The sequence below is a fragment of the Cygnus olor genome, chromosome 2 (genome assembly GCF_009769625.2).
Source record: "Cygnus olor isolate bCygOlo1 chromosome 2, bCygOlo1.pri.v2, whole genome shotgun sequence".
Lineage (NCBI taxonomy): Eukaryota > Metazoa > Chordata > Aves > Anseriformes > Anatidae > Cygnus > Cygnus olor.
This window is the reverse complement of record NC_049170.1, coordinates 25,817,938-25,962,116: the sequence shown is the minus strand read 5'-3', so window position 1 is coordinate 25,962,116 and position 144,179 is coordinate 25,817,938. Positions and strand designations below refer to the sequence as shown.

Here is a 144,179-nt window from a genome sequence, read left to right as displayed (position 1 = left end):
AGCTTCTACGGAAAAACTGAGGTGAGTGTGGAAACATTAATACTCCAGTATCAACTCTACCTAAAAGATCTCACATACATGCTTTCTGACAATGTCTTCCTAGAGATTATGCCGAACCACAGGAAGCATTGCGATAACATAGTGATACGTGACCAGAAGACACACTTGATTCAGAGTTTTCTCACGAAGTTTACAAGACTAGCGGCCTGCATTTTATCTTCTGCAAGAGATACGCTGTGTGGACTACTAGTTTTCAGAGAAATTGAATTAATTTGTATTATAATGCTAGAACTCTTCAAGCAAAATATATGTTGAAGTTTTCATTACCCAGAAACAACAGGCTCCAGTAGGCTGGTGAAGGGTATTTAATAAAGTATGCCTGGGAGGGTAATGCAGTTCTGAGTGCAGACAAGAGGTCCTTACAGACAGACCAGACTCCTCAGTGCTTTGTAGAACCTGTTCCTGTGATTCTTCCTTCTCCATTTTTGTCAATGCCTAATAAAACCAGAAATTAACCTCTTTTAAAAACTACTACAGAAAGTATTAAAAATGGAAACTTCATTATCTGATTCATAAAATGCTATTGAAAAATCTAGTCTTTAAAGAATAGGCAAATTCAATCAAATGGGCTAAAGCTGCAGAGGGGCATGCAGCACCCAAAGAAATAAGCTGAATTAACTTTCTCCCATGAGCTGAGAGAAGATGGAGAAAAAGGCCCTAGGCAGAGATTATACAAATGTCTTACTACACAAGAAGCACTTAGGTGTACAAGATGCATGATTTGCTAAATAAGAACAAGACATTACCCTCTATACTTAACTTCCACTCTACTCTGGTATGGCCTCACCTTGATCACTGTGTGGAATTTTTGACACCACAGTATAAGAAGGACATAAAACTATTAGAGAGTGTCCAAAGGAGGGCTACAAGGGTGGTGAAGGGTCTGAAGGGCAAGACATATGAGGAGTGGCTGAGGTCCCTGGGTTTGTTCAGCCCAGAGCAGAGCAGGCTGAGGGGAGGCCTCATGGCGGCCTGCAACTCCCTCACGAGGGGAGCGGAGGGGCAGGCGCTGAGCTCTGCTCTCTGGGGACAGCAACAGGACCCGAGGGAACGGCATGGAGCTGGGACAGGGGAGGGTCAGGCTGGGTGTTAGGGAAAGGTTCTGCACCCAGAGGGTGGTCGGGCACTGGGACAGGCTCCTCAGGGATGTGGTCATGGCACTGAGCCTGCCAGAGTTCAAGAAGTGTTTGGACAACGCTCTCAGACATACGTGTTTTTTTTTTTTTGGGTGGTCCTGTGTGGAGAAAGGAGTTGGACTCGATGATCCTTGTGGGTCCCTTTCAACTCAGGATATTCTGTGATTCTTTGATTATATAATTATCATCTGCATGAATAAGTGCCTATTTGTTTAGGCCGTCATTACATGTGTGGATATCATGTGTTTACATGCAATTGAATGGAGCCTCTACTCTTATTTGTGGAGCATTTCAGTTACTTATTTGCTTAAATTTCTTTGAGGAGTTTTACCATAAACATTCACTATTTTGTTAGAAGTGGAAGAGTAGAACACTGATTTTCTTTTAAATGAATGATTTCTTTTAACACACTGAGTAGTTTCTGGCTTACTATTTATAAGGTGCCTCATCTGGTACACATCACAAGCCATCAAAAAACATCACAGTGATCCACTACTCTGACACCTGAACCACATAAATGAAGAATTGAATGAGGAAGACCTTGCTTATCAGTCAAGAAACGATTTCTCCAGCTGTCTAATGCGCTATGCTGAGTTTACAAATATGATAGTGCTCCAGTATAAACAAGCTACTTTGGTTAGTCTTTAATGTTGAAATTACACCTATTTTATCGTTTAACAGTACAGTTAAATAGAAAGCAGCTGTTCAAATTCAAGGAAAAGTTGATCCACTCATGGAAGTTGGAAATTAGATCCTTCCAGTTCCTGATGAAGACAAAGCTCACTATATATGTATAAGGTCACTACATATGTATAAGGTCCATAGCTGATGCTGCTCATGGTTGCATGATAGGAATCCATATGTATTATGTCAAACATAAATTTAAACATTTGAAAAGATTGCTATTTTAAATGGCCTCTACTAGCCTAGCTTACCTTCCTAACATCCATATTTGTAGATAACTAACATCCAGTTTGTAGATTTAGAAAGAAATGTTGTAATGTATAATTACAGAACCATTATAGTAAGACTTTCTTGGGTAGTGAATATGTACAGTTAAATATTTCAGTGAGGAAACTGAGGACTTTTTATACTCAGAGATCTGCAGCATAAGTCCTCTTCTTTCTGTGTGACTGCATTGATCTTCCCAATTGCCCAACCACTTTTCATCCCTAGTTTGACTTACTAAGCTTGGAGTTTTTCAAACCTTTTTGAAGATTCAAGTTTTGTGACTACCGAGACGTTCTCCTCATGTCCCACACTTTGCAACCGCAGTATAACACATTCATATCTATTTAATGGTTACTGAAAAAGTCATTTGACTATGGAGTGGTGTTTGGTGACTCAAAATTAACGTTAATGTCTATACAGTTTTGATGGCCTTGACTTGCTAAGATTCTGAGCATCCTTTTTTTTTTTTTTAAGTTATATTTGCAGTGTTTTGAATTTGGGGGGGGGGTGAGGAGGGAGTTGAAATCAGCCCAGGTGTTAACTCTAAACAGACACTAACAACTTTGTCAGACAGCAAAGAATCTCAAGGGTACTTTAACATGACGTTACTGGATTTTCTTCAATTAGCAGTAAAGTTGAAGACTTTCAGGGGTCTGAAATAGAGACATGGAGACTTGTTTCAAAAGCTCATTAAAACAGACAACCACAAAGGACTGTTTCCCAGAGACTTTCAAATTGCTTATCTGCAAGGTATGGAGGAAACTATTAACCTCAGTAGCTTTTTTACACTGCTGGCCATAGTGTGATTTTGAACTCTGGAAATAATCAGGTTTAATTGCATTTCAGAAATATGTTTTGACATTTGAGCTGCTTCATTGCTTCAAATTTTCTTTATTTCACAGCTGCTAGAATCAACTTGAGAGTAATCTCTGGGAAAGTACAGTTCATATGAGATAGCTGTTGAAAACACAGTCAACCCAACACTTCTGATCAAGGACTACATGTATTAAAAAGTAGTAAGCAGAAATGGAAAAAAAATTCCTTCATCTAAATTTTGAGCAATGCACCTTTAGAAAGCTAGAAGATCAGATGACTTGCAACTATCCATGCTTCAGAACTGAAGGGGAAGCATAGGAAAAAAACATGTTACATGACAACCCATGATGACAAGCAAAGAAGTCATTTTCCCAAGTAGGGAGTTATGTCCCCTGGAGGTAATAAGGAGTAGACAAGAACAGATGAAGCTCTAGCTCTAACATGGACCTATTGGAAGACGTGAATTAGGATTTATTGTTTGTTTCTTGATCTGTCCAATTTATATTCAGAAAGACACTATCTTTTGTGCCTGAAAAGCATGCCTTCAGACAAAGTAGTGCTGTTATTTCCCCACTGCTTTGAGCTGGTAGGGCATCTGAAAGAAGTTCTTCTGCCTGTTACTGAGCAGTCATTTCTGGCCCAGCACAAGTTTTCAGTAAGACGTACTGTTATGCAAGCTGGTTAAAAGATAATAGCTAGTATGAAAAAAGACAGCTTTAACTTAGATCCATTTGTCTGCTCGGTTCATTGCACAGTCAACATGAAGGTACATATTAGCACTAAAAAGAGCAACGAGCTGAGAGCAGTCATGACTGCTTTGAAACAACAAGAGGGCAGAAACAGTAATGATAGCTTAAGTCATAAAGCTATGCTGAGAAGGCCATTTCATTTAAATAAAGGTAGACTGGCCAAATTTAGAGAAGTACATGGATCTTTAACAGAGATGCAGATGAAGTATAGAGACTGGACACCAAATTTAAACAAGATTAGACTGGAAATAATGCATGACGAACAGTATCAAAAACACATGAAAATAACTTACAGACAAGAGGATTCTCCATTACTTACAGATATTAAATGCAAATGGGTTCACTTTCTCAGAGATGGGATCAAGTTCAAAAAAAGTCATAGACTTAACACATATATTGCTGAAGCATGTTCCAGAAACAACACCAGCCCAGGTCACCAGACCAGTCCCTGGCAGGGGAGCTAAGGGAGAGCTTTGCTTGTGAGGAGACATCAGTGCTCACCCTGAAAGGGTTGCGCATCCTGCAATTACATATAGCTTCCAGAACCTCACAGTGAAAAATCCTCCTTTCCCTCAAAGATAAAGACGTTCCTCTTCAGATTGGTTCTAGTGCAAGGAAAACATTCCTTTATACTGAGCAGGCTGTATATGCATCAGTATGCCACTGAAATTGATAACTAAAGATACTACTTATGTGATTCTGGCTGGACCGAATTGTAAATTACAAAGATAACCATCTTAATAGTAAAAGTCTTCATGGTGAGACTTTTCCATTTCCACAGAACCCAAAATATTATGAAAATTAACACCTTGCAGTAGGAAGTCTTACATTATTTTCACTTCACTACTTGTGAGAAGAAATTACAACAGAAGAAACAAAGTCTTTTGCATTTACAATTAAGAAAAATACTAGTAAAGACTGGCTGTGGAGACTCAAAAAATTGCCTTAATATGAGCACAGTAGGTTCATATATACCTTTATTCTGTAAAATAAATCATTCCAGTTATCAACTCTGCATGACGATACTGTCCAACACTGATGCACACATCAGCTTTGTAACTACAAAAATACGTTGAGGATGCTAAAACACAGTTAGTTCTCAGCAAAATAGACAAGTCAGCTGATCTAAATGCATTCTGACTTCAAGTAGTATGATTTGAGCATTAGCATATGTATATCATATCTTGATTTAAAAATAACATCTTTGTTGTTACTTCTGTAGTAAAAAGACATGGTCCTTCATACATGGAACATACTCTAACATGCTTAGAGATCTTTAAAAAATACCAATTTATTTCTAATTTTAAGTATTATTTTTCTAATGGAAAATGTATCCATCAAAGCTGATATATTTTGCAGAAAATCTTTGATTCCAGTAACATAAATTGAATAAAAGTTTTTGAGATCAGATACATGAATTTTGACATTTCCAAAACCAAAAATTGAGCTCTTTTCCAAACAGTTATTTGATTATAAGTAATACTATAATTACAGCTAATGTCTATGTCAAAACAAGCTAGAAAGGTCAAGTGTTACAACATGTACATAACAGTTGTTTGAGCCCAACGCATTCTTTTCCTGTCTCTCTATTCTGCAAAGCCCTAAGCAACTCTGCTCCCCAAATGAAAAAGGCAATCATAAAGTTGTCCCTCTTCGTGATCAAGTCTTTTCTGCTTTCTTGAACATCGCTATGGGAATATTTACCCTATGCAGATCTGTATTCAAGGGCTTCTTATGAACAGGTCAGTGGTTCTTCTCCCCTAGAACATCCCTTCCTCAAACCTGGCTTCCAGTGAACATAAGATTTGCCACACATGTTGGGCTTCTGCTAGCCTTGTTACCTTTGACTTGGTTTCGTTTGCATAACCAAATTAACCTGCTCATTATAATTGCTCCCTGCTTGAACAAGAGAGTGGAAGCTCTTGGTACTGAGTCAGAATCTATGCATTTGCTATCTCACAGCTGACTGTCAGGGTAAGCACAGAGGAGAAGTTGAAGATGAGGAGAAAGGTCAAAGAAAAATTGCAGTCTACCAGGAACAGCAAACCACAGTGTTGTAAGACCATGCTTATTGCTGTATCTCAGCTAGTGACAGAGGAAATCACTTTCCTCTTGAGTACTCCAGAATAATTCATCAGCTTCTTGCTTTGCTAATGGGTTTATCGATATTACACAAAGCTGAGTCAGCCTTGGTCCCACTGCTGATCTTGAGGATGAGTCATGCTTTTGTTTCTTTTTTATTTTGTAAGTCAGCAACAGAATTTTCTCTTACTAACTTTTCCTCAACACATGAAGACATTAACAAACCCCCTACTGGGCCCCAAACCACAGGGGATTCACAAGTAGTGTTGATCAGAGCAAAGGAAATTTGTTCTCTTCAACTTGTTTGCTGAAGAGTTTGACCACAGGACACCTCTGCATACTTGAAATTTAATGCTGTGCATGTTTCTAGGATATCTTATTTTTTATTAATATTTACTCAAGAAAATTAAAGGAAGGCTCTGAGCTAAGTAGTTAAAAAAAAAACACAAACATTTAGCAAGACTTTAGAAAAAGACAGGTAACAGAATACTCCAAGTTAAGCCATATTAGCAAACTCTCAATTGAACTACTTCACCTTTACTGTTTTTGCTGAGATCTCTTGTTTAAATCAAATAATGCTCAAGAAATTTGGAAAAAACATTTGTTTTGAGAGTTCCCCAACTTTCTGTCCTTAATATGGACAATTCATTTTATTTGATAAATAACTGGACTTAGTATTTCTGGGTTCAATTCTATTTTTCCCTATGACATTTTAAATGGGTCTGAACAAGTAATTCAAGCATTACGTACCTTCACTTACCGTATCCACAGAACACGTACTAGATAATGCCAGTACTATTCCACTAACACACTACTCAGGCATGCAATAAACGTTCATCATGTTATAAAGTCATAAACCAACCCTGCACGTCAGGGAACAATATAACTTTGTGAGTACTAAAAATGTGGGTACAGATTTTGTATCTTTGGTTACAGCAGTCTCTAAAGCCAAAACTGAGAGGAAATTGTAGTCAGCTGAATATAGTCCAGAATATATTATGAAATTTGGCAACAACTCATTGGACCCGTATTGTTTTCTACTAGTATTGATGGAAGCCGTACATCCAGGAAGAAAAAAAAACAAAAAGTCTGTATTCGGCTTCCCCCTCAGCCCTGAAAATCCCCACCTAAAAACAGCTGTATCAGTGCTAGACACTAAGAAAAACTCTGCAGACTAACCACTTAACTTTGCATACATCCCTGTTGCAAAAGAAACACAATCACAGTATAGTCATCAGATAATCACAGCATAGCTACCTATGATACATCACTATTCAGAGCCGTTGAGGAAACCCAACCAGAAGTTTGGCAATATAGCAAACTCCATACTTCCAGCATTACACAAAAAGACTTATTACCAGTGCTTCTTCAAGCCTTGCACTTTTCCCCTGCAGAGATCCTATTCCAAGCAAACAAGGAACCATGTGGCTCTTTACATCTATTTAATTTATTTGCTGCTAGCTCATAATGACTTGCTAATAGCCTCCATCTTGGAAGTGATTAGCACAATGATTAGAAAGTAAATAAACTCAGTAATAATAAACATGGGCTATAATAAAGGAAAAACACTGGCTACTTTATGGGTTCATAAAACACATACTCACCCACCCCACTCCAAGCTCCCAACAGCTAGAATATAGAATCATAGAATCATAGAATATCCCGAGTTGGAAGGGACCCATAAGGATCATCGAGTCCAACTCCTGGCACCACACAGGTCTACCCAAAATTTTAGACCATGTGACTAAGTGCATAGTCCAAACACTTCTTAAATTCAGACAGGCTCAGTACAGTGACTACTTCCCTGGGGAGCCTGTTCCAGTGTGCGACCACCCTCTCAGTGAAGAATCTCTTCCTGATGTCTAGCCTAAACCTCCACTGCCTCAGCTTGACACCATTCCCGCAGGTCCTATCACTGGTGACTAAAGAGAATAGATCGGTGCCTGCCCCTCCACTCCCCCTTGTGAGGAAGCTGTAGACCGCCATGAGGTCTCCCCTCAACCTCCTCTTTTCCAGGCTCAACAGGCCAAGTGACCTCAGCCGCTCCTCATATGTCTTCCCCTCTAGGCCATTCACCATCTTTGTAGCCCAGTATCTTACTGACTTGAAGAAAGAGGCTTTAATCTATCCTGGTTTGTTTACTAATGAAGGAGTGTGAAAGAGACACATGTCCTTGTTTCTGAAGAGGAGGTGAAAGAACAGCTAGTGCAAGGAACACAAAAATCAGTTGCACCAGACTAATATGTGGTTGTATCTGAGCTTGGAGACTGCAACCCTCTTCAGACTTCCAGATCTAGAGGAACACTTTGGCTGCAGCCTAAAAGCCATGTGTACATAAGCTCCCCCAAGCCAGCCAATCTTCTTCCCATGACCTGCCAGGAAACAGCAATGTAGGCATGTAACCAAATTAAAGCCCAAACCTTCAGCCCAGTCCTTGACCTGAATAGTGAGTGAAGATCCGGATCCTGGCATTTATACGTGATGGTTTACACGCAGCCGAAGTAAATAATGTAGTCAGAGGTCACGGGGCTAGGTTTTGAAAAGTCCTACATAAAGAAGAGATCTCAGAAAAGCAAATTTAAATAACGTTCATGTCAAGAAAAATAATTCTGATTGCTTTATTTATTCTTTATCTGTCGTGACTGGACAGATGAAAATCTATGATAGCAATTTTGCCTTTAAGGTCATTTTCTTTTTTCTTTTATTTATTTATTTATTTATGTATTTATTCATTTATCTTAACAGGCTCTGTACTAATTTTCCTCACAGAATGACTAACAGAAATATGACCCTTGTGCACCTTTTGTAGTTAACTCATTAGGTCAACTCAAAACACTAACCCCTTGTCAGCTTATTTCTATTAGTGATAAGGAGCAATTGACCTGGTCCCCAGATCTGGTCCCCAAATCTGGTCCCCAGGAAAATGTCTGGATGAAGGCAGTGTGACTTAGCACACAACACAGGGAATATTTTGGAGCAACTTTAAAAGTCAGGTCACCAGAGACCACGTAATTCCTAAACAAAGCGTCTTATGGGGACCGAGTTCTATGGTGCACAGCATCTCCTAAGCCACAGTTGGGATCTCAAGCTGTCATCTCAGCTTGACTGGCTCCTAAAGCTCGAAGTATGCAGAAAAAATTCCACAATGCTCTCTATCCTTTTTTGCCCTAATGTCCAATCTGTGGTGGTTTGCAAAGGAATTTTTGCCCTGGCAGGAATACATTAAAGTAGTTTTGTGGCAATGCTATGTATTTTGGGAAGTTGTCTTGCCCTTTTATACATCTGCAACCTCCTCCCTTCATTGAGAGGAGACTTTATGAAGTTTGAAGCTACAAATCTCTTATGCAGAATATGAGCCCCACAAAGTAAAGGTAGCTGTTCATCTTGGAGGGGGTACGTTTGAATCCAAAACTCATCTTTAGGACCGACGCAAGACATTAAGCTCTTTATGCTAATAGGAACATGAGTTTTTCCGCCTGGAACACGATTCAACAGAACAGTCAACCATTTCTTTAGCTTTGAAGATGCTGAAATGGACCCTGGCTTAAAAAGAACCAGTTCCCAGCCTGTCTCTAAAAACAGTTGCTTAGGGCTAAAATCTGAGTTTCCTTTCTGTTACATGAAGGTCCAAAGAGACTCAGCCTTCCTTCTCAGTTGAGTTCAGTGCTGCCTAGTCTTAAGATTTTCAATACTCAGTAGTGGAACTCAGACCCTCATATTTTGAGAGGGATTGCACTCCCCTTAAGTAATACGGGAATCCCGATTTTCTGTCTCAAGGGTGAATGTTTTAATGGCTTCTCATTTGAATTACATGCAAGTATGTTTTTGTCCTTTAAAGATAAAAATCAGTTCCTATTTCCTCCTCGTGTTTCTGCAACAGTTGGATCTACAGGAGGATGTTTCTATAATAGCATCATCCATTTAGATACTGTCATTTGACAGAAAACAAAAGCACTGCCTAAATGGTCTTCCAATACCTTTTATTCTCTTTGTCTGAAACTTCAAGACATTTGATCTGAAAGTGAACATATACCATATATCCCTATGGTAGCCTAGTCAGCAGATATTTTTAACGTATAGCTACTGCTAATAGCCATGAAGAATGATTTTTGGTAGCTATTTTCCTTACTTGTTCTTCATAAATATTATACCTTCAGAGCTTCTCTTAACCAGAAATATAACCATTTATCATAGAAAAAAATGTCTGAGTCAGACTTGACTTAAAATTCATCAACTGCCAACAAATTTTTGGAAGGCTTTCAAAATCATAATATATAAGCTGTCAAATTTGAAACAAATGATTTGTTTAGAAGGATGTGGGAAGAACTGCAAAATGGGTAGATTTGAACAAATTTGTGAAATATTAGTCTCCTCCAGTGTATGACAGAAATATGTATTAATTTTGCTGAGTATAATATTTCTGACTTTGTGAGAAGATATATTTTCCTTGATCCTTACTGGGAAAGTTTTTTCATTAAAACTTTGAGATTTGATAGTATACCTAGTAATTCTATATAGCTTTCTTGGTACCATTATATATACAATGCAGAGCATGTATTTCAACAAAACCTGAGTTCTCAAGCCTTTAGACATCCAAGACAGAAAACCCGATCTTTGGTCATACTCGTCTGTCTAGCTGTCAGGACAGAAAGTTATTGGTACATACCCCAAATTGTAATGAGGTCTATACATGAGAGTTTTATATCTTATTTTATTTTTCATACCCAATTGGAAACCTCATGACAAGATGGATATTTGCAAGTAACTGGGACACTGTAGTTTACTGATTGTCAGCTGAGCCATGGCAACCCTTTAGCAGTACAACTAAAGGAATGATGCTGGAGAAGGTAACCCTGCCCTTATTCCCCTAACTTTGTCCCAACTCTGTTATTTTGGTAAGCTATTGGCTATACCAACAGACTTCCCTTTCTCTGGTTTGGGTGTATGAGACAGCAGCTAAGGAGACATTCTTAGGGTTGCAGTTTGGGATTTGAAGACTTAATGCTGCCTAAAGTCCTCTTTCTGAGATACACTTTTTTTTTTTCCTGAAATTCTGCTAATCAGCCATTAAGTTTTTTATTTTCCACCTGCAAAGTAGAGATATCAACGTCGTTTGTTTTACTCTCTCACTGTGTATGAGAACGCGAAGGACTGCAAGATGATTCAGACAGACTGCAACAGGGCTTATGCAAGCACTTAGAGGAACTGATTCACCCCATAGCAGCTCCAACCTTACAAGTGTCTGAACACTTGGACACTCTTTATGTTTGATATATAAGCAATCCTGTGTGTCTCCAGACAAATTAATTGCCCTTGTGTGTGGAAGACTGACACTAAGAAGCATAATGCAGCGGTTCTGGTAACTACAGGAGAGAGACTTGCAGCTTGGACCTTACGCAGAAACAAGCAACAAACCACCTGCGTGTTTTGAATCTATTGGACAGACTCTGAATGGACATTTAAAAGCCAGACAAAGGAAATGAACACAGAAAACCGATAGAGCTGACTTTAATAATGCATCTGTTCATATCTCTGATATGTACAATATATTAAATGTTCACAGACAAAATCTTGGCTTTTTGAGCAAGTAGCAGTAAAAAAAAATCCGTATTCAGCAAAGACAGAAAGATTAGCTTTTACTTTTGTCTGTCTAAGCTACTTCTTCCATCTAGGTTTCTACTTGCTTTCTCTGTCTGTAGGTTTGCAGCACTTTGTAGTTCTACACCTTCTTAACTGTCTACTTTGGATTTGTCTCCATAGGCAAATGTACCTTCTTTGAGGTGCTCATCTTCATAAACATAATTATTATTGCCTTGCTCTTATGCAATACTGCTCTCAAAAAGATTGTTTTATAGTTTTTGTTAATTCTCTCTTAATTATTTATAAAACCACAGCAGAATATGAACAACAGAACCTAATCACTTATGCAACTGCAAGTTTGATTTTTCTCCTCTCTTTAAATGAATTGGAGAACTAAATTACATCCCTTGGTTTGTTGTGAGTGACCCAACAATATCAGAAATACTTTCAAATTGCTGCACATACAGCCACGTGTATGCCAGCTTACATACTGCTGAATGTGTAGGGCACAGGTACATGTATATAACCAGTCTTATTAAGAAATGTGCACAGGAAATACTCCCAGAGCCTTGTTGTTGCACTCCCATTGCTGATGATGGGTCTAGCACTGCTATATTGAACTTCCTATATGTCAGACTGTAGTGCTTAGCTAACAATTTCTAATTGTGTGTGATGGTACAGGGGAACACAGCGTTACAGTTGTGCGAATTCAAAGACCTGCATGCACATAGCTCACTGTGAATGTATTCCTTACTGAGTGTGATTAAATGCTCAGTGCCAACACAGCTGCAGGATACTTTAGTTCATCCCTTGATCCTTGGTGTGGCATCAGAGCTGCCAGTTTCTTTAATAGGAGACACATGAAAAAAAATGATTGTTAGTTTTCAGAATGTTTTTCACTAACACCTCCACTGACTACATGGATCTCTGCAGTTAGCAAATGGGAATTGAACAATTGTTTATGTGAGGTATAAAAAGACACATCCCTACAATGATACTATATCTGTTGTATAAAAGGTCTAAATTTGTCAATTGAAAGAAAAGGTGCTCCAATTTTGTGCTATATGACAAATGAACAGCGTAACAGTCTGATTTGCTCTAATAATGTGCCTTTATTCAGTGATAAACACAGCAGATATAGTTTAATAAAAGCATACATTAGAATTGCCTATATTTGTTAGCACTGTTAGCACTGTATGTTAAGGATTATTCATTTACTCACTGCAAAGAAATCTGCTGTCTTAAAATCAGTGTTGTTTCATGACGTTATAAGAATTTGCTGCTGAATAAGTTTTTAATTTACAGATTTGTCTGGTGTAATAGATGGGTGCAAGCTTGTTATTCGTCACCATATTGACTTATTAATATATACTCAGTACTAAGAAAGCTGCTTGGTATCTCAGATTAAACTTTTTGTAAAAGACAGGGAAAGTATCCAGCAGAAACCAGGCGATAAGTGGAGCATTTGAACTGAAGCAGTGAATGCTGTCAGCAAACTGTTGTGTGTTTGATAAAGAGGCTAGACGGGAAATATAATTTGAAAACTCATAAAAAAGCTATAACTGCTTATGAAACTGTCCCCAACAGATTTCTCCCAGTGACACAAATGAAACGCAATAAGAGGCAAATATTAAACTTAAGACATAACTGGACCATTCCAGTATGTTCAGGAAAATACTAACCTCAACCCAGACTTGCAGGTAAACCCTCTGGATGTATAGCTGTGTAATCATTATTGTGTATTTCACAGCTCTGAAGTAGTCAAAATTGTCTTGTGGGCCTCTCAAAAATGCCCAACCTGCTTTAGGATCTTTTCAAGAAACAATAAGAGTCATGAGGTAATCGATACACAGTGTTCATCCTTGGGGACATTCAAAAGCCATCTGGATGTAGTCCTGGGCAGCCTGCTCCAGGTGGCCCTGCCTGAGTAGAGTTGGATCAAATGACTTCCAGAGGTCTTGTCCAACCTCAACAGTTCTATGTTTCTCACAATTCTGTGAATAATTTTTACAAGGAATTTAAATGTTCAGGCTGAACTGATTCACTTTTATCATCTCTACAAAAAAATCTATTTTTTTCAGATTCATAGAAACAAATGCAAAGTGAATTAAATGGTCGGTGCATTGAATTTATAAGGTAGCACATATAGCAGTAGGATTTCATTAGGCCTCTAACTTCTATTTACATTGTCAAATAAAGCCATCTTATTCTGCTTTTCAAGTCTCAATTAACTTACCCCATGTTGCTGAATAGCTTTCAGCACTGATTGTCCTTTCTGCCAATAGTTGTACCTCATCTAGTTTGCATGGCTATAGTTTCAGTTTCCAATCTGCTATTTGCCACATCTGCTTAAGGCCTACCAGTGTCTAGAACTTTCTCCCAGAAACTGAATGTAGACCATGACCTAAAACATAGTTGGCATGTCCCTTACTGCACAATGATTTCACTGTATTTCTCCCTCAGTAAATTAATTCTTTCTGGTCAGTCATTGCTATGAAGCATGAAGCACAGATTGAAATGTTACATTTTATGTTGTCTCAGTTCTGGTCATGATTGTGGTTTGTGTACCACCTGAACTTTTTAAAACTTATGTCATAAACTTTGAGTCTTAGACCACTCAAAAAGGCTCTCTGATTTTGTATATCAGTAGAATATTAAATATAATGCTCTCATCTTCAGAAATTTAACAGATGGTTTTGTATGTTAAAGCATAAATCAGAAATATTTCAGTATAATGTGGAGACTGAAGTTATTCCAGACTCTTAGAAATAAAAGTCAATAGTCCAGAGATGGCCTGATTTGCAAGGGGGAAAAAGTTATTTTGGAAAGGAAAGAGTGGGTTATAACAGAAACTGAGGTTATACAATCACAGAATCACAGAATGGTTTGGGTTGGAAGGTACCTTAAGGATCACCCAGTTCCAACCCCCTGCCATGGGCAGGGACACCTCCCACCAGACCAGGTTGCCCAAAGCCCCGTCCAGCCTGGCCTTGAACACCTCCAGGGATGGGGCATCCACAGCTTCTCTGGGCAGCCTGTGCCAGCGCCTCACCACCCTCTGAGTGAGGAATTTCTTCCTTATACCTAATCTAAAGCTTCCCTTTTTTAGTTTAAAGCCATTACTCCTTGCCCTATCACTCTACCCCCTGACAGAGTCCTTCCCCAGCTTTCCTGTAAGCCCCCTTTAGGTACTGGAAGGCTGCTGTAAGGCCTCCCCAGAGCCTTCTGTTCTCCAGGCTGAACAACCCCAGCTCCCTGAGCTACTCATAGGAGAGGTGCTCTGATCATCCTTATGGCCCTCCTCTGGACTCGCTCCAACAGCTCCGTGTCATTCTCGTGTTGGGGGCCCCAGAGTTGAATGCAGTACTTCAGGTGGGGTCTTACGAGAGTGGAGTGAAGAGGGAGAATCACCTTCCACAACCTGCTGGTCACACTTCTTTTGATGCAGCCCAGGATATGGTTGACTTTCTGGGCTTCAAGTGCATACTGCTGGCTCATGGTGAGCTTCTCATCAACCAACACAGCCAACAAGTCACAAGGAAAAAAAAAGCCAACTTTCCTCATACCTATACACCATGCAGTGTGTTAGCACTTTGCCTCCACCAGACTCCTGTACAGGCTACCTGTGTATGGCACATGGAGACTGTAAGGACACGGATCTTTGTAGGGACCATCTGAAACAGTACCTTCAGTTAGGACTAGCCCTAGATATGGAAAACAGCTGTCTCAGTAGCTTCTATTGATTGTTATCATTGTGGTATGCTTTGGCAGATCTTCAAGTATAAATATTCACCAATCTTCTAGCTTAGCTGATTTGTTGGTTCCTCACCCCATTTTCTTCTTCCTTTTTTTTTTTTTTTTTTAACTGAGAGATGAGGCAACAGATGAAGATTAAAGAAAGCAAAATCTCCATGCTTATCACAGTACATGTATTCCTGTTACAGACCATAAATAGCTATTCAGCTTCACACAGCTGTTAGAAGTCAAAATTCAAATTGCAGAGTAGGGCATATCACACCACATCACCCACACAAGCCTTAATCTACAAGCTAACTATGAAGTTGATTTCTTCCGTGACGCTGTCAGTCTTTCATTTTACTTCATCTGAAAGTGGTCTGTATTTTAGTTGCACAGATTAGCTTTTAAGCCTTTCACGTGGAAGATTTTAAATTAATCGTTAATAAAGAATTTTGATAATTACAGAAAATTTAAAACTAAAAGTAAATTTGGGCACTTGGTGTAGTATCTCAGTTTATCTGAGAACTTTCAAGGCTGAAGATAAAGGATGCATCAACATGACCTACCTTTTTAACACTGCACTAGCAATTTCATGAAAATGCAAAGAATGAAGTCAGAAAATAAACATATTAGGACAAATAATAAGAATAGCTTATTAACTGGCATTGGCCTTACATTTTTGGGGAAGCTACTGTAATTGTCAACTTCTAAAATCACCATGGTTTGCTATTTTCATTTATCTTGACATAAAACATAACTAAAAAACAAACAAACAAACAAACCCTCCCCCCAATATACTTGAATCAATTGATTTAAAAGAATCAGTAGTACCCTCAAGAAAGCAGTTAGGACAGGGTATTTGTTATTTAAGGAAGAAAATGATAGCTATTAGAATTGAGGAAGGTGTATATTTTAGTTATATAGGTGTATATTTCAGTTAGGCATTGGGACGGGTTGCCCAGGGAGGTTGGAGAGTCACCGTCCCCGGGGGTGTTTAAGGAAAGGCTGGACATGGTGCTTAGGGACGTGGTTTAGTGGGTGACATTGGTGGTAGGGGATGGTTGGACCAGATGATCTTGGAGGCCTTTTCCAACTTTAATGATTCTATGATTTTAACCTATACTAATATATATGCACAAGCCAAAACTTAACACCTGAATCTGTTTTACATTAGATAGCTTTCTGGGCCTGCTGATCCTCTCTCAGCTTTTCATTCAGATTTCAGGATCAAAATTCTGCCTTGTTTAAGGTAAATATTGGCGCTTCTGTTAATATCTCTTGGGTCAATTCCACCCGAGTTGTATAAACACAGACAAAATAAAGACTAAGGATCAGCACTTGCAGATTCTACCGAATTAAGTCTACTAAAGACATTGATTAATAATCTCTCACATGACAATACGTGAGACATCATTAATCAATGACTAAAGCAAAGTCAGAGCAGGAGCTCATGATGAGTCTTCAATATAATGGGCAAAATACCAAATAAATTAGCAAATACTAGGGACTTGTGAAAGCATGAGATTTCTATTTTTTTTGTCAGGCTGCCAGCATTAAAATAATTCACAGTGAATGGTTTCAATGATAACTATATTTTTTTCCAAGCCTTTTTAAGAGCCAGATACCATTAAAGGGTATAAAATACCAATCTTTCTATTTTAAACCTATTTCCATTTTTAGCAGAGGTGGTCAGCATATATTTAAATCACGGTTCTTTTTACATGAAAGGAAACAATCTAAGAAGGAAAAGTGACTTTTACAAATGAGAGGGGCTAGCTGGATAGATGACCTCCACCTATTGTACTTCTGAAAATGTTAGCTATGGCTCCTTTCCTCCCTCTGGTGGAACTTACATCTGATTCTCCAAGTGATGCTCTTCCCTCCAGGTGGAACCCAACGATGCTTCCCAACACCACTGAGTTTATTCCATCATTTCTTATACTTCTCATCTTGCAAACTGCGGCTCAGGTTAATTTGCATAAACCAATTCCATTTTCAGGACACATTTATAAAGTCATTTACATAGCTGACAACTGCATTTCAGTGGAAGATTCATAGCGTGGCTTCTGGTCCCTTGCTAATTGAGGTTAGAAAGGCATTACTGATGTAAAAATAATAATGATATCCCGCAACTCAGTACAAACCTACTCATAATTCATCTCTGGGAAGAAAACGATCTTTTCATATTCCCTTCTTAAATGTCATTTACAATCCTCATTTGTATTCCATGAAATAAAACTGTATCCACCGGTGTGCTACGGTCTCCCAGTAAGTTTCAATTGTTTTGCCGACTTCACAGTACATGTAAACATTTTTTTTTTTATCTCTAAGTTTGTGTTCTCCAGATTTCTATGAAAACTAAGTTCTTAAAAGACAGAAGATGAACAGTTATGCCATATTTAGAAACTTGGCTAGAACTTACTGTTATCAAAGTTTGCATGATACTCCTGAAAACCTGTGCAGTTTTATATAAAACAGTTCATTGAAGAATCTTGAAGTTAAGCTGTACCAAACCATATAATGAACATCTCAGTTTATAGGTGGCAGAAGTGCACAACAAAGGTTTATACTCTCATTTGAAGTTGGCTGATATTCACATCCCTTATACCCTGTGAATGTCCAGCAAGGATTCAATGCTTTCTGTCAGGTTCTTTTTGAGAATTCTGGCAGAGAGAGAAAGTTGAGTATCTCAGCTCCCTTTGCACATCTCCACACAGCATAACCTCCTTTCTTTTGTAATTGTATGGATCATATACGAGGCTTTAAGCTACTTCCGCCTCTCCACATATTTTCTTCCAGCCTAAACAGGTCTCTCTCTCTTTTCTATCTCAGTTCCCCATTGGAGGAGCTGTGCCCAGCTGTACTGGGAGAACATCTGTCTCCTAGCCAGGCTGCTCCCAAAGACAGCTGTCTTTGTCTATTTATATATATATAAATATACACACATACTTATATATACATAAGTTCTTATTATGAATCTGTTAAAGGGTGGTATTTATTGAATATTTCTTCATAATATTTGATATGGAATTTTGTTCCATAAGATTATGTGATTCCTAGAATACACTCTCATTACCAGCAGTGCAAGTGTATATAGAAAGCTAGTATTTAATCCATTATAGATCATGACATTCAACAGCCTCACATGAAAGCTCTTTACATATAGCTGTTTGCTGATATGAGTGAACAGGATTTTGCAAACCTGTCTGCACATTCTGTATTTTTTTTCATAAAACCAGAAAATCCAAGGCAGCACGATCATAACATATAGCTTATTTGACCAAGATGTAAAATATTTCTAATCAAAGTTTTCTCACTTTATTCAAAAAATTGAATGTTTTATATATTAATATATTAATGTATTTTTATTAAGTATCTTTTTTTTTTTTTCCTTCAAATGGCATGTTCACTGGTAAAATGTGCCAGAAACATAATGCTCAAAATGACTAATAATATACTACAGTATTCATAAGGGTTTTAAGGTATCATTGCCTTTGTTTATAACTTACAAGATGGACCATCTCATATGACTCTATTGTAATGCAAAAAAAAAGATCATTCTTCTCCCACAGATTTTGGAGGAGGTATCAAGTCTCTGCATATAATTTACATGATGGATTAGGCCGTTTGATTCTGCTGTAATATAAATAGTGGACATTCTTCTTCCACTGACTTTGAATTATACTTTCTTTCCTAAAGTATGCTGCATTTCAAGATCTTAGAGCATATTAATAAAAATTATTGAATAGGCCTCTTAATATCCATGGCAAGAAATCCACGTTTTAGTGACAGGGAAACAGAGAAGCAGAGATGTTAAAGATTTGGCTCCATCCCCTTCATTTACTTTGCAAGTTTATAATTCAATATTGTCGTTCTCCATCCTGCATACCACTTCCCAGCCACTGTTTCTGAACCAGCATCTACAGGAGACAATGGGAAAAGACTGCCCTTTCTCCAGGTGGTAGTGTGTGAGCCTATGCTCTCTGTGACAATGTTAGGAGGTGCAAAGGTAAAATTAGATCTAGACCTGTTCTCCTAGCAAGTCACTGAGATTCTTCTCTGGAACTTGGCTGAGGATCTCCTTCCTGTCTTTCAGGTTTCCTTTGTCTCATAAAGATAATGACTCAGATCTGACAGTGGTAGATCCAGTCTGTCAAGTGCACAGGTATGTTGAACCTGAACACACACAGCACATGCCAGACACCTTAGACTTCTATCAGATCACCTGCACACCTGCAGTATGTCCAGTGCCTCTCCAGTTGGAGCTTTGGCACAGGAAGAGCCGATCTGCAGCTGCCAAGCACATCCCAGGCACTAGCGCCAGGTGCTTCGGACCTGCCTTGCTTGCTGTCTGTTTTTGCTGTCCTTGCCAGACTTTTTTTCTATCATTAACTTCTTATGAACTAGAATGTCTAGAAAAATACTGAAGGAATATGCAGTCATTCACATTGTAACTGGTCACGAGTTGTACAGATACAGAAAATTTCGTTTCCTAAAACAGAATCATATGTCCAGGATCATCCTTGCCCTTACCGTTGTCAGTGATGACCCACTAAGGAGGAATATGGTCTGAAGTTTATACCACTGACTGGTCTACACTACAGGCAGTGGTCTACACTTTTCAGCAGGGAGCTATCAGAGGAACTCTTGAAACTAGATCCATAACTGTGTATCCTGTTAAGAAATGGCCATGCTCTCTGAAGCATTAGGAGAATAAATCATTTATATGGAGGGGGGAAACCTGGAGTATGCCTGGCCATGGGCATACTGACCTGTATTCTACAGTGTCCTTTCCTGGAACACCACTGCTCAATAGCATGAGCACCCCACCAAGCCTGTAATATTTCCCCTTAATACTGGCCTTGTGCCACAACCTGCATGCCTCGTCAAAAGAAACACCTTAGGGAAAAAAGTACTCCCTGTCTTCTTACCTGCGGCTCTGCTCATGCCACCCATGCAGAGCCAGAAAGCCTGCCAGCAAGCCTGCTACTTCAAGTCATTCTGTAAAGCTAGTAGACATACGGGTGTATATACTCACCCAAGCACCTGAATCTGCTTCATCACTACGGATCTGGACAGAGATGCCTGCAAGACCCAGCACATGTAGAGGACCCCTCTGCCCCCACTTTCCTGGCTTACAGAAAAGGCCTGCTCCCTGTCAGTGCTTAGAAATGACTGTGAATATGCATGTAACCACAGAAGTTGAGAAGTCTAATGCAAATGATGCTCTTACGAAGGCAGCGAGTTGAGTTATGGAGTTGGCATGATGCAGTCGAAGAGATAGGCAGAGGTTGTTGGATATATCCTGGGTTTGACCATTTAAAGAACCTGCAGTGTAAATGCATACATACAAAGTACTCCAGGCTGTAGTGTCCTAATTGAGAAAGCCTCTGAAGAACCCCAAAACGAAAGTGTACATACAGCTTCTGAGATTACAGACGATTGTTTTATGCAGACATTTCTTGAGTTTCCATAACCAAATGCAGGATATCCTGATCTTCTTAGAGTATCTTCCTCCAGGGAATGCCACCCATCCCCAAACGTATTTTGCCATGAGAGGACACTAAAGTAGTCAAACTAAGCAGTAAAAAACAGTAACAACATTTGTCTATACTGGAATATACTATTTAAATTTTGGTGTGAAATTTTCTGTTTGACAGATACTAAAACAGAATGCTCTAGGGAAATATAATAAATGTCACCAGAGGATCATGAAGACAGATAACATGATTACTAAAGCATAGCCCTTAAATATATACATAATGCATCACTTCAATGACAACCTTATTGAATAACAGCTTTTATTTTTAATAAATGAGATTAGCTTAATAATCTTATTTAAAGAAACTGTTCCTTGTAAATGAAGATTCATGAACATGAAATTCAGATGTGCAAAATGCCTACATTTTCTTTTATACCAGTGGGGTATATGGACACTTAGTGTTCCTGTAATAAACTAACTTTAACTCTGAGTTAAAGCATCTTAACTTTGAGTTTCCAAGTAAAGTATAATTAATTTGACTTATCACGTAGCATATGAAGTCATCTCAAGAGCATCACTCTGGGAAGAGTTAGCTTGTGTATAATGTTCCATCTTTCCCAAACCATTCTGGGGAAAGTTACTCTGTAGAAACCATCAACCTGAGCCCTTCTCCTCATTTGGGATCTCAGAAAAGAGTTGGAATTGGGTAAGAGATTCAATTGAAACGTTAGATTTCCTTGGCAAAAGGACTCAAAAATACCAACCCATCTTTACTGGTTGTGCAGAACTAAAGATGGCAATTATTTAAGGGGATGGTGGCTATCTGAGCATCAGGATAAGCTGAAAAAAAAGCCTCTTCGGCAATGCACAAAAGGGAAAGGAAATGTGTTAAATAAGATTACTGCTTAATTTGTCACAAGTCAAACAGTAGGGTAGAGTGTTCCAGCAGGTCAAGGCCAGCACTCGAAGAGAAAAGATGTAAAGGCAGCCTGGCAGACTTTGAGCAATAAGCCGGGATGCACTCTACAAGAGCACTGCTGGTGGGCCTTGAACCAAGGAGCAGCTCATCATTGGGTCTGACCTGTTGGACCTCAAGACATCCACAACAGGATGCAGGCTTGGTGAACTTGAACTGTGGGTAAATGGGGTAGAAACCTTTTTTATCCTGCAGCCAGTTCTCCAGACTTTTTGCCTAACATGACCCCCAAAGGGACAAAAGATTTTGGCTATTGTTCAGTTATGGGGTTTAGGGTTATGGCTTGTGTCTATACAGTGAACAACATTTGTAGACTGTCATTTAATTCTAGCTCATATATCACTTTTTTTTTTCTTATACAAGTGAACTACTGATTTTTCTTGTCATTTTCAAGCAAATAATATTTCTTCTATTGGTGAATGTGCTGTGAGAGCTGAAATCTTTCTTCATGGTGTACCATAAAACATAGTCTAAGTTTGCTTTCAACTATATTTACAAGAAGCCATGAAAAGAACTTACAGCTTTTAATTCTGAAATATAATGATCCTTTCTACCCTGTAATTAATGCTCCTTCCTGCACTGTAGTTACTTCGGTTTTTGATCCTATGCCATAAAAATTGAAGAATTTTTTTTTTTGCTGACTTCATTAAGAGCTAGATCAGGCCCTCAAGTTTTCTATAAATTAAAAGAGCTTTTTCTTAGAAATGCATAATGCTTCTTTATAGATTACTGTTAGACCTTCTTCCCAGTTGCTACACTGTATCTGAGAAATAACAGAAACACGGAAATTTTTCAGTATATGTTCTTGTGGCATAACATAATGCTATACAGAAATACATAAGGAAACTCTGAAAGAGCCACTGCAGTACAGGAAGCCACAAAGTCCTGTTAGCACCATGCTCCAGTACATGTAAGCAGCCCTGCTGTTGTGATCCATGAAACAACCTAAGAAAATGACCATTAAAAAGGGGATTTGAATAGCTAATTTCTTTGTAACGGTCTTTCTGGAAAACAAGGGACTTACAAGAGCTTTTGCAGATTTATGTCCAGGCATTAATTCCTCTAATTAGTCATCAAACAAATCGTTTTGTGCATGATTTTTTGACCTATGAGGAAACTAAAGAGAATTAAGGGAGTACACGGTGTTTTTATTTTTTCAAGTATCTCTCTGGTGGCCAAGCACAAAGCTAGCACAAAGCTAGCTCAGAATCCATGAATCTTGATTCACATTCTCATTTTTGCCTTTCTGGACAAGGAAAAAACTATGATGCCTACCTCATTTATCTTCAGAAGTGTGCTGTAGGAAAATGCTCTGCCTAGATACAGGTCTGCAAAATAGCTCTCCCCTCCCAGAAATTTGTTGTGTTTAAACTCTCTGTTTTTATTGAATTCTCTATTTTGACTGGTAAAAGCCTTTCCTACATGTCTGAAAGGTCAAAACAAACAGAACTCTAATCATCAAATTATTGTTTAATTGCATCTTATGAAGCATTGGAACTGTATGCTCCAGTCATCCCATACATTTGTTTTACTGAAATGAAAAATTACTTTGACTTCCACTTTTTATTTTAAATGTATTAGTCCTCCTCTTTAAACATTACAGTTATTAATGTTCAGACTACTGCAATGGCTCTGAATTCTTATCACTCATTCAGCTGATATTATTACCCAGTCAAAGCTGACATCAGAAATGGTACCTTAATATGAGAGAAAGAAATCATGACTAGAATTATTCATAGATTACACAGCATACGCTACTTGGAAGACAAAGAATCAGTGGAGTTGTTATTTTAATAAAAATTTATAGCCCGATCCAAAGTCAATACAAAAATTCTCTATGACCTCAGTAAATTTTGATTCTTGCCCTCACTAATGAAATTCAGGAGGGAGACCAGCAGTTGGGTCCATAGCCTTCCTTCTCTGTTCTGATGCAATTGAACAGCACTGACAAGAAATCTATAAAAATGCAGCAGAGATATGTGGGTGTGTTCCCTGCTGAATCAAAGAAGAGATCGAGAGCTTATGCTACTAAGAAGTAACTAAAGGAAAGAATAAACAGAATCACAGTATTTAGCAACAATTAAGCAAATAATAATCATATTTAAATATTATTATCCATGAGCAAAGATAAAGCTCAATACTTCCCAAACATAGCTTATATCAAAATGAGGAGAAAGAAGCCCTCACTGTTAGTCAAAAAAAAATTGGGTCGTAAAGAAGAAAAAGACTACATTTTCTTCCTTTAAGTATTTTCTTCAATCACAGATATTTTCTGCTGATGCTACCCAGGAAGATGGATATTGCTTCTCCTTCCCTCAGCTGGTGCTTTGCTGCTGAGCCGTGCCTGGCCAGCCATCTCCCTGAGGCTTCCCTGAGGATAACATTTCACTGTGAGTGGAAAAAATGAGACAATACCGAAATCATGAACAAAAAAAATAATGTGATACACATTACAGCCACGAATATACATAAATGCACATTGTAAATTTTGTTCTAAGCATATTTAGTGAGTTGTAAAATCTTATCATGAGTTTAGGTGGCTTGTCAACATGTAATGATATACGTGTACAAAGCTATGAGACCGAAGTTCTTTATGGGTACAAAGTCTTAATGGTCTTTTGAACCTTTGTATGGAAAGGCCCAGGCATGGGTGAGTACAGTTCTGTATGTTCAAGAAGCTCCCCTGATTCCCAGCAATGCAGTTTTATCAACGATAACAGGAGTTCCCAAAGGCTAAATCTTGTCCTTTTAATATCTTGTAAAAGCAATAAAAGGCTATTTTGGCAGACACTTGGTAAAGGTTGTCATGTAAAGACCCTAAAACACAGTTTGAAAACACAACGAGAAAAGGTGACTCCAGAGCTTAACCCAGAAAGAAGTTGCTGCCTTTGATGGAAGTGCATTAAGACCAGAAACAGACATAGTTTTATTTGACAGCATTTAATAAAGTTTTGAATCATTGTGATGGATGAAACTGAGAGGTTTGTCTGTATTTGCAGTGATTAACTTATGTTCTCATCATTAAAGAGCTTCAATAACAATTGCACATACTATTCTACTTGTGATTTACATGATTAATTCTTTGCTTGACATTCTACGCAGCAACAGCAACAGTTCTGATCAGCCTCCTGCAAACCTTTAAGGTCTTAAGAAAGGTGTGGTTTCACCTGGCATCTTCTTTATTCATGATGGCAGTATTTGAAGAATACAACCAGGAAGAATACAGCTGATGATATCCCAAGTTCAATGTTGGTTTTACGGGAGGAGACACCTGACTGATTGAACCAAGTTTGTTTTAACAGAAGCCTTTTGAGGGCTCTCAGTTCCTAAATACCATTAGAATAAATCAGGATATTATGTGAAAAAGGATACTGATGAAAAATGCTCTTTACTCCTTTCTGAAGACACTGAATCCTAATTATTTTGTGATCTAGTTTTGTTACTACATGGCTAATACAATAGTTTTATTCATAAATGTCTCATCACCTATTACTTAATTGCACAATGGATCAAGCTCTAACTAGCAGATTTTAAAAAAATAATTGCAGCTTACAACTTAAGAAAACAGTCATTGAAATATTTGATACTAACATAATATAGTGCAATATCAGCTTTTCAACTCTCTAATGATGACTAACTTGTTAGGTTGTTTTCACAGCCTGTAACTGTTGAAAGTAGAGTGTTAATTGTGATGACTGTGCAAACCTGTTTATCAAACATGTAAGAACACTGGCATTTTGGTTACTTATTTAATATTTCAATGATAATATTGTCATTATTATTATCATGTTAATAAGATTCCCAGGCTTTCACCTGTGTATTGGAAGTTTGACTATACAAGATCTTTTCAGACAGCTTCCTTCTTTTTTTTTTTTTCTTTATTTTTTCTTTTTATTGCTTTTGTGACAGAGTCATGGAGTAATCTACTAATAAAATATATGGGCTATTTGCTATGTAAATGTGTGCATCTGGTTTAATCAGAGAGAGTAAAGAGAACCAACAAATGGGAGCACTAAGAAAAGGTTCCTGTTGGTAGGACATGTGGGACACCCCATGCAGTTTGGGGTAACCCTCTGGTTCTGAATGATTACTGCAAACACTGTCACCATAACGATAAATCAATAATTGTGTTTGAAGAGGATATTGTTTCTAAGAGAGCCCTGGTTCAAATTTGTAGCATTCATGAAGAAACTCTTATCAGAATTTGCTCAGTTTCCATAAATTTTACAACATCTCAATTTTGCTGTTTTAAACATTTAATTCTTCAAGCGATCTCTTTGTCCTGGCAAAGTTAGGAAATGAGCCCATTTGTGAACTTCAGGTGGTTTTATCATGAACAGAATCTTTAATCTAGTGACAGTACTTTTCCCTTTCTTCAGACAACTGATGTATTTCCATGAGCTGATGTAAACCGAGTCTCAATTCATCAGTGACAGCAGTTTGCAAACTCCAGTAAGAACTGCTGAGCTCCAGACAAAAATCGATAGATATTTCCTTCATGCTGCGGAACATGAAGGACAGGTTTGCAGTTTGTTACTTCTCCTTTGCCTTTTCTTCAACTTCGTACATGCAACTAATGCCTTAGTTGAAGTTTTGATAAACTATTTAGATTAACAAGTATTAACATTTTACTCTTTACAGTGCTGTTTGAGATGTGGGCATCCAAATGTGGCTAAAGAGCACATAAATGAACAACAGCTTCTCAACAATTATTTTAAAGTTGAACTGATACTGATTAACGTCTTAATTCACATTGACAAGCGGAGAGAAAAGAAACGGTGTAATTAGCTCTGTTTCTGTCCTCTGCAAAAAGATGCATGGGCTGTCTTACGGCAATTACAAAGGCATCAGCAGAAGGGCATAAGGCTTCATATTGACAAGTGTAATTTTATTCTTCCTTCTGCAGCTCTACTTGCCTACAGACCCCTGTTACATTGCAATCTCATTGAAGCAGGAGCTTTGGGATGAGTTTATACAACTTGTACAATACAAGCAGGTCTTGGTCCAATACCAGGCTTCCCAAGTCCTATCAGAACACAAACAGCCTAAATCAATGCGTAAGCTGATGGTGTGGTAGCTTGTTGTAATTGGCAATGTAATTCAGTAATAACAGGATCTGCAGCTTTCCAGTTTGAGCTGCTGTATGGCTGTACACTGCAGTAGCATGCCTGTGTGGTAAACAAAATAAGTAAACAGAACTCCATTCAGCATTGAAATTTATTTTTGTGACTGTTTCACAAGGCCATCAGTACGTTATCGTTTTATTGAAGATAGTGATAATGTTGTAGCAGGCAAAGGCCCACGTTTGTTTGTTTTTCTCTTCAAGTCCAACGCCTGCTTTAATAGGTGAATGTATTTACAGCAGGCTACATGTTTGTTTTTCCCTTCAACACCAAAGCATGCTTTAATAGGTGACGCACTGAATACATTCACGGCAGGCTGTATTTAACACACTTTATTCTTTTGAAACTGTGAGTGTTGCCAGGCTCTGAGAGGAGCCGGTTGTGCTGGGGCCGGGCCTCCCCTCAGCGGCACGACGAGGACTCCATTTCCCAGCGGGCTGCGCGGCGCCCAGTGGGCCGCGCGGCGCCGGGCGCTGTCGTGGCGCTGCCCGGGTGAATGAGGCGGGCGGCGGCCACCGCGCCGAGACCCGGCTGCTCCCCGTCCTCCTCCTCCTCCTCCTCCTCCTCCTCCTCCTCCTCCTCCTCCTCCTCCTCCTCCTCCCTCGGCAGCTCCGGGCGCAGCCATGAGGCGCGCGGGGCTGGGTAAGAGCGGCCGGCCCGGGCGGCGGCGGGGGGACCGAGGCCCCTGCGGGCCGCGACAACCTTCGACATGTCGCGACATAGCGCGATATGCCGCGGCCCGGTGGCGGTATCTGGGTATTTGTTGGGCCGGGTCTCCGTGGGCGGGCGGGTTTGTCGCTCCTCACGCAAGCCCTTTCCGAATTCTTGGTGGTTTGATTTAGTTTTGGTCCTTCTCTATATTTTCCCGATACGTTTGGGTCAAAAAACCCCAACCAACCGAAAAAATTGGTGTCAATTTACCCCAAAATACAGCCAGGTGGGAAGGTGGGGGGGTCTCTGCAGAGCTCCTGCCGGGTGTTGGTGGAAGCTGAGGCCTCGTTCACCAGCCGGCAGCCACGTTGGTGGCTGGAGAGAAGGGTTGGACTCCTGCGGGACGACTGAAGGGCTTGCAGGTGCTGGGCCCACACGGTGAAGCTTAGGTCGTGTCGTGTGTTCGTGCCTGGGAAGCTTCTGGCTGAGGTCTGGCCCTAGAAGGAGGTGTGTTCAGTGAATATTTAGGGGCTGACAAATGGCATATACCTAAAGCAGGTGTGTCTGTAGTGCTACTCTAGATTTACTTTCCATTTCCTATTTGTGTTGTCTCATAGTATTTTTACAAAGTAAAGCAAATCTTGGGTACGCTTCTTAGTAGATCAAGAGAGTGTTGGGGTGTTTATCATAGGAAGGTGGGTGTTTGCTAACACTTGGGCCTTCAGGTCTTGCATCGCTCTTGTTAAACTAACAGCTTGTTCTTGAGTGTGAACTGGGGCTGAAGGCCGTCCAGCTTGTGAGGGTGAAGCAATGGAAGGTTTTGGAAAGAGCTTGGGGGAAAGAATGCGCCTTCTTCTAGCAGGCCTCTGGCAATCAGTGCCTTAAGGGGCATCCCAAAGGTACTTCTTCAAAAATCTGTTGGAAGGTCAAGCAGAAGACTTAAATGTCCATGCAGTAAGATTCGCTGCTTTGCCCTGACACTTCAACTGTCAGTCTGCAGTTACCTTTTATTTTAGTTAATGAGCTGGAAGTAGAATTTGGGCACGAGTACTTCTGCCTTTGACTCCAGCTACCTGGTACTTCTATTTTTTTTTTGGCCTGAGATTATATTACAGTACATGAACTATCAATGTGTGGTATTGCAAGGCAGTCCGCAGAGCTGCCATGTTGGAGTTTCTGTCCTTCCTTTAAGCAGTAGTAGCCAGCCTTCTACACAGTCCTTTTATTCCATATACAGAAGTAGCTGTGCCTGTTCGAAAGCTTTGGGACAAGTTGTTCACATCTGCTATGTTGCCATCTATGTCAGAACCATACAATTACAGTATTGTGGCCTGAAGCTACGTGGTATATTAACTTAAAAATGTATTCAGAATTGCTTATCACTTGGTAGGAAGTACTGTATTAGGTGCATTTGTGAAACAAAACAGTGGGAACAACCCTGGCCATATTAAATGATGTAATTTCAGCCAACTTTCTGTAATTGGCATCAGTACTTATGACTTAGGGGGCAAAAGCCCTCAGCTCTCACTGTGATTGATGACGTACAAACATACATTTTGCCCAGCCTTACTGTACGTTTGTCATTAGCTTAACTGACAGAATAAAATTTAAAAAACTCTTTACAAGTGCAAGCTAAAAAAATGTAATTGTGAGCGGCTTTATGGCTTGATATAAAATGATATCTGTTATCAATAATGCTTGCTTTTACAAATTTTAATACCATGTATGCAAAGCACACAGTGAAACCAATTGAGACATAGCTTTATCTGTGAATGTCATTGGTGTGTCTCTTTTCTCTCGTTTTTTCTCTAAAAGAAAATCAGCATCCAAACACAAAAATCCTTAAAGTGCATCGAAGAGGAATTAACCACGGGTTTTCAGACACATACTGTGGCATTCTGACTTTGTGCGTAAATACCAATTAGTTATAACCGGACTGCTGGTGGAATTAATATAGTAGGATCTTTATGATAAAGCTTTTACTAGTTCTTTTCTGTTTGCTTGTCTGTTCTGTGGTTTCAGATCTTATATTTGGGCTGATCTTTGTCTGGCCTGAACACAGCCTTTTAGCTGCTGTGCCAGTGCTGCTGTCCAGCTGCTGCCTGTCAGAGACCTTCAGGAGAGGCTGGAGGAAGGGAGTGCGTGGAGCTGAGGAGACTGATCTCAGTTGCCTTCTGCTCCACTTTCTCTGCAGAGTCTGTTGTCTGGATAACCGTCCTCAAGCTCCAGAAAGCAAAGGCAGGAGTGAGAGAATTGCAGATTGCTGACAGAAGTGGCAGTGTGCTCCTCTGCTTAGAGGCTTGGCCTCTGGTCTAAGGTCTTGTTTGTAGAGAAACACGTGTAAGGTTCAGAGAATGCTCTGTCCTTCAGCGGCAGGTGTGATCGAATGTTGTCTTTGTTATTCTTTGTTAGAGAACGATCTCAACTTTCTTATTTTGAATTAGGCTTACTGCTCTATGTAGTGACCTCAGTGCTGCTTTTCGCATCTCCATGTAATACCTAGATTGATTTCCATAAAAGCCATCTGAAAACATTTTCTCAGGAAAAAAATTATGGTACTAAAGTGCAGCCGTTCCTCAGTCTTCCCTAGTTTGATTTGCATATTGGAAAGATGACTTCTGTGCTTGAAAAAGGTTGAATCTATTTCTCGGGAGCATGCAGCGCCTCTTCCTGATTGCTTCATTTTGATTAAGGAAATGCATTGTTAAATGCCAAGAGTGCTTTTTCACATGTGAAGGGCACTTGCTGCAGTGGTGTTTTCTGCCCGTAACTACTGGCTGTTGTATTTATAGGTGATGGAGCACCGTCGGGTAATTACGGTTATACCAACAGTGGATACAGCGTCTACGAGGAAGAAAATGAAAGGTTAACGGAAAGTCTGCGTACTAAAGTCAGTGCCATTAAATCAGTAAGTATTTAATTACAGTGATATTGTCACGCTGAATTGAATTAGGTGGACTGGTGACTTGATTGTAGGTGGCAGTGAAAAGTGGCAGTAAGAAATCATGGGATTGAGGTTGTGCCACAAAAACGCGGGTTTTGGCTAATCCAAGGCACTGGGGCCTGAGGAGGGCTACCCCTGCTTCACTGGGGAGCTGCTGCGAGCTGAGGTTCTGCTGTCTGGCCCCCGTCTTTGCTACAGCAACGGCTGTGCTGCAGCTCTGTCTGTGCCTGGTCTCGTACCTCCCTGATTCTGACCCTGACCTGCAGACTTGACTTTTTGGCTTGACCTTGGACCTGTGTCATTGTTGTCAACTTGCCGGGTGATCGCCAGACCTTGCTGACCATGGCTGCAGTCTGTGGACAGACTGACTTGCTGCCTTCTTGTGCTGCTGTGCCATCGTTGCTTCAGGGCACAAACGGAGAAGGAATAGACATTTTCACGGAAGAAAATTGCAATTACAGTATAGCAGCTTATCAAAAGAGATGCATCAGCAGGTTACAGGTGTCAATTCCAGCAACGCTGTGGAAGAGAGTGCTCTTGGTCCTCTGTGCCAAGAGTTGTAACAGTTGTTCCAGGATGTGGATAATTGCTACTCACTTGACTGGATCTCAAGTTTTTGCAAGTCGATACAGTAATTCTGATAAGGAATTCCCTGTTAAAGGAGAAAAGGGGAGGAGATGTGTTGAGTACTTTCTGTGACCCTCTAAACTCACTTAGTCAAATGATAAATATTTACTTTCCTGAGGATTATTGATGGATTGCTGTACTTGTTATTTTTATAACTTGTGTTTGTTTTTCAAAAACACCGGGTATTTCTTTCACATTTTACCTGGGAAAACATTAGTGATATCACCTATTTTAGAGTGGCTTCTCTAATTTATGTATAACTGTTTACTCATATTTAACATCCCCCCCCCCCCTTTTTTTTTAATAGCTTTCTATTGAAATTGGAACAGAAGTTAAAAACCAAAACAAAATGTTATCAGAAATGGTAAGTGTTTAGTCACTAACTTTCTTTAAAAATGGGGCGGGATTGAGAAGTTAGTAGCATATAAATGTTTATACTACATAAAAGAACATTCTATGAAAATGTTGACAGCTTATTGCTGGCTGTAAAACGTGACCAATTCAGCAGCGATATTGCTGTTCATATAGTTGCGTGAGTGCAGTATTTCCAAAGAACATCCAAGGTTTTCATACTTCAGATACAACTATTTGTTTTGAATGTACAGTATTACTGTACATTAGCAAATGTACAGTATTATCAAAAAGGCAGTCCTATGTTTAATTGTGTTTTAGAAGAAGGAAGCGAGAAATAAGTCAGAAATGCTTTGTTTTTTCCACATGTAAAAGCAATCTTTAAGCAAAAAAAAAAAAAATCTCTGGATAAATTAATCAGCAAAAGTTTTTTCCTGGTTAATTTTCAGAAACTACCTATGAAATAATTTCAGTTTTGGAAGATTTGAGAGAAGAAAAAGATATACTTAAGCTTTGTGGTCAATCTGTTTTCTCAGAGTAACATTTTTTCTTTTTTTTTCTCTCTTTTTTTGTTGTTGTTTAAACATAGGATAATGATTTTGACTCTACAGGTGGGCTGCTAGGTGCAACTATGGGCAGACTGAGAACACTCTCCAGAGGGAGCCAGACAAAACTCTTATGCTACATGATGCTCTTTTCATTGTTTGTTTTTTTTGTAATATACTGGATTATTAAACTGAGGTGATGCATGTTATCTTCAGTTTAAATTGTGTAATTTCAACCATAGAAGTCTTAATTAATGAAGACATTGATCTGAACTGGCACATTCTGTTGATAAAACACAATGAAATTGTTGTAAACTGCATTAATACTTAATGCAATGTTATATATAGTTTTCTTAATGTATCAGAATTTCTCCCACTATCCCCTGTTTTTGGGGAATTATTTGTAAACACGCAGAAACTGCTAGCATTCTGCGTTGCTTTTTTAGGAAAAAAATTTTTAGAATTGATTTAAAAACAAAAAAATGAAAGAATCCCCCCAAACAAGGACTATTCAGATGTGAACTATTTGCAGAATTACTAGGCTTTCTCTTACGTTTTGTTTTGCATTCTGGACCATGCTCTAAATTAGAGCTCCAGTTTCAGGCATGTAGTAATTTTTAGGTTGCAAAAGCGTGAACAATACGTGGATCTTTCTGAATTGGTTTTATCTGTGTTTTTTTTTTTTTAAAAGGTTGGCCTGAGGTAACAAAAATAATAGTGATACCCTCCTCAAATTATTTTTGCGATGCCCAGATGGATAGGTTTATTAGTCTACATGTTTAGATAGCTTAAGCTTTTCATTTTGCAGAGAACTTACTTAAAACTGGATTTTTCATTTAAATGTGACCAATAATGCTTGCACATCTGTTCTTTTAAGCAGATATGGGCACAGTACAAGTGCTTCCTTTTATATTTAAAATATCCAAAATGTAACGATTCCATTGAATCACTAGAACTTTTACCATTAGTTTCTTTACTTTTCAGTCAGTGATGAGTCCCAAATCTACACTGCATGTCTGAAATATGAGGTTGAGTATTTTTAATTTTGTATTGAAGTATATTATGATGCACCTGTTGGAGGTGCTGTCATATTAAGTTCTTTTTTTTTTTTACTTTTAACACTTAGCTTTAGCTCACCACATGGTTTCTAATAGTTGAAGCTATTACATTGCTGAGTTCAAAGTTCAAAAAAATTGTTTTCTAGATATGAAAACTGTATCTAATTTTGAATGACTTTTCTAGAAATACTGTATAACGTTGCCATTAATAACTTAATTATGTTCTAACAAATAAAATGTCCTGGAGTATTCTTGTTGTTGTTTGTATACATACTTCTCTGCTGTAGAATACCAGTGTTCTTTGGAGATGGTACTGCATTTAAGGGGCTAGACTTGTGTGTTGTGTGCTATTAAAATAAATGGAGGTGTATGCTACGTTTTTTTTTGTTAGTTTTCATATTGAACAGAAGTATTACATCTAAATCACACAATCTGAATATTTATATAAAAGTAACTAAAATGTAACTGTTCCTAGCCTATTTAATCTTTGACTGTTGAAAGGTCTACAAAACCTCTACAAGTAAGACAGCATTGAAATATTAACGCCAGTACAATGCATCTTCTTTATATGAGAATTGCTAGGCTTGCTAAACAAATATAGTATTCCCCAAGACAGTCAACAGGATATAGTATGCCATCAAAGCTTGAAGCACATGTATAATTTTAATGAAAGAGTGGAGTGTAAGGTGTCTAATGAGTAATAATTATTGACATAACCGTTTGACAACCGCATTCCTGTGATAGTTGGTCATCTTTTGGAAATATATTTAAGCTTTATCTCATATCAGCTTTTTTCTTCTTTTCTGGCTCTTTCTAGACTTTTTTTCCCCTTACTAATTGATCTGTCTTACCAATAAATTGAAATAGTTTTTATCTACCTAATACAAAATAGAAAATAGGTGGATGCAAGTAGTTACGCAGCTGATAGATGTCCTGTTTGTTCTGAAGAATATGCTATGGTTTCCCTTGACAGAGCACACTGGTAAAACAAACAAACAAACAAAAAAATACCTCTTACCTGTCTTTCAGTTCATGTATAAAACCAACAGGATTTTTGTTTTAAAAGTCAAACCAGGTGAAAAGGAAACTTATATAAAATAGGGTCTCTCTTCCTCCTTTCCGTCCTCCCTTGCTTCTTTCTTCAGTGGTGGGGTGGGGCTGAGGGAGGAGGAATAGGGAAAAATTGTAAACCTATGCCTTCCTTCGTTTCTTCATTTAAAGACTGTGACATCTATATTGTTACATTATTTTACTTTTGGAGCAAATACAGGTTGTAGTGGTTTTCCCTTCTCTTCCTAAAAGGTCAATTTTCAGTTTAAAATCTGAACTGAAATCCTGCTATGAGAGTATTTCATGAAGAGAAGAGGCATGGCAGTTGGTGGGAACCATGCACTGCAGCCTTAGAATTTTCCTCTGGAGTTGTCTTTTCTGGTACAAGAGTATTACGCGGAAAGTCTTTGGAATTCACAAATAGTTGGCAAAACTTCAGGATGCTATGGCATGGTCATATAGAGTAAAATATAGAGTGTATACTAGAAAAGTTCTAGTAGCACTGACTGTACTTGTTGCAGTTACTAGGGGTTGAATGCGAATACTGCACTTATTTATTGGTTTTGAGATCCTTTGTATGAAATTTTTACACAATATATATTGTTTCTCAATTTAATGTAACTTAGATTCTACCTAGCAACTATATGAATTATTTCCAGGCGGAAGGAAATACAACACAATCTTCTGACTATCGATCTATTAATCTTACAGTGTCTTGGAGATTCCGTAGAAAATGCTTGCTTACACCCACTTGGTTACAAGGACAATTCCACTGAAGCTTTTTTTTTCTTAGTAAGACATAATGTCTCTTCTAACTCAAAGGGCTGTTTTAGGAGAGTTACTGATGTTTTTGAAGGTATGGCTGATAAGCAAGTAAATGTAAAGAATGAGGTTTAAAGATCATATGAAGAATTGATGCTCATCATAGTAGATGTGTATTTCAGTGAGATTTTTTGTGTAACAAATCACACAAATTTTGAAAATACTTAGTTTTAGTTATTTTAATAGTGTAATATTCATTACACTTCAGAGTGTGGCATATCCATTTTACAATCTTATTTAAATAAGTACACAATTTTCACATTAGTGTGTTTATTTTTAATATTTTTTCATTCATAATTGCACACAAAACACTAGGTCTCAAAATTTCTGATACAATTAAACAGTTGTTTGTAGAATTCTGAAACTAAAAATCAACCCTTACTCCCACAACTGAACATGTATGCCAGAAAGTAGTACAAGTCAGTGTGAAGGTAATGAAGATGACAATTTTGTGCCACCGTTGGATCAGGCGGCTTGTGATTTTTGACTTGCTTTTGCTGAAGGAACTCATTTTGATATTTATGTGCTGAAACTTAAATATATGGAAGGCAGTGGTAATTGAGAGCAAAATCATTGTTCCAGTACTTGAATATGACTGGGAATAATTTTTGACTTAATTAATTGATCTTGAAAGCAAAGTTACAGTGCAATTAGATTACGCTACTACTGAAATTATAGCTGTACCCATATGGAAGTTACGTTTTTTAATTGGTGGCTTAGATGCTCTTAAATGTAGTTATACCTTGATTGAAGATGATAAGATTCTATGATTCTGTAAAGATTTCTGGGTGCTTAGTGTGGATCACGAGAGGCTTCAAAGCTGCGATTCACTAAAAACAGAAAAAAATCTTGCAGTAGGCCACACGCTTTCAGACTGTTTCCCATCAGTGTGAATTTTATATTGGAGAACATGTATCATGATATTGATACATGTATTTTGCTGGAAAAAAGTACTGTTCCTTTTTTTTATTTATTTCACCCTTGAAAAGCGTTGCCTTCAGTATGCAGTAAAATCCATGCTCTTTCTTTGATTTTTGAGGTAGAGTGAAGACGTGTTACTTGCTTGGAAGAGTTTCCATGAATTTGCATATAATAGAAAGCATGGTTTCATCAGTACCACCTCCTATTGACATTAATCTCAAGTCCCTGTAGAAATATAAAGAAAAAGATTTAAACATTTGCATCCTATACTGATGGAACAGGTGCAGAATTGTACATGCCCATGTATTCCTCTGCATTTATTACAAAGCTGCTTCTACCACATTGAATCCCCTTGTTTGTAGAAGTACATACACGGCGTGGACAAATGTGTGTCAGCACCATGAATACCCTCTGTGCACAGGGCTGTTGCCAGTTCAAAATCAGGAGGCTGTAGGTATCATTTAGCACGTCCACCTTTCAGATTCTTTCAAAAATATTAACTTGGCATAACACTGTATTTTCCTCTTCAAATGAGTGAAAGCTTCTCCTAGCATACAACTGCCGCTGCTTAAGCCCAGCCAGAGCTCATGCAGCTTCCATGCAGAAGGTGCCATCACTTTGGAATCGCAAGTAAACCATCACAAGCTCTTCCCAGTTGCGTATGTACTACGTATTTCTGCCAGTTGTTTGCGGAACGCCTCATCCACTACCTCCTCCTGGTGAGCCGGTCTGTGATACTTCCTGCAACACCCCTGCTGGTCCTTTGCCAAAACTTTAACTGAATTTTAGGGATTTTTTTTGCAGGGGTACCAGCAAAACATGTTGCAGAACTTTGCTTTGCTTGACTCTGTGGTAAAAGAAGTATTGATCAATCCATAAGGTAGTGTAGAATTGTATGAAGACGGCACTGTTTTATACAGAAGGTTCTGCACCAAAAAAAAAAAAAAAAACAACACTCTGGTCTCCCTAATGGCTATGTGAGAGCCAGCACGCCTTTAGTTTAAATCTTTGTTAGTATGATGCTTCTCTGTTTAAAAAATGAATAACTGCTCTAAGCTTATTTACTTTTGATTTGATATTTCTAACTGGACTCATTTAAAAACCACCATTTATATTGCCAAGTCATCCCTGACAGTGTTGCTTAAGTTCCCTTGGCTAGCCAGAATGCAAACTACTGCACTTCAAGCAATTGTCTTCACAAATTTCTTTTCCTCTTTAGGGAGAAAAAAACAACGCATAACAAACAAACAAAATTTTGTTAAACTACCTCTACTTTTTAGTTCAATATCCTGAAAATTCCCCACCTTCCTATGGGTTTTGGTAAAGACAACAGAGCTGGAACAACAGCAGGTTAGTTGTTCTTTGTGCTGTGGTGCTATCTGTTTTTTCAGGCTGTAGAAAGCCTCTGCCAGTGCTTTGCATCTTCACAGCATCATTGCAACAGTAAGCAAGTAATCCTCAAAATTCTTCCGTGATGCAGATAAAAATCCTCCATTTGCAGCAGGAGTCCTGGACATGTGGTTTGCTTATATGAAGTTATAAATAGGCAGTGGTAAGATCTGGCTTTGGTGTTGTGCGACAGATATTTCTTATTATTAGATAGCTATTATATAAATGTATTTTAAAAAAGGAACCTTTCACATGATTGCGTGTGTGTGTGTTTATGTCTGTCTTTACAGAATTGCTGGTAATTACATTTTTGTCTCTGTGGGTGAGATGAGGAATATTTCCTCCTGAGCTTCTCCCCCATGGAGACAGGACAGAAGGTTTTACCTAGTTTAAGAGGACTGAGATGACAAAAGATTCAAATTATGTTAATCTAGCAGCCCTCTTCTGGGAAAAAAGACATGCTCTCAACGTAAGAAAACAAAACCACAGGACTAACTATTCTGCCAGGAACCCGATGAGGAAGCTGGGAAAGATGACATGGTAATGTAAGCTTGTATGTAAGCTATTTATTGTAAGTAAATGTTTTGATTGTTAATATTGTATCAGTAATTCACTATTAATGCAGCATATAAATATTTTAATATATATATAAATATTATAATTGTATTGTGTCAGGCAGGCTTCCCCTGTAATGCTTTTGTTCTGAAACTGTGATGCTTTGCTTTCTGAGTCCTCTGCTGCCTCGTCATTGCCCCCATGGCAGAACTGCATGCCCTGAACTACCTCCAACTCTGCAGAGGTGAGCACTGACCTGCAATGGCTTCACCCTTATCAAGGACGGTAAGGAACTAGCTCAAAACATACTCAGCAGTTACAAAAGGTGTAATTTTGAGGGATGCTGTTGAATGCTGTTCTCCTTGGAGAGCAGGAGTGGAGGATCAGAAAGCCCAAGCAGTTTGCCCTAGGAAAAGACAGCCATTGCATTCTGTGCCCCTCAATGCATCCCCTCAAAACAAACAAACAAACAAAAAAAAACAGTCCCAGCAAGGAGTTTCCTCTCAGTCAAGAAATCCCCCACACCTGACACATCAGCCAGAGATGGGTGAAAAAAAAAATGATTACCTCAGTGCTATCTAAAAAAAAAGGTACTTCAGAGGGAAGGTGAGGAGCCCTTCCCACCCGCCAACCTCAGTTCATGTTACCAGTAATCTCTAGCTAGGTAGCAAAGGGGACAAAAAGGGCCGTCCACATTGTCAAATGAAGTTTCCTGTCTCCACAGTTATCTAACACAGAACCTCCTTTGGGAATGCATCCGTAGGGGGACCCTCTGTCTTACAGCCTGAATGCGCTGCTGAGTTGTGTGTCTCAGTCCAATCTCAGAAGCATAAGTCTTACAATAGTTGAGTTTTAACTTCCCTCTTTTGGCTGTTGTTTATTCTTCTGCATCCACAGATTCAGCTGTGGTTTTGCACTACCCAAGCTGTGCCCATCACCTTGTTTATAAACTTTTTGGTGCCAGTAATCCTGGAAATCAGGGCTGGTTTTCAGGATAAGAAAATGAAGTAGGGACAGGTGCCGATCTCACAGTGACCACAAATACAGCTTCTAAGCTAGTAATATGCTACACAGGTGCTATGACCACAGCTAACACCACACACTAAATCTGTCTCTAGCCCCAAGCCAGTAAAACTGTAGCGTTGTATAGTTGTGCATCCTACCACCATTTGCTGCCTACAAGCAAGAAGCTCTGCCTGCTCAGGAAGCCACTCCTGAAGAGTTACGTTCTCCTCTCAAAAGCCATACAGCGGTAGGATCTAAAAAGCCCTTTCTGTTTGCAAACACCCTGAGAGGAAGCTGTTGCACTATCTTCAGTGCAGATGTCTCCACATAATTTTAAAGCTCTGCAAAAATGAATGAAGTCTTTTTTTCTTCCCCTTTTCTGGTGGGCCTCTTGGAGTTGCTGGTGCCGTTTTGACATGGGGAAGAAAGTGAGCACCTGTGAGAGTGGGGGTTTTGGTTACTCCAGTTCTGTTTTTCACTATTAGCCTGACTTCATGGCAGCAGTTCCTCAGGGATGCTGCTCCCTGATTTCTTGGCAAGGAGACCATTGGTACTGCACTTTGCTAAATCCTTCTCAAGATCTATGTGCTTCAAACCATCACTGCTTCCAAGAAGGCTATTTGAATGCTGCCTCCTTTCAGCACAAATTCCACTTGATTACAGAAGGTTAACACTTCCTCCTCCCCCCCCCCCAATACTGTGTTACAATTGTATTACTGGCAAGACTTTTTTCCACAAAATGTACTGATGTATCCTCATATGTAATATTGTGTGATCTCTTCCATCTCCAGACTCAGCTAGATCTCTTACAAAACCTCTGCAGAAAAAGCCTGAAACTATGTATTTGTTTTCACAGATCACTGAGAAACAGTTATTAAGTCTTGTCCCAACAGTTAGCTACTGACTTCAAAGCAGATTTTTGTCAGTAGACCTTGATGGGTTTTGTTTTTGTCTGGTACAACCATAAATTGTGATAACGACAGACTGATTTAAAAACCCAATAGTCTAGACTCATTCTAGTTTAGACATGCTTTATAAAGAATGAAAGACTATACAAAATGAAACCGATTAAGATATTTCAATTGACTTTTTAAACATTTAAGGAATATAAAAATGATTTATAAGGAAATGCATTCCTTATTCAAAACATACTCCACTTAAAAACTATATAGAAGTTTGATTTTCAACTATTCTTAATTACAAATAAAACTTCATATTGCAATACTTAGGTGGCAGTTGGGGAAAAAAAGAATCCTTTTTCTTCTGCAGCTATGTGCACTTCATCTATTTCACATGAACAGTCCACCAAGATTTTTTATTATTGCTTTCTTTAGTCTTTCACAATGCACCAAGGAAAGAAATCTTAGTATTTTCCCCATCACACCCCCACAAGAGTAAAACCTGTAAGCACTGGCAGCAGATAGACACAGTGTTTAGTACTTTAAAAAGATCTTAAATTAAACAAACAAACAACTCCCCAACACTTTTTTAAGATCTCCAGTCAACACATTCTTCATATCTCAATAGAAGTATACACAATTACTATTCAAATATATAGATCACTAGCTGAAATTTTTAAAAAAAGTCATGTTATGAAGCCTGAAAAAAATGCAATACAGTTGCTTCTGAAAGTTTCTCTCCCTCTGGTCTCTCACAACCTGGGGCTTTCATATAGATGGTAGGTTTATTCAATAACTGATTTTTCCCAAGTCATGATGTCTTTAAGGCATTTGATGTAGGGGAGAGAAAAACAAATGCAACTCCAGTCTGGCTCTCTCCGGCAGAACCAGGCTAGTAGGCTGAAGTCTGGAAAGTCCACTCTTACTGGTGTATATGTTTCTGTTAAACTCTTTGATATTTGAGCTCAAAACTTTTTTCAAACCCATTCTCTTCAGAATCCCTACAACTGAAAATGAAACATTTAAGTATATAAAATCAGCCCATTATAGGTACCTACATGGTGAAACAGTTATCTTCAACTACACATTCTAGAGAGTGTAATGCTTTAAAAAAGACAGTTGTTCTACAAAGTTTAAAAGGCTAATGATTAAAATGGACAGATGTGAATAAAGTCTTTTGGCGAAGTGTTGTGCTGGGTCTGTTTAGTGTCTCCCCACTAACACCAGTAACTGAAGTTCAAAGACTTAATGCACTAACCATGCATTATGCCGTGTACTCTTTGAATAGAAACAGCCTGACGTGTCAGAGACTAACATTTCCTTGGAATCTTCGTAAGTATTATGCTGCAAAGATCTTTGTACATTGTGACTGGATATCACACTGTGCAGTTATTATAATTCCCGCATGCTACTTTACAAACACCACAGTGACGTGAATGGTTACTCAGACTGCCGTACAAAAAAAAAAAGAACAGCTTTAGGAAAGTCGCTGCTTTGCTTATCGTTACAGATTAACAGGATTCTAAATTGAACCTGTAATTGTTTATTTAGGTAATACTTTACTTCTCCCTTCCTGGTGCTTATGGTTACTCAATGAGGGAATTTTACTGATTCACAGAAAAATTTAGACTATATATATCACACCACTTTTAGCCCTATTTAAAACTGTTTGTTTTAGAGGCAGAAAGACAGGTTTCTTTAGCCAGCAGACACAGTTGATACCAATAGGAAATACTCTGGTGTTCTCAGGGAAAATGTGACTGTACTGATGTGCTTAGAAACCATTCTGGAATTCACGCAGAAAAACCCTGTCCACAATTAGCAATAATATACATGTACATGGCTTAATGTCTACACATTTCTACATTGATAGCAAATGCTTCAAGACAAGTATTCACTTTATCCAAAGTGCCTACCACAATAGCTTTCAGCACCTCCATCACTGAGGACCATTAGCTGCTAATGAACAGGTGGTGAAAAAGGTAACTAAGAAAAAACATCCTATTGACAGCTGGCTTAAAACCACCACCACACAGCAGTCCTTACCTTTCAGGTATCCTTAAGTCAAAAAAGGTTAACAATCTCTCTGATTTACCACAATGGCATTCTTGTTCCTAAAATGCTATTAAAAGTGGAAAGACTAACTCCTACTTCTGATGTACCCTGTCCTGCAACTCTGCCATCCAGGGCAGGGTGAACAATGCAGAGAGACGTACTGGAGAACAGAGAGCTAAGTTGCTCCATTTGCTGGAAGGGAAAGTGTCTGTGTTACCTATAGTGTTATACCCTATAAACAATACTATATGGGTTGGGCATCAAGGCCTGACTTGGGTGTTTGGTGCACATGTCCCCCACCCCTATCCCATCAACCAGTAAAGGACAGGAGTCAAACATCATTCCTCTGCTGTACTGGATAGAGAAGTACAGAAGAGACCTGCCGTGAAATCACTGATATGTTTACATGCCACTCTTCAACACTATGTTTCTACTTTTTTGGGGAGAAGCTCTCATTACTCCAAACAAATCAATCCATTATAAAGAAATACGCTTTTTTCACTATTTTTTCAACATGTTCCGTTCTCACTTTACACAGATGCATTTGCTAAAGCTCTGAACTAACTGAACCGCTAATTTTTCCAACCATTAATTAGGTATTGTATTATGAGGGCTGAACTGAGATCTGCTCTTAGAACAAAATCTAAGTTCCATTTTGGTCCTCCAACACAATATAGGACATGAGGCCAGCACGGCTGCCAGGAAAACTATTTGCTTAGAGGGAATTTTGCTGTAGAAGTAGATACACTGCAAAATTTCAAGGCCCTGGCATGGGGCTTATTTAATTTGCAAAAAAGGCTGTTTTAATGATCTAAAAACTGTGGGAAGCAGCTACTTCTCTCAGATGTCTCACAAGGTACCTAGTATGACTAATCACATGGAGATTGCTCTCAGAGACTGCTGCAGGTCCGTGGGCAGGACCAGTCCCTCTGTCTGCAGTGAAGCAGGAGCTCACCACAGGAGCCCAGTGCTGAACTCCAGTTTCAGACACACGTTTAGGGTGGAAATATGGAAAAAAACATGATGCTGATTTTCACTGGTCCCTCAGATTTAGGAGAAAAGCTACTGCTTTGTTTTAGTTCTGTTCCTGTAATCAAGCTTATAAGCACAGAGCAAAGGAAAAAAAATCACTTGTTGGTAGGCCTTGCCTCTTTTCATTGTCATACTGCCTAGCACATGCCCGAGGACCATCAGAGAAAACACAGAGTTTACTTTCTTTACCTGAAATTCAAGCTAACCTGTGGGTAGTTCAAACCCCATAGTTGTAGTTTGGCCAACTGTTGGCAAAGGAAGAGCCAGCCTACTTCCCAACACCAGTCACCCCCTCGTCAATGGGACAGGGGATGCCATTTTGTGGCATGGTCAAGGACTGCAGTCAGAGCTCTAACATAAATCAGTGACAGGCTGTTCAGCGGGACAGTCATCAGCCAGGAGCTGGTGGCCTTTCCAGTGTGTGATCTTTTAGCAGGGCTTAAATGCCCTGGGAAAAATTGCAGTGAAGAAACCTCCTACATTCACCACTCACTCGCTTACCTGTAAAATCTGCTCACCAGCACCTCGCTGGTGAATCCCATTCCACCCCAAAACTGCAGACAGCTGTCAGTCACTTCACGGGCCAGACGACCGGCCTTTAGCTTAGCCATGGAAGCAAACTTGGTCACATCATTGCCTTCCACATAGAGAGCTAAAAAATGATGAAAAAAGCACAGTTACACAAGGGCACTTATTGACCACTGCCTGGCAACCATCTCCGCATATTCCTTCAGCCTGCCAATGCTCTTTGCATTAGAAAAAACACGTCTGGGAGGGCAGATGTGGGTGCTCACCAACAGTGCGGTACAGCAGTGAACGCAGCAGCTCCAGTTCGGTGGCCAGCTCTGCCAGGCGGAAATGCACGACTTGGTTGTGCAGCACAGACCGGTCAAACACCTTTCGCTGGCGAGTGTACTCAATGGTTTCTTGTATTATTGTTTCCAGCGGTGTCAGGACTTCACGAAGCAAAGCACAGAACAAGACATAGCTTTACCCAGATCTGTTTTTTTCCTTCCTGTTGAAAACGATTTTTTTTCCCCAATACAAACAATACATTTTTACAAACAATACCTTAGGTTTCCTGAAGTAAATTATTCCATATGCTCGGTTTGGGGTGCAGAATTTCAACTCCTAAAAAAGTCTGGCATTCCCTTGTACCTTTGAAAACAGATTCCTTATCCTTATTCCACCTGAGTCCCGAACTGCCAAACTCAGAGGAGAATGAAGGGGAGTGGGAGGAATGCAGCAAAGTCACAGAGAGCAGTACATAATAACAAGCATGTAACCCTTACCCTTAATATGCCATCTGGGGCTCTACCACAAGCTTGTAGAACAGCAGAAATAATCCCAAAATAAAATCTGAAGGCAGGCAGTGTGCACATTGAGCAATGCTCTAGAAATGTAAATTCAAGGAAGCTTTCAGGGAAGAAGGCAGAAATCTATTTAGAGATCAAGGAAAGTGAACAGACTCTGATTACATTCCATGATCCAATCCCAATAAAGAAAGGAAGGAGAAAATATGAAGCTTCACAGCCCCTTTTAGTGAATCCTAAACCGTGCTTCTAATGGAAGCAGAATCAAAATAGGACACAGCTGGAAAACAGGTGAGAGAGATAGGAGAGACTGCTTTGAAGTGAACTAGTTTGCTGCATTTTTTCTTTTCTGACCAACCTTAGAGCGACCCTGTTTCAAACAAGAAAAAGGAAGAGTGTTTTCTTTCCAAGACAAACCAGCCTTGAAGTGATGGGATGGGCTTTCAGTCTGTCGCAGCTTTGCTAGGACAACAGCAGGTGCCGAATTTGTGGGGAATTTTGTTTGGCAAACGTGGGCCCACGTCATTGTGGCAAGCAGTAGGGAGAGTAGAGAGAGAGCTTACAAATCCATCTGTTTGATAAGTACCACATTTTCTCTTTTGAAAATATGCGTATCCACATCCACACACCTTTAGAAACTGAAAAACAAAAATCTGTATCTGAAATGCAAAATTCAGCCAGGCCTTGGACTACTACAAAATCCCTTTTCCCACCTGCCATGGCTCCTGCAGGTACCCACATGCAAATTCCTCACAGGAGCCCGGTGTGCTTCCATTCTTCTTTTTTGCATCAATATTGAGACCACCTCTACTTAAATTTCATCCCTATACTGCTCTCATATATCCTCATATACATCCCTATACTGTTCTCATATGCAGACTTTGCTTCCCACCATTGTCATTTACTAGCTCTTCCACAGAGCACTGCTTTTTGCACCCTGTCCCCACCACATCTCATGAGGTGAATGGCTTTTCTCATTCCCTTAATATTCTCCCCCCTTTCTTAAACAACTATCCACATTGCTTATTTTGAAAAACAAACAAAGAAACAAAAAAAACATATATAGTAAAGTCTTGTTTTCTTCTGTGTAAATTCTGTGCTGCCACTCTAATGTTGGTTTTCTGGACAGGAAAATAAATCGCTCTCTCCAGCTACATTTCTTTTACAAAAGGAACATCCCCGTTTTCCCAAAAGACCACGTAACACAATGCTGTAAGATATATGATGCTAACAGCTTTTTTGCTTGTACACCTACTTGGAGAGTAGGATGCTACTTGGAGAGACGCTACAGAAAAAGCAAGAAGCGTCCAGGCACCTCTTGCTCCATACCCCAAACCAGGAAGCATGGAGCTGAGGCTGTGCTGCTGGGAGGGAAACCAAACAGTACGTGCCAGTGCTAGGACAGCAGAAGAGAGGTGGGAGGGATAAGGGCATGGGATTAGGCTTGAATAGGTCTGTCAGGGCAAGGTGCTCCAGCATGGCTCATTTGGTTGCCAGCATCCAGATGGGAAATGGCAAAGCAGCTGCAGGACTGCGTGGGAAGGAGCAGAACAGCACCTGCGTCAGTCCTGGCTGCAAAAGGGCTGAAGATCACGATGGGGTTTTGGTCCACCTCTGCTCAGGCTGTCACCACACATCAGGGCTGGGAGCAGGAAGCATGGGAGGGTTGTTCTCACTGTGCTTACTTCTCTGCTTCACTGCCTCCTTCCTGCCCCATGTTTCAGCTAACCCATCCTCCCTTGTTTTCTTGGCTGTCATCACTGCCCTTCTGCTTGTTCCAGGAACTGGCATTTGCACACAAAAATAAAGAGAGGAGATTTTCTCAGGACAGGTATTTAGAGCTATAAGCGTAGCTCTGAAATGGCAAAGCTTGACTGTGAAGCAAACAGCAATGAAACACAGCGTGTCATGAATACCACGACTGCCAGCAGCCCATTACAACATAATAGCACAAAACACTTTGCCAGTTGCATGATAAATATAGAGAAATGACATTATCACCAGTGAAATTCATTTTCTCTCTAAACTTTCATCGTTTTACTGTACTGGCGTGTTTGTTTCCTCTTTTGTCATACAATGTTCTTCCCATCCTCAGGCAAACTTGGCCTCAGGCTGTCTGACTGACAGCACACGCAGGATATGTCACTCAGGGGCAGGATAGGGACCATGCTGTCTACCAGATAGCAGAGCACTGTGAAAGCTCTCGCAGTTGCCAGATGCAGAACAATCTTTTCTTCATACTTCCATCCAACTTACATTTTCCCACTTGAAACTTCTGCTCACTGTAAACACACTTTGCCTTGCTATTTCTCCACCCAACACAAAAGGAAACTAAAACATTTTTCTTACGCGGTCACTGATCCCTCTCTACTGAGACATACAGCAAGCTCTGAGCTAAACAATCTGTCTCTTACGGACGTGGGTTGCCCATGCAAAAGGATCTGTCATCCTGCTGTGACTCAATGGTGCTCATAAAACTGAGGCTACAGGAGTAGATAGAAGTCATTAGAGAAGTGCCATTCTGCTCTCTCACACACATGCTGAACTCCCTCTTGGCCTCCAAGTGAAGCAATTCACAGGAAAACTGTTTGCTTTTTGCCATAGTAACATTCCCTTCCTGTGGTCAGGGTAACAGGTCCTCGAAGTGATGGTGTTTGCTGAGTGTCACAACATGGGAGAGGTTTGTGGCAGCTCTTCCTCTTTAATGAAGCAGGAAAGGCAATGACTTTTACCAACGGCCTTGGTAACATGCCACTTGGAAGAAAAGAGCACACCTGTGACCAAATTTTGCAAAGTAAAATTCTTGAAAAACGTAGGCTTGATAAAAATAAAAAGCCTTCCAGGTAATTCATTTTCCATCTGTTTTAAATTTCTTTCACTGAAAAAATATTTTAAAAGGAAATAAAAAAAAGAGAACGAGAGAAGGAAAGAGAGAAAGAGAGAAAGAAGAATGAGAAGGAAGAAAACTCCCCACACACATTCTAATACTTGGCCACAATGAAGACAACCAGTAAACAAAGAGAAGGCTGAACCACATTATATTTCATACTAAAAAAACTTTATAAAAAGAAAAACGAAAAAACAACATCCCCCAAAACCCACCACCAACAACACAAGAAAAAAGGAAGGAAAGAAAGAAAAGAATTGCAGTGGCATTGAACTGCCTCTGTCAAGTTTTAGGAAGCAGTTGAAGCAAGCAAGCTAAGAGCAGTCCTTGAAGTGTTCAGAAAAAAACAAACATAATTTTCAGTGTCACATGAATGGTCGTGAATTGGGAAGGCACAGGAATGTCCTTCTGAGGGCCAGAAATGAGGACTTGGATGAACATGTGCAGACCTAATCATGAAATTACTGAAGGCGTGCACATAGTCTTGAATACTTGAGCCTTCAGCAAAACACTTGTGGTTGCACCAATGCAAAACTCTTTGTACGACTGGAAGCTAGCAGTGCCTGTAACACTGTGGTGTAACAAACCACATCCATCAGGCAAAGGGCTCTCTTCTGAACATCAGTTACTCTGACAAACTCTTTCGTTTACTACAACTGGTTTCTTCTGAATTTTGTAATGTGACAAGAGACCTAAGCCTTGTTCCTGCTTCCAGTGCTCTTCAAGCATTTTACGTCAAATCGTCAGTGGATAAAAGCAAAAACGACTCAGAGGGCACAGCATGGCCTGGTTCCTTCCCAGCAAAGACACTGTAGGATGGAGCTGCATCTCCCTTGGTGGCAGCAGGGACCGAAGATGCCCTTCCCGGATTGCTCATCGTCATTCTGGCAACAAGGCAAATTGGAACCTGGTGTCCCACTTCCTGAACGAGTGCATGGGCTGCCAGGGTGTTGTGCAAAGCTGGAGAGCACCAAGCTGCCGGTGGTTTTGAACACAAGTGATCTCACCTGCTGGGCTTTGTGTTTTGATGCTGTCACCACGCATCACTCTCGCCCGGGGCATGACTAACACGACTCTGCTGCCCGGGGAATGTCACTGCAACCTGGCGTTTATGATCGTTTTGTTTAACACAGACTCCAAACTGAGCATAAGAATGCTTAATCGAGCCCTTACGGTCTGTGTAAACTTTGGTTATGGTTCAGAAGTGGCTTTTTGCTTTGAGGAGGAGGGGACTCTCACTCGTTTGCTGCAGCAGGGCTTGTGGTGACCAGCCACGTGTATGAGGAGAGGTGAAATACAGCTCTGCCCCGAAAGGTAATTAGCACAAGGCACAGTAGATCTACATAAATTAAAACAAATCCCGCAAAGATTTCAGTGGGGCAAATTCTTCTGTTCTGTTCATAAGCTCTCCTAACGTGACATGGTAACTGCTGTTTGATAGCACTGTCATTGATTAGTGAAAGACTTCTTTTTATGTTGATGAAGCTCACAGAAAAATTAGATGGTAAAATATGTCTGCAGAAAAACAGCCTCCTGCCAAACTGCCTGATTTTCTGACTCCTTTAGATTAATCCCAAGCTTTGGAAAATATATGTTTGTGATAAGCAAAGAAATCTGAGGTCAGATACTTGAGGGACTTCTGATGGTGGGCACCAGAAATACAGGTCGGTCACCTTGGAGGCATAAACACTCCTACACCAAGGCTACTGCTGTACTATCTACCCTCAAGGACTGAAAACTGCTTTAAACTACTCTATTCACTGTATCTGTCACATTTCTGCCTAGGCAGGAATACTCTTTTCCTCAGGATTTCCAAAACTTGCCTGTTCGAGGCCGTGAACAAAGTGATCAAGCTTTGAAATCAGCCTTGCTTTCACCAGGAGGCATGACAAGGGGACCACCAGAGGCCCCTTCAGACTGGAATCATGTGGCTCTCCATGACTGCCACCTGAACATGCACTGTGCCTGCAGTGTACGCCAGCATCCAAGGCTTGAATGGTGATGGCTTTGTGCAAGCAGCTCTTCAGCACAGGCTCCAGGCCTCCGGCACAGTGCTGCCGGCAGACCCAAGGCCACCCGGCCTGCGGAGACCATGGCGAACAGGCACCAGAGAGCTGCTCTGTGCACCTGCAGCGGCAGCTCGCAGGCAATTACACCCTGACTGCCTGGTGCTTGGGGCCCTTTTGTAAATGAGGAGGACAGGCACAGGCTCATGGGACTATTCACCTTTTAAAAACAAGGAGAGGAGAGAGGCTGACTGCTCTCAAAACCTGGAGCCCCTGGTTACAGCACTGTCCTTGGTAAGGCAATTCCCAATTCATCCTTTTAGTATTAGGCCTAGAGACTTCATGTGGAATGATCTGAACTCATTTCACCTCCATCCCATGAATGTTGTGAACACTGCAAAAGCAGAAGCAGTACAGGGCATCTCATCCTTGCCAGAGTCTGCAGCATCATCCTGTGCAAGCCTGGCCTCCTACTCTTTGCTACAACAGCCCTCACATGTACCATTTATCTCAGACCGAACTAAAAACATTGGCTCAAACCAAAGGTGTTTTAAGCATTTGAACTCCAAAATATTTGGTCTGGGATCAACCCATAACAGGGAGTGATTTTTTTTTTTTTTTTAATTTGGTCACTGAATCAGAAAATCACTTTGTACAGTTCCCCGTTCTCCAGCCACACAGAAACAATAAGAGGCAGTGTATGCACAGAAGTACAGGCCTGAGGAGATTATTTACACAAACCTGAAATTTAAAGAGGACCAATCTTCAATCTTCTTATAGTGAACCACATTACATTTAAGTTAAAGAATCAAATGCTATGGGGTAAGGGGAAGGTTGGAAGGCTGAAGATGGACAATCCAGACTTGGATCTGGTTATCTGAAATATCCAGAATCTGTCTATCTCAAACATGTGGACTTGGGTATGGCCTGAGTTGAGAGTAACAGAAACTCTGTGGCAGCAGATCTTCAGGGAAGGGAATTTGGTGTTGTATCATGTACGTCCAATGTGTATTGAGATAAAACAGATCTGTAAAAACAAAGCTATTAAGTCCTGTATTTACACAGCCACTGAATTAATTTTCTAAAATCTAGGATAAAGATAAACATCATAGCTTACTGCACTACAGGAAAAGTAACCATTCTTCTATTTCATGCCAGTATTTTTATACCCTTTTACTACATCTGTAGCCAGCATAACATGATACTGTTTTTTCCTATCAGCAGAACAGACTGAGAGAAAGAAGAAAATCAAAAACGGCCTCTGTGATACCTCACAAAATATTTTCTTTCTGTTTCAAGCTTTCCTACTAAAAGGGAAGGTTGTCTGTATTCAGGCTACAACAGATTTCAAAAACAGATTGTAAGAGGTCATAGTTTACAATAAAAGGAAAGTGCTATTAGTCATGCAGTAAGGGTGACCCCTGTGCTCCTGCCAGGCCCCAGCAACACGAACGATGACTTACCAGTGGCTACTCCCCACAGCCGCTCTTCTTGGAATTGCAACATCTGATATGTAAAACCCATTCCCTCCTCACCGATGAGGTTTTTGCAGGGGACTCTTACGTCTTCAAAAAAGATCTGAGCTGTGTCCGATGACCTCATGCCCAGTTTGTCTATCTTTTTAGCAATGTGAATGCCTGAAGAAAAACATGATATTAATCTGGAATTTAATAATAAAGTTGGCTCATCCCATTTTTAAGAATTTTCTCCACTTTATTTGACTAGAAAATCAGACATTGCAATTTTAAAGGTCTTAATTTTCCTTATGTTCCCAAATATTAATTGTTTACTAGTAGTAATAATCTTACTTCATGTACGTCTGGAAAAAACACAATATTTATTTGCTTATGTTTGATTTTTAGTGCACTATAATAAAGTGTTGGAATTCAATTTAGCAGTATTTGCTGAGTGCCTGCACTACAGTGAAACAGTAAATAAATGTTTAATAATGGCAGAAAACAGAATTATATGTTAAGCTGCAACTAGAGAATTTCTACTCATGGAAATTCTCTTCCTTCTCTTTCTTCCACATTTATCCTTCCCTTTCTAACCCATTCTGATCTCTTCTGGTACCTGTAGAAGAAAGGGTTTATAATCAAATCTTATCACTCTCTCCTAGTAATAAAAAGGTTAGACTCAAATTTATAAATACAAGCATCCAACAATTCTGTATCAACTCAAAATTTTGTTAAAACTACGTATTTTATGATGGCATACAAAGACTATTTAGTGCATTTAAACAGTCACAGAAGGGTTTATAAGGATCGTGATTCATTCCTTGAAGTTTTTATGTTGACATCCTTGTGAAGAGGGTATGCTTTCCCACTGACTTCCCTATACAGCATAGACTCTGACCCAATGTGCAGCTGTCTGTTGGAGATGAATCTGATTCCTGTAGGGAAATCCTGTTGCAATCTCTATCCAGATCTCAAAACTGCTTCAGGTTTGGCCACTTCAGCTATGTAATCACACCAGGAAGGAATCCTTCCTGTTTTATTTCCCAGAGAGATTTTTTTCCCCACAAGTTCTTCCTTGTTATTATTTAGATGCAAGCACGGATTACCGCTGTGCCATAAGAATTAGACAGACATCAGTGATTTTTGTGTTATTTCCCTTTAAGTCTTCAGCCTTTATCTCCTTGTTTTTCTGGGTTTAACACATGAAAATTCTGCATGGAAATCAAGAATGCTTCAGAGGTAAACTGAGGCCAACAGGTAGGTATGAGGACTTGTGCAAAACATGCCAATTACATCTGCCAAGTCAACACGGGTAGAAGAAACATCCTCCACATTTTCTAAGTTTTTTTTTTTTTTTTCTAATTTTCTAAATTTTTCTAAGAAACTTTTTTCAAAGTTTCTATGGGTTTGACAGAAAAGCAAACATTCTGCTATACACAGACGTGGTATTCTAACCAATTTTGTGACAGAGTGGGATTCTGGTATTTTTTTTCCTCTTCATTCTATTTTTTACTATCCTATACTACTCTCTAACACAGCTTAATAAGAGTTGGTCACTGCACAAAATGTTGTGGTCCCTCTCTGTACTTCCTTGGCTTCCACACCTCTTTCTGAATTAAAACAGGCCTCTCAAGCTCCTGGTGACAGGAGGCCTTCAGCCATGTGAAAATTACTTTGGTTTTGGAGGCAGAAGGAGTTTGCAGTCATTTCCTTCAAATTCATCCTCTCTGGCAGCACTGAATAAGATTATGGAAAGTTTCATCTCTCAGCAAAGCAGAGATGAAATACTGACACTATTCCCAAATGCCAAGTCTGCTCTCAGAAGAATATCCACATCGACTTCCAGACCTTCCACTCAAGACTACTCCATCGGCCAATCTATAAACAGATAATGTGTTACGAATATTTCCTTTGATAGTTGTTCAATGGAGGAAGAAAACTGGAACATCTGTATAAAAATCCTTGACTTTTGGATTGAAAACTATCCAGCAATTTGCACTCAGTCATGCCAGAAAAGCATTTGTGGTTTGTTTCTGTATTAAAATCAGAGTTAAACAAACACACACTGAAACTATCTACAGGCCCAAATGATTTCTGGAACATCTCTTCCTGTTGGAATATCACTGCTTGGTTTCTTTGAGAGTTTCAGAGATCATGTCTTTGGTCTGCTTCCAGCTGTCTTTTATGTAATCATTGCTCCTTGCCCATGTGAAGATGCACTTTCTGCTTTTGCTACTGGGATGTTAACTAAGGACTCTGCTAGATGAAGTGCAACTACTGCAGTTCTTTGTATTGCTAAATGAGTCCTACTGAGTGCTTCCCCAGGCTCACGTAAGGTAACAACTGCTGAAGAAGCTCTTACAGGTCTGGTTAGAGTTGCTAAACATGTTAAAGACTTCCATCCATACTTCTTACAGATTGGGTGGTGTGTTCAAGTTTCCTGAATCTAGCAGTATTCCTCCTTTGTTGAGCCTTACCAGTTTCACTTGCTCTGAGATTCTTTTTTCTCATTCAGAAAGAGGCCGATCTCCATCAGTCTCACGTAGTGTCTGTTACTAGCATATGCTATGCTTTGCATTCTCTCTTTTTTTGAAGACACTGATACATAATCATCTCTCTAAGATACGGACATCAAAATCTTCCTTTACTTCATTTAATTATTTTAATTCTCTTCAGAAGGGGTACTATATACTTAAAATTATCAGTAGCAGTAGAAATCATTTGCCCAAATAATTCCCAGACTTTGTCTGCATTAAATAAATGACAAGCTATCTAATAACACACATATCTCAATCTAGCAAGGCCAAGTGCCCGTCTTACTAAAATCACTCTAGCAGAGCCATTTGTACTACTTCTGCCAATATCACTGAGACAGATTACTCTATCTCTTCATGGGCAGTTCTTCCCAGGTGTCCTTGATTTTTCACTTTCTCCCACTCCTCCAGAACTTCTGACAATCTCTTTTTAGTTCCTTTATTCTATCTTGGGGGAAAGGGAGTCACTCTCTCCTGCCACCATTTAGTGCCATTACGTGTGGAAAGAGACACATTTTAAATTGCAACTTGAGAAACATGTTCTTTCTCCTTCCCTGGATTATCTTCTCTTTATTATCTCCTCTTTGCAATTTATCCAAGTACTATCTCACGACTCACAGGACAAACCAGTGCACAACTATGTCCCAGATTGGCGCTGCAAGCCATTTGTCTATATATCTTACGCACAGACACTTTATACTGTGCTAGATTCTCTTTCATCACATGAGAAATTGACTTTTTTTTTTTTAAGACATCATTAGTACGAGGAGTCTACACCTACCTAACCACAGTTATCAAAATTCCCTTTATAAGAGAGGTATTCAGAAGTGTTTGTCAAATCAAGGCCATGATTTTCTTCAACCCAGAGTAGACCCTGCACAAACCTAAAATTAGAAGAAGCAAATCCCACTTTATATCTCTAATAATTACTGGTTGTTGAAGCTAATAATTCATTTCATACTTGTCATTTTTTTCCTTACCTCACTTTCTGCAAGTATGAAACAATTAGGTTTTTGTGAAAAACACTGGACCCCCATCACCTCCCAGCTGCTAGCAAGGAATGAGTTACCACTGCACCACGGATCTCTTCCACGCCCTGCCACACAGCCTGGAGACTGCAGCAGTTAGTCAGACATAACACATGCCTTCTCCACTGCACTTGTTCTTGAGTTTTGACATCCCTACACCTATAGATGCTTGATAGTGCATCCTTCTGCGATGTCCTCTAGACACTTCCTGTACAGTCTTGGTCTGCTGCCCTGTAAAGAGTGTGGTCTTTGGCAGATACACATCCTTAGGATGTAACATAGCAGCTTGAGCTTCCTGCTCACATCTGTGTCAAATGGCAGCCTTTTTCATATTTTTCCTCCTTGTTTCCCTGAAAAATTTCATTTCTGATGTGAAATCCCACCCACCGAGCGCAATCAGCCATCTCAATACTTCAAAAGGCCACCAGTCAGGGTACAATGACCCTTCCAGAGGTCCATATCTATATCTATCACACAGAAGAATGAAAGCATGTACACTTGGAGGACTGCAATTTATATTTCTAGGAAGACTTCTACATGTCTGTACATCAATTTCAGGTGACTCAGGGAATTTTTCTCCTCAAAATATATCTACCACAGGTAAAGCAGGCTTGTGTATAGGTTGTGTGGCCTAACAATAACCCCCCATAAAGCTACAATGATTCACGTCTTTGTTGAATTAGCAAAGTATCTGAAAACCTCTGAGTTAATTTGTGAATATTTGATCCACCTGTAATAGTGGGTTGGCTGCTTTGGTACTTCTGGAAAACCGACTTCAGAGAAGCAGTATTGCATTTGCACTCTGACTTTTTTCATGAAAAAAAAAACACAAGGAAAACTTTATGCAGATGACTGATAAGTAAGGTCATCAGGAAATTCTGGGAGATTTTGGCTCTGAATTACCACATTCATTCATCACTTATTGGCCAAAGTCAACAGGTGAATCAGTTGAGTCTTCTGTGAACTTCCATTCAAAGCCGGTTTTGCATGAGCAGTTGTTTAGAACCTCACAACCCACTAGCTTAATTCCCAAAGCACCTTGCTTCCTTCCTTGACTTACTCCATATTCAAATTCACTTGTAATAAGTTCTAAGGTGCTCTAATCACTCTTTTGCAACACTGGAGACCTGAGATTTTGTTCTCAGTCTGAACACTGAAGTAAACACATAGACATTCACTTCACTGCCATGGTGACTTCCCTACATGTTAAATGCTGATAGTGACATGTATTTCATGCAAAATATACTCCAAATTGAATGAACAAAAATGCCACACGTTTTAATATTTTCTTGTCACCCATCATCATATTTATCATGCCAGTTTAAAGATTAGAACTTCCTAAGAATCACTAGATCTTTTTAAAAGAGAAAGACTATTTTCTAGAAATTAGAAAACTCAATTAATGCAGTTAGGGATACCCTCATTTATTTTGTGTTTTTCAAGAATGTTGGAAGCCAAAAAGGTTTAAAACCTTTCAAAGGTGTTAAAGCTATTCAAAATTAAATTTCAATAGCCAGAAAATTCACTGTAAAAATGTTTCTGTCAACATAACCTTAACTTTATCCTCTTTTAATGATGTCCTTTATGCATACAATAAAATACTGCCACAGCATCTGCAGACTACTCAGGAACAGACCCCATGTGGACACTGAAACTTGTACCTCTTAGGTCAGGATGTATTTCTTCACTGTCTTCACCCAAACTACAGTTTAAAACTATTTGGGAAATATAATTTGAGAACACTTTACATATCGTTCATATGTAGCAAAGATCTATGGAAATTTAATAATATGTTATTTGTTTTGAGGACTATTTGGAACTTCAAGCCTTTTCTGGACAGAAAACCAAAATAAAAGTTTTGTGGAACTTCTTCAAAACTAAAAGACACTGGATGTTGTAATTAAAAAAAAATGGCTCTATTTTTAATTATTTATTTAAGGCATTAATTTTGTCCTTGGCAGTGATTTAACTTGTTGATTCATTCTCACAGAAGGTTATGAAATACTCCCATGCGAATGTCTCTGAAAAGGTTTTCTAAATTTATTTTGGGGAAAAATAACTCTCCACATAAAATGTCTTGGGAATCCCAAACTGAAGTCTGTGAAATGTTCAATTTCCTTCTCATTTGCTTTTTTCCCCTACTTTTTTTTCGTGGAAGTGTGGGTACAAATGCATTTCAGAATCAACTTAGTATGACAATGAAACATTTAATTCAGAAGAGCATTTATGGGTGTAGTCTTCTATCTTAAACACCTTACCTTCTTGTATCACGCACACACAAAAACACCAACAAAACCAAATTAGAAGAAAAAAAGTTCTTTGTTATTACCATGTAGATTCATTGGCAGACATATGAGAGATTTATTTCGATGAGGAGGTCCTTCACTCGTATTTGCCAGCAGGCACATCCAGTCCGCTTGGCACCCAGATGTCGTCCACATCTTACCACCATTTATGACATACTCATCGCCTTTCTTCACAGCTGTTGTCTTGATATCTATTTCAAAACATAGGAAATGGTTATTCTTGTGAAGGAAGGATAAGCTGGTCCCTACATGACTGGATGAGTCACTCCCTTGCTCGCAGACTGTCAACACTCACCCCCTTCACTTTGTGCCCTCCACCAAGCCCTCTAAGCCTTCCAGGCTGGAAAAGACAGACCCACCTGGACAACACTCTTTGAAGACAAGCCAGGGGAAACAGACCACTTCTCTCACCCTCCTTTAGGTGGAGTCTTCATCCCAGTGGATGAAAGCAGAAAGCTCTCTGTAAGTAAATTTGGTCGCCAAAAACTCAGGCCAGAAATACTTCAGTCTGAGGTGATCTATTACGCATTTCTGTCACTGTGTACGTTAGTCACCGAGGAGGCCATTAATTTCAGAGACCCAACTTAAACAAACACAAGCCTCAATATCTGTGTATGCATAAGGATATATATACGTGCACTTCCTGCATGCTGTAGGTCAGAATGGCGTAATAAATTCAAAGATAGTAAGCTTTTAGAAGGCAAAGTTTAAAATTAAGGAGTTCTAAACACCTGCTACTTCTACCCCATGGCATAAAAAACCCAATGCTATTTTCATCCATGAGTGTTCACATCACTGCAAGCAGCCCTGGATGCAACAGACAGCAGGAATGAATCATTAGTTACTACTTACACTCCAGCAGAATTTCCAAAGAGCTGGCTTCTCCCCCCTGAAACTGAATTTCTTCCACTGAAACCCCAGCTAAGAAGGCTCTCTAACAGAAATCTAGCTTTAAGCTGGTGATGGTATGAAAGAACCCAAGCACACCCCCAATAGCACTTGTAAATCTAATGACTATAAAGTGCATTACAGACCACCTACTGAGGGAGGCAGCAGACTTGAAGGGTAGAAGTCAGACACAAAGTGGAGTGGGCAACCACAATTAAGTCAGCTGGTTATACCTTCATACACACCCACCTCAATCTGCACATGAACCTTCTTTCCAGAGGCTGTAAACTCAAAACAAATCAAAACCACAAGCCTGATCTTCATTTGCAGGATAAACCTAGTGGCTACCTGTGGATGAGGTCAGCATGGATGAAAGATTTGTTAGTGAAGAAATGGGAAAAAATGGTGGGAGAAAATTGTGTGATAGTGTAAGAGAAGGAATTCGCAGATATAGCTATAGATAAATGAACTTACAAGAGTGTAATGATGAACAGCGAGAGAGAGTACCAATGTGAATAAAACCAGCAGCAATCTCGCTATTCATTTAATGAAAGGGCTATGCCAAATCTGTCCAAAGGACTTGACGTGGAATCTGAATAATAATGAAGGCCAACAAAGTGAAGGAATCCGAAGTACTGATGCTGTTAATACATGACATAGACTCTGGACAGTCATATACATGGAGACTAAACAATACGCGAAGGACACAAAAGAGCAGGAATAAGAAACATGGCACGACTAGCGTAAAAGGGTGGTAGCACACATAGTGATTTACATCACACATCCTTTTGTTATGGTACAGCTACTAAAAAGATTAAATTGAGGTTGCCTGGAAGGCCTGCAGACGAACGTTGAGTACTACAATGCAATCACAAATATAAACAGTATTTGCAAGCATGGCGTCACAAGAGACTAACTTTCCAAATACAGATTAAAGAACAAATGCCTTACTAATGGGAATGTTCAAGTATTCTCAAGTGTGATGGTTGACAGTTGGCTTCAAGTACTTGAAAAATGACTATTTAAAATCAACTTATGAAGAATTTAGTATCTTCAACCTTAATTAAGGAAAGACGACCAAGTCAATAAGTAAGTTTTAAATATAAAATATGACAGGCTTTGAAAACTTACTTAAAAATTTACTAAAGTCAAGTGGACTCAGTCTCAGTGATATGGCTATTAAGATCCTTTGTCATATTTGACTATAATTATTCTCCCTGATGGAGCATGGCCCCAGAAAAAGTCTACATTTCCCAGAGGGGGTGCTCCATAACTCATTTTTGGCAGGCCCACATCACTGGTCTTGTGGTGTCTATATCTCAAGAGCTTACAAAGTATGCTGTGTGGGTCCCTTCTAGGAAAGACAACAAGGTATTTGACATCATTGAAAGGCATATGAAGCAGCTAGTGCCAAATAAGCAACCAGAGCTAGTTATTTCACCATTCAAATCACACGATATTTGAGAATCAAGTTTTCTTCTCCAGTGTGCTGTTGACTCTAGCCATACATCTAAATAGATTTGACAAAAGGCAAGGTTGGCTTCAACTCTGAAGGTCAAACTTGTTATCACAGATAGGCAACACATACTCTTTATGTCAAAAATGAAAATATATATCTGGAATTTACATCATCAGCACAGAAAAAAAAAGGGGGAAAAAAACTTGAACATAATAGCTTCAAGTCTAACTGAATGAATAATTGCTTCAAAAAACAGGAAAGTAAGGAGATTAATCATCAAAGTAAGCCACAGTTTGGAGGTCAGAAGGTAAGAACTGCCATAGGTCAAACTGAGATAAATCTTGCAGATGAAAAACAACAAAATCCAAAAAGATTAAGGCAGTAAACAAAAAGATTTCAGCTACAAAAGAAAAAGAGAATGAGAAATAGCATGAGGCATGCTGAGGATGCCTCAAAACTAAAGAAATATTTTGCATGCAATTACAAAGAGATTCCCAATGTAGCTGACAAAGGAAGACATCTACAGAAAGGACTGTACAAAATTAAAATAAGTGAAAACAGATGTCGTTGGTCATAGTAATCTTCACAGCCTCAGAATACACTTGGAAACAAAAGAGAATTCAATTTACAGGTGACACCTTATTTCAAACCTACCTGATACAATTATTATGAAAGTGGATTTTCTAGAGAAAATTGGAAAAGAAAACAGGTCCTGTTGGACCCAAGCAAACTAAAATATTATGTTATTAGGCAACTATGAGTTAGATTTTATGTAAAGCTGAAAATTAGGACAAAAGTGGAAATGTGGGTAAGGAAATAGGCAAAGGGGAAATTACATCAGGTTGCATTAAAGGAGGAAGTGCTGACGTGCAGGGAGGGCACTACTGGAGCTTGGATATCAGCCTTTGGATGAAACCTCTTGCATGTTTCCTTTAATGATCTTTAGAAGAAGAGCAGTAATACACCAACAAAATTTGTTGGTATCACAAACCTGGGAGACTTCACCAACACAGACAACTGAGGTATCGGGCAGAAAGAAAGGAACGATCGTGAGTTTTCAAAGTCAACACGGCAAGTACAAGCACTTAGGCACAAGTAATAAGAATTACTGCTGCATCTTAAAATATCTCAGTAGAAAACCAGTAATGAATATGATCTGCATAGTTAATCACAGTTCACAAGCCAGAAAATTGCTGTGTAACAGAATATATCAGAGGGTAGTATTTCTATTAGAGCTGGAAAAGCATTTGTGGCATTACAGACACCATGTACAATTCTGGCTTTTCATGCTCAAGAAAGATGACCTAAACTCAGAAAAGCTGGAACACTGAATTCCACTGAGAGGAAACGGGGCAAGATATCTATGTTGAAGAGGCAGACATGAAAGAGATTACTTGGTGCAGGTGTCTGCAAGACTTAACTCAAACACAGACAAAGTCTCTTCCATGATGTGCTCTAACATATCCTGCAAAGATTATCAGCAAAACATCATATAAATTAAGGAATAACGGTGAGATAAAAAGAGACAAAGAACTGATGCATGTTTATGCTTTGTGGTACCATGAACCCTGAAATCAGAGTAAAGACTTCCTACCCTGACTGTTCTGTACTGTTCTGCTTTTCAAGCTTTGTGCTAGTTTTGTTGTATGTTGTCAATACTATGTACACAATACAATGACTACATTTGAAAGCAGGCAGTTGGTCCTTTAAATTGACTTGAAATTTATGTAAGAGTATAATACACAGTCCTTTTTATTCTGTTGAATTTTGAAAAAATTAACTGCAGGTACCTTTTGATTCTCATGTAGAGAAAAATCTTTTTCTTCTGTGTTTTCACTAGTTTCAGTAATTTTGGACCTGGAAGAAGAAACTGCGACAGATGCCTACTCTATGCCATTCTTCAGTTTAAAGTACACCAGCTCCCAGCACAGGAGCATGTCACCAAGCTTCATGTGTGAACAGTCGCTTTACTTTAGTGCTACTTTCTTTTTTCTTATCTAAGGGAGACAAACATCCCAATAACAACATGAGAAACCAAAGAGAATAACAAGTACAGTTTTACATGGTTTAAAGCATAGTTTTACATAGTTTAAAACTAGGCTGCCTGGAGATGATGATCCTTGAGACATGCAAAGCAGTGCTAGTGAGAAGATAAGCTAGTGCTCCTCAGGCCTAAGTGGCCCATTTAGTTACCCTTTAGAAGCACTGCATGCTGGTTTCTGGATTTATACCAAGGATCAGATGTTCCATGACAGCTAAAAAGCATCATCTTTTCATCCTGCAGTCTGTCTCACTGTGGCACTGACAATCTGAGTTCATCAGATAAATCCTAGTCCATTCCAAATTTTTCTTTAACTGTATTAATCCAAGTGTGTCATGCCAATTAAGCTAGATGATAAGCAACATGCAACTGAAAGAATATTTATGTTACTTATTATCTGAAACACTACATCCAAAAATTACAATCATATTTGGAAAGTTTTGATAATCAGGTAATTAAACTAGAGAGACATTAGCTCAAATAAATGATGTTGTGTTTCCTACATCAGAAAACCTCAAACTTCAGATTACTTTAATGGAAAACAAACCTATAAAAATGATGGAATTTTCTTATGAACAAAATCAGTTAACTAGAAAGGAAAATGATACTGGATCGTGCAAGAAGATTTAGTCCCTTTATTTCATTATCGCCACTAACTCCCTTGAAAAGTGCTTGCTGCACCTCTGGTCTAATACTGAATAATTATCTATTTGTCTTGAGAAAGAAACATGAGTTTGATCGAGGAAATGGACATAGGAATCAGTTTTGTTGATCACTCAGTGATTTTGTCTGCAGGAAGAAGACGTGTCTATAATTTGTAAGCACATGGTGTGTTCAGCTTAGCCATCCTGCTTCCAAACAACAAAACCTCTGAAGTGGTTTCTTGTCATTTTCTTTTACCTCGATGCCCACAATCCACAGTTAGATGAGACATCTTTTACTACAAAATCTGTTGTAAATTCAGCTGTTCAAATTAACTACTGCCTCAGGCACTTCAGAATGGTAGTTTCATTTGTCCATGTTTTTAAACATTCTTGTACTGAAACAAGAAAAATAATTTCATGCAAATTATCTAAATAACTAAACTCATACATTCGACATGGCAAATTCTTCGTTAGCTCTACATAAAATAATTGCCAATTCAGAGACATTTTCGCTGCGCAGAAATGACTGAAGGGGCTGAGGTGAGGTAAGAATGAGCAGGAGGAACTTATTGCAAAAGTGTGATGCCCTCATTTTCAGAAGGGACTTGCTCTGCAATTTGTCCACATTCAGTGAGGACATCTGTTTTAAGGAAGTGCAAGTTTTGTACATTTGAACAGGCCACACACCATATCACATACGTCTACAGGTTTGCACAACTGATGGTGGCTGTGCAACTACAGGAGGTGCAGGAGTGCGCCCTGCCAAGTGGTGAGCTCAGTCAGAACAGGGGAGGTAACAGAAGCAGAAGGATGAAAACATTAGGAGAAATCTAGGGTCAGCTTGACAGCTGCACATTAATCTGCTGTGCTCAGCCCATATCTATTTACTCACTGACATTATGTCTACGTATTCACTGAAAAACACATTCAGTTTGATTGCTTTTGGAGGCATCAGATGTATGTGTTATTGCTCCTGAAATATTACTTCTTTGCCTTCACGATGCCAGGCTGCCCTTTGTATTTCTTATGTGCGCTAGTGGCAAGGGGAAGGGTCAGTGAAACCAGATTCTTTCCATTAAAATGCCAGACTGTCTAAAATTGGCAATTTGCTAGGTTAACTTACTTGCAACATCTGACCCAGCTCCAGCTTCACTGATTCCCAAGCAAGCCACAAAATCCCCAGCTATAGTTGGTGTGAGGAACTGTTTTCTCAACTCATCAGAACCAAACCTGCAGCAATATAATGAAAAGATAGAATATTAAAAGCTTTTGAAGATAAAGTTCTTTTACAAGATACGTATGAGTTTTGTTCTACCCAGACAGTGATCAATTTGTCCATGACTAGGTGAAATCTATCCTGAAGCCAAAGACAGAAAAGACTTTGTCTAAAGCCGTGAATCAAAGTCGTCACTGGAAGTGCAGCCACAGTCATTTTAATCAAGGCTTTTCCAAGTATTCCAGCATCTTACTCCCAGAGAAATGTGTGGTTCAGATGTCCTCAATCAAATTTTTACGACTGCTACTTTATGAGCTATCAGATCTAAACAAACGTACGCCCTACAGGAATCACAATGCTCCCGTGCTGGCCTGCAGCCAGCCAGGATGGAGGATCTCCTCTCTGCTATCTTCTAACTTTTGCACCATCTCTTTGCTTGGTTTTAGTGGTGGCTGAAAAGTTATGACGTGTGATAGCCACCCTCTGCAAATATCTGTTCATTATATTTATATCCCACATCTGCATTTAAGTAATACAGTCAAATGTATTGTTGCTTCCTCACAGCCATTCTTGTAGTCCCCACCAAAATAAAAAAGGAAACAGCAATCTGTTGATGACATTTTACAACAAAAAAAAGACACTTGGACTTATTATTAATTAATATGTGCTATGCACATTTTATTTAGACTATGATTCCAGTCAGTTTCAAAAGGAGTGAGAAATTGAAAACTACAGCGTTTCTTGTCAAAACAGTGGCCTTTCCTAGCCAAATCTGCCAGCAGATGGAAAAGGAATGCTAGGTGTATTTGATAAAACCTTTACCCAGAGGAACCTAATTTAATCATCACTAATGAACGCCCACTTTTAAAACACCTAAAGCCAATGCTCAGGGCCACCAGCTGCTTGCCTAGCACACGCAGGCCACAGCACTCCCCAGACAAAGAGGACCAGACTTCTCTTCGACATGCCACAGGCCTCAGAAAAGCAGCAGTTGCTTTGAGGACTGCTATTTCTTTGATGAGATGCCAGGGGTACCAAAAGCTCCCCTGGGGACCGGAGGGCACCCTTTGACGGGGAGGAAGAGCAAGGGTAAACTGTCTGCAAAAAGACAGTTCTATCACACCGTTAGAGAAGCAACGCCTGTCTTCCCTTTGTCCTTTCCCCTCCAAGAGGCAGAAAAGGCTGCTGAGGGTCAGCCTGCTCTCCCCCAGGGATGTCCCTCCTCCCCAGAGGGATGCCAGCAAAGGAGCTTGAGGGCTACTGTGTAACAGGGTTTTATTTATTAATAAGGCTCCCAGCAACAGTGATTCCTTCCCCAAACAAGATTTTTTTCCTAAAGTTTAGCTGCCTGTGCCCATTTAAAGTGTGCTCCATCTCGTTTCATGGTTGATTTTTTCTTAATCTACTTCTACTGGTTTGGTCTTGCAGCTTGAATGGTGAGTTCATGGTCTTGTTCTTGAACCTCTCCTGTCCCAGCAAGAAGAAGTCCTTGTGTTGCGAGACCTATATTCTATGAGCAGAAATCCATTAAAGTAAAGTTTCTCCTCAGTCCCCTCTAAGAGGTTTCTCAGCTCAGCATTTCCACTAATCTCCTTAGGCTCACCAGCTGCCTGAGCAGGCTGCAGTTAGCTGGGCTCTCTTGTTAAAATACTGTCACCCTACTTCCAAAGGAGCAATGCCACTTTACCTAAGGCTGACCCTTTCTCTCTGCTTTCACTCTGCCACAAAACAGCCAAAGAACATGAGAAGGCCAGAGACTGGCGTGGGAGCTGTCAGACACATTCACTTTGTGCACACAGGGAACTCAGCTCCTCGCCCTGTCCCTGCTGATAACAATCAGAGCTGCAATCCCAAATAAATATAAGAAGCAAGATTGGAGTGTTTACTCCTCCTTCTCCAAGCATACTGGGAAAAAGTCCCCTGGTCTGCTATGCAGTGTATTTTTTTTTCCTTAGGACATGATCAAGTACAGCCAGCTGAACGCTCCTTAGACCACACACATTAAAAAAAAAAAAAAAGAGGCACAACAAGAAAAAAACAGATTCTGAGAGGAGCCAGCAGCATTGCCTATTAGGGATTTCTGGCAACGCTTACAGATGCCTAAACCTTTGCCAGACTTTAGTTATTTCAACAGAGGAGTTTCATGACAGGAACTTTCCTCAGAATAATGTTTTGCGTTTGATATCTTTGTTTGCTTGTTTTAAGTTCCAGAAAACAGTTCAGCTCTTCCCAAAAATGAGGCTGGAGAACTTATTTTGCAATTAAAAAAATAATAATCTGGCAATGCTATCTTCAGAAGCTCACGCTTTGCATGAAGGATGTGCAGCCCAGCAAATGGCTAGCTTCTGCATTAGAAATATGTTGTTTCTGCACAATTCTACCCTTTTTAAACACATCCCAGAAAGATATCACGTTTGCATAAACGCAATACCCACTTCTTTCCAGTGTAATAGCTCCAGCATTAGATGACACTGTTTGCAATGAGACCTTGCTCTGGCTCAAGATAGACCAGATTATGTCTGCTTTATGTTCTGGGCCATATCCCAAAGCATAGGTTCCCACGTCATTAACTCTGCAGCCTTAGCATCCCTCTAAAATACATTTTCATGAATGTGCATGCCTATAGATAAGCACACACAGAATCTATAGTCAGAGTCTACAGTCAATAAACTAGAGCTCCTTGCCGATGTTGGGTAAAAGAGAAGTCCCATGGGTGAAACTAAGAGCTGCATGGGAGTGGTCCATCCTTTCTTGCTCCTGCTCTTGCTTGGTAAGCTACATTGGTGGAATGTGATGAATACAGACACAAAAATGACGGTGATATACAACCTTGTATATTGCAGGTAAAAGGTTAAAAAATTATGGTGAAATACAGATGTAAGAACATTTCCTTGATCCACATAGTTTTGTTTAAGTGCTCTGCCAATTAGAAAACAGCAGTCAGTTCTATTAATCTCAAATACATATAAAAATATGGTTTCTGACAGGTTATATTGCTACATTGAATGAAAATATGAATATGAATGAAAGTATGTCTACTGCACATCACTTTTCTGACATAATTGGGCTGATAATCATCTTGTTAAAACTACAGATCTTACTCACTTTTGTTTCCTATGCTTCTGAGAGAAAAATGCTGAGCTGAAGTGAATTAATTAAATTAGTAAGGGAGGTTCTGAGCGGAACTGACATTATATGATACACTATTAAGTGATAATTGAAATTTCGAATATGAGCAACTGCAGGCAGTTCTAATACTGCTCTCAGCATTCGATCAACTCAGGCTTTCTTGCACTGGAGCTAACATATTCAAGAAATATAGCCTACTCCTAAATCTCATCTGGGCCTCTGGACCACTTAAAAGGGAATATAATACTATCCCTAAAGACTAGAGGTTTTCTAAATGCTCATTTCAAGAACAGCTGTGAGAGAAAACACTGATCCTGATGCACATCAGTGCAAAAGGGCTGAAGCCAGACCTTGACAGTGCAGCAACTTTAAAAAAACTACTTACCAAAGAAAGTTTTCAGATGACGTATGCAATGTTCTACAGTATATCAAAGACAACACATCAATTTGCTCATGGACTTCCCAGGAATATAAAGATGATTTCCTTTACCCAAAGAAGGGATTCACTCTTGCCTACCATCTCTTTCCTTCTTACATACTAGCAAGAGGTGAATTTGTCCCAATTCCCCTTCTGTTGTGCCCCCAGATTCAAACTATTAATAATGCAGTAGACATCAGCCATGTGGAATGCTTTTGCTTCAGGGTAATCCTGCACAGGCATCCTACCATTTGAGGTCTAGTCCCAGCTTAGCAGCACTCTGGGTCCTCAGTGTACACGGAAAAAAAAAAAAAAAAAGAGAGAAAACAAAAGGGAAGAAATTCTTCTTAAAGGCATGGCAAAAAAACGCTTCACGAACAGCAGCAAGCACCCTTGGGTAGCATGGAAGCTTCCTTACGATCAGTAATTTGCATAACCTCGCTTTAAAAGAATCCACACTGCAATCAGCTTTCTCTCTGTGAGTCCCTATTTCCGTCAAGGTAAAAAGACACGCAAGTTTTAAAATACCACATTTAGAAAAACTTATTTACTTTTTGTGAAAGACATCAGAAGAAAAAAAAGCAGGAAGCAAAGTGTTCCGGCTCCCCGTTTTTATCAAGCCTTTAAACTTCAGTTATTTGAAGATTTTATGAAATAAATCGCTCAGTTTGTGGCACAGCAAAGAATACAGATGAGAAGTCCCTCTTGACTACCTGAAGGGTTCTGGTTAAGAACAATTACGTCAATCTTCTATTTATTTAAGAACACGTTTTGCACTGAAGTGCAGGTATTGTAAAACGGGAGCCAAATTTAAGATCATCCTTTTCAGACAATGCTGTTTTTAAGGGCTACCATGTGGTGCCCCCACACCAGCTCTGGAGACCTCAAGGTTGCCCACCAGACAGCACGGCCAGGCCATCACAAGGAGCTGGAGAACCCTCAAAGGTACAGTACCAGCGTGAAGCTGTTTTGAGAACAATTAGCTCAGAAGCAGCTGCTTGATACTGCCCCACTGTGCCTGAATTGATCTGGCCAGGCTAGGCCCAGAAGCTCTTTCACCACGTTTGAGCCCAAGTGTGGACAACTTCTGATTTTCCACCAGGCCTATCAGTGCAGGCACAGCTATGGGCACGCAGCTTCTGGCCCACGCCAGCTCCAGAGACGGAAGGAATTTGCTTACAGTGCTGCACCCAGAAGGGCACTGGAAAAAAGACATGGAAAAACAGAGAACAAGTGTGGGTGGTACAAATAATTCAGATCTCCTCTTTCAGGCTCCTCAGCTAACCGAACCTTTATTTGTTTCTACTCAATTCACCTGAAACAGTCTTCATTACAGCTCAGGACAAGAAGTGGCATGCTGACAGATTAAGTACCAAATGAGAGACAGGTGACACTATTTCTGAAGGAGCACAAAACTGTTCCCTTTACACTATGCCCATGGCTCTCAAATCACCTCTTCTGATTTTCACTGTTTTCCCAGCTGATTAAGTGGATGATCCTGCTTTTCAAAGCTGCTGTTCTGATCATCAGCTGCAACTTGTCTCCCTTACAGCAAACAGGAAAAGAGACAGTAAAATCTTATTTATATATATATATAAATATATATATATAAATTCTCAGATATGACACTGTTCAGCATGGAGAAAGAATCTGCAATGAATAAGCTGACGAAATAGAAAAGCACTTCATCAAACTATCATCGCTATTCTTAGTGTCTTCCAATAAATAAAAAGAAAGAAAAATCAAGCAAAGTTTAATGCCTACTGGTGAGATGAAAGGTCTTTATGCTGATCTGGTATCACTAGGGATCACTACGGGTCTGTTTAAAAGCACAGGAAAATGTATTTCATTCACTGCCTGAGCTGAGAGCTGCTTTCTCCACTGTACTTGTAAGCATGAAAGCAAGCACGGTATTATATCTGGAATGCATTTGAAAGATCTGACAGAGAGTTATGTTCAGAACCAGACACATCATAGGTCAGCTCACTGTTGACAGAATATTTTGCATTTTGTTCTCAAATTTACAAGTGCTACTGCTTCACTTAGAGGAATCTGGAAAAAAAAATGGAGCAGTCTGGGCATCTTTCAGCAAAGCACAACTATTTTCCCCTGTATTTGTCTGCACAATAGAAGTGCATATAAATCAAAATCTTCAGGGTTGCTTCCAAGTATGACCATGCATTTAACTTTCTGAAGGTTGTCAGAAAAAAAACACATGAGAAATGAAGTGAAAGGGGGTATGACCGTGAACAGGCAAACAGACATGAGCAACATTTTCTAAATCACTACGCTCTTTGTAGTTTATATCATTAAAACTGTTACTACAATGTACTTCTCATTTAACTGAATATCTCAAAGATCTTTGCAAACTAAGCTTTGCAACAGCCTCTCACTGGAGCAAGAAACCCATGGAAGTAGAAGGAATAGCATCAGGAAGCATCCTAACTTTTGATATTTTAAGACTTTATTTTTCTAAAGTTTGAAAATGTAAAGAGTTGTATGTGTGTGTGCATATGCATACGTGCATCCATCCATTCAAACTACTGCACTGTCTATATACCTAATTGAGGAAACATCTGTAATTTATGTCAGCAGTGTATCTTCCTGACACATCACATTCACTGAGTCAGCTCCCAGGTGCACTCGTACGTACTTGATGAAAGCTGAATAAAACCCAAATTTAGGAAAGCCACCAAAGGGCTTCAGACTTCATTTTAAAGCTTTATAGGGGATGATATTTGATTCCTGTATTACTATTTACTTGATGCATCATTAATGCATCATGTATCACGATGCTTAGTTAAGATGCAAAATTTGGATTAACTCTTCAAACTTGTTTGGGACCACCAAAGTACAGAGATAGCTTTAAAGAAACCATCCAGGTGGTGAACGCAATTTAAATGATTCACCCAGGGAAAGCAGTTAGCCCTCTCCCTATACTGCATGAAGTGAAGCTGCACCAGTGCAAAACTTCCTGTAGCAGCCAGCATTCTCTTTTTAATACCAACTTTCACTTTTACGTCTTACAGTAGGACTACACTGACTTAATGGTGGAGGAAATGGTGAGTTTGCTAACACAGATGGCAATTCAGTTACAAATTTCATCATGTTAATAACATTTTCACATTCACTTTCTGAGAGCATCCTCTTTAGTATTTTACTAACACAACTGTACATAGTTTCATTGCTTTACTGAAGCAGAACCGAGCAGCATAAGACCAAAAATTCCTGCAATGGAATAAAATTTTGTCTTTGTTTACCCACAGATTTTTTTAAAACCCTGGGAATAAAAGGCTATCATGGAGGCAAGATAGTATTCTTGGAGATCTTTTAAAATACTAGTTTTATTCTCTCTTGGACTATAAATAAGCTACTGTTGCAACAGACAAAATGATCTCCATGCTTTCAGTACGATTTTAGTGCATTACACAAAGGAGAAGAAAACCATTAGGAAGATTTCCCATGGCTGAGACCTCCAAAGTCACACATAGCCAGAACAAGAATGGATGGACGGGTGGATGTAATGGGGATGGAGTCCGAATTCCAGGCTCTACAGTTGGATTTACAGACATTTTCATTCAGAATGATAACAAACAAACAAACACAACAAACACTAAAATGCTCTTCTGTGCAAATACTCCCCTCTTGTATACCTGTTTTGTGCAGAAAAATTTCTGACTTCATCTCCTTTATCTGAATGTAATCCCCACCACCACCTTCCAGAGTTTTTAGGTGTACCCATGTCCCAGGGACAAACTGCTGGACCAGTGTGTCACCTCCCTCTAGTTTTGCAAGCTGCTGTTCTGGTGCAGAATGTCTGTGAAGCTACTAGATGAAGACGGAGAAGCTGTTAACTGCCACTTTTGTTAAGGGAAAGAAGAAAAAAATGAAAAAAAGAAAAAGAAAAATCATCTTCAAAAGGTGTAGGAGCCTGAGTGATAGCAAGTCATAAAAGGTGAACACTGACGCAAGCAAATGAGAAAAAGAAAGATGAGTAATTGCCTGGAATGGGAGTACTTAAGCAGCATGATACATGTGATAAAATTTTAGCAGGTCTTACACCAATCCTGATCATTATTTCTGAAAAGTCAAAGTTGGCAAGGAGCACCTTAAGAAGCTGCAAAAAAAAGCCAGTAAATTATAAAACAGAATTAGACTCATCCTAATTAGTACAACTAAATGCAGCCTTAGAGGATGACTGCACTGGAATACCTGGCTAAGAAAAAAAAAGCCACAAACATGAACAGTGGGATTCTGGAATTAAGATTGTTTTAATTGGTTGTGGCACCGCAGTTCTATGTTTGGAAACACATCATTTAATATTAAACGCGGTTTGCTTTTTATTACATAATATTCTAATATTAAAAAATGTGCGTTCTCTCCCTTAAATCAACCTGTTTGAAACCGATAGAGAGTACGTCTCTTTCTCAAGCACTACTGATTAGCAACTAGAATGTAAATCTGTGTAGTAATGTTTTTCCTACTCTAAAACACGTCAGGACAGGTTTTAGGCTTAAACACACAAAGTGTGGTGTTTAGGTTAAACTAAACATTCTGGAAATTACCTTGTTAGAGCAGGAGTAGCCATGCCAGCTTGCACCCCGATAGCCATAGGAATACCTCCACAGCGGATACTTCCCAGCTCTTCCGCCACTGCAATGTTATACGAGAAGTCCAAGCCCATGCCGCCATATTCTGGGGAAAAAACACATCTATCACTTGCATATTATATATTCGGTGGAAAAAACCAAATGAACACACTGATGTTATAAGCTGGCATAAGTGAGAAGAAAAAAAAGTATTGCTACTGCAAGGATTTGCCAACTGCAATTTTACTGCTAACTTTTAAATATTTGATTTTATCAGCTTTCATTTCAGAAAAGTGACATCACGCTACCCTTTACAAAACCTGAATTTAAAATTACATCTGCTCTAATTACCCATATGCACATCAGGTCACCCCGGACATGTTAAGCAGCATCATTACTTTTACCAGAAACAGCAACAAAAGCAAAGTGCTGCTCAGAATGGCATCAGTAGGAAAAGTCACTCTTTCTAACGGCAAGGACACATGAACAAATCATCGCAAAGTAAGACGTGCTTCTGTTTCTCCATGATAACCCCTCTCTGTGTGCTCTCATCCCTCACAGCACTCAAGTGGAACTCATCTTTCTCACACTGAGCGGTCAAGTCAGCACCAAACAAGACCGCATGCACATGGTGTCCACACGTGAAGTTGCCCCTGTAGCTCAAAAATCAACGTTAGACAGAAGCACAACACCAACTATGCATACTTCATATCCTGGCACCTGGTCGTCGCAGTCATTAAAGCTTTTTTCATTAACGCAAGGTTGATGGCCCAGGGCCCAGGGCGTTCTTCCTCCCTACATTCCATTCCACAAATTCAATTAAAGAGGATATTATTCTTCACCTCCTTCCTAAGCCCAGCACTGATAAACCCCCACACAGCGAAACACAGAAAAGTGTTGTGTTTCTATGATGGATGAGGTAATTTCTAACAGTATTAAATAGTTTTTATTCCAGAGGAAATATGGTGAGAAATAGCCTCCTGCTTGACATCGTTAGTTGACTGAGTAGTTGTGATTAGATAACGTTAGATAAGGAAGCATTTTCATCTTTTTACTCATTTGAAGACCAGCTAAGAAAATGTCAAATAAATAGATATAATCTCCTTACCCCCACACCCAATACGGGGCAGATGACCATCTTCCGTCCTCGCTTGCTCACATCAAGCACTATCTGAGCTCACCCCTCTACTGACCTTTGACATTTTCCAAAAACACCATTAATTATAAATCAAAACACCACACTGCATAAAAACAGAGGGTTTTGTATTCTATCATCTTTTTCCTAAACTCACAGAGACTGTCTGTGCTTTTTTTTTTTTTTCTACAGAGAGAAGGGAAAGCACAAATGGAATGGACTAAGTGCTAAGTCTAGTTTTCAAGTAACATTTCTCCTTAGGTCTGTCCAAATGGTCTGGATTGTCAGAATTACAAAATGGCTACTTTTCAACAATTTTATCTGAAAATAAAACATGTTTCTTAAAGACATAGACAACATTTAAATTCCTACTGGAAGCTGAAGCAGTACAGTCAAACGACAGTAATAGGGGAACATCTTTAGCATAATATATAATCCCAATGTAGTTTCCTCCTGAAACTACATGAAAACTTGTAACTGTGCACTACCCTCAGCACTGGAAAATGAGGGGTGGACTGGAAAACTTGGGTGTTATAAATTACATTTTAAATATGAAAACATTCAGCAAACAGGAAAAGCATCAGAGTAATAACAGATAACCTCAGTTTTGGTACTGCACAAATGCTTTCCACTTGATTTTTTTTTTTAATAGTCTGTCTCTTTATTGCCAAACTGCAGCTGTTATTAATTTTGTCTTTTGTTTTGCCTACCAAACATTTGCACTCCTGTCTGTTAATTACATTCACAAATCAAAACTTTAGTTTCATGATTTACCCAGAACAATTTCACCAGAGGAATGTTACGCACACAACCGACCCTAAGGGGGACCACTTTGTGCAAGTGTGCACCGTACATACATCCCTTGTTTATACCATAATTCATTATAAATAATGATATAATAGACTTAAGTTACTCTCATTTGAGAGCAGTTACTAAGTGGTACATTTTAAAAACAAAATGCTGTAAAAGAGCAGTTCTCAAAGTCATGATATTCAAGGATTTTCCTACCAGAGAGAAGAAAGAGAACAAAGCCTCAGATGCTGAGAAGCTGGAAGGGGAAGCCCTAGCAAAGAGATGGTGCACGCTCCAAATCCTTTTTAATCTGGGGATAGATAACACAAGAAACAGCCACAGCTGCAGACAGGCAGGAAGTCAGAAGCAAACTGTAGGAACCCTGTGGAGGAGGCAACACCGAACTTTGCGTTAGTTCTGCTCCAGAAGCCAAGCAGAAAAGGGTTTCATGGAGAAATGCAAGTGGTTTGATGGATGATTGTGGGGAACACCACTTTTGAAGCTGCTGTGGAAGGAAGGCAGGCACAATCCCTGCCACCCCGAATGTCGGCATATATCCATGCCACGATCACCAACACGGAGATGCCCAGCAGCACCCAGTTTCCTCCAGCACAAATTCACCTCAGACCAAGACAAAACCAACAGACCGTTCTCATTTCCACCTCCTGAAGTGATGCCAGTGAACATTTCACAGAAAGAGTGTTTAATTCTGTAAACATGATTTGTACTGTTGGTGTGCAGAAAGGTTGTGTTTGCCACTTCCATCAACAAAACGCCTCCTGCAAGTATCTGCCCAATGGTGTAATGCTACTAGGTTGATCTAATTTTCATTTGGAAAAGCAAACAGCATGCCCAACATAATTTTTGGTGGAAAAACAGTTAAAGGAACCAAGCCAATTTCAGATTTGATTGTTTTTGTTATATGCAAATATTCACATGTAAAACATTTCTAGGGTAAATATTTCATTTAACTTTAAATTGAGATGAGTGACATTGAGAGAATTGTTTGGATACATTTCCATTTTTATTTTGTGAGAAATATTGAAAGAACAAAGCAAAGCAAAGCCAAGCACAAAGTCTAATTCAAAACAGGTAGAAAAAGGCAGCTCCGCTATGTTCAAATTGTTGCTGTTCTGCTGACAATAGCACAACTTCCAGCTGTTAATCAGATTCATCTGCTATCTTGTCCATTGTTTGATTTCAGGTTCTTACACAAAGAAATTGAATTATAAAGCCCAAAGCAAGCACACGTGAACACACAAATAAAAATTCTGCACTGCAGCCTATGGGAGGGAGCTGCACTGGAGCAGGGGAGATGTATAGGGAGGAAGGAGCAGCAGACTGGGACTGGGGAGGACATAGAGGAGCTGGGATGAAGGACTGGAGCTGAGCTAGGGAAAAAGGGAGTGATGGGGGGTAAAGGTGTTATTTCAGTTTGTCTTCTTTTTCCTCACGACACAAATCCTTTTTAGCTGGCAATTAGTTGGACTAATTTTCCCCAAGCCAGGTCTGCTTCACCCATGGTGGTAACTGGCGAGCGATCTCCCTGTCCTCCTGTCAACACATGAGCCTTTCCTTCGGGTTTCCTCCTCTGTCCTGTTGAGGAGGGAGAAGGAGACAGTGGCTGGGTGGCCAAAGTGGACCCACCACACCATGGTCTGTATATTACCTTGTGCTCTTCTGCTAACCATCACCACACGTTATTTTAACCTGAGGAAAAAAAGCTCCTTATTTTATATCAAGCAGTTTATTTCTACACTGTGAAGATCGTAACACTTCCAGTGGAGTGGGAGCCCAAAAAATAGTGAGTTTAAATAAATGTGTTTTTTAAATGATACAGATATACATTCTTCCAGTAAATCTGATAATTTAGGGTATCAGGACCTATACATATGAATGTAGGCAGACAACAAAGATAATGTCCAAAAACACAAGTAAAAAAGCAGGAGTACCTGATCTTCAGCTGCACCACATGAAAAGAGAAACACTGCTGAGAAGATCAGCGGAGAAAGCAGTAAAAGGTGAAGAATGTCTAAGAAAAAGGACATACAAAAGCAAAGGAGAAGCTGAGGACTTCCACATGATCATTTTATTTTTGTGGAGACCAAAAGGTTTCTTGTCCCTTGTTCAGCTACAAGCTCCCTGTTCAAATATGACTCTGTTCAATGATGAAACAGGCTTGAAGGCTCTAGTCCAAATTTTGTAAGAGCTTACTAGTGTTTCTGTTTGGAAATTGCTTCTGAACCCCACCTAGTAGCTGCCAGTTAGACTGTACCTGAGGTGAAAAGGATCTATAAGTGAGTTGAATCAAGGAGAAATGGCGGGGGGGGGGGGGGGGGGGGGGGGGAATCTTCAGAGTGTTTTAAGAATGTGAGCAAGCCTGAAAAAGCAAGGATGAAAACACAGTACAGTCATATGGGTAGCTGGATCTTCACTGCCAATATAATTTGTTTGCTTACACAGGTTCCAAAGTTCACACAAGGTGTATCTATACCAAAGTGGATCATGCAGTATTATTTCTACTGTTGCCACCTACCTCAGTGCAAACAACCACCACCACCAGAAAAACACAACACATGCTCTTATTTCTAGCGACTAGAAAGACAAATAAAACATGAATAACCTCCCATCCTGAAGACAGGTCTGAGAGAATCCTACATCTGACACCAAGATGACAGAGTTAATTGCCAGTTTTCATCACAGCCTATGATTTTGAATCAACAAAAGAAAAACGTAAGTGTTCAAACCTTACTCACCTGTCACAAATATCGTTCAAAAATTTCAACTCCAGAATACTACGAAGAGCCCTGAGGTTACACAACTGCAAATGTAATCAGACACGACAGTATATAAATCCTACCGTAATTCCCTTCCTCTTCTTTACATAAAAGTAATTTAAAGAATTGCCAAAGGTGTGCACTGCATGGTGTTCAATTTCCCATGAACCCATCCTGAAAACTCTAGGCTGACCAAGACTGGAAGATACTTTTTGAGCCTTATTTGCTTCTGCTGGGTGTAGTGAATAAAACCTCTTATTTCATGTAACAGAAACACTGTGAATGCATTTCAGCTTTGTTGAGATTAACACACACATTTTTTGACTATTTCATCTGGATCAATCCATGGGGGAAAAAAAAAAAAAACATATAAAGAAACAAATAAAAAGCCTTGTATCAGATGCAAAGTTCCCCTTGGCAGATTAGCTTAGTCAGATGGGTCAAACTCCCTCAGTTTGATCAAAAAATTGTCCTAAAGGAGGACGGATTATGGTGCTTTCCAATTTTGTTTGGTGATCTACCACAAAGAGTACTTGATCTCTCACAGATGCTCACTAGTTTATCCAAAAAATCCAAGGCAGATAAGGACTTGGGAGCTAAAGTTTTAGTTGGTAATGTTAGTCTTGTGATCCAATATTGCTTGGAAAAGGAAAAAAAAAAAAAAAGATATGGACTGGCTGCTCATTCCTTTTCAAACACACATGGTTAGCAGCATCAGGACAGCCCCTGAGCCACTGACACTGCAAATTGTGTATTCCCACAACACTCATTAATGTGCAAGTCGTCCTTGCTGCCAATTCAGAAACCATATTCACTGAGATGGATAAGGTGATCAGATCTGTCTATTGCTGTTTTAGATAAGACAAAGCTACACTGGAAAATACAGTAGAAAATTTTCTCAGAGTGTAAATATAAGAAACCCCTTATATTAACAAGCAAACAGAACAAGCCACTGAGCAGGCTTGGGCCTAGCTGGCCTGGCCTGGGCCTAGGTAGGGGGTGTGAGCACATTTAAAGAGGGTACAAAGCCGTCTAGGACACTGCTTTGGAAAGCCAGAGCAATAGATTTTAAATCACTGCTTGACAGCTGCTGCACAAGCTAATGAGGATCTCCCTCACAAATTTATAAGCTTGCTTTATTTTCTAAATGGACATGCAGCAAGACTAACTGCTCTGTAAGCCAGCAATCATTTCTGCCTGTATCTTCAAACTCAGAAGGATACCAGAGCTCTCCAGAAATCACAAAAATCCACCCCAAATTGTATATAAACAACATTACAAGGAAGGAAAGGCTAAGCTGCAAAATACTGATGATATGAAACATGGCAACGCAAGGAACACCAACAGAGAGAGACAAAAAAGAAAATCCAAGATTGCATACTGTCCTAAACAACAGCTGTTGCATCACCTCTAACTCAGAGAAAAACTTGATGCAATCACTGCTCGGAGATTCCCCAGTCTTCTTCTGCCGACTTATAAGCTGATTATTTTTCCCTCTCAGCTCCAACCCGACACCAATTCCACAAAAGCCTACTTAAACCATCCTACTTTTTTTTAAGGTTAAAAAGTACAGATCTCAACTATTATATGTTTGAAAATGTCAGTACAACTAAACACCACAGCACGAAGAACATAGGAAATAAACACATGGACAAAAGAAATCAGGAGGTGAATCGGTTGAATACCACACTTCCTAAGCTTTGATGGCAAAGTCAAGCTACTTCTCATGGGGTTTCTATTTGGGCAAGCTCATAAACAAACCATAACCTTGGTTTCAAGAAAATATCACCTCTCTGCTGCTTGGGTCAGACAATCAGCAACTGCTGTCAAGCTCCTTGCACACGCCGAGCACATACACTGCTCCAACATGCTGTGTGTTTACCTAGTTTAAGCTGTGCTTGTGGATGCGAAGTTTAATTCTCTGAGTCAGGCTCATCCAGCAAGGAATATTGCTCCTCTCCAACTTGGAGGTTGACACCCTTCTGACAAACAGGCAAACGTTGCATCAACATCCTTTGACACTGTGCGTGTCCACTCCAGTCCGACTGACGCCACCGTGAATCAGCCCTCAGAGTCACTGAGATGTGCCTTCAGACTCGGTAACATACAGTAACGTACAGAAATTCAACATCCTGTAGGTGAATGGGTCAAAGAAATGGGAACAGATTTAACAACAGACAGCACACAGACCCAAAGAACTCCAGTTCAAACCCAAAGGAGAGACAACGGGAGTGACAGGACTGAATACAAGTACATATGGTTGTAAGAAGTTTTTAGGTGCTTGATGAAAAGCTGTCAAGATCTGAAATCAAAAGAAACAGTACTCAGTTTTGTAGCAAACCCTCTGACCACAAAAGCAGACTAATTTACTTTCACTTCTTCAAGGCAGCAGGACACACGGCCAATTTTCTAAAGATCCAGAGCTCATTCTATATTCTACATAAATAATTAAACTGAAAAGCAATAATATATGAGCCAGGGATTAAACGGATTTACTAAATTTACTACTTATTAAAATTTCTATGCCAAGACTTAATACCAAGGTTGACTATTTAGCAGCTGAAAACTGTTTAACGTTCTTTCCTGCAAAAGCTTTTATTCAAATTCAAGCTGATAAATAGCTTGTTGGAAAGCTGTATTGGAAGACTTTAGCCAGTTAGCTCACAATGTCACATCCAAAGATTTTACTAGATCACAAGTTCCAAAACTTGCAGTCTCCACAGGGGGTTATAAACTGAGAATTAGAAGGAGGGCGGAGAAAAATTTGAGAAATGCTGTGGGTTTTTTTTCAAAAAAAAAAAAAAAAAACCTCTAGCAAAACAAGGCTTTAGAAATGTGTGTACTAATACAATAAAGTTCAGACATCCTCTGGAGCCAGCCTAGTAAGCAAAAGTTCAGCAGCTCAGGCCTCAAAACAGAAGTACACCGCGGAGACTTCCACAGGACTTCTACCAGCACAGGAGTACAGGACCAAGTGGTTTTCCAGTGACTGTCCCCCAAAGTCCTCAAGAAGCTGGATCAGTTATTGGAAAAAAAATAATCCCCTGCCATCCCAAATCATGTCACATTGTAGATCAACATACTTCTAGCACTGTAACTGCGAACAAATTATTAAAGAGCCATCTACAAACTATTGTGACAGGTATAAGCGTGCTTCACTGTCATTAAGTAATTTCCTCGTTTGCGAGTATTAACAGCCAAAATTCTCTTCAGCTGGCAACATCTTCATGCACAGGGGTGACACAAATGCAGCAGAGAGCAATGGAGAACCTGTTCCCTGCTTTGTTGAGTTTGTGAAATCTGATTGGATTTAAAATTGCTTTGAGCTAGCAAAAACAAAACAATACAAGAGCATCCTATTTCTGGGCAATAGGCTGTGGTTTGCTCTCTAAGACAAAAAGCCTGTCTTCATTTTATGAGGAAACATCACAAGTTTGACCTCAGACTGGAAAAAAAAATAAAAAAGTCAAAGAAAAATGACGAAGTTCGGATTTTTTTTTTTATAATGTGACGTATTCTTATTCCTCCTCACCCCCCCCAGTTTAGTTCTTATTTCTGCCTCTGACTTTGTGTACATCTTTTCTCTTATGACGTCAGACATGTTATATCATAAACTGGATCATCCCTCTCTGTTTGTAAAAATGCTAACACAACAGGATTCTAACCTGAACTTCAGTCTCCAACGTGAAAAATGCTACATCACTATTTCCTATTATTTACCTTGAAATTGGAGGGTGTATCTTATATGGAATACCGGCCACAAGTGCAAGGACTGCTGGTATAGTGCAGAGCATGCCAGAAATCAAGTTCTCCGTCCAAGACTGTTTTCTTCAGAACTTTCTACTCAAAATATTTTACTATTTCTATGAGCATTCCATAATCCTCTGTGCTATGCTCCAAAAAATTAACATTTATTCAGATTATTGATCTCTTTTTTAAATTTTTTACAACGGAAATAGAAAAGAGGTTTAGCCCAAGGCAATTAAAGACTATAGGAAAGTGCATTTGTGCTGCTGACTGTATAAGCTCTTGCAGCGAAAGTCAAACCTCTCCTAATCGTCAATACTATCTTTAAAACTTACAAATCATTCAGGAACTAGAACAGGGATGTTCATGCATTCAGCTGCCACTCAGGAGCTCCCAGAATGCCAGAGGATGGCTATTCACCTCTATCATTTTGCTTTTTTAAAAGTAACTACACAACAAATCATATCTTAAATCCGCATTCTTAAAATATCACTGTAGAGTAACAAAGCAATAAATGTATTCTTCAGGAAAACAATACCTTAAATATGTGGTCACATGGTAAACTTGCAAAGAAATTTGCAATTTTATTTTATTGCATATGCTGAATAATTCTGCTGAAATATATTAAAATCAAAACATATATTGCATTGTGTATACTCACAGGATGGCTCTAAAACTGAGATTTAAAGTATTCACATTCTAAAATAAAAGCAGCAAAGAGTTTACAAGCATGGAAAAAAAAAAAGTCCTTTTTCCCAGAAATTAGGAAATTATTGCAAGAGATATTTGAAAAACAGTCTCAGAAGTGATGCCAAATAACTGAGTTATCTTCATGGCTCAATGATCTTGCCAACAACACACCTTCCCTTCACATCAGAAGACAATTACCACTGAGGCTGCAGCCTTCTCCTCCTCCTGAGAAGACAAATGCTCTGGAGCCATCCCTCAGCTCTCCCACACATCCACAAGCAGATGGAAACCGGCATGGATGGAGAAGGGAAAGGTAGCTTTTCATGAAGGAAAATGCACTTGTCAAGACTACATATTATTATTATTTTTTAAAGTTTGTGTTGTACCATGCACTTTCCATTAGATTCATCTAATTGCAAACAATTTTAAAAACATGATAGGTTTGGCAACCATCCATCAGATACCAAGAACTGATTACAATGTTGTGTGTACTGTTTCTAAATAAGTCAGTGAAACATCTGAAATAAAAAACTTCAGTGAATTTATCGGTACATAGGTGTAAGCATCTCCAGAAACAGAACACGCAATTATAAAATTATGTTAATACATTAAGGCTTCTTGGCATGAGAGGTACATCTCTTTCCATCTTGGAAGATCTCCATGCCAAAATTTTTGGAGGCGCTCTTTTAGAAACATATCCAATGGCCTCACAAATATTTGCCTGATTTTTCAAATGTCTCCAGCCAGCCAGCTTTAACACAACAGGCTTCTGTAGCCTGGAGACCCCGCTGAGCAGAACAGGGCTGTAACAGAGTGAGCCGAGCGGGATTTTGTTACCGCATTTTTATTGCCGCATTTTAGCACGGTTGCACAGCTCACTGCGTAGCCACTGAGGTTGCTGATGCAGTCTTTGCTTTCCATGCCCATGGCCTCCTAGCCACTATTTCTGTCAAAAAAAAAAAAGAAAAAAGTATTTTCCTTGTAAACCAAATCTCCAAAAAGCTGGTGATAAGCTTTCAGGTATTTCAGAGACACCGTAGTTACGTGCTGGGCTGAACTGATGTGCAGGGAGGCCACTGCTGCTGGACCTTCCAACGTGGCATCAAGCTGAGGTGCTAGGATGGCCGCATCGCTCGCTCTACCCTGTCACTTGGTTGAAGCCACAGATGCCCAGACGGCTGTGCTGGATTGTCTCCAGCTCACAGGCACGTTTCCACAGAACTCTTATCTCACACCCACGGGGAAACCTTCAAAATCTCCGTACACCTTTAGCCTGGTGGAGTCTAGACTGTCTTCATAAACTGCCCAAGAGCCGTATCAAGTTGCTTGAATCTGTGAAGCAGCTTTTTCAGCAGCATTAGCATAATAAAATCCAGAGCTAGGTGCAAAAGCAGCAACATGATACATAAGCAGCCACAGGTTTTAATCGGTAATCCACTCTGAAGCTTCTGCCATGTCCTAGATGGAATTATAACAAATGCATTAAAACTCGTAAGCCTCACAATATTGAGCACACTGCACCAGTATCACGTTTTCTCTCCTTTTACAGACTACAACTATTTGCTAATTCATTATGCTTAACAAAAAGCCAGTTTACAGCTTTTCTCAGCATTAGGTACTCTCAAATTGAGCAACGCTAAGTTAAACAGTGAGCAAAGAAGCAGTGGTTGTGCCTCCTTCCTCTCAACTACATCGTTATACTGAACCACGAAGAATGAGAAAGCCCACACCAAAACCATCAATTTACACTCAGCTCTCACTCCACATTTAAAATAGTTGAGGAAAGAACAAAAACACTGTTCTTTGAATACTGAATGGCCTCAAAATTAGCGGTAAGGTTTGAGACCATGCTATACTTCACTGAAACAATAAAAAATTACATGAACTATTCCTCAAATGTAAAGCTGAAGCTCTCTTCCCATTCAAAATAAATAAATAAATAAATACGGCTTTTTTTCTTTCCTTTCTCAAAAAGATCAAAGTAACACCTAGGCTACAGCCTCAGCACTTCAAGTCAGGGGACATAAAACAAGTCAAACAAGAATTATCTCATCTTCTTACTTCAGAAAATCAAGATACAAAAACCAACCAACCAAGCAAACAAACAACAACAACAAAAAAACAGTGGCTCATTTCTTCTGTTCACATTTTTGCAAACATGGTAACTGTAATGACTAAGCTACAGATTTGCTCTGCTTTTCTTACAACATCAAGTATCAGCAAAGAGTCTTTTACTTCTTGTTTGAAATCCCTCTCACATTGTGTCTGTGCTTGATTTTAGAGTAGCTCTAAATTTCAGCATAACGTTGATAAAGGATGGACTAAACCGAGAAGTAATTAAAGCAAGACATGAAAAATGCACCAAATACAAACCTACCTAAAGAGCAGGCTAAAACACAGACCTTAGCAATTACACTCTCAAACCAAACAAAGCCACTATCCTCTGAGTTTTAGGGAGGTTTACACAAAAGAATTAGATCCGTTTCCTTATTGTGCAGATTATTCTTATGTGTTAGGAATATTGCCATAAAGAGAAAAAAAACCTAGCAAAACAAAACAAAACCAATAAAATAAATCCTAAACTGTTACCATTTTAGGGAAATTCCTGTGTTTTGGAGCTCTGCTGCTGCAGACTGAGGGTACCTTGTCTAATGTTTTACCACTAGAAAATGTCTCTCGCTTGCAATTTAATTGCAATTCACTCTGCAAGGTTTGGCTTGCTCTGATTTTGTGTTGGAGTGGTTGATACAGTTGGAGTCCTGCTTAATCCAGCCCTGCAACTTGAAAGGCTGTGTGCAGCCTGTCAGCTTCCAGAAAAATTAGCCTTAAGGCTTAATAACTTAGAGCAAATAATAACTAAAAACTGTATTATATAGGAATGAAGAACTTTAAGAAACTGGTTAATCTTATTAGAGATCAAGTATGGAAAAATCAAACATGACATCTTGACATAATTTTTATTTTTCTTCCAGTTGTTTTCCATCTCTCAGTGTGTCCTTCTATGCTGACTTCCCAGAGCTAGGATCAATTTTCAGACAAATCCTACCCTCTGGTTTGTGTTCCCCATGCTGACCTGGAATGAAACCTCTCCTAATTTTTCCCTTGTCAACAGCTTCCCCTCAGTGTAAACTCAGCTCGGGGCACTGTGCACCACCAACCCTGTTCCTTACGCAAGTGAACATTTCTCTTTATTTTTTTTTTAATCACACTTGGGATGCTTTTTGAATGCCCTACCAAGATGAATGGACATTGCTAATCTCATTGTTTTGATTATGAACACAGAAAAGATGGGGGAAAAAAACCACACCAAACAAATTCATCCAGATTTTACAGCTGGATCAGGAGCCCCCTCTCTTCATCCCGCCAGCAACGAAGAATGTGCAACAACAAGGTTATATAAAAACTAATCATACTGGAATTTTGTTATCCATAATGTTTCCCTGTTGACTCCCTTTTTTTTTTTTCTTTTTAATCTCATCTCTAGCTGAGGCCAACAAGAGCCCAGCGCTGTGCTCTGCTGAGCGAGAAGCCTTTGGCTCCCCACGCTGCCTTGCTGTTGACGGTCAGGCTCCACCTTGGAAATGCAGGGTGCTACCGGTTATCAGGTCACTCCTGCTGAGAAACCCTGTTTGAACGAAAGGGACCAAACACCCATACCTCTTTTCCCTCATTTACACAACCACCTACCTTCATTTTTTCATCTCCTTGCATAAGAAGAGCAGCATTTTGCGTGCCTTTTAAATAAATGGCCCGTGAGGCAATAAATCCTTTGGAAGGTAATATACCATTGACCATCTTTTAAAACATCTTACTACTTAGAAAAAAAAAAAAAGGAAAAAAAAACACACAAAAAGACCTTAGTGATGATAGCATGATCCACAGAACTGATAAAAGGCATGGAAGTGGATGGCAAGGAAGGAGAAAGTAACTTAAGAAAAGGTACTTTTGCCTGCCATTTAAATTTTTGTGCAGGTTATGGTCTCTATGGCAAAGTAGATGCTGCAAATCCAACAGGAGTATAACGGGTAAGTCTCTTGATACAAGAATTACAGGATTTTGCCACAATATTGAAAAAGTCACATGCTCAAAAAAAAAACAACCGACCGAAAAAAACCCACCAACCTGAGCCTGGGAAGAATGTCATTAATTAAGGAAAACAATGGAGGATTCATTTCAGGGAAGTGCATGGGGAAGGAAGGCAGACAGATGGGTGGAGTGATGCTCTCCATTACAAAAAACAACAGAGAAGGAAGCGTCCTGCTTGTTGTATTTTATTTTTAAACCTAATTCAAAGAAGCAAGGGGTGGAAGGAAATATGAATCCTCATGGCTGACTTGGTATATGCTCTAACTGGAGATCCCTCTTGGTAAATAAAACCTTAAGCATGTATGAACCACTGCCCCTTCTGCAAGCAGAAGACAGCAGGCAGACAGGTTCAGACTCCTGGAGCAATGGTGACTGTCACACCGTTCTGCTTTCAGCAGTGCTGCCACTATTTCAGCCTAAGCATAATTTAACTCCCATTATTTCCCCATCCCTCACAGAATCACAACTGCCCGAATGCAACTGGACAAGTTAAGAAATAACTGTTACTAAAAAGTGGCAAATGACCCTACTTGGGTCTTTTAGATGACAGAATAGCAAAAGGCATGAGCAAAATCATACCAGTTTTTAGAACTTTTGGTGGTTGTTCCGTAAAGAGTACTTTAAAAGTCTTCCCATCCCGTATACTGTCTAACTTAATTGTGTCTGAACAAGCTGTCATAGAGGAGTTATGAGAAGACTGATGTTTCCTTCTTTATCTTTTTTTGCTTACAGTTGAGATTACTTTCTCATTAATGTTGTGATAAATGACTTCACATTTTCCACTATTTTCAACGATACCCTGAGATGGGTTTCTCTTACACAGAAACAGAACAAATTTTTAAAAAAACTGAAAGAGAAAAAAAAGAAAAGGAAAAAGTGAAAGAAAAAAAAGAGGACAAAGAGAAAAGAGAAAAAAATAATTTAAAGAAATTCACAAGAGATTTAACTGAGTATTTACACCTGAAGTTATATAAAGTTATATGAAGTTATATATGTAATTGAAATGTTTATCGCAAATAATTCAGTCATAAATTGACTTTCTGCCTGCCTGCTAATTGAGAACAGACTTCTAAATATGTATTTGAAATTGTTTAATAAACACCTTCTCTGAACAAATTTATGGAGAGTCTGAAGATAAACTGTCTGTTATTAGTAACAACCTAACATTCACTTTTCATTACTTACACTGTGACACTGTTCGCTGAAAAAAGACTTATTTGTATCTGTACGTACCAATAAAAAGATGCTTTTGCTGATGATTAAACAAAAACAGAGTTGAGGATGTGCAAATAAAGCCAAGGAACTCTACAGATATATTAAATGCAAAAGTAGTTTGTATATATTTAAGAATATTCATTTATTGAATTTTTACTTACATACTTCATATGTAAGCATTAACTATAGAATTGCCTGCTTTTACCGTTACTCACTGCCTTTCCTACACTAAGTTATGAAAACTGTATTTGAAATGACTCATTGCATTGTCATTATATTGTTATAACAAAGGCAGAACCTTTACAGTAATTTCTGAGTTTCATGGAAAAAATATGTAGAGAATTAATTTAAATGTCATCTAAAAAAAAAAAGGAAAGAAAAAAATCATAAAAAATTATAGAGCATCATAACCTAGAAAGCATCGCAGATAGTTGCACTACTGAGGACAAGCAGTCCTAGCAGAAGCCAAGACTCCAGAGTCACAAATTCAGCCCAGATCAGGCATGAGCACACATTGGGAAGTTAGTGCTCCACACCAGCTCCAAAAATGAATGGTGCTACCTACCTGATCTGGCCTGATACTTGCTGGTGGCGTCACTCCCTCGAATACTTGCCAACAAATGTATATCGGTATGTTACTTTCTGGTATCAGTGTGGTAGTTCTTGGTCATTCCTACCTAACCCCATGACCAATATAATGATTCGGAAGAAGGCAGATAATACATGATCCCGAAAATAGAAAAACTACGCCCTGAAATAAGACACGGATTTTCATCAGTAATTAACCATTTCATCAGTAATTAACCATTACAACAATCTTGCCACATAGCATGCCAACCATTCTTCTGTATAAACTCCAGTCTGGTGTCTTTTAAAGCATATACAGATACATACAATATCTCAACTGTCTTCCATTGCTTTTTACCCCTTTCTTCAGGGATATAACGTTTTCCAATGACTATCCAAGCATACAGAGAAATCTGCTGTCCTCACCAACTTTCTGCATTCATCTTGGAAGTGACCTACAGAGATCCAAAGGTCACAGGCCCAAATCTACTTCTCTAATTTACTCACAAGTATGGGATTTGATTATTGGATTACTGCACGGAACTTAATTACCCATATTAACATGAAGTTGGATGACATACTCAAGCAGTTCCCTAGTTGCCACTAAATTTGAATTAAAGAATCGAAGAAATTAAAGAATCCCATAAGCTCAAGAAGAGTGAGTCCCAACTGCCTATTTAATCTCCTGCCATTTAATACAGCTGGTATGTCACCAGCAGTTACAATTTTTGGCGAGTAAGTGACAGTCTCACAGTTTACACTGCTGGCAGTTTTTCTTCCTCTTTCCTAAAAGCCTCCCCCTTCCCCTGTTTATGCCTGACACACACACAGTAATCACAAGCCTCTTATCACTCCCTACCTCAGCTATTGAGCTCTGTAATTGCTCCTACAAATCAGCCCTTTGATTTTTCTTCCTTTCTTCCCTGAACTCATTTTAGTTTGCCATAAGCTTTCAGGCCAAGACATGCCCAAACAAGAGCTGCTATCCCAAATCCCTCTCAGTGTTGGTGAAATAGGATCCAGTTAATACAGTTGATTTTGGATTTGGGTCTGGAGCTGCAGATGAAAATTCTCTGAAACTCACGAAAGGTCAATTTCCTCTTTTTTGAGTTTTCACTACTAATTATGGTGATGACTCGCAGTACGCGTAGTAAAAAGCTGCAGACAGCAGCCTTGTAGCATAGAGAAAAATGAAAATAAAGAGGGGATGAAATACTGCTCTCACTTGCATAAAAGTTGGTGCTACTTACTGAACTTAGAGGTCTTTTGCTGGCAGAAGCAGTCCAGCACCACAGCAAAGTTATTCCAACAGTCAAAGAAGAACAGCTTTTGAAAATGTGTCTTTTGCTCATGGAAAGTGGTTTATAAAAAAAAAAGTTTGAAATCAAGATCACAAAGTACATAAGAGTATTAAAAAATGAACTTGGCTCTGGCAACATGTAAAAAAAAATCAGTTTTTTTTTTATTTGTGAAAAACTAAAGCATAAGAAATTAAGCTGACTAAGTTAAAAGACTGAAATCAGACCTAGGTTCTTTTTATTGCCACTAGAATGTAGCACGTGCCAGGAAAAGCACTCCTTTGTTTCTGTGCTCTTAATCACATGAAACACAGCCTTCCTAGTCAGTAATTTATACTATATTAACTACAGATAATAAACTACAAGACACCTCACTTAGGAGTATCCTCAATTGCTACTTAGCAATTGGAGCAGCTGATGCATGGAGATCCAATAACTGATTTTACTGCAAATAAACACTCATGCTGTTTCTTCTTCTGAATCCGAAACAGAAACTGCAGTCACCCTTTCTACTGTGGACTTGAGTCCTTCAGCCACCAGCTCCTGCAAGAAACATGAAAATAGCCACCCTTATTTCTGGAGACAGTTCTGCTTCCTCCGTTCTCTCCTGAGGTGGGGAAAACGTTTTGCTCTCTGGCAATGCCCCAGGGAAGAGGGGGAACGGTGAGCCAGGTGGGATTTGCACACCGTGCTGCAGCAGCACCTCCCATGCCCACAAATCCCACCTCTGAATGCTCGCTAAAGAGTAAGACTTCAGACTAACACCACATGAGAGAACCAACTATGCAGAAAAAAAAAAAAGAAAAAAACATAATTTTGGAAAACATATTTTTAAAAAATCATAATTTTACTTTTTATTCTTCTAAAAGTGAGAGATCTGAGCCTCCTCTTCACATCTTTTCCTGAGCCCACAAAGAGACTCAGGTGTATGCTCTTAATATAATGCTCTTTGAGATAGCATAGGAAATGCTCGCACAAAACTGCATGAATGATAGAGTATGAGTAAACTTCCTCACTGTAACCAAGCTGGCAAGTTCTCAATTTTCAATGACACATTTATTGCAAATTTACAGTAATGTCCAGCTGCCCAGCAGAGAGAATGCAAAATTCAAGAGCCTGTAATGCTTCACTGAAATTTCATGAGCTGATTAACTTCTTGAAGACAAACTTCTCCAACCAGTAGTATCTTCACTAGCCGAAGAAAAAGCACCCTGCTCCTGCAAGAAATAAGGCCTCCCCCCCAGATCATCCACACATGTAAAACCTATCAGAAAAGGGCATCAGGTAAAAAAAGATGATGTTTCACAAGCAATGTGATTGTCTTCCCCTTTCAAATTTACATTAAAATTAAAAATGTCCAATAATGCTTATTTAAAGCTTGGAAAACGTGTACAAGTGTCTTAACATAACATTGGGATACATATATACACGCACACATATATATATAAACCTGTCTCGCCACTGTGGCTCACGTTACAGAGAACATGACTGAGCACCACCACTGAGGCCTACCTCAGTTCTCCTTGTAGGACAAGCGCCAAGCCTGGCACCAAGGCTGTCATGGCACCCATATCTTCCCCTGTTGCAGATGCCAGCAAAGGGGTTCAGAGGAAGGTGGAGAGATTTGCCTGATTTTACTCAGACATACTTCAGCTTCGGCCTTGACCTGCAATGTCTCCACAAAGACTGACTTCCCACCGTTCCTCCATCTGCAGGCCTGCGTAATTACCAGTCGGTGCATTAGTCCAATTAGTTTCAAATTAAGCCTTTCAAAAACTCACGGAGAATTACAGCAACTAAGCCGTGATAATTAAATATTGAAGCAATAAGTGGAAATAAGTATCAGGAGAGGTTTTCTGTGCCCCGTTCCCACTGCATAGAGGGTTTAAGGGCATTTACTGGAACACATTAATTGGATCTGTGGGCTCCTGCTTGACCCTTAATTTTATTTTAACATATTTGGGCTTTGTAAAATATGTATAAATGTATTAATAATATGTAAAGCACAACTACTGAAAGTATCTTTATAAAAATTTCCTTAGGGGAAAAAAAAACAAAACCCACTAACCAGTGAAACCTTTTCTAAAATGTCAAAAAAGCATTGCTGCTGTGGAACCAACACAGAAGAAGCACATTTGACAATAATAACATACTGTCCCAAAGCAATATAGAAACACTGTATTAACAATGTGCACAATATACAGTAAAAAGCACTCCTCCAAAAATAACACACCAATTCTCCCAATAACCTGAATATATGCAATATTAGAGTAGCCCAAAAGCGCAGAGCGGTGAGTATATATGACGAAAAATGAATCAAACGGGTGATTTGACAGTGAGCAGTGAAACAATGAGGATAAAAACCGTCACTGAAAGTGGAAAGCGGGGATAAAATTTTTTTCCATAAATATTTATGGCATCGGTGATGATCATTACTATGCCTGGCAACACAGCAAAAGAATTAGATTGTACTATCCCCTGCCATCGTGAGATCCAGGTGCTGTGTTCCCACCAACCTGTGGGTATCCATCCACATACGCTCAGATACACACCAATACGCTCAAGAAAGCAGCTAAGACAGGTATCTGGCCAAGGGAGCAGGCAACTTCAGCTCACAACATCATGTCTCTCTCACTGGGGCATTTGTTCTCGCCTTGCTCCTCTCACCCATTAATGACTTCTTCGGACATTCAGGATCTGGTTATCCCTGGGACCTTGAATTAATCTGTTTAAGCTCGGTAACATCCAAAAGTATTAAAGGAAACTGAGCACTTAATAACATAAGAGCGTTTCTTAGGAAACCAAGGTGAAACACATCACAGCTTCCCGACAGCATTTTTTGGTGACCCACTCCCTTCCAAAGACCTTCTCCAGAGCTGGCACATGCAGACAGCTCCCTCAGCTACACAAGATATGCTTCCTGCTTTTTAACCCAGGACTCACTGAAGCAAACAAGGATGCTGCCTTTAAAACCACTGTGAGCAGGATTTGCCACCTGTCTCATCCTTCCCTTACTCTGCACTGTGGCCAGTGTGACCATTCAGGGAGAAAGACCCCCAGCAGCTAAGCACTTAGGGCAGTCCAACTAATTTAGTTACTTGCTTTAAGGCCGTTTGAAGTAGCTGAAGGCTTTGATAGCAGCCAGCAAGGAAAGATGTGCTAAGGAAGTCACCACAGAGGAAGCACAATGTTTATCACATCGCTTCCTTCTTGCGATCATGAAGTCAATTTTCAAGAAATTAAAATTGAAAATACATGCCCAGCTCTCACTGATGTTCAACAGGAAAATGACAATTTTCCTGCACTCGGGCCTCTGAGAGTTTATCTTGCCCAGAGATTATTTAAACAAAGGTGATATTAACCCCTAAGCAGATAAAAAGGTATGGGCAAACAATAGGGAAACTATCTTCCATTATCAGAGAGCTTCAGCCAGCAGCCTGAGTACTTAAAGCACTGCTGTAAGAACAAGATATGATGCTGACATACGGTCTTCCCAGAGCACCGTCTTGAAAACAAGCTTAGCAACAACCCCTCAAGTCTATGCCCTTTGCAGAGCAGGTTGCGACACACATCTCACCCAGAAAAACTCAATGCTTTGATTCTGCTTTCCTATGTCGAACATGGATATTTTCATCTAGCCCTGCACTTCAGAATGACTTCATATTGTTGTTTTCTACACCCCAAATGAAGCTCCGATCAGTTACAATTCATTACTTATAAATAAAATTGCAGCTAATCATTAAAAATGCATTTGTGGTCTCCTTCAGATTCCCCAGGGTCAGATGAAATAAAAACACCACTGCCAAGTGATCTCACAGCCTGATGCCTCAGCAGTAAGAACATTTTTTAGTGTTTTGAGAACATGCCCCGTCTCACTGAAATTAACCCCTCTCCCAACAACAAAATGTGACTGAAAAACACCAGAGACAAAAATGGGGAGGGAGAGGGGAAGCTGAGGGGGCACACAGTGGGATACTGGAGGTAAGCACTTCTCTGCATGGTTCATCTGCTGGCATCTTTCACATCTTGGAGTACAGGAATCCCCCCAAGTTGTTCTGATCACAAACCATCCCGATCAGGAATTTTCTCTCTCCCCCACATTCATCACAGCTATGCAGACTCCTAATACCAGGGTCCAGCTGCCTTTGCCACCTCTGCATTTCAGCTCCCCGTCACCCTGCCTCCTCCCACGGCTGGCTTGGGCCAACAACCAGCTGCAGGGGGGAATCTCCAGCCTGCCAGCACCACGAGCCCTGCTCTTAGTGGCAGCCTGTAGACATAAGCAAAAATAATCATAACCATATGAAAGTTTCCATCACACTTTAATAACTCTCTAAGTGTAGCTCTTGGATTGTTTTTATTTTTTTTTCCCCTTTTAAAATAAGCCAGTATTTCCCTGGCATTGATTTGTGATAAAAAGGAATCCTGTAAGGGCTTGTACGTCTCAAAAGTCAGTGATAATTGCAAAACACAAGCCTTACCTCACCAGTGCTTGATTTACTGCACGCGTTTTGCAACCATGGCCTCTGAGAAATTGGTGTCTGCTATCTACATTAAGTTTCGATTTATTTTCTATATTAATTTTTCTTCTTTCTTTTTAAACACTGTACCAACTAAATGTCAACCCAGTTTTTTCAAACCTTTATGTTTGCATTCTCATGTCAAATATATTAACTACTTCACAGCTAGTAGATATTTGGGACTGAGAAGGACCCAGGTGTTGTTCCATTTCATCTTTTCTTACTGAGCTATGTTATGACTAAAAATTACTGATTTCAATTAAGCCCTTCTTTATTACTATTCACTAGACCTTAGACTTTAAATCCTTTCCCCAAAAAAACATTAGTATGCTTTAATAACTAACTTTAAGGATATTCCCTTGTCAGAAATTAAACTGCAGAGATTTGTGGTTATTTTTGAGTGTTGTCAGATTAAACTTAATATTAAATTAAAAACTGTTTCACAATGTCAAAAAGAATGTTCTGTATAATAATCTGCCTTCTGATGGTAATTTTGTATAATTAATGCCACCTTTCCTTGTAATCTTTTGTGTTCTGAAGTTTATTCTGTACTCCCACATGGAAAATGAGATCATTCAGCATGTGGAGGCATTTACAGAACATAGCTCACTACAACCCATTGAACCCATAAAATACTGAAAGGAAGGGGCAATTTTATTTAAATATGAACTAATATTCCCCTTTAAGCACTATTAGCATTTTCATTCAAAAGACAGCAAAGGGGATGATGTTAGAGAGTGTCAGAGACCACCACCCTTCACATGTGCTGCTCCACCTACAAACCAGGACACCCCAAGTTTCCACCTTTGGTTTCCTCCATCTGGCCTTATGGATGCTTGAAGGAGCAGCAGGCAAAGAGGCAGTGGTTGCTTTCCAAAACTAGCAGCCATGTCAATATGCCCACTCTCTGTCTAGCTTCTCCTCAATAAATCCACATGTGGAAGAAGATCCATGCTACAACAAGCAACAAAAACCTACCCCAAATCCAGGCAAGACATTTTAAAGCCATGCAAGGCAGCTGCATTCACAGTGCTCATCCTGAGTCCCAGATAGCATCAGATCTTTTGTCCTACTTCCAAGCTGTCTCCTGGTGCCACATCATGCAGTAACCACATACAAAGAACTAGGCAATAGTCACTGCAAAAGTAAAATCTCCAAGTTTAATCATATCATGGGTTTAGTTTTGGAATCTTAGATCGTTTTCAAGTCACTTGAAACATGGGAACTTAGTCACTTAAACATGGGAACAATTAAAACCGGTTAAAGCTTTAGCAAGATCAGATGGAAAATTTTGAAATTCTATACATTTATATATATTATATGGCAGACACCTGCTTGAAAATTATCCTTGGAGAAAGTCTGATTCACACCATTCCATTCTGTGCCATCCCCTCCTCTAACTGAAAGATTTCCCCTCCTTTCCCTAATTGAGAGGGCAGCACCATACAAACCACACAAAGGCCCAAATTCTGGTTTATCACAGACAGATGCCGCTCTGAAATACCTGGAGTTGCTTGGAGGTTACACAGTGCAGCGAGTCTATGGGTCGAGTCAGTTCTCCTGCACATCAGTTTGCATGGACATGTTCAGTGGGCATCTTCTAACGCTGAGGGTTTTTTCAGTTTTAAAAGAAGTAGCCTGCAGATCTCAAAACACCTTTGCAGGCATTTTGTAATTGCAGATGAAGTTTTCAAAGACCAAAACATATACCTCTCAGACAATATTCAAGGAAAGAAGAAACTGGATTCTCAGTAGCACAGAATAAAGTCAGAAATAAAGATATAAGCATCATGATCATAGTTCCAAAGTAAGCTTGCTGGATGGAACAGGACACTTCCTGCTGAAATAACTTCTACTTTAAGTGTTTTCCTCCTGGTATTTGTTTCATCCTGCATTCTTCTTGTTTCACATCCTCCTCTGGGATTATGCAACCTGATGATATCCAACTAAAACTTGGACAGAGACAGGGGACAGGATTCCCAAAACTGTGTTTGGAAGAAGATAAGGAGAGGGCATAGACAACTGCTTTTTCTTTTGAGAGTTTATCTGGTTTATCCTGATATCTCATCAGTGTGGTGACTGGAAGCCCAGGAAAGACCTGCCGAAATGTAGCATCCTGGTTTCTTTTACAGGTCCAAGTGTCCACAAGCACGAGGTTTTACAAGGACAAGACAGGATGTCCCGTTTGTACAACTACAAAATGCAATCCACAAAGTGCTCAGAGGATGTATGAGGGTCAGCTCCAATCCAACACAGAACGCAAAGATACCAACATTTACTCCCCCCCCCACCCCCCTTGAATGCTGCACTGCTACAAGCTTCAGCTGCCTTAACTATCTTTTTAGCAATGCAGGACACATACAGAAAAGCAGATAAAAAAAAAATGAAAGGCTTTCAACAGCTAGACATGATCACATTTTACGCAGCTCCTTTCCGTTCTTCAAAACAACCCCATGCACAGCAACACTGGCCAACCAGCAAGGCCTCCCTAGTGCCAGAGGACTGGGCTAAACACAAAATAAAAAGCAGTCCGAGTGTGACTTTATTTATTTTTAACCACGTGCCAAGTATGACACCAGCACTGTGTGCAGGAAGCATCTGCACACACTGGAAAGAGTTTCCTGACTTGCTGCAGGCGACAGCTCAGCTAATGGCTTCTTGCTGTCCACCACAGAAGAGCAAACTGCTCCCATGCTGCTGCCCGTTCATCTGCCTTCCTTTAAAATAAAATGGGGAAAAAAGTCAGCATTCTACCTAAAACAAACAAACAAGAATCAAATAAAATGGTATCAGAGGCTTTTTGTTTTCTTTTGTAAACATGGACTTCCATGATAGCAGGATTAAGCCCGAACTGCTCGGCTATGAGAAGAGAGACCTGGAAAGCAAATCCCTATTAGAATGCTGAATGAGTAAGATATTCTATTTATCTTCCAAAATAAAACATCTGAAAAGGTTACTGAGCAAGAACAAACAAAGGAACAGGTAAAAAAAAAACACAGCGTGTTACTAGCTTGAGGAGAAAATATACACTTTAATCTTTAATAAGCTTTCCTGATGAAGCAAAGTCCATCTTTCTAAATTTCTCTGAAATGGCACTGGCTTTCCAGAGTAAATCCATACCAAGTAGGTGACAAAAAAAAAGACTCAATTTCCTCAGCCTTCAGGACCTTAACATTTTTAGCAATGCCAAGAATATCTGATCATAAAAAAAAACAAAAAAAAAAAACTTTTTTCCTCCACTTATGCCCAGAAATTCATCGGTTTATCATGAACAAAAAAGAAAATTACCCTTACTCCTCCCAAAGGAAGTTAAAAAAGAAGAAATGGCAAATTGCATTTGTTAGAGAAGTAACACATGGACCCACCTGAGTCCTCTTAAGAGGGGAAAACACAGCAAGAAAGAGAGAAGAGGCTCAATGGAAAAACAAATAGACCAAGATGGCTGAAAACTGCTGGTAGGATTTAGAAAACATGTGAATGGTAATGACCTGTAAAAAATATGATCATAGTAATCCCAATATAATAAAAAGGAGGGAAGCACAAAAATTAATCTTGGGCTGGGGGATGATTCTGAGAAGCTGGAATATCCACTGATTATTATCAGTACTTTAAGTACTTGCACTTTTCATTCCTGGCAAAACTGAGACTGGAGTGGATCTCATCCTTCTAGCAGTTCCCCAGAAGCTGTTTCTCTTTCCACAAATCCCTGGCCATGCCACAATCTGGTGGATGACCTGACTCCCCAGAGGCTCTGGACCAGCTTGGTGCCAACACGCCCTTCACCGTCCCCCATGCATCTTCCTCCCCGGCCACACAGCGATACCCATGCTGTCCAAGCAAAGCGCTAGGGATGCACCTTGCATCTCAGCCAAGTAACATCGTGAGATAAGTCCAGATCTCTAGAATAAGACTACAACATTGCTGCTGGGACCAAAGCTCTGGTCCGCCCAGTAGACAGGGAGTGTAGGAAGCTGTGAAACAGTGCTGGCACCTGCTGAGTGAGTAGCTGATGATCAGAAATACAGTTGCTCTCCCTAAAGCATCTGTGGATGGCCCCACCATCTATAAAGTGCGTAATAGCTTCTGGATTCCTATTAAACTTTGCTCTCTACAATTCTGTGGGATGAGTTTCACTGGTTATTCATAATATAAAAAGGAAAAAAAAAAAAAACACCACCAATTCCTTTCAGTAGTCTTATTACTCACGGAGCTTCTGCTCCACCAAAGGACCCCAGCTCTTGAATGATAAAGGGAGGGTGAGAGTAACAGTCTCATTCATTTCCTCTGACTAGGGAGCAGAAGAAATTCTGACTAAAGTCACCTTCAGAGATTTTTAAACCATTTAATGACGCTATAAAAAACTCAATTATCTGCCCCTGTTATACTCACTCAAGGAAATTTTCCATTAATTCTGCCCTTTGTTTCCCTGTTCAGATGAAGCAAGCAAAGTGAATTTGTAAATGCTGGAGGTTTGGGGGGAGTGCACATTTTATGCTAGCTTCACAGGCCAAAGGAAACTGCAGAGACAGGTCATAGTGTTTCAAAGGTCCCATGCCGAAAAAGTCCTACCAAAAACATGTCTCCCATCACCGGAAAGATTTCTGGCACTGAAATCAATATTGATGTACAGTCAGCTGACAACAGAGTTCAGGTATTCCACCATGAAGGAACTTGAAAGACATCTGCAATAGGTTGTGAACCAATTTTCCTGTATGCTGCTCAAGGTGTTTTCCTACAGTTCTGGGTTTGTTTCCATCAGACAACGTTTAACACTGGCTCTGACACAAACAGAAACAGTGGTTAGGAACGCTAAGGAGAAAAAGCCCTTAAACAGTCACTGAAACCAGAAAGTCCACGTACCTTGTTGCTTCAGTTCCCTGCTGTCCCACCACCCTACCAGCTGTCACCCTACCAGGAAGGTTTTCCACTTGCCCTCCACCTAGCAGAGCCATGCAAAAGATGTGCTGGCCAGTGCGTGGCTGTGCTCACGGCAGCGTCCCAGGGAAAACCCCTGTCCTCCTCCAGAGCTCCTCTGTCATCGCGGCTGCTGCTTCCCAGCTCTGGAGACATTTCCCAGCTCAGACAAGACCACAGAGCAGCTTTGTGGTCTTACGGGAAACAATAGCTGTTGCATTAGAGACTCCTTCGGAAGCAGCTTTTCTAGGCTATCACAGGAAAGGCAGAAAGGTACCAGACAAGCACAGCCTCCAGCCAATACTTCTGTCCTGCAAGAACTACTGTCTTTCCTAACTAGTCTCCCACATATCTGCTGGAGGGACAACAGAGAAGGGACATTAACAACAAAAGCAGAAAACATTGCAACATAATAACCTCTGCAAAACGGCTAACCCCAGGGAAGGGCAGAGCTAACCAAGCAGTTTGGCCGGAGTTAGGAACCCCTGACTTCATTAATTTATCTGGATGCATTAGTAGGCGAGATGAAATGGACTATTTTTTGAGAAAAAGAAGTAATTCCAAACTGACATTGAAGTCCAATTTCAAAACTAATTCTGTAAAACAGGAAAGTGGTTTTCAATTTGAGCATAGAAACAATTCTGGTGTTTAGAAGAACGCTTCCCCAATCCCTGTGTCCTTCCCAGTTGGCCTACAACTCCAACACTTAAGCAGACACTTTTTAGCAATTCTACGCATTCTAAAACTGTTCTTTTATATTACTGAAAAAAAAAAAAAAAGATGATGAAGATATCTCAAGGGTTTCTTGAGTGGACAGCTGGAAAATTTAAAATAAAAGTTTTAATTCAGCCTTCTTTTTCATTTTTTAAATCAATAAATACTTTTTCTTTTCTGTTTTTCAAACAGGGTGAAGCTGCATTGCCTCCAGATGACTGTGGCTTTGAAACAGCAACACAAAACCAAATGCGCCTAGAATTAAAAAAAAAAAAAAAGTTAAATCTTCGCACCCTCTTGTGGCCTCTTCCCTTTGTTTTGTCCTAACACCCATTTATCCCTGCCCACTCCTCAACCTCTGCCCCAATAAACTTCTGACGAGTCTCCTCCCAAGGTCTCCTCCAACAAAGTCAGCTGCAAAATAACTGAAATAGCTACTCAGATTTCACAGGCACCACAAGGCAGGGGCAAGGCTGTAATAAACTCTGTCCTGCCCTGCACACATAACCCAGAAGTCCTGCTCAGTGTTCCTTTCACCCCTTAAACATTTATATTGTTCCACAGAGTCCTGGGATTAGGATATTTTCCCATCTCTAGTTTTTATTGTGCACCAGTCCCCTGGGGGAGTTGCAATGACACTTGATCCAGCTTGCCCTGAAAGTTTGCTGTGTGCATTTCCATTTTGAGATCACTCTTGTAAAATAAGTAGGAGACCAGATAAACACAACCCACTAATACTATTACATTAAGCTTCTGGCTTAATGTATAGACAGCATCTGTCCTAAGCAGGCCTTAAAAAAACCAAATAAATCAATCAAACAAACAAACAAACAAAAGAAATAAAAGTTTCAAAAAGCACATTTGCTTATATTTGTTTTTTGTCCTGTGACGTGCACCAAAAATAAAATGTGACAAACTCAACAACAAATCAAATCATTTCCTCTTGCTGTTATTCAGGCTTCTGAGAAGAATAGCTATCAACTTATCATATCTTATCACTGTCCTCTTTATGTTGGATTACAGTTTGCAGGAAACATTTGTTATTGTTTTCCTTGGACATTATAGATTATAGTAGGAAAAACAGCTAAAGTGTGAATACCTTACACCAAGTGGCAACTAGTTCACAAGCATGTCCCTTAGGAACCCAAGCAGTAAGACCAGACAATGCACTTAAGCACGTACTTAAACAAGATAGCTAAAGGATATCTTGTGCTACACGATCAAAGCTTTGAGGAGTAGCTGGCAGGCCAAGGACATGGTCAGCCCTGAGGCACTGCATCTACATCTCGTTCTTCATTCAGCAGCGGTATAATGTGGCACAATTCCTCTGGAGAGGATAAAAAATGATGAAGAAAATTAATCTAGGACAGAAAAGTCAATCAGAACTGGTGAGAACTCACTACTAAGCCCATACATTCCTGAGCACTTAAAACACCACATTGATCACTTTGTTTATACCCCTGAATGAAACAGCAACAGTCCCAGGTAAAACCAAACTGCCTGAACTGACTAAATTAATATTTCTTTGTAGTTTTGTAGAGGGTTTAAAACAACAGAAAATGTAAAAAAAATCCTTCTCTCTAAATAAAAATCAATGTATAAAATGCAACAAACTTTACTGCAACAAATAATATAAATGTATAACATATATACAATCATGCTTATCGCTACCAAGTACAATTCAGGATGGAGTATTACTTTTCTGTATCAGGTACAGATTATAGCTGGACAGAGCATTCACTCACACATGCCTGAGCCTCCTGCTGTTTCCCCACCCTACTTACAACTCAAACAATCCTCAAATTGAGAAGCACACAGGAGATACTGAGACACAAGTTCTGATAGCATGAAATCCCTGCTTGCCTCTCCACAAACACACCAAGCAGTTGTCTTGCACTGGTCAGACTGCCCAGTCAAAAGAACTGGTTTTGAAGTTTTAAAGCTTCACTCATTCCTGTCGTCAACGTATCTCCACTTCAAAAACAATTTGTATATTTTTAAAACGTAACTAATCAATTGAGAATATGAAGTTAAATGGATTGATTCTTTGGACCAACCACAAAGCTACAAATTGGTGTATTATTAAGGCTAAGCTTATAAAAGAGCTTCAACATGGTTGTGCCAATACACCAGGGCATAGGTTACAAGTATTTTTCAGGCCAATGTAATAGATTTTAGAAGTACTTCAGAAAAACAAGCAAACATTTTTTTCATTTCCTACTTCACTTGCTAGAGGGTATCATACAGCCTCTGATGTGCCTGTCAGTATTACGTGAGGGCAAACAATGAAATCAAAACAGTATTACATGAGGGTAAACAGTGAAATCAAAACAGACCTCACAGCAGAACAAACATGAGCCCCATGTCACATAACTAGGTACGTTTAACTTCCAGGTTCACTGCGAGATGGTGATACCTATTCCACACATTATCGCATGATTACAAACTACTGCAACCTCAGTTCTCTGCATCTTTACCTCAAAATTCGCTTGTTCCACTCCTTCAAATTAGGAAGCTGCAAACAGGCAGCTCTAACCTTATCTATGTACTCAGCACAAAGGAGCTAAATTATTTGTATCAGTATCCTTTTCTGACATCTTTTGATTACCGTGTAGCATACGGCATTACGAACTGCTGTGTGCATTACCTCTCCTGTATCCAAGTTGCTAGTCACATGCAGACTGTGCCTGCATCTTGATTATCTTGATGCATCCCTTGCTGGGATGAATGTCAAAAAGGATTAGCACTGTCCCCAGGAGTCCAGTTTACAGCAGGGGAAGTCCAACAGTTGTCTTGCAAGGGTAAGGACAAGATTCACAAAGGTGGATGCAATGTTAGCCACCTGTCAGAAAGGGAGAAAGATAGTGCCAAGTCCTGTTTTTCACTTATAGGAAAAGAAAGTTTACTGGCATGTGGACCTTTGAACTTCCTTACCACTGCCAGGAATGACTAAGAGCTTACACAATATCTCCATGGATTAGATTATTAATGATGCCTCTGTAATAATGTAATGATGATTTTGCATCACCTGGGTCACTATGGATTAGAAAAACTAGATCAGAATAGGAAAACTAGAACTAAAGAGATATCTGAGCTTTTTGTTGGTGGTATGTGCTTTTTTTTTTCTTCTTATTTCTTCTGTTCAGCTACATGTGTTCTGGTTTGTCCAGGCTAGACACCAGCTTATCTTGCTCAAATACTGAGCATAAAAACACCCACCTCGGAACAATGCAATCTTTCTGCAGTCTTGTTAATGTTCTCAAGCCAGCTGTCATTCAAAGTTTGTGATCTGTTTATTGACCTATGGGATCTGCAAGCGTTGACAAGTCAACAGTTCTTCAGAGATTTTCCATGTCAACCTCAGAATGACTGTTTCACAATATTTTTCCCACTTTCAGTCCCAGGAAAGAAACCAACCTTCGCTCCCAGCACTTAATAACGCAAAAGCAAGTGGGTAAAAGTGAATCAAGCCTAGGTTTCACAATGATAAGTTCCCCCCACTCAATGTACTGACACGTCTCAATGCATTAAGGGTGTATCTAAACCTTTCAGAAAGCATTCTGGTTATTCCATCTCGGTACATGACAGATGCCAAGAATCTAGCGTCAAACTTCTGAGACTGGGAAAAGACAGTGACGTGTAAATTAAAGAAACTTCTAAGATGAAGGTTATTTTAATGTAAGCACGTTCATTGGCCCAAGCTTTGTCAAGTGACAGTCTTGCCATTTGATCCACTGAAATACAGGGATAAACTCAATTCTTTTAATGGAAACTCCCAAACGGTATCTCTTACTTGATACTGTCTCAATCCTTATATTCTTTTCAGGTATTGTAATATTTCATATTTCTTTAATCTATTCAGCTTCTCTCCTTGATGTACACTCTTTTGCTATTCACAATCACAAAATTAAGAACAACAGATTTTTAGCAGATTTGCCTGTTTGCTCAAAAACACCTGTGCCCAGCAATTCTCTACGGAAATCTACAAATTCAAAGCAAAGTTGTATATAGAGACCTTTAGAAGCACAGCAACAGGGGGAAATAGCTCACAAAGATAAAAAAAATGTTACAAAATTTAACTGAAGCATTCAACCCAACCTAGAGTATGTTTGGTCCACAGCTTCTGAAACAGGTACATCCCCAAATAAACGATCACAAGTTACTACCAGGAATCTTGATTGCTTCTTCCACTGTTTTGTCACGATGCTAGGCTGAGAAATGCCGTCTGGCTTTTGGTCCCATTCAGTACCAATTAGTCCAATTAGTCCTGCCCCACAGGTTAGACTGGGCTCCTGATTCAGCACCTAGACCTCTGAGCCATACACAGGTCCTCTTCTTACTTCTTCATTGAAATAAGAAAACTGTTATTACTACAACTTCTGCATCAGGGAGTAGAGAATTAGCTAGAGAAGAATCCTCTCTGCTGAAGCTTGAAGCATCAGCATGTAAAAAAAGCCAAAACCAGCTAGGTAGTAAATAAGACCATAGCTTCTGGAAAAAGATTCTTCGTAGATTCTGGAAATCAAGGTTCCCACTCTAAGGTTCCTTTTCACTGTGACCTTCACACAATGTCACAGCTTTAGCTTTTAAGTCTGTGTTTCTGGACTGCACTCCCCCAAATACACCTACTTGGTATTTTGGTGTTTATAGTTTCGTGCAACCCTGAAACCTCATTAACAAGCCTCATTTTCATACAAGGCACTCAAGCTGGTGCACATTTAATGTAAAGTTAATTAGAAGGGAGAAGGACGGATTCTGCTGCAGGTACAGCCTGGCACGCCCTGGAGCCCAGCCCGGCACCCTATGCAGAGCGGGGGCAGTGTGCTGATGGCCCCTTCTCGGCTGGGAGGTGGAGAACCATACCCACAGGGAGGGCTGCTTCTGACTGCTTCTCATACAAACGGAGACTAAGTGCTGTGAGTCAGCTCCCAGACACCACGGCGATCTGTCAGCTTGTGTGAAGCCTGTGAGACCTAAGAAGCAGATCTGGCTTGCCATGGGGGAACGGAGCATTGGGAGTTCAAGCACTTAATTGCAGGGGCATAGCTGAGCATTTGATCACAGTTAGACACTTCTAGCTTCTTCCAGGAAAGAGACATTTTTTGTGTCCCCCCCGATACCATTTTGACATAGCCTGTAACCACCTGGGTACACGTACCAGATTTCAAAAAATCCTAATCTGCCCCTAAAGCACTGGCACGTTCATACCTGAATTGGACGAAGTAATGCTTTGTCCTGCATTCAAGCCACAAGTGTGAGGATTTGCTTTATCTCAAGCACAAAAGTAGAACCCCAGGAACTAATCTGATCTCTCTATCAACAACACACTTAAAGGAAGATTATCTCTTCCAGAAAGACTTGCTGTCCTTCAGTAAATCTGTTCTCTGCTGGGTGTTTCTGCAAAACCGCTCTTAATAGCTGAACAAGCTATTCCCAGAGGTTCTGGTGTACTCCCTAACCAGCCACAAAGAATGAGGCACTCAGGCTTCCAAATCCTGTGGAGAGTCAGCACCCCCAACAACCACCAAAACAACAGATACATTAAAAAAAAAAAAAGGGGGAATTCAGGTACCCATTCCCTCATCTGACCAGGAACAGAGCTCAGGTAGATGCTGGTCCGTGAAGTGCAGCAAACAGTCTCCCTGCTACCATTTTCAACTGCATTTCATCCTACACTTTTCTATTTCACAAGAGAGGGAAAATAAATAAAAGGATCACCCATGTAAAATTTATATGTACACATATAACAATGTTTTCCTTAAAATTAAGAAGGCCAGATAAGCACCTGAAATTTCTTACACTTCTCTGACTAAGGTCTCCACACCACTTCCATCCATCACTAATTTTGTCAGCAATTCAAGTAAAGCGGTGACTCATTTTAGTCTATTGTTTTTCAAAGGCTATTTCGAGGCTCTTTTCTGATTGCGAAACAGGTGTACCTTGTAACTGATAAATATTTCAGAGCTCTCATTTACTGGTTCACGGGCATCTTAACACGTAGCACAACGCCCTCACACTCCCAAACCTCCACAGCATGACTATTATTAACATCCAGTTGCATTCGTTTGTAGGCAAGAAAAAGATCAAATGGCCAGTTCAGCTGGCTATGCTTAAACCCACAAGCACTGTAGCTGTTCCACTCCTGAGTTTGTGGGGGGGGCGGGCAAGGACTTCTCTTCTGGCAGCTCTATCCCCTTTTAGCTTCTATCCATAGATACACCTCAGAAGTTTCTTACATTTACTCTCTGTGAAATCATAAAACCCCATTTAATCAGAACTACTAAATCCCTTTCCAGTGACAGAATTCACTGTTCCTCCAAGGTCCTTCTTTTGCTAATTCCAAATAATAATAAGGCTTAGTGTTACAGGCAGGAGAAAAAGAGAGAGTGAACTCCCCCACACACTTTGAAGGTGACTTTCCACTACCAAACTCTCGTAAGGTCTCCTCTTACAAGAGAAATGTATACTTGTGAAGAAAATAGCAGAATTAACTTCAGAGGATAGCACAGATCTATATTCCCCCATTTGACACACAAACGTGCAATAAACAGGTTTTTGTACAGCAAGACATTGCATCATTTTCCAGCTGCAAAGCAATCAATCATTCAAAATGTGTTTTGTTCCATCAGACACTTATCTGTCTCAGGTGACAAGAACATACTGCTTATTACTTTATCCAGTCCCAGATCTGGCATACATCCCAGCAGTATGGAGAGGAGATAGTGTAAAACTATACTTTCTCCTCTGTGGGAAGTCTTACACCGTTCGATCCTGACTGATATGTTTAAGAATATATTTCTGCAAGTGCACTGCTAATTGTTTGACAGGGATAAATGAAAACTACTATTTGGACATACTGTCATAATCGTTTTTGCATACAAACACATTCTACTCAATATTCCTAGAGGACTGCCAGTGAAACTGCTAGTGAAATACCCAGAGCAGGCATCATTATCGCTCACATGTCAATGTGATGCTATATGTAGAAGCAGGACAGAAGGACACAGCCCTCTCGCAAACCTCTTTCTCCTTCCCCTTTGCTTTCCCTGAGCCTTTACAGGAGGATTCCTGCACTTTTGCATCAGCTGATAAAAAAAACTTTCAGTCATCCACATGGACATGTAGAGTTATGCAAGCATGTAACAGCAAATTTTGAGCCTGTCTTTGGCAACGCATCCTAAAATTTAGTAACAGCCAAGGCGTTGATTCATAAACCATAAGATTACAAAGGACCGTGTGGATGTTTTCAGCTTTTACTCCAACATTTCATCTGATCTGCACACAAAATACTACAAAAAATATGTCTTGCCCGCTTCCCTTAGCAAAGTTACCAATGGCCAATTACCAAGCCTGTTTAAAATATTTTTGCTCCTTACCCTAATATTTTCTGTCTTGAGTTTTGGGACTGTCAGTACCTCAACAGCCCAGACACTTTATAACTTGAGGAGAAACACACAGTAAGCATAAATGAACAGTAAAAAGTATAAGGAGATGTTGTTTTTTTTTTTTCCCCTCAAACTAAATATTTCAGGCTGAACTGAGCAATTCTGTAAAACGCTTTTTGCACAGACCAAAAAGACACTTCTTATTAATAAATAACATTCACTTTTTTGCCATTTATTTCACAAGTAGGAAGAATTTCCTAATGTAGCAGAATAACACACATTTTCCCAGGGGAAAAAAAAAAAAGGTGTATGCCCTATTTTTGAGTCATGTAAATAATACTGGAGCAGAGAAATGATTCAAAGAAAATAATCTTCCTCTGGCAGAGGACTGACCAGACAGTAAGTTAAATGCACTGTTCATCCTCAGGGCTCTCCAATTATATATGTACGGCTTGGCCTTGCCTAGTGTTTATATAACCCCTGCAACTAACATCTTGAACTATTGTACTACAGCAAATATTACTCTAAGCATTAACAACTGTGAAAAGGCATACAGGAAAAACACTGACAAGTTTGTAGTCCACAACTGCATCTGGTGGGAACTGATGGAGCCCTTGCAATGCAAACCATGCCCCAAATCAGTTCTCCACATAGAGAAAGTTTCCAACGACAAGGGACACATGCAAGGCACGTTCTTTTAGAAACCTGCCTCCCGTTTAGCAGCTCATTGTTCACAAATGGAATGGTGTTTACGCAGGAACCAGTCCAGTTTCAGCAATCCGGAAGTCCAGCAGATGTTTCCTTCTATCTAAGCAAAACAAGTTTGTGAACTGTTCCTGCCCAATCAGAAAGCTTCACAATTAGTTATACAGCAAAATAAATAAATAAATAAATAAATTACTTGACAGAAGGACCTTGGAAAATAAATTCAGAAAATGTTTTATTTCAGAAGTGCAGCTGCTACTAAATTTATTCATTTGAAAAAGTTAGACTTCTTCACCAGTGCATTATGATCTGGGTTTGGAGGGATGCAGCAGGAAAACGGTAATTTTGGTTTGTGCTGGAAAGGGAAAGTAGGGCAGGTTGTTACTCACATGGCTCAAATGCTCTCCTCCAACCAATTAATCTCCCTCCTCCAGACCTCACCTGACATCCCACCCAAACTCTCGGCTACTCTTTGCTTCCTCAAATCACTTAAGATCTCTTAAATGGCAGAAGTAGCTGGGCAGGGTATAAAAGATCTTTTTCTTACTTTTTTCTTTCTTTTTTTTTTCCTTTTTAAATTACTGCTACTAGTACACACCGGTCATACAGCAAGCATAAGCACTTCAAAAAAATGATGAACTTCATGCTTTGCCAAAGTAAGTTACATTGAGACTGTGTTGTTACCCATCTGACTGTTTCACTTATCTTCCCAAGAGTTTCAGGACTTTCAGGATGTGCCCGATGTTATTGTACTATTACAGAGCAAAGCTGGATCTGAGGTCATCCTGTTGCACCGCTGAACACTGCAAAGGCAGCATCTCGCAGGAGCTGGTACATTTTTTGTACATAACAGTATCTTGCTCCACAAGATGAACTGAGATGGACCAAATGTCGCTGAGAAATTTATCCAGTTTTTCAAAAGTTTTGTTAAAATGCAGCTGCAGAGACCCAACAAATTTGATTAACACCTAGTGTCAAAACCAAGGATAAAATATTCTTATCCACAAATATAACAAGTGTAGTCAGTGCAGTCAGCCTTCTGTGCCCATCTTTGCGTTTGCATGCCCCTTCTTCACTAAATTTTATTCAATTTATTTCTTGTTCTAGCTATTTTGTGAGTATTATACAAAGTTCGTACCTCTACGATGTTTTATGCACAGCATGCTTGGCAGTTGAGGTTCCTTACCCTAGAGGAGGCCTCTGCATGTCCTGAGATGCATATAACAACAAAGACAGAGCTGTAATCTGTCAGCAATGCAAGGCGGCGTTATTACAATCAACATGGATATTAGCAGTCTGAAGCAGACCCCACTGAGACATATTTCAGACCTGCCTATCAAACAATTATAGCAGAAGGTGGAGGTGTTATTCTTCTCCTTCCTCCAATAATCCTATTTGTCCTTTAAATAAATCTTAAATGTAATCTCAAACTGTCAGCATTTTTGTAAAGAAGTACCAGCTCAGACCTAATTGGATTTGTCAGACAATCACAGCTAACCAGTTCTGCAAGCTCCAGCGGCTGAACAGCTAGAGAAAAATCTTCCAAGTTGGAACGTATAAAAATATGAAAGTTCATTTCAAGAAGAAAAATTTCCTCTGAAAGTAACTGGTAAAAAGGCATAATTTTTTCCACAGTTCAAACCCTGTCCCTTAGCAACATAATGATGTGGTGTGGCATAGCTAAGGTTGTGTGAGCTGCTCTGATCAAGGCCAGGTTGGATGGGGCCTTGGCCAACCTGATCTAGTGGTTGACATCCCTGCCTATGGCAGGGGGGTTGGAACCGAATGGTTTTTAAGGTCCCTTCCAACCCAAGCCATTCTATGATTATTTGCAGTTAACTCTTCAAACATTGCCACTTCAGGATGCAAACTTGTTTTTGTTTTAGACTTTCAAACCACGAATAAAAAAAGGGGGAAAAAACAGAGAATTCTGACAGGCACATTTATCAGTAGTACTTGAAAAAAATATATATTGCATTGGTTGCAAGTGAAAAAACTTGCAACATGTATTTTAGCTGAAGAGTTGAAATACCAACTATGCCTCTGGACTTCTTGACTTTTTCCTCACAATTATAGGAACAGCAATGTGAACCTTGTTCTTTGACAGGTTATCATCAGCTTCTTGTTCTGTACATGCTGCTGTCTGGAATAGTGCACTTCAAGGACAGTTTAGGATATAATAGTCTAAAACCCAAACAAACCTCATCTTCATGGTGAGACATAACACATTACAATGATATAGATGTTACAAGTTAAATTTAAGTAATAGGCCAAATCTTACAGCACTTTCAATGCACTCAGACTGTGATTTCTTTCATGAAGACTGAGATTATTCCATGCGTCCTGATCCAGAAGAAAGTAAAGTCACTAGACAGCTTGTATGTTGAGAACTGAAGTGACATTTATTTCACTGGCTTTAAAATAACAATTACTAATATTTTTAAACATTTATATTTAGGAGAATATAAACTTGAACACTTAGCAACATCATTTTCTGTATCTGCATAGTTGGTAAGCAGCATGCTTGTGACTTGGGAATAAAAGTAAATTTTGCATTCTGGGGCAAAAGCCATCTGAGATGGTACAATGCGTCTATCACTGTCAGCATGAATACTCAGGAGCTGTACACTCTCCTACCTGTTGGCTTATCCACACCAAGGAATCCAGCCTGTCCCAGGGTTTTAAATACTTTATGTGCTGGGAACTGTCCTTCTTCTTCCCATTTGTCCACAAAGGGATTAATCTCCCTGTCGATGATCTAGATTTGAAAAATAAATTAAAAGTTAGACATTCCTGCTGAAACACCTATGACTACTTTTGTCTAAATAATTTAAAAAGCAAAAAAAAATGTGCAGAGAACATTTTGAAAGCACATCAATCTGTTTACTTTCTGTTGGATGCCCTTATTCTCCACCCACTCACAACAGTTACCACAGATGCAATGGGGTAAATATAAGTAGTTCTTTTAGCAATTGGACCTATTACAACAGGAAGCCATCGGGGCTGGTTTAAGCCTATCCAAGCCCTACGAAAATGACAATTGTCTCTCAACATTTGTTACCTTTTTCGGTACTGCTTCTAGAATGTGACAGGAATAGAAACCTGTATTGTCCTCAGAGGGACCCTGACAAAGAGGGTTGATGGCCTTTTTCACGACAACCACACAGGGCACACAAGACAACCAATTACAACGGGCTTCAGCTCCCTTCCCTTTGCCTGAAATGCCCTCAGGGGCATTGGAGTTCTTCAAAGCACTTATGTCCAGTCTGCAACAGTGTCTGACAACACATACACTGGAAAAATCTGGCCTTCTTTCAGATTTTATGGCATTCTCAAGACTGGAAATTGGACAACTCTCAACACCAAGACTGGCAACTCTCAGCTGGGCTACTGCTGCATACCTTCCATATGTCAATGCCCTAAGCTGCTGGGCCACTGCACTTGCTCTATTCAGGCTGCTGTCTTTCCTTCCAGCTGTTGCGAACAAAACACATCTGGAGCATGGCCAGTATGTTCAGGAACACTTGGGGGTTTCAGAGCACAAGGGTTGGATGTCTTATCCCATGAAGACCCAGATTTTCATGGCCATGAAAAGGGAGCCAAATGTGCAACCTGCAGTCTTGCAGGCGAGCTCTAAGGCCTAGAAGAACTGTTCCATGGCGCTCTGTGCCTCACAGTCCCCTACGGCATGGCATGACTCCCCTTGCCCACCAACTGGTCACGAGGCAGATGTGTTTCTAGTAGTTCTCAAAAGGTGTTAGTGGCACGGGGCCCACCTCTGCCTACCTCCACAAGCCAAGCTGGGGGTTGGCACGCGCTTCTGCTGGGCCTGAGTGCTCCACACACCTGGGTCAGCACGCACAAGGGCGTCCAAAAGCAGAACAAAACAGTCACCCATGTTCCCCAAACCAAACCATACACCAATCCCCAATATGATGTCTCTAGTCCACGAACACAATTTTACTGCTATGCTGTTTTACAAAGAGAGAATTTATTATTTTAAGAACTTTTCGTCTTTTCCCCACACTAAATAAACAAGTCCTGTGGTGCTAACTATTCCTTAAGCTGGAAATAGATCCCTCTCCCTCTTGAAGTGCTGTGCTTATGAGACCCTGTGGAGTGCTCTTCTCAGCTGCCTATTTATTGCACATTCTTCGGAGAATTTCAGCCCTTATATGGCTGCTTTCTGCTTCCCAGTTGGCCGCAGAAATAAGGATATTTCACTGTTGGTAACATGAAATTACTTTTTCACTTCTCTTACCAAATTCTGAGAAGCATATACACTGAGTGTTCAACTTGTTCGGTAATTACAACCTCTCTCTCCCTCTTTTATACTGAATAACATAGGCCTCATGACCAACACTAACAAAATACTCAGCAGGACACTACCTAGGACAGCCCACGTTCAGCCGTCTGTATTGCCATATCCTAAATGCTCAGATTTTAGTGTGCAGACCCTTCACATGGAGACACAGGATGTGAAGCAGCTTTTGGTTGTACTCTTTGTTTGTAATATCATCCAGCAATGCTGATTTGATAACATCCAGGGAAGTCCCTGAAAGTGGTTATGAAGCCTGTACAGAAAGTTACCCCTGTGTTTTGATGGAACTTGGCAAAAGTCTGCAATGAATATACTAACATCATTTTGTATTTGTTATGGCTGGTACTGGGCCAAGCGTTTCACAGTCTACACACAAAGCTACCTTTGAAGTTCAATGGAGTCAGAAGAATGACTAAGGCATTAGAGAAGTTCTTTTACATCATTCCTGCAGATTATAAACTGCTCGCTTCTGTGCCTTTGAGCAGAACTCAAGTTGTCTGACAGAGCCAGAGTTTAATTATTACCAGGTAAAGTTTGTCACGTCTAGTAAAACAAGATCTACCTCGCATGACACAACAAAAAGATGAAGACAGCCTCGCTGCACAAATTGTAAATGGTTTGGGTCCCCTAGTTCAAGAAAAAATGAACATCACAGTCCAGATACCAACATTCACAGTCATTTCTTAGCCACTTGACTATCCACTCGTAACCGCATTTTTGAAAAGCAGTGAATCAGGTTCTGTCAAAAGCTTTTACACTCTAGACACAAATTGCTCACAAAAATCACACATGCTATTTACAATCATAAATAAGACTTTAAACAAACTAACCTACTTTCAGGTGAGAAAACTCATCCCTTTAAAAGTATTATTCATTAAAATAAGGCTCCAGAAAACACGCATCCTCAGGTAATTTACACTGAATTTGAGGGAAGGAGGAAGCTATGGGGCAATCAGAGGGCAGACTGTGGATGGGATTTGGGGAACCTCTCCCGTTGTGCTACCACATATAACGTTAACCACACTGCTGGAGAACTGCAGTGCTGGTCAGCCAGCTAATGCTTTAGTACTGATTATTGGATATTATCACCTCTTCATATACTGAAACAGAGAGAGGTTTTATAGGGTCAAATCAGGAATGACCAGAGGAACTTGTGCACTCACAGAACATGTGCTAAAAACATTGTTAAAATGGTTGTACTTGGATGTAGGTCAAATGCTCTGCATACCTAGCCATTTAACTTGCCCCTTCCTTTGGATTTTGCCAAAATGTCATAGCTACGCCCTCGGAGAAATATTTCAAACTTTAATCAATTTAAATGTTAAGCAATTAATTTTGAATTAACTTACATTTTTTTCAGTGCAGACAGCTTTCAGAAGCAAGCACTAACTGCTGCAGGCGCCTTAAACTAAATCATAAGTTATACATGCCATGTTTGACAAATACACAGAAACAAACTTTCAGCAAAAGCCAAGCAGCAGTTCTGTTTAATTTTATATGCTTTATCAGGAGAAATGTGGAAACCATAGGTGGTAACATTCAGACATGCATCATTTGGATACTGACTACAGTAAGATCTAAAACTCCTCTCTGTAGAAATATCTTAACACTGCATGCCATAAATGTTGTCCACCAGATATTACCAACCACAAAGGAAATCTTTTTACTTAATCTAGCTGGCCAAATTTTAGTGGCATTTGGGATTTAACATCTATTTAGGAGCCATGTATCTTTTCAGCCTGCTGATAAAGTAAACCACAACATAAATTCTGTTATTTTCCTGACATTGAGGACATGGCAAGTCTCATGTACAGGACTGGTGTTTTTTCAGGCTGCTTCATTCAACCCATAAAGACGTAAAACTAAAGAATTCAGCCTTGGTTTAGTCTGCCTCACTACTATGATCACTACTGTGGGTGGAATCAACCATGATTTATTTTAAAAAACACTGGCTATTTGCTCAGTCAGAAACTGATCAAGACAACAGGTTCATTTCATGTCGAATGACAGTAAGAAAAATAAAAGTTTTTTTTTAATGCAGTCTTTACAAAGCTTTGTGAAAACAACACCTGTAGCTTCCTGCTCAGGAAAGGGGAAATGGAGCTGGGAGGGCTGAGGGGGAAGACAGAAATTTGGATGTTCTGGTCTTGATTATTCTGGTCTCTGTTTAAAACAGAGTAATGAAAATATCTTCCCAGAATACTGCCAGATAGTTGTGTGCTTTCATTATTTACCCCTGGAAGTTACTGTACTATTTAAATGAGAAAAGAAACAAAACCACACATCTGGGGATTTTCCTTCACATAGTGCTCAGTATTTTGTGCCGATACTGTACCAGCAGAAACATTAGCGATTGTCACTTATTCTCCATGTGTTCTAAAACATTCTATTTCTACAAAGGTGCAAACTGTAGTTTAATTAATTTGGATACTAAGAGTGTATACAGATGTCCTTTACAGCAATTGAAGATTTTTCTCCATTATTCACCAATGAGTTTACCTTCTATCAAGCAATTCAAATTAGAAATTAAAGAGCATAACATTTCAACACACCGTTTCTCATATCTGTCCCTTACAATACTGTACAGTGCTAGTACAATATTTCAGCACACAGTAAACAGGATGATGTATGGCCTTAATCTTGAAAAAAAAAAAAAACACCAACAACCATTAATCTGAATTCTTACAAAGGGATAGAAATTTTTACTAAAGCTTCATGTGATTTATACCTAAGCTGAAATTAGACTGTCTTAGAAATTAGACTCCTGTTTGTCTTCTTCCTGAACATGGCAGGAGCTATGAGCTGCCAGGGGGCCTGGATCACCCAACCTGGACATGATGAGCCTGGGTCTGTGGTGGTTGGTGCCCAGAAGGAAGAGGCCATCACTCGGTCTCTGATGAGATCAGATGCAGAAGCAGAGGCTGGATGGGACGTAGCAGACCACAGGAGGTTACAAATAACCCCATCACACAACAGACGACTGAACCGCACAGCAGGCAGAAATCATCCCCTGCAGTGTGAACCTTGCTGGCTCACACCAACTTATCTAGTGCATTTTCTTCTGGCAAACAAAATCCAATATTACAAGTCTGTCTGAGATCTGAAGTAATCTCAACAGCAAGGCTGCAACCTACCGCTTCCTCTTTCAGGATACACAACCAGTACAGGCTGATTCACTGAAGATTTCCAGGAAGTTTTGCAGGACCTTTATCTGGGGATTTTTTATTATTTTTTTTTAAATCAGTAATTGAAATAATGGGGCTAGCCACCCAAAACTATGGGATTTCTCTCTCAGCCTCTGGCCCACACTCCCTGTCTTATAAAAATGTATATGTTTTTCTTGGTGTATCTCAGTACTCACCTAGGAGACCTACGTAAAAAGTAACCCACCACAATACAAGTGGTCCTGTCAAGGTAGTACTAGTCCTAGAGGCTGCCAAAATACCTCCCCCTCCTTGCATGTGGAAGAAGGCCAGACTCCCTCGTGCTCACATCATGGGAGACCTGGCATTCAAATACAATCTGCAGGTCTTACTCTGTATTCACACTGGGCTATTCAGCTAAATGTACAATTTAACATCCAAGCAAATGACTGCCTATAGAGTTGTCACTGAAGAATTTGCCCTATTTGAGTATGGGATTTGGGACCAGGCCTCGACAGCAACATGGAAATTTCTGTACGCGGAGCTATCATCAGACTCTTGCTGGGAACAAACCAAGAAAATGTTTTCCACAATAATACAGGGTTGAACTGGAAAAGTTCAATTTAAATGCAGCCATCCATTTCATGGCCCTGTGAAAAACACTTGGATTAAAAAAAAAAAAAGTCCTAGAAGCAGAATATCTAGATAATTAAAATAAAGAACAAAAATGAAGCAATTCTGACCTCAGCTTTTTTAAGCAGCATGACTCATTTTACAAACCCAAAACCAACAAGTTCTAAAATTATAATTTAGAAGGCAGTTACTTTTAAAGTCTTTCAGAATACTTTCAAGCCATCATCAAGATATTAAATCATGACATAAGTGTAGCAGAGTATGGGGGAAAGAGGAGGAAAAAAACACAGTAATTAAGTATCCATCTAACTCAAAACTTTACAGGCACTAGCAATGAATCTAGAGGGAGTGGTTTAAACATTCACATAAATGTTTAAAAAAGAATGCTTTGATTTATTTCTGTATTTTTCTCTGTAATTCCTAAAAATATTTTCTCAGGACATTTAATTATTGTACTTAGAATTTTCAATCTTGTTTTCCCCTTGTCAAAAACAAAAATAAACGAGGAATTACCATACATATCCACATCCTTTTAAAAAGCCTTTACTGAACTTAAAGGAAAGAAATTAAGAAATTCCCCCAAGTTTTATCATTGTTTTATTTTCCTTCTCTTTTTGTTACATCCCCCATTATAGTCGAGGACTTACACGCCTAATAAGAAATGTGACTGATTTAGCCCTTGTAAACAAGCTCACTGATAAAACAACAAGCACATTCAATAAAGGAGAGATGCACAGACTGAAATTCATGGACTAAAAAGTAATCAAACAGAAACCCTGCAAAAATAAGCTGTATTAAACAGCAGGATGGGCTGTTCTTATCAGCAGCTTTTTGAACACTAAATGAACAATTGTGAGCAAGAAATGAGTGGCTGGAGGACAACTTTGAAAGGGAATGCAGGAAAGTTGCTCTCAAAACTTTGTACTTTATCCACCAACTTTGAAGAACGTGCCAGACATTCATACACCAGGCAGGACGTCCGCCAACAGCCACCCCCTGAAAACATCCAGACCTGGGAGGGTCTAAAGGACCATAACATGATGTCTTGGCCTTTCGGTTCAGTTTGGTCTCCGCAGCTTTCTGCACATTTCATGTCCAGAACCGACCATTCTGAATGACATCTGCAGGACAAGATGTGATCAGCCAGGCGAGAAAAACGCTGGATGAAAACGACCCTTGAAACGAGCCAGAAGACACCACTGAGAAGGAAAAAGAAAGCCAAGCCATATAGACTGTGTGCATATATATATTTAATTCCATATTTAAAAAGCCTTCCACAGATGTTTAAACACTTCACTGCTTCGACCCCTGCTAGTGAAACCACCCAACTTGGTGTCAGTGCACAGAGCCAAGGTTAGGCCCACACCGCAGCCCCTGCGCTGGGCCTGCGCTTCTGCTCACCGTGCTGTCTGCAGCCCGCGTTGCTTAGCTTTTATTCTGCCTGTAGATGTACCAAGTGCTTGACAGAATAAAACAGCACATCAGTCATGCTCATCAGACACACTATATATACCCCCTCCTGTGCATGTGGGTACATTTAATCATAAGTACACACATTTCAGATCATTCAGCTTTCCCCTTTTCCCTTTCCCAATGGGCAGCATTTGAGCTCGAGACATTAAAAGTTAAGGAGAAAAAGTCACTCCAGCTCACTGCTGTGAAGGTGGTTGAAAAGGGCAGATAACACGTCATTGCTAGCACCTAAGGTATGTTAGGATACTTTTACTTTTGGTCCGTTATGGCACAGTGAGGGTGAACAGGCCTGGCTCACGTTCGCCTTTCTCCTCTGCCTTTAGAAATAGCTGTGGCCAGAGCTCAGCTTCCAGAGGACATCCAGCGGGTTCAAAACCAATACTCAGTAGACTCAGAGAAAAGGAAAGCAGAAAAATTTCCTGAGTGCTTGAAAATGTAAGACAGAAATGGGGAGACGTGTTTAAACTTGATTAATTATAGCACTGTAATTCCTTTTCGTACCTTCAATTAAGCCATGCCACAGGCAACAAGGCATCATGCAATCTGCTACAGCACTGGGTACTAAAGACTGCAGAGATCAGCCAATACAGGAACAAATTGCTACTAAATTAAATTTTCCCCTTCCCAAAGGGAAAAAAATCAGCAGAGGGAAAAGCCCTATAACGTAAGACTTGGCAGCATCTCATTATATAATAAAACATACCTGTCCCCATCTATTTTATTTCCAGCAAAAAAAGCATGCACATTATGAGTATAATGCAATTTCTTCTGCTCTATTCATTTGGCTGTAATTGGACACACTTCTGTTTAAATCATTGCATTTCTTCGCTTTCACTGTGATACAATTCCCTGCCGCATACATAATACATAAAGCAAAGCTGATTATTGTTTCAGAAATTTGAATACTGCAGATCTTTTGGTTCCACACATCTGGCTACAGTTTTTAGTTCAGGAGGCAAATAAATAAATAAATCAATCAACAACAAAAATCAACCCTGAAACAACCATAAAGCTTTTGCCACTGCTTACCTAAAACTTAAAAGCCTACGAGTCCTCCAGGGAGTGCAGGGCTGAGCAGTGCTATCCCCCTACCCCATATGGAGAAGGTAGCTTTTGTAACCCTAGCACACGCTGTCACCCTGTGAAGAAATTGAAAGGTCCAGTCTAAAACCTGGGAGCCCAGCCCAGCTTAACCTCTCCTGAAGAATAAGATGCTGAAAGACCAGCTCTAGCTGGGGAGGAACCCACACGATCCTAGCTGACCCTCCTCCTTCCTTGTGTCCTTCTCCCAACCCAAAAGGACGCACACAATGACAAACCCCTCCTGCACACACCTGAGAGTTTTTGCAGTCCCTGCATACTCCCAACCACAACACCTCCAACAACCTTATTCAGGAATATGGTAGAAAATGGGAGGATCTCAAAATTGCGTCCCTTTCTGGACTCCAAGAACTGCAACTACCATGCTGAATCCTGTTCTCCAGCAAAAGCAGGAAAAGGAATACATCTGCAAAGCCTCCTGAGATCAGGAAATTGCTTATGTGTATATGTTCCAGCAAATTTCTCAACTTCTTTCCTTTGAACCCATTCAGGTTTTATTTATTTATTTATTTTATTTATTCCTCTGTCTCATTTGTAGCATCTGCTGCATCCTCCATTCAACCACACCATAATGGGCAATGCAATATGCCATCAAAAGGAGCATTTCTTACCCCTGATACTCAGCATCATCGGGTTTAAGCTACGATGGACTCTGTGTTCTTCTCGGAGAATAAATTCTGTTTCTTTTTACCATGACCTTTTTGCAAAAGCTGTAAACTCTCCCAGGGATCTAGACAATATATTCACACTTCTAGTTCCGTGATATTCATGGACATATATACCCTGTATACAAAAACATAATCATGTATAGCATCCAAGGAGAGGCATATAAAAATATAATTTCTACCTGGGCAGAGAATAATGCTTTTTCCTCATTACTGCCACAGTATTTCCCTCATGTCTGTCCACAGCCAGAGACAAGTCAGGCTTCTCTGAATCTCTAAGTTTTGAAAATGGAACTCTACTTAGCAGAAACAGAGTTTCTTGGTTATGAAACACGAGAAGATTTGAGAAGAATACTTAAAATATCAGAACTTTTATCCATACAGCTACTTGTTCCAAACCCACTGCTGTGCTATCCCTGCGACTTACATAGCTATTAATGTGAATGCATAAAGCTCATTTTCGTTCCCTCTCTTTCAGTCAGAGGGACTTTTTGTGCACATGTGGTATCATTATGGTGAAAAACTAGATCAAAGAAACTCCCTTTTCCCCCTCTAAACAGCCAGCACTTGACTAGATTCAGACTCAGCCACAGTGACCACAAATGCTGTTCCTAAGAACTGTGATTATTCATATTTGGCCCTGGATTACACCCCTGCATGAACAAAACACATTATCAGGCCACCTCTCCGCTGAAAAGCATTAGGACATCATGAAAATACACAATGGGTTCCAACCTGAAAGAGGTGTACCCCTGGATTTTATCCATCTTTGCCACCCACACTGCTCCCCATGACAGGGCCCAGAACTTAACACTGTACCTAGGTAGAAGTGCAATGTGAAAACTGGGTAGCCCTTGGAGAGACTGGTTGTTTTGAGCAACACTGTATGAAGTGCTAGCTGGGCTATACAGTTTGTCCAGACTGATGGACTTCCTTCTTCAGGAGACCTCCATTAGCAGAGCTTCCAGGTGTTCACGGTGCTTCTTCATCAGTTAAGACCAGAAGTGGCAAGCAGCATCTCCTGTAGTACTTCCAGGACTTAGTGCATCACTGGGCCACGTTCAGGCAGGAGTATCTGTGCTGTTACACCTGCACCCAGAGAAACAGTCCTGGGCATAACACAAGGTTTACTGACTGCACCCAGGTGACCCACATCATGAATCCTTAGATAAAAGAGAATATATTCAGAACTGATACTAACTCCCCTTTTGCCTTTACCTTCTCTTAATCTTGCATCAAAGAAGAAAAGTGTTCTGTGGAGCTATTCAAAGCATGGCTCCGCACATGCCAAATCGCAGATGGAAATAATGGAAACCCACCAGAGACTCACAACTTATGCCATTTTATAAATGTGCTGGCACTTAAACTATGCTCATCACCGTATCAGCTGAGCTGGGGTATCCTCACAGATTAAAACAGCTGACCTCACTTGAAGGACTGCTAGTTCTTAATACTGATTCATCAACAAGAGATTTGGACTGTCATCTCAACCACAAGAAGCTTACACAGAATCTACTTACCACATCGCTCCAGCACCATGGGAAACATTGTTACTCAGAGTGGGCCTGTTCCATCTACTTTCCATTTATCATTTGCTTTGTGGCTGGGATAAAGCTAAGTTGAAATAAAACATTCCACATTTCTCTCCAGATGGGGTGATCTACAGCTTACCCTTGGGAAGGTTGGTTTCTTCTCAAGAATAAGGGAGGTGTTCCTGATTTCCACTTCTGTCCTTGAAAATGCAATCATGACATACATCCTAGTGCCCATCCCACTGCAAACTTCTACCAGCAACACTTGTGACCCCACCAAATCTGCCTGAGAAGCTCCCCTCTCAAACACTGTAGCACTGCTCCAATCCAGCCTCCTGCCCACAGCCAGTTTTGGGGGTGCTGGCAGAGGAGGAAGAGGACTCCTGACAAAATCCTGTTGGTTCTGCAGTGTGCCGGAGACCAAAGACCAGCAGCTGTGGTCAAGGGCGCATCAGAGCACCTCTCCTACCACACTCCAGCCTTTCAGTCCTTTAGCTTTCATCAAGCTTACTCTCCCCAGGTTCCCAGGAGCAGACCATCCACCAAGAGCAGCTTCAGGTTGGACAGTTTGGCTTCCCCATTGCTTCCTTCTCCTCAAAGCCCAGCATAACTGTCTGTACCTTGTCATTTCAGATGTTTCTGGCACTTTGAGGAATACAGCATGCCACCCGTACTAGTTTGCCAAACCTCAAGTTTACATGGCATATTTTGAAGCCTGCAGTACATAAAATGGCAGATTGCAGCTAAAATGATATTTCTGGAAATACTTAAAATCATTAAGCTTGCCCTGACTTACTCTTCCAGACTAACTAAGGCTCTAATTTTTTATGAGAAGTTAAAAATTCATCATTGAAACCCATCTGAGGGAACACAAACCTCAGGCGGTGTCATCACAGCAAGTGACCTGAGATCGTTTGTTCTTAAAGTAGGTTGGTAATACAACAATTGTTGACTAGATGCACAAGCCTGGCTGTAGGACAGAAAATAATTTTAAGCAGCACACCAAGTATCTTGGAAGTGTCCTTGCATAATCCATCAGTGCTCACCTATCAAAATTGATCTTCAGGGACTGGAGCCAGAGGCAGGTTTTCACACTCCCTTTGAGCCTTAACAGGAAAAAAAAATCTGCCAGAAAGTCAAAGTCCAGAACAACACAAGCTGGAAGAACAGCTTTCAGAGCACTATGATACCTGGCTGGGAGCTGCTATGTACATCAGTGTGCCCACAGGGCAAGGGGAAGAGATTTAATCACACATTTCCATGCAAATGGGACCTAAAAAGATTTAAACAAGGTTATACTTTCTGAATGGTCATGGCACAACCTATGTAAAACACAGACATTTGCTCAGTCATAAACTGCTTATTAAGACAGGATTTCAGTTGTCTGAAGTGCATACCTGCATTGCCTACTCCAATCTGGTGTGACAATAATACAGGAAAATAATAGCTGGAGTTGAACCACAAAAATATCCCTCAGGCCTAGTTCTCCTGCTAGAAGATGCTCATTGAGGACTAAGTATACGCAGCGGAAATTTGTTCTCACATGAATTATGTTGAGGGGGACAAAGCAACTGCAATCTCACATGCACGCACTGCTCTGGCACTGTGCAACAAGTAAACATGTTGCTTATTAAACTGCCTTTACTGCATTTTTGCTACACAATGAAGTATTTGTATATTAAATGACATTCTTCTGGTGATTGGAAAAAGCTTTCTTCAGGATCTGCTCGACTGTGCTGAAGCTCGTGTTTTCCTTCTCTTATTCTCCCAAACTCTGATTTAAAAGCAACTCTTTGGTATGGCACTCCTGAATGTGTCGGTGGTACCTCTTATCGCACTGGCATATCCCAGCTGCCCCTTCCGATAACGACAAAAATCAATTGCGAAAATTTCCTCTCTGTTAAATTTCAGCCAAAAATTCTTGGCATGAGGGAATGATATTTCTGTGTTTATTTATACCAACAAGGGATCTATCCCCAAAACGTTTACATGTTTCTGTCAGGCACAAAATGACACAGGCTACTGCAAATACCCCAGAATCTGGGGCTCCATATTGTTTGCCTTGGATAGAAGGGCACTCAGTGCAAAAGCTGTGAGGCTTACTAATGTCACATTTTTAACTGTCTCCTTGCTTAAACTTCTACCTCAAATGCATGATAAATAGTGTTTTAAAATTAGAGGTCCCAGTCAGGTATTTTGCAGCTTCTTTTGTGTCTTTCCTCTCTCCTTTTCTCCCTCTCAATTTAGTGAGAAAGTAATTTTAAGTGATTTATTTGTAATACCAGCAGCAAACTACCTGGCTGTTCCGTTACTGTATTTTTGCGATTTGCTATAAAAGATGAACAAGCCAACTCCATCCAATACTTTTCAGTATTTTGCAGAATGTCAGAAGTAGACATATAATTTTACAAAAATTATAAAGTTTACAGCAATCTTACTAGAAAGTTATAGTGAAAATCAATATTTAATTCAGCTCTTGCATGCTCTAATATGAAGAGGCTTTAATTCCTGTAAAAATATCTGTATTAACGGACAGAAACTCATGACGCTGTTAATAACTTGGGCCAGGCATACAACCCAAGTGTGGCAAATAAGGCCAATGGTGCCCTTTGGTGAAGTCTCACTTTCACATGAATCCCTCTTATCCTACAGAGATGTAACACAGCATAAATAGATCAAGCCAGCACCAGATGCAAAATGAAATCTCATTTATATTAGATGCACCTCATTCGAAATATATGCCAATCCTTTACAAACCTATTTCCCAAAGCTTCTTACTACTAATGCCAGAGGAAAACAAAAATGGATATGTGCATGCACATATCATATACATATATGCACAGTTATGCATACACCTAAAGTAGCTTAAACCTTTTTACTTCAAGCAAGTTATACTATATTACTGCACTAAACTGTAGGATACCAGTGCACTGTAAGCATTGTTCAACAAGGTAAGGAAAAGTTACGTTTTCAACTTCCAAGAGGAAGGGTGGTGACCTATAAAGTAGTGAAGGAAACCACTCACAAGGTTATTTCAATACCCTTGCTAAAAACAGCTCCCTGGAATTACAGGAGTCTCTTCCTCATCCTGCTCAGAACAATTGGAAAAGTACAGATCATTTAAAATACATTAATTCAGCAGATTAAAAAATAAAATAAAATAAATTGAGACAAAAAAATAACAGTTCTCACTAATGGAATTGCACTGCTCATTTCTTTAATTTCTCTGGTAGTTGCATCTGGATTTGTCTAGTGGAAAGAGTGGCCCAAATTACATAACCATTAAATTTAAAATGCATTACAGATCCTGAGTGGTCATCCTCTCCCAAAGAGTTTACTTTCCAGTTTATCTTAAATTCACAGGGGACAGGTTTAACTTAAGCCAAAATAAACACTGATTGCTAGAAGCTTTGGGGTAAACAACATTAGACTGGATTTGACATAAACTAGTGTGGTTTTTTTTTCCCCTATATGATCAGACAAAAACTGAAATAAGGGTTATATAACCACTTTGTAAAATATAGGACAAGGATGAAACTGGTTTTACATTGCTGATTGTAAGTTTTTTTCCAATACATTCATCATGGGCACACATGCAGTGACACAGCATCAGCTTCCCTCTCAGCCTGCTCTGCAGTTCTCTGCACTAAACCCAGAAGGGCAGGGCATACCGTTAGCTGCACCCCAAGAAACCTGTGGATAAGCATAAAATAAAAGCATGCGAAAAAAAAAGTCCACATATTTGTAGCACGTGACAGAGCAGCAAACCTCGCACCAGCGGATACCAATGCTGCCACTTTTCCTCCCCGTTTTCATCCGACCGCCAATCTGCCAACACCTGAGATGCAAAATGTGCATCTTAATCCTTCCCTGACAAAACAGGACTTCCAACCCCTCAGATCCAGATGACTGCCTTCACTAAAGCCTTGGCCTCGTTCAGTTTTGGAATGCCACGGATCTGAGATAAGGCAAAGTGCAACGATGAGCAGTATTTGCTGTCCTCCCTGCACGTGCAGGAAGACCACAGCAAAAGAAGAGGTACAGCTGAGTGACACAGGTCAGAGGAAGGCAGGTGACTCTGCTGACTGACTGACAGACAGACAGACAGCCTCAGCACAAGCCTGACACTGCGGTATTTGCAACACAATCCTGTAGTCATCATCCAGGTGAGAGGATTCACTTGCAACATTTTTACTGATCCTTTCTCTGCCAGCTTATTCCTGCTTTGAACAAGGTCCAGGAGTTTAGATTAATGAAACTAATTTGTTAGGAAGCAGACCGGTTGTGCACCAGGTTTCTTTGTATTATACAGAAAATGAACAGACAACTGCAAAAGTTCAAGGCCGAGAGGCCTAGTTTTAGTCATAGAAAGCTTCACGAATTAAATGGCCTTTGCAATATCCTGTTTCAACACTGTAAGTATGAAAGTCAGTTCAAAAAAAAGAGAAATCTGAAGTAAGAATTGGATGAATCAGAAGCAGCCGCACTATCTTTTCTCCACAGTGCACTGGGAAAGAGGAGAAAGTTGAAAAATGATGAATTTATCCATGAAAGTATAAGATTCTTCATGTCATTTTTAAAAGCTTCCATCAAATGCATAACAGCACAGCTCCCAAGTCAGAGGGAGCTAACATCAGGCAATCCAGTGTGCCCTGTTTTTAAAAAGCTATTGTGCAAAACCTGGCAGGAGCTGAAAGTTTATCTCCAGGCACATTAGGGACAACCCCTTACACTTCATCATGCCCACCTCTGAGTGCGCATCAGGCTTGCTTGCACATGGCTGTTATTATGATAATGGTGCTTACTCTTTGTGGTAGGTACTGAACTTCAGCACTTCACTCACCATAGTCCACACGCAGATTTCTCACATACATGCAGCTCGTCCCGTCCCGTCCCGTCTGACTTCCCCCAGCAAGCCCTCTGAGTGTGCCCCAACACAGCACTTTCTACCAAATAAATAAATTAAATAAATAAATGCACCTAATTATCTAACTTTGACAGGTGTGCTTCATTATACATTAGCCTTCTGCAGGTGTCAGTGACCTCACTGTTGGCAACAGAGTTCACCAGTGCCACCACCACTTCCAGAGCTGCATTTGGCATTCAACTCCCATTTCCCCTTACCCGACGTACCTCCTTTCCCCTCGATCCATGACTTAGTTTCACAAGAAAACTAACTTTTACTCCCCTTAGCACCCCTCTAGAAACACCACCGTGGCAAACGGGCTCTGTCCCGGCACTCGGCGTTCCCAAACACAGCAGTGGGGGCACGGAGCCTCCATGTCCCGTCCCGGGCCGCTGTTTCGTGCCCTGGCCGCTCTCCTCCCATCCCTCCTCCCTTCCCTCCTTCCTTCCCCGCGTCCCTCCGGCGGGCGGCAGCCGGGCCCCCGGGCGCTCAGCCGAGGAAGCCTCCGCGCTGCCGCCGCCCGCCCCTGACGGCAGCCCGGGGCGAGGGGGGGGAAGCTCCGTCCGGAGGGGGCAGCGGCACCGGCCGTCCCCCCCCGCCGCCGCCGGTACCTTCCTGAGGGCCGCCCGCAAGGCGCCGTGCTGCGGCGTGTCGGTGCCGTGCCCGCGGTGCCGCCGCCCGGAGCCGCCGCCGCCGCGCAGGGCCGAGGCCCGGAGCGCCCAGCGCCCGCAGCCCCGCAGCGCCATGGCCGCCGCCTGCGCCGCTCCGCCCCGCTGAGGGCCGCTGCCTGCTCCGGGGGGCCCTGCACCGCCCCGGCACGGCTGGGCTCGGCTCGGCCCCCCGCAGGCTCCCCTACCCGGCCGAGGCAGGCCGTCGAGGGGCAGGCAGGTTTTTTTTTAGTGCCGACCAGCGTGCCTCCGGTAAACAGGTGGCGAAAGCGAAAGGACCCGGCCGTGCGGAGGGAGCGAGGCGAGCTAGGCTGCTTTCAGATTTATTTATTTTTTGTACGAAAAAGGAAAAAGAAAAAAAAAAAAAAAAAAAGGAGAAGAAGATCTGCTCCTGAGCGTCTAGGACAAGGAGCGGCGGAGCTGGGGACTGGCAGCCTCAGGCGATGACACAGCCTCCTTTCTCCTTGAAGGGGTTCTTGTCCTCCGGGACGCCCTTCACCAGCGGGTCCTCGCCCGACCGCTCCTCGATGTAGTTCTTGATCTCCTCGGAGCACTTGGACACCTGGAGCGGGGAACAAACACATGGCAGTGCTATGGCCAGAGCTGGTGGGGCGCATCCCAGCCGCGCCACGGTGAATTCGCATCTTTCCCTATTTACCTGCCCATTGAATAGGGATGAGCTGACCACAGAGCCAGCACTAAGCGTGTGTACTCAGCCTCCTTCCACTTTTTCACGGCTTGATACTCACTGAAGGCATGAGCATCACTGGAAATGTGTATGCTGCTTGGAACAGCAGTTGCCTCATAGTTAAACTTACATTTTTTAAATAGCCAGTATAGTTTTATTAAGCTGAGGACCACATGCTTTTCCCCCCAGCATGTCTTATAGTCAAAGTGTTCAGGAACAGCAAAATCTCAGTTCCACAATGTGGTGGTATCTGTTTTCCAAGTATACGTAACTTTACATGTTTTCCTCAAACAAAACATCCAATAATGATTTTTTGGTGGCAACTCAAATCCCCACCCTGCAGTTTTACGGGAGCAACCACACATTTTAAATGGTGGTCAAGAACTAACTAGGAAAGAATGTACTTACAGGTGACCTGGGGTTAATTGAAACAGCGGTTAATAAAATACTCTACCGCGTTAAGAAAGGGCATAACACACGTGACACGTTGCATGCCATTCACAGCAAAGCAGCACCCAGTGGGGCAGGCCTGCACAGAAACCCGCCTGTGAAGAAGGAACAGGTTTATTTTTGTTCTCAGAAGGCAGCGCATGCAGCAGGTGCAACCACAGTGGGTGTGGAGCCTGACGGCACGCAAGCGAGTCCCACCAGCTCCAGAAGATCCCTGACCACACGCTCCTGTCGTTTCCCTTAGGGAAAGCAGAAACTTTCCCTAAAGTCTTTTGGGTTATTTGGAATATTTAGATAGGGTTTTAAGTTGTTGTTATGAAAATCAAAATCTATACGTCCTACAGCACATATTTCAGTTGCTTGGGAACTCTCTGAGGGATAATCTAGGTGTCTGTAGTACTTGCATGTGCGGCCCTCAGCACTGCTGGAGCTGTCACCCATACCACACCTAACGTGTACACCCACTCATAGCTAACTGGCACCTAAAACGTAATTGTGGCTTTCTTGTTTTCTGGGCTAAGTACCTAGAGCTAATTCGCATGAATAATTCCACTGATCCCCTAACATAAATGCGCATTAGTCTTAAACAGAAGTGTTTACTTAGATGAGTTTGCTTCTGCTGGAATGCAGAATAAGAAAAAAAAAAAAAAAGTTTTATCATGGAGCGAGATCAGTTCTGCTCTTCCACGTATAGAAACTGTGCAGAAATACTACAATAACAACAAAGATCACTGGAAAACCAGTTCACCCGTGGGAAGAAGCGTCGATGACGGAGAAGAGCGCGGTGTTTTCCGCCGGGCACGGCAGGACGGAGCGCGGCTCTGCAGCAGCACCCCTCTGCCCTCTGCCCCTCGCTCGGGCAGGGCGAGGACGGGCTCTGCTTCTCCTGCTCCCCCCGCATTGCTGGGGGCCGTGCCGTGCCATGCCGTGCCGTGCCGCACCCAAGGCCACGGGAACGGCGGGTGCCGGTCCCTCGGGGCCTCCCCCTCTCCCCGCAGCCTCCCCCTGCGAGCCCGGTGCCAGCCGCACGTCGGGGCGGCGGCCGCCTCCCGACGGCCGGGGGTCGCTGAGGGCGACACGGGGGCAGAGCGGCCCCCAGCGCCCCTGCCCCTCGCAGGACCTGGCTCTCCCGCTCCGCCCCGCCCGGCTTCGCCCGACCTGCCCCGGGCACCGCTCCCGGGGGGTGCCGGGCTCCTCGGCCCCCGGCCCCGGGGCCCCCCGCGGCCGCTGCCTCACCGGCTGCCTCTCCAGCTTGACTTCTTTCCGCAGCTGCTCCACTTCCATTTTCAGTTTGTCCTTCTCGCTCAGGTCCTCGATGTTGATGGCCGGCATGGTTTACGCTGCCGAAGCCCGGAGGGAGGCAAGGAGGGAGGACAAAAGGTTACCGCTGGGCAGCGAGGCCGGCCGGGGCCGGAGCCCCCGGGCGGGCTGCGGGGCGGCGGGGCTATGGGGCGGCCGCCCCCGGCCCGCCCCCGGGCTCACTCACAGGGTGCCGCCGGGCTGTCCCGGCCCGTCCCGCTGCTCCGCGGCCGCCGCTTCCTCCCCGCCGCTCCTCGCACCCCTTCCCCGAGCCGCTCCGGCCTTTAAACCGCCGGGCTAATCCTCCCTTAACCGGATTAGGGCCAGCCGTCCGGCCCGGCCCCGCTCCCGGGGCGCCGGGGCGTTCACACCGGGGCTGCGTGCACAGGGAGGGCTCCGGGAAGGGTGTCCCCCTCCGGCTGGGGGGCTCATGCGGCCGGGTGCGCAGTCCCAGCGCTGAGCTCCCTTCCCTCCGCTCCTCCCGTCCCGCACGGTGATGCCGCCCGCATCCCTGGGCTCCTGCATCTCCTGGTCCGGGAGGTGAGGCAGCAGCAGGTGTTTTGCTTGGGCGCATTCCCCAGTATTCGTGCATTAAAACTGAAAGTGGAATGGACTAAAAGGCTGAGAGGGGAAGGAACTGCTCTCGGATCAAGTCTCCAGGCCAGGCTGGTAGGTTTGTCTACAAGGCAGAGCTGCAGCTCTGCGGGAAAGGGCTGCCATGCCCGGCCTGCACAGAGCATCTCGGGTTGTGCAGCTGTGATGGATGCTGAGGACTGGGGATGCTCTGTGAGAGATCTGATGGGTTCAGAAAGCACAAGAAGGAACTGAGAAATTCTCCTGTATATTCATATACCGATGAGGTCTAGACCCCAAACAGGGGGATTGCTCTTGAACAGGCTGGTCCCTCCACGCAGTTTGTACAGCACCTGGCATCTCTGATCCTAGCAGCCGCTTTCCTATGAAACCAGCAGAGGCTGAATCTGCACAGCCACAACCCTTCACACTGAACAAAGCTGCAGGCCTGGATGCAGCCCTTAAAATGGGCCTGTATGAATCCTTCTGGGTTTGGGGCACTACAAAGGCCCCTGCAGGCTGTTCTTCCTCCTTCTTTCCACCTCTGCCTACGGCCATAGGGACACTCCTTTGTCCTCTCCCCACCCACCAGATTTAAGCAGCTGCCAGCAGTGCAACATTTACCTCCTCCTCCTCCACTGCTGCTCCTATAGTGCTGCTAGGGTTTGTATCTGTTTTATTTTAGCCAGTCTATTAAATCAGTTCTTCTGCCCGTCCATCCCTCTGGCTGTTATCCCCAGCTGCTGGTAGGCAATTTCCACACCCCCACAACCCGCACTGGCAGCTGCATGCCCAAAGCCCACCAGCTGCTGGTCCTTGTGCCAGCCAAAACAGCTGGAAGGAGCTGTTTGGCCTTCCCCAGCACAACCTTTGCCCACACTGCGGGGTGGCTATACAGGGTGGTGGGCTGCAGGGGGCTCAGGGGAACAGGGGCTGTCAGTGGGAACAGGAAGGTTGCAGCTGGGCATCAATAACCCTGTGGTGGAAAGCCTACAGTGAGCTGTCTGCCGACTCTGTCTACTAAATCTGCTAACTACGATTAGTAAAGGACTTTCTACCACTCGCTACATTAACTATTTCTCTAGTTCATATATTTTTACAAATACTTTCCTTATCTAAGTGAACCTGATTGCTGCTACAGCAAAGGAGCAACTGAGTAAATGCTACACTGTGCTGCGGTATTGATGGATAGGTGAGTTTAGTTCAAACTTTGATTTGTGTGTGTGCATTCACTGAGGAAATGGAAAATGGTATTAGCATGACAGCATTCATTTTGCTGCTGTTGTTTAAAGTGGTATTTCGATGGCTTCTTTTGCAATTCCAACAGAATCTGGTGAAAGCTAAAGGATGTTAGTCTAGTCATATTAAAATCACTTGAGAGTTCCCTAATATTAGAAAGATGCCCTTTCGAGTTTCTCTGGAAATAGGAAACGTGCACTTTATTTATTTAATTTCCTACTGAAGGCACCTAAGCTTTATTACAGTCACTGTGCATAATAAGCTTAACAACAAAAAAATGAGGACATGTTAGAACATATACATGTACGTTATATATATAAAACATGGCAGATGTGTCCTGTGGTGAAGCCTCAAAGTGTACTAAGGTTTAGTTTGTTGCGCTTTTTTGTGTTTCTTTTTGTTTTTGAGCTAAAACAGGCACTTATCCTTTGGCAACTGGAGATTTTTGAGAAAAGGAACAGTTCTGAAAGAGTACTGAGAGAGGTGCCATTTATACCTTTCCCTTACGTTTGGGGGGTTGAATTTGCTCCTCTTTCTTGCCTTTCTGGAAAATAAAATCTTGTCTGAAAACTAGGTGGTAATCCTGCATGATATAAGGAAAACACTGAGAGAAAGTGAGTTCCTGAGATAAGCAGGGTGCAGTGAAGCCCTCCTCCTCACACTCCAAAGGACTGTGCCTTTGTCCCCGCAGGCTGTGGATTTCCAGGGCCCCATATCGCAACTCGGCCACGGCAGCACCTGCCTGGAGGTCCAGCACTGTGGCTGTGCAGGGAGAGGAGATTAACAGGAGATCAGATTAACTTCTTGCTATCCACGGAGAGCACGGTGACTAATTTGCAGGCACTCTTATCTCTGATACTGTATTAAATCTGGAGTAAGCACTAATTAATGTAATGGCTCTCATAGATCAGAGAAGGAACGCGTGCTGCTCGCTGCTCACCCCTTCCTCTGCCACATCACACCGGCTTGCCTGCTGGGGTTAAAAATCTTCAGAATAACCCCAGCTGTGATATTTCCTGAAATCCAGCTCTTTTTGACCTACCCAGGGGTTTCACCCGCTCAGCACCACGGGTTTTCCAGTACAGCGCCTCGTTTTTTTGGGGGATTCACGAGTTAAAGCAGCGTTACAAGAGCGGCACCCGTGGGTGCTGTGTTCAGTGGCACCGGCTAAACCCGTGCCCGGCCCGGCGGGGGGAGGCCCCCCCGGAGAGGGACCCCTGGGGTCCTGCCACCCTCCACCGGGAGCCGCCGCGGTGGGGCCGAGCGCGGACTTTGGCTGCGAGCCCCGTCCCGGATTCCGTGATTAACAGGAAATCCTCTTCCAGCATCATCCCGTAACGTGCGGGGCACGGCAGGGGGAGGGAATCGGGACACAGCCGTGGACCCCGGCCAGCTCCCCACCGCCCCCCGACGGCGGCTGGAGCAGCCCGGGGACGGTCCCCCCCCCCCCCGCCGCCCCCTTGTTCCCCGCCCGAGCCCCCCCCCCCCCCCCCGACGGCGGGTCGGGGGGCGTCCCTGGGCGCCGGGGCTGGGGCAGGGGCGCATCCCGCCGCGCCCGGTGACGGCCGGGTGATCGGGGCCCTGCTGCCCCGCTGAATCAGCCCTTCCCCTCCCACCACACGCGCAAGGAGGGAGGCGGCCCGGGGAAGCCGTCTGGGCGCATATAAAGCGCTGCCGTCGGGCCGGGCAGCGCCGACCGCTCGTGGGACCCCGCCGCCCTGTGTCCGTCCGCCCGCCTGTCTCTCTGTCTGTCTGCCCGTCTCTCTCCGCCGCCCGCTGTCGCGACATGGCCGCCGGCCGCCGCCTCCCGCTGCCCGCGCTGCTGCTGCCGCTGGCCTGCGCCGCCCTGGCGCCTCACAGCCTCACAGGTAGGGGTAGGAGCGGGCTCCGGGGGCGGCTGCCGAGGGGCCGGGGTCGCCGCCGAGGTGGCCTCAGCCCCGGGCGCTCGTGTCTCCCGCAGAGAAGCAGCGAGCCTGCCTGCTGCCCCCCGACGACGGCCCCTGCCGCGCCCTGGTGCCGCGCTGGTACTACGACAGGTACACGCAGAGCTGCCAGGAGTTCACCTACGGGGGCTGCCACGGCAACGCCAACAACTTCCTCACCCTCGACGACTGCGAGAAGAGCTGCTGGACCATCAAGAGTGAGTCCGGGGGACGGCCCGACGGCACCCCGGGGGGCGGCGGGGGGCTCCGGGGCAGCGCCGGGGTGGCCGGGGGCTGGAGGGAGCGGAGCCTTTCTCCCCACACATCCACCCCTCCTGAGCCGAGTAACTGCTGCTGCTGCTGAGGGGCCAGAGGGAGTTGTGTCAGAGGAGACACAAGGGATTTATGTGTTATTTTTTTAAATATAATTTAGTTTTATAACTAGCTGCTGATGAACGCGGCTGATTCCTCCTGCAAAGCTTGTTCCGCTTTATTAAGACTGCAGGCCTGGGGACTTGCCCACAACCAGGATAGCAGCATCTCATCTCGTGTCGACCTCCACCCATCGCTGCTCGGGACAGGGAGCGCAAAGGGTCGACTTTCACTGAGGGTGAAACTGTTTTCGTTGCAGAAGTGCCCAAATTATGCCGGATGGAGGCTGACGGAGGACCTTGCAGAGGTCATCTAAAAAGATACGCCTTTAACTTGAGCTCGATGAGGTGTGAGGAGTTCATCTATGGTGGCTGTTACGGGAACGGCAACAACTTCAGAGATTTACAGTCATGTGTGGACCACTGTCTGCCAGAGAAAAGTAATGGTTGTTCCAAGTTTTTAATAAACTAGATGGTTTGAAAGTGATACGAAGACGATACTTTATTTGGTATTTTCCTCTGGATACCCATACAGCAGTGTTTTTGAAGACTTCTGGGAAACAGATGCTTATAATTTTCTGCAGGCTTTGGTGTGTCACTGGTCTTGTCTGCCTGCTACTGAGAGAACAAAAATGCTGCGTTAGTGTAGTCTTGTGACCTTAAATTTGCCCACAGCAACACCCAGCGGGTCTCTTGTCTTCCAGAGAGCTGTGCCTGTGTAACCTGAAGGGCAGCAAGGTTGGAGATCGGTGTTGGGCAGGTGTCTGGGACACTGTGGCTGCCATGGGCAGGGAACTGATATCCCAATATAAAGGAGCAGTGCCTTTACACATTCAAGCCTGAGAGATGCTGTTAGGTGGCTTGCGATTTTTGGCACTCGCCAGTTCCACTCCTGATAGAAGTTTTTTGCCTCGTCTGACCACTGTCTCTCTGTACGAACCATAAAGAGGAAAGAGAGTAATTATCAGCAGGTGACTATAGGCAAATGTTTTCCTAATCATCAGATTAACATCTGGTTTATCTTTGACAGTATCTTTGAAGAAGAGAGAGCTACCAGAATGGATCAAAACTGTTGCTGCCTGTGCTTCATTAGTGCTTGATGAGAAAGTTATTTTTGGCTGGTGACAGATTGTCACCATTTTCTTAGGTGAATGCTGAATTATTTTTGATTTCTCTGTTGAACATCTAATAAATTGGTAAAAAGACTCCAGCTACAGAAGGAAGATTTTGCTGAGGCATTATGAAACATGATTCTTGTGAGAAAGATGGTGTGTTTTTGTACTTTTTGCAGAAAGTGGGCAGGGTCAGCTGGCAAAAGCATAGCAAGGGTAGACAAAATAGTGCCTATCTCATCTACAGAGGTAATTCCACTGGAATCATTGTTATTTTCCTGTATATAGATGTGGAATCAGCCTGCTCTCTAGCCTATGTGAACATCACAGCTCTCCCATGTGTAGCACCGCATATGGGGAAAGCTGATGAATTTCACTTGTGGATTAGTAAACCTATTTTCTGGGACTGTCTGGTGCTTTCTCAAACTTACTGCATCTTATTCCTGTGAGCTGTAAGTCTCTGAAGTCATTGGTAATGCTTGTGTCACTTCAATGGGAGTAATAGGTGTTTAGCCAACAAATTAATTGTGGGGTAAATTTTAATATACCAGGCATAAAAATTGCATAATTTTATTTCTTTTTTCCCCTTTTTCAAGCTGGTCCATTGCTATGCTATAGCCCAAAGGATGAAGGATTGTGTTCTTCTTCTGTGCCTCGCTATTACTATGACACCAAGAGTAAATCATGTAAGGAGTTCAAATACACTGGCTGTGGTGGAAATGCCAATAACTTTGTTACTGAAACAGATTGCTACAATGTCTGTGGAAAAGGTAAGATTTTTTTTTTTTTGTATTTTATCAGACGAAAGCAGATAAACCAATCCAGATATCAGTAACAGGTGTCCAGAGTGTTCTTTTACTCACCTTGTTGTTGTTTTTTTTATAAATGTATGCTTTTTGGAATTTGGAATTCAGTATTTTCAAAGGAAGGGAAAACTGAGATGCAACACTAAATCCTTCTGACAAGAAAAGTGCGATGTGAGGTCGTTAAACCATTGTTGAATGAAATGTGGAGAAAGGTTCTCAAAAAGACTAATTAATTTACTAGAGCACACAAGGAATCAGTCTTTAAACTGGTCAGTACCAGTGAGAAAACTAATTAAGGTCTCACTTTCTTCTGGATACTTTAAAGTAGGATTAAAATGAGATGTGAAATCAATTTACTTTTTTTTTTTTCCTTAGCATTTTCAGCAGTCACCATCCTCTCAATTCCCTGTTGCCTATTCCCATTTTCCATTCCCATTACTAAAGATTACTGCTTCATCACTTGTGCTGAATCAACTGTTTCTGGGGGGGGGGGGGAAGGGCTGGGAAAGATGATTGATATATTTTTTTTTTTTTTGTAATGGTTTTATTCAGATCAGCTACTGGTTGTGCTTATAAGTCAAAACAGTTGTGCTTTTACCTGCAGTAATATGTTCATACCAGCTATTACAAGTCTTAATACTCTAGTTTAATTAATTTGATATGTAAATCAACAACAGAGAAAAGCATAATTATATGTTGCTTCCCAGAGCAGTCAAGCAGACAGAGCACAATATTTAAAAAATGATACTAGTGGGGAAAAAAAATTAAGGCTGTATCTAGCACATATCTAGTCTTAGAAAAAAACAAAACACCGATCCCAGCTCTTTTTTAAACATGAGATATTTACAGTGTCCCAGTATTGCTGTATTTAAGATGTGTAGAAGGCCTAAGTCGGGAGAAAGTCCTCTAGTTCTGGGCTTTGAAATCCATGGCTGCTGAAGCTGGTGGCCAAGGAGCTCCAGCAGGGCAGGGTTTTTACCCTGAGCACAGTCCTCAGAACTGAAAATGCTGTCTGCCAGTTACTCATGGCAGTAATATTTCTGTGGCTGACAAATCTGAGTGTGTCTCTGCCATTCTGGCGTTACAAGGCAGGCTTTAATAGCGTGCTAGGTCTATCAGAGATGCCAGCGATTACCTAATTTGCACCTATTACTACCTGGGGAATGGCAGGGCCAGGCTCCAGCCTAAGCGTGCAAAGAGAGAGGAGGCAGGAAACTGCCTCTTCAGCATCCTGCACACACTCAGCCAGGTTTGCTCTGGGGGTTCTCCCTTGCTCCCTCTCCTTATGGAGGAAAGACATTAAAAAAATGTTATCCGTCACATTCCTGGTGCAACAGATTGCAAAGCCCAGAGGATCGGTTATAAGTTTTTTCACTAACTTGGGTATTTCAAAATTCAGAAAGGTGTGGTCACCCAAAGGTCATAGTTGAGGGCATAATTAGTACTAATTAATGCTGAGCTATACATATTAATTTGTATAGCTTGGGAGTGTACAGCAACATTAACCAAATCTTTAAGGCAACTTTATCCACTTCTCTCCCGCTCCTATAGTTCCCCTCCCCAGTATCTTTCCTGTTACCTTCTTGAGTCTAAAGATGAGATCAGTTAACCTTCCTTGTGCAAATATGCAGCTGCTGTTTACATTGATCTATAGCTTCTGGAGAGAAAAAGTATCTGATTAATTTCATTTTAGAAGATTATAGGAGAAAAGAAAACAGTTGCATAAGCTCTTCTGGAAATAACCCGACTGCTGCCTTTGACCGCTCCACAGCATCTGTGTGAAACCTCATTCAGTGCAGGAACCCAAATTATTTTACATTTTCACCCCCCACATGCACTGGTTATATTTTAGACTTTGCCCTGTTGTTGCCCAAAGAAATGTAGTAATAGTTTGGTGGTGGTGGTGTGTGTTTTTTTTTATCCCAATTTAGAAAGGTGTTTAATCCCATTCTGGTCTTACCACAGGGCATCTAGAACAGGGTTTAATTCCTTCTCAGGAAAAGAACAGCAAAACAGGGGCCCAGTGCCAAAGTGGAGGCATTCTAAACCTTACAATGTGTGAGAATAGGGTGTTGAGAATACATTTTGCAGTTTCTGACATGGCTGTTATTATCAGGTGAACAGGTCTAACAACACAATACAAAAAATAAATAAATAAATCCAAACAATGAACAGTAGTAACAATTTTGTCATACTGCTTCACTAACTACTTTCTTTATTTTCTTAGCAGGGAGTCAGAAACCGACCATGAAAAAGACAACAGATGTATTCCGCAGAAAGATGATGAGAAAACTGATTAAAAAGCCTCAGACACGTAACCTGAAGTCTTAAACCTAAATGTGCACTTGAATGTTTGAAACACTTTCTTGACTCCACTTTCCTCTTTTGTAACATAGTTTCCACACAGTTTTATATGTTGACATGTAGTTCTGTCTTTCAGAACTGCATTTTTTTCCAACTTACTTTTTATAAAGGACTGCATTTAATAGAAGCAGAATGAACCTAGGTTTGGTTCTTCTACTCTGTTGTATTCACAGTAATACTTTGGTAAAGCCACGTATTTAGATTTCCATGTTTTTATGGGGGAATGTTACTACTGCCTTGGGAGAATATTTCAGCAGTTACAAATTAATTAAGATTTGAAAAAATCGATTGTCTCTTAGTATAACTAAGGAGAATGCAAAGCTAAATCTCTGCAGTGGACTTTTTTTTTTTTTTTGGGCATATTCTGCTTGCTAAAGAAAAGGAATTTTTCACAAGAGTATTCAGAGGCTAGTAGCCCTGCCATTTTACATACTTTGGCACTATCATTTCAGTAGACTATCCTTTACAGTCACTTTGGTAGTCAAAGCTTTCAGAAGCTTTCATAATGGTGGAAGTATAAACTTTAAGTCTGGTTCATCCCATGAAAGAAAACTGGGAATAGGGATACTTTGACAAGTACTCTGACGAAGGCAATGAATAAGCTACGTGGTTATTAAAATGAAAACGTAGCCATTGCTTTTTCATGACATTTGAAATTTCAACTATGTTGTGCTCCAGATCCTCTTAGGGAATAAATCAGCATATTTCTATTGATTTTTTTTATGGGGCCACACTGCTTACATTATGAGGGTCTTGTTATTTGTGTTTATGTGGCGGCTGTTAAAAGAGAAAAACAGAAGCTTCTGCAAATCTCGTGCAATCCCTATTTTGAGGCACTATTGCATTTATTTTGTTACATTATGCCTGTGGTGATATTATTGCACCTTCTTTTATGTTTTACATTTGAGCCACATCTGAATTTTGATTAATTTCACCTACAGTGTTTTCTAAAATGAATCCATAAGTATTGTTAATAAAATCTTTTTTTTTTTTTTTTTTCTGAAAAATAAGAGCTTGTCCTGTCGCATCATTCTGTTAATTACTGTGAATTAGTTGCATACACCAATAAGTGTAATGGAACCTACTATTTACTAATTATGACTAGCAGAGTTTAGTTGTCTCTGAAATCATTTCCTTACGCTGAGGTTTTCATGTGAAGGAAGCCTGCAAGTTGCACTGATGTCATTCATCTGCAGCAGTTTTTATGGCTCAGTTGGCTGCATAAGGAGCTGCTGTCAAAAGCGTGCCTAGCTGGGACAATTTGCTGCAGGGTGTCCTGTAAGACGTTGCGCTACCTGAATAGCTTTTTGTGAGGGTAGCGGGCTATTTGCGTGAAATTACGTCGGCATTTGGTTAGAAAGTTTCAGGTGTGTGCTTTATCCCCATTTCAGAAAGGGAACATGCTGGCAAAACTAGTCAAGATTTGGTTTTCTTACTGATTTTTCTCTCAGCCCTGGACTTGCGATGGAAGCAGTCAGCTGTAGTGCTCCTACCACTCTGTTTCTGGTTCTTGACCTCAGAAACAAACCCCACCTTATTTCAATGAATCCCTCAGCCTAACCCTGTCCTGTGACTCAGCCCTGAGGAGGAGGCAATGCCAGGGGCATGCTGGCCTAACACCGCCAGGATTTTGGCTAGGGCTAGGGCTGCTTGCTGAGCCCCAGGAGGCTGCTAAGGCTTTGGTGCTCCCTGGGGAACACGAGGCATGCTACCTGCAGACGCTGCCCCCGTCCCTTCCCTCAGGCTGTGAATTTCAGTGGTGCTGATAGAGCAGCAACCCAGAGTGTCTCTCTGAAATATTTCTAGATGCTTGGCACTGTCATTTGGGAAACATCGGCTGCATTTATTGCAGCTTGTGGACTGGGTTAGAAACAGCAGCCCTTTTCAGAAGTTGCAGTTCTGTTTAAACATTTTTTAGCTGAAGAGGACGACGAAAGAGGTCTTTTAACAGCATGAGTCTGGGATACATGTTTGAGAAATGGACTAATCCTCTTTATCACTTGGAAATATCTTAAGGTCAAATGCAAAAGTGGACCTGGAATATAAAGAGGTTGTTGAGGAAAACGTGGGAACTGAAGCCCCAAAGTCGAGAACTGCTCCATCTCACCTTACTTCTTGATAACAGTGCCTGGTCACATACAACATGTCCTGGGCAAGGTGACACCCAGCTGATGTCTCATCCTGGCAGGGATCCCAGAGGCTGATATTCTTCTGCTTGTGGCCAAATAAAGGGCTTAGCAAGAGCTGACTTGATGGGCTGGGCTCCATCCCCACCATAGCAGAGGCAGCTGCAGTCTTCTGTTGTGCGGCTGCTGTACACGCTCTTTCTTTTCTTGCATAAAAACATAATTCAAAGTCTAAGGTTCCATTTCTAGGATACTCAGTGAAATATCAGAGGCTTGGGTTTGAATCCCTTATCCAACCAGTATCAGACAGGAATTTAACCTAAAACCTAAGATTTTATTCTTGCAGGGTTTCCTGATGGGCAGGCTGTAGAGCATTCTGGAGGACTTGGGGAGAAGACCAGGGCAGAGGCCATAGAAGCTCCTTTCAGTCTCTTAGGGACACTATTGTACCTTGTATAAATTGCACTCTTTCGAGGTAACTGCCTTAATCTCTTTATTTTCAGCCACGAAGAATTTCAGCTGCCACATTGCTGCTTTGCTTAATGTTCTTAGGTTACTCTGATATCCCACCAGACTAATCTAAATAATTCTCTATTATCTATGGCCTTTTATATGACTCATGACTTACTTCCTTCTTCAGCTTGCTGATGAAACAACAATAGCCCAAGGTTGGGTCAACTGTTAGTATTTTGCCACGTTGAAAATTAATGCAGCCCATACCATCCTGCAAATTAACTTTTATTATAGTAGCCAGTGTCCAGCAGCTACAGTGTGTCACAACGCAAATTTCTACTGCAGAGGAGGGAAGCAGTGATTATAATCAGTTGGGTTCGTCTTGTCTTGCTTAGGCAAACTTCCACTGAAACTCATGACTAGTGATTTACATCATACTTGCCGCTCAGCAGCAGCTGCTGAAATAAGCAGATTTGACTAAATGCCATTGCAAATAAGGTCACTGATCTTTAACTTTCCATTGCAACCCAGAATTCCAGTACTTCTCTTAGTGATATTTTGCAAAGAACTATATCAGAGACTATAAAAATGAAAATTTGCACTGATTCTTTATCCATACCCTTCTGCAACACCCAGGGCATTGCTTTGCATAGTATTCCAGGAGGAGGAGAGTGCCTTCATCTTTGTATTTCACTGGAATTTCAAGTATCAAAAAGAGAAAAGAAAATAATCCATGTGGAAACATAATTCTTCTAGTGATAGGTTAAATAATGGCAAGGAAGATTTCACCAAGTCTCATTTTAACAGCGACTAGCCCTAATAAATGACTTTCTCACAATTACATGCTTCAGGAGCAAAACGACAATGAGTTTGGGTGGAATTCCCAGAGTCGCATTTCTGAGTGCCAGGAATGTCTCCATTTCTCTATTGGTCCTCATCAGCTTAGGAGGTGGAGGAAAGCATGTAATGTTTTAATGAACGATCATTCATTAGACATAATGGACCACATTAAAACAAACAAACAAACAAACAAAAACCCACAAAAAACAGTGAATTTGTGTCTCAATCACAGGTGATAGATTTAGTCCCTAAACCTAAAAGTCAGCTATATGCTGAGGGCAACTCTTCATCACCTTGTACAACATAAATTTACTCCAGCTATGGTTGTGAACACCTGGAAGAACTGCAATGTGGATGTGCCAGAATTAATAAGCATTTACACTGGTATTATTGAAAGCAAAATCTACCTCATTATCTATCTAGAAAGCTTTATATTATTATGCATAACTATCACTGTTGATAATTAGCAAAGAGATACTTGCTTCTGTTGAAGCAAGCCTAATTTTTCAGTGTATGGTGGTCCTGTAAAGTAACGTCTATCATCTGATAAATTACTTAATTGTTGAGGAGAAGGAGTATTAATCATAATACATGAAGACTAATGAACAGCAATGATGTTAAAAAATCGATGTAAACAAGAAGTACAAAAGCATGTTGTCTGAGGTATTAGGCAACTGATGTGATCATGAGCCGTGATTTGCACACTGATGCCAGAGAAGTGAGCATCCTCGGTTAAGTCTGAACTATATTTGAAAGAGAGAGGGGTGGTTCAGACAAGTTAAAGACCAGTTTTGAAATATAAAACATTGTGTCTATTGTGTGGGAACAAAGTACATCCCTTCTAATGAAGATTCCCTTTGTACCGACAGGACTGGCCGTAATTTCAGGTGACTGGACGCTCTTCCAGGCACAGCTAGTTTGCTTTTGTGTGCAGGGTTTCAAAGACAATTTGAACTCAAAGCACATCAGATCATCTCACTTGGTGGGGCCCAACTTCAACCTGGTGAGCCATATTAAGCCTTATTTTTGTTCATGCTAGATCCTCAACAAAGGCCTTACTATATTAACTACAGGTTAAATTCTCTTATATATCAGCCAGCTGAGTTACAACTTTTTTGCTCAGTGAACTTTCTTGGAGGTGAGTTAATACTTGCTTAGCAAATGTGCAGGATCTTTTCTAAGAGGGCAATGCAAGATGAAACTTTTTGAAGGTTAGTATGAAATGCAGTACTAGAATTCACAGTAACTAATAAATGCATATGAACAATATTCTCTATGGAATATTTTTCTATGTGGGTGGGAAGCCAGAAAAAATGGATAAATTATACTAATAAAAGCTACTTAAAGAGTCAAGAGAGTAAAGTGTGAAAAATATACCTCATTATCAAACAAGAATCAGGCATTCCATCATATCTGTAGTTTTCAACAAAGAGAAATCTTGATTTTTATTGATGTTAAAAAAGAATATGCTATAAAAATGCCTCCAGGAGAAAGCAGTAAGTCTAGCAAGGCTTTTTCCTTTTTCTTTTTCTTTTTCTTTTTTTCTTTTTCTTTTTCTTTTTCTTTTTCTTTTTCTTTTTCTTTTTCTTTTTCTTTTTCTTTTTCTTTTTCTTTTTCTTTTTCTTTTTCTTTTTCTTTTTCTTTTTCTTTTTCTTTTTTTCTTTTTCTTTTTCTTTTTCTTTTTCTTTTTCTTTTTCTTTTTCTTTTTCTTTTTCTTTTTCTTTTTCTTTTTTTTTTCTTTTTCTTTTTCTTTCTTTTCTTTTTCTTTTTCTTTTTCTTTTTCTTTTTCTTTTTCTTTTTCTTTTTCTTTTTCTTTTTCTTTTTCTTTTTCTTTTTCTTTTGTTTTCTTTTATTTTTTTTTTTATTTTTCTTTTTGTTTTTGTTTTACTTTTTCTTTTTCTTTTTCTTTTTATTTTTATTTTTCTTTTTTTCTTTTTCTTCTTCCTTTTTCTTCTTCCTTTTTCTTACCTTTTTTTTTTTTTTCCCACAAGGCCAGCAAAACTTTTTTTTCCCTGTTTTTGCTCTCTAAAAGTGGGAGGGAAGTTAGATGAGAAAAACAGTGATGACAAATAGTATTTACTGCTCTCCCAGGGACACGGGCTGCCACGCTGGAGTACAAGGAGTCAGTACAGCTCCCGCTGTGCCAGCCAGAGGGACTCTCCCATGATTTCAACAAAACCTGGAGCGAGCCCAAACACAACTGCCTTCAAACACAGGAAAGTGTCTTGCACAGAGCAGTGTTCTTCTGCAGCAGCACGTGTATCTGCCTTAACTGTGTTGACAATTCCTATCCCTGGGTGCAAGTCGATGAACAAAAATCTCAGTGAAACTATTCCCTACTTTTATTTTAGTGCTCACACAACCACTGCTTGTGCTCTGGTGAAGCAATAGATTCCTCTCAGCTGGGAAATAACCCACTAATTCATTTCTTTACACCAATATGTCTCCAGATAGGATCAGTACCAAAAATACTATGAAGCCTATTATAGAAAAACATTGGAAAATATCTGTCTTAGTATTAAAGGCATTTACTTGATTAGGTTTTATCAGGGATTGTTCTTTGCAACTTCAAAAAGAACTGTAGCTTTACATCATTTTCAAGACACTCTTCTATTAAAATATAAAGTAATATTGAGATAAACTGACATGTATATATTAAAGGAGGAATTTTTAAATCTCCTTAGTTTGGTTTAAAGTCATTAGATAGCTTGGATGTTTTTCTTTCTGATATGTTAAATGTCATTGGACACCTCATCTAAGTGTCTTTTACTGCCAATTGAAATGGGTTCCTTAGCTGATCTCCTAACAGCATTTCTGCATCCTTTTATTGTGAATTAATCTAAGTTGTGATACAAGAAGACTGTACAGTATGAATCGTAATATATTCTGATTTTCACAGAACTATTTAAAGCTGCAAACAGCCAGAAAAAGGTAAATGCATTGGTGAAGTAGAACTCATTTTTTTTTTCAATTTTGTATTTTCTTTTTAAAACTGAGACTGAAAAAAGATTACAGACTGCACTCTGTAGTTATGCTGGTGGAAAGCTTCTCTTGATCTCCAGACATACAACAAAAGAGATCTATCCAAACCTGCTGAAATGGAGCTGACAGAGAATCATCAAACTCTTACTGCCTCAGTTTTGAATAGACACCTGTAGTTAATACTCCTGTCTCCAGCAGACAGAATTACACCTTTGAATGTGATAGCAAGCGCTTAATGGCATTTAGGATTGAAGTTTTCTCTTTCAAGAAGCTCTTTTTGTTCTATTTCCCTCACTAAAGCATGCGGAAGACTTTCTCATTTCACCTGCTGCCACTGCAGAGGTTGCCTCTGGACCCTGGGGCAACAAAACACCCTGGGAGAGTGTGTCACTGAAACCTTTGGCCCTGTGAAGAAACTTCCATGAAATAGCTCAGAGGGTTCCAAAAATAGGAAAGGCGTGTTCTCAACACTTGTAAAAGGTAAATCAGTGGAAAATAAGTCACATCTCCTGCAGGCTGAAGAGGACACAAGAGGTATTTTTTCAAGCTGTGCGGTGATGCTTGTCCGTTTGCTAGGAAATCCTTGGCTGGAAGGACGAGGGAGAGCCTGGGCTGACTCACCTGGCTTGGCCCTGCTTTGCCCACTGCCACAGTCTCTGCCCACACAGTGCTTGTGCAGCAGCCCTGAAACTCAATGCCTGGCATCTTGCTCAGCGTGTGTTAGCCAGGGGTGGACCAGATGACATGTGAAAATACATTCCTCTCAGCCCACATTTTCATGAGTATATCTTCAGGAAAGAGCAACCCAGTCCTGGAAATGCAAATCAGTTTTCTGAGGACACCACCAGAAGACAAAGGGCCCGTGTGAGTCCACACTTCTGGGTACTCAGGGTGCTTCCCCATTTTTGGGGGAAATCCCTATTCCTAGCACGAGGCACAGCCCTCAGGCTTGGTTTTGATGTCAGAGCCAGTGCTGTCTGCAGCTATGGGCAGCTCAAAGCTGCACAGGGTGGCACGGGGGCACACAGGTTGCAGAGCAGGAGAAGCAGGGCATGGGGAGGGAGGCAGTGCTGGTGCATCCACTCCTGGTGGGGATGGGGATGTGGCTGTGGGGTGAGGGAGACTCCAAGCAACAAGATGGATTTACATCCTTTGAGCACTGCAATGAGAAACATGTTGGCCACGCGGCAATGTTACAGCACTACCGTACACCAGCTAATGTACAAACAGCAAAAAGAAACAAGAAAGAGCTATCTGGGCTCTCTGGTGGAAGCACACACTATTAATAGACCTTTGAAATGCATCACTGTAGTCAGCAGCAGCTTGAAGGTAATATTTTTCAGAATATTTTTTCAGCAGACATCCAAATACATAAAATAAGGAATATTTTTTGTTTTCCAGCTGATGAAATAAGTCTCAGCAGCACTGGAGCAAATGCCTCATAAAGCACACCAAAGCATGACTTCTATATTTTTGCAGCTGCTGAATGGCTGTGGCAGCTTTTTCTCCATTATATTACATTCAAACTAAGCAGATGTGAAGAGAAATTGCAATATGCAATTAAATACATACCATACCTAGCAATGGGATGCATTATTACTAGAATCCATTCACTGCTGTAAGACCTATTCATATTTTCTTTCAGATATGTGGATAGTCACACTCCTAAACGTGATTAGGACTCAATCTTTCTCTGTGTTTTGTCTGCTAAGTTTCCATTTAGCAGTCATTCAATTTTCAGGAAAATATGGTTATTTTCCTAATCAACAGCTATGGAAACTCTGCCTTGCCTCAGAGAGACCCTATGGGATATGCTTAGTCTCTACAACGTCCCCTTTACTAATAATGAAGATTTTGCAGGCTATAGTTTGGTCTCCGTCATTTCCTTGGTTTTAGTGACAAAGGAGAACCAAAAGAAGGTTTCTGCGGAAGGAACTGTGTGTCCTGTATCTATCTGCACAGATTGTCTGCCACACTGAAGGTGGAACCAGAAGGGATTAGGAAACAAAGACCACATTTACAAAGGTGTTTGATTAGTGGTACCTAGCTACATAACTCCTATTGTTATAGTGGGAATTTCCCAGACACTTTTAAAAAAATGCCTAGGGCACCTTATCTCTGCCCCTAGACATTTATCTCTTTCTCTATTTATTAAGGTAAATATCTTCAAAAATCTGGCTCCACCTTTCATTTTCAAAGTGATAGAAGACCAGGTTGTTCATTGTTCATGCCAATTGTCCTGCTAAGAACTGCATGCTTTGGTATTGCTCAACATCTAAATGCTTTCCCTACTTGTGTGCCAGCTGCCAGGACCCCATGATGTTGTGCTCGGTGGGTTAGGTGACCAAGAGAAGGACATGAACAGTTTGGCCCATTATGTGAGGAGCTGTCTAAAACTAGAAAGCTGAAAACCAGGAAAATAAGTGAAAATGACCATGCACACATAAATGCCTGACTTGGTGCGGCTGCCCAGTTGGCCAGAGTGGTCTCCCGCTCTACGCAGAGTCCAGGTCCAGGTCCCAGTCTCTGCTGGCTTCTGCTGTTGAGTCAGTGAGTTTGGGTCAGTACTAATAGGAGTTGCTCAAAACTCAGCTAATTTGAATAAGGGCAAAAATATGGCAGAATTTCCATAAATGCTGTACTATGAGAAGATATCAAGATGTGAACCTCCTGTAGTTTCAGTTTTGCAAAACAGAAACCTGTCTGGCATTTTGCGCAATCAAACCACACCCTATTCCATTCAGCTCTGATTTATTAACTAGAAAGCTCTCATATCATTCCCCTTTCCATGGTTGCTGGTACTATCTACAATTCCAGATAACATGAAAGAAAACTTGCTGTGCCAAAGATGGCAATGGTTGCCACGTTCATTTTCTAACATGGTTATCGTTTTCACATTTCCACTTTCCATGTTTTCCAGTTCAGAGATGAATCATAAATAGGAAAAAAAAAAAAAAAAAAGCCCTCATAAGCCCTCATATTAAATTAGTGTCAGAACATTAAGAAAAAACGTCCACCGCACCCTGTGATTAATTCATTAATCCGTCTTTCAAAACAAGTAATCTAATTAGCTTGCAAACAAGAACATGACGCACACGTGGATCTTCAAATAGTGTTGACATATTGAATAGTTCAGATTCCTAAGATACACAGCCTTTCACTTGCTGCTTCCAGTTCCAGTAAAACCCAGACCAGAATGCTTCTGCTATCGAAGGTTCTTGGATGCACAGAATGGAATGTGCTCATGGTCCAAGGCCAGGACTCAGAGAATAGGTCTCTTCCTTTGGAGAAAAAAGAAATTGCAAGCGCTTCTTACAGGCAGCCCTAAACACAGCTGGCTAGGCAATATGCAGATTTTAAAAGACCTGAGAGCTATCTTTTGGCCTCTTCATAAGCACTAAAAGTCAATCAAAAGTTCAAAAGTTCATGTATATACATATACTTGTATATGTGAA

At 40.8% G+C, this 144,179-nt stretch overlaps 4 protein-coding genes and 1 long non-coding RNA gene across 9 annotated transcripts; 2 read left to right on the top strand and 3 right to left on the bottom strand.

Moving 5' to 3' along the window:
- The first annotated feature begins 27,160 nt into the window (after window positions 1–27,160).
- BET1 (Bet1 golgi vesicular membrane trafficking protein) lies at window positions 27,161–33,122 on the top strand. The gene is made up of 5 exons (XM_040549601.1): window positions 27,161–27,234; window positions 27,265–27,335; window positions 30,137–30,252; window positions 31,223–31,279; window positions 31,856–33,122. Exons 2-5 carry the CDS (start codon window positions 27,317–27,319, stop codon window positions 32,009–32,011), a joined length of 348 nt encoding a protein of 115 aa, XP_040405535.1. The 5' UTR covers window positions 27,161–27,234; window positions 27,265–27,316; the 3' UTR covers window positions 32,012–33,122.
- On the bottom strand, window positions 30,262–123,577 carry LOC121066190 (probable acyl-CoA dehydrogenase 6). 4 transcript variants are annotated; one of them, XR_005817564.1, is made up of 10 exons: window positions 123,443–123,577; window positions 107,695–107,815; window positions 70,489–70,618; window positions 62,284–62,390; window positions 56,152–56,319; window positions 50,267–50,440; window positions 43,392–43,553; window positions 43,099–43,249; window positions 35,484–35,887; window positions 32,376–34,027 (listed from the first exon to the last, which is right to left on the bottom strand). XR_005817564.1 is itself a non-coding variant. In XM_040549598.1 (9 exons), exons 1-9 carry the CDS (start codon window positions 123,575–123,577, stop codon window positions 35,797–35,799), a joined length of 1,239 nt encoding a protein of 412 aa, XP_040405532.1. In that variant the 3' UTR covers window positions 35,001–35,796. The 4 variants fall into 4 exon arrangements, 3 of the variants coding, with proteins under 3 accessions (XP_040405533.1, XP_040405534.1, XP_040405532.1); XM_040549598.1 differs by lacking the exon at window positions 32,376–34,027 and having other exon boundaries at window positions 35,001–35,887; XM_040549599.1 differs by lacking the exons at window positions 32,376–34,027; window positions 35,484–35,887; window positions 107,695–107,815; window positions 123,443–123,577 and adding exons at window positions 30,262–30,940; window positions 75,063–75,248.
- Window positions 93,862–101,449, bottom strand: LOC121066193. The gene is made up of 2 exons (XR_005817565.1): window positions 101,066–101,449; window positions 93,862–94,056 (listed from the first exon to the last, which is right to left on the bottom strand). It is a non-coding gene; the product is annotated as an uncharacterized LOC121066193 (long non-coding RNA).
- Window positions 123,578–123,811: 234 nt separating the features above from the next.
- On the bottom strand, window positions 123,812–126,315 carry LOC121066192 (guanine nucleotide-binding protein G(I)/G(S)/G(O) subunit gamma-11). The gene is made up of 3 exons (XM_040549602.1): window positions 126,124–126,315; window positions 125,874–125,977; window positions 123,812–124,061 (listed from the first exon to the last, which is right to left on the bottom strand). Exons 2-3 carry the CDS (start codon window positions 125,967–125,969, stop codon window positions 123,936–123,938), a joined length of 222 nt encoding a protein of 73 aa, XP_040405536.1. The 5' UTR covers window positions 125,970–125,977; window positions 126,124–126,315; the 3' UTR covers window positions 123,812–123,935.
- Window positions 126,316–129,332: 3,017 nt separating this feature from the next.
- Window positions 129,333–135,313, top strand: TFPI2 (tissue factor pathway inhibitor 2). 2 transcript variants are annotated; one of them, XM_040549597.1, is made up of 5 exons: window positions 129,333–129,616; window positions 129,709–129,888; window positions 130,302–130,481; window positions 131,750–131,923; window positions 134,190–135,313. In XM_040549597.1, the coding sequence occupies exons 1-5, from the start codon at window positions 129,535–129,537 to the stop codon at window positions 134,288–134,290; spliced, it is 717 nt and encodes a 238-aa protein (XP_040405531.1). In that variant the 5' UTR covers window positions 129,333–129,534; the 3' UTR covers window positions 134,291–135,313. The 2 variants fall into 2 exon arrangements, with proteins under 2 accessions (XP_040405531.1, XP_040405530.1); XM_040549596.1 differs by having other exon boundaries at window positions 129,353–129,616; window positions 134,187–135,313.
- Window positions 135,314–144,179: the final 8,866 nt, after the last annotated feature.

Bases quoted from the DNA above. Each gene is read 5' to 3' on its own strand.
- BET1 (XM_040549601.1), top strand. The intron at 30,253-31,222 runs GTAAGTATTTAA...TTTTTTTAATAG, and splicing joins AAGTCAGTGCCATTAAATCA to CTTTCTATTGAAATTGGAAC. The intron at 31,280-31,855 runs GTAAGTGTTTAG...GTTTAAACATAG, and splicing joins ACAAAATGTTATCAGAAATG to GATAATGATTTTGACTCTAC.
- LOC121066190 (XM_040549598.1), bottom strand. From the start codon at position 123,577: ATGGCGCTGCGGGGCTGCGGGCGCTGGGCGCTCCGGGCCTCGGCCCTG. The intron at 70,619-107,694 runs GTAGGAGAGTGT...TTTTTTCCCCAG, and splicing joins TGGTGTGGATAAGCCAACAG to AATATGGCGGCATGGGCTTG. The intron at 35,888-43,098 runs GTAAGCGAGTGA...ATATTTCTACAG, and splicing joins CTGGTGAGCAGATTTTACAG to GGACTTGAGATTAATGTCAA.
- LOC121066192 (XM_040549602.1), bottom strand. From the start codon at position 125,969: ATGCCGGCCATCAACATCGAGGACCTGAGCGAGAAGGACAAACTGAAA. The intron at 124,062-125,873 runs GTGAGGCAGCGG...TCCCCGCTCCAG, and splicing joins TCAAGCTGGAGAGGCAGCCG to GTGTCCAAGTGCTCCGAGGA.
- TFPI2 (XM_040549596.1), top strand. From the start codon at position 129,535: ATGGCCGCCGGCCGCCGCCTCCCGCTGCCCGCGCTGCTGCTGCCGCTG. The intron at 129,889-130,301 runs GTGAGTCCGGGG...TTTTCGTTGCAG, and splicing joins GAGCTGCTGGACCATCAAGA to AAGTGCCCAAATTATGCCGG. The intron at 130,482-131,749 runs GTAATGGTTGTT...CCCTTTTTCAAG, and splicing joins CCACTGTCTGCCAGAGAAAA to CTGGTCCATTGCTATGCTAT.